This window comes from Thamnophis sirtalis, unplaced genomic scaffold (assembly GCF_051295495.1).
Source record: "Thamnophis sirtalis isolate CommonGarterSnake01/CBP01778 unplaced genomic scaffold, rThaSir2_p1.2 scaffold_15, whole genome shotgun sequence".
Lineage (NCBI taxonomy): Eukaryota > Metazoa > Chordata > Lepidosauria > Squamata > Natricidae > Thamnophis > Thamnophis sirtalis.
Genome location: NW_028261395.1, coordinates 15,415,568 through 15,519,542, shown reverse-complemented (window position 1 = coordinate 15,519,542; position 103,975 = coordinate 15,415,568). Strand labels below are relative to the sequence as shown.

Sequence of the window (103,975 nt, the reverse complement as noted above, 5' to 3'; positions counted from 1 at the left end):
CAGTCAGACAATGGCTATAATAACAACACAATATTGCAAGGTTGAACATGCTTTTCTCCTCCCTCATTTTATCTTCCTGGGAACTTGAGTGGGTTTGTCTGAGATGTTTTCTAAGATTATTCTCTTGATCCAGGCTCAGGCCCCACTGACCATTGCCTTAGTAGTAGCTATTCCTCTTGTCTTTCAACCCCATTCCTAATGCCCTCTAGAGTTACCAGCTCAAATGCTTTACCTGTTATTGTACCTGTATCATATTCTCTTCAAGTAAGTTGTAATAAGTGTTGCATGTTTTAATTGTTTCATTAGGAAAAAAAGATGTTACATGTATGTGACTCAGGGTTTAATTGTTGAATTCCTAGTGTTCATTGAGCTTATCTTCTTACAAGATGTTTCATCATCAGGGCATAACGGAGGAGCACAAGAAAAAGACCCGCAAGGTTTGTGGTTTCAACTCCAGCTACTGTAAGAGATCCAAGCGTTATCATTGGGCTGTTCCAGAATGTCCTGTGAAGCAGCCCAAGGAGATTCTGCTAGGCAGATGGGGATTTTATGTGCCAGGACAATGCTATTTCTTGGAAGGATCAGAGTTTAACAGATTGAAGGCCTCCTTTGCATGCAGTCTATAACTGTAGTTCAGTACGTGACCCCTCCAGCAAGGACTAGGGGAATTGTCTTTCTGATATTCTAGTCTGTCAGTGTGAACTGTACTGAAATAATTACATTATTATTAATTACATTAATGTCCTGGCTTTTAGTAAGGCAGACTGCCCAACTCACTACTCTTCAAATTCCTAGCTTTTGGAACTAATGATGGAATTAGAGATTCATATTTCTAGAAGCAGAATCCAATTGTAGCTATCAGGCCCAGAGAATCAAGGAGGACATGCAGAGTTATGCAAAGAGTAGTTTATTGTTGTTCATTTACAGACAGAATCTTGCCAGATTAAAGCAATTATCTGCATATCTACAGATACTGTATATATATATATATAGTCTGTGAACTGGTAGGGAGGAACCGTTTTAGCCCATATCCTGCCTACCAGACACTGCAAGCTCTGCTGTTTCTTTGCCCTCTGAGAGGGAACCCCTCTCTCCTGTGATGCTAGATGATGTTCTGTCATACTAGCCCTTTCCTCAAATTAAAACAGAGAGCCTCCAACACTCCACCACTGTCAACATATTTTCCTGCAAGGGTTATTTACCCATAACATTCCATCAGAATCTGCCTTCCTGCAATTTTTCTCCAGTAATCTTGCCATCTGGAGAGCACCTTTTGACTCTCCTTTTCAAGTCTTTTTAGACGGCCACCATTTCACCACTCAGTCTTCTCAAGACTAAAGGTGCTCATTTCCTACCATCTTTGTTCACAGGACTGTTTTTAGTCCCTTCTTTCTTCTGGTTGCCTCTGTATAAACCAAATCCATTTTCTCTGTGTCTTTTAAAAATGTAGAGGGACACAAAATTTGTGGTAGAAACTGTTCAAAGCTAACTCAACATACACTACCTGAAAAATGCCAGATTAAAAAAGAATAATGTAAGTCCTATTTCTTCTTGGCTGTATCTGTTTACATATACATTTGCTTTTTCCTGAATGGCTGTTCCTTTCTTCTTTCCACCATTAGACCCATCTGTCTAGAAATTCTTCTGAGAAATGGTTGATCTATTATCTGGTTTGCATGAAATAGTTATTGCAGTGAAACAGTTCAATCTTTGTGCTACATAATATAAGGCCTTTTCTTGAACCTTTCCCAGCAATTCAAGTTAATTCCTAGAAATAAATGAAGCAGCAGATAAATGCTCTGTACGCAGATTCCAGAAACAAGCATGCATTCAGATGAAAACTGGGTGTTACCGAGAAGACCAGATTCATGGAAATTTTGAGAAAATTGACAAAAATATCGGCTGAAGTCCTGTTTCAGTCCAATATAATGGATAAAGCAACATCTCTTGGACAAAATGCTTGACCATGCATTGTTAAGCAAAACCCAATTTATATTCTGGGCATCCTTCCATCAAACCATCCTATTATGTGAATACACTATTTTTCTCTTACAGTATGTGCATGCTTTGTGGTCGCTTGAATTTCAAGGAATTTTCCATGTCAGTCAAAGTAAGTTGTAGCCAAACGAGAATGCAATTTTACTTTGCAACTTAGAAAAGTATATATCATGGCTATCTATGCAAATCTAAAGGGAAATGTAAAAAACGGATTGGTTAGGGACTTGCAAGATGCATGCCCTGAAGGTTTGTTGGAGATCATGAAGACAAAAATATTGATTTATTAAAAGTTAATGATCAGATCCCTTGGTTTCTAAGGAACATGGTTTTCTTACCTTACTTTATCTGGACTGCAGTTCCAACCAAGGGAAAAAAATGAATCTTTGCAGTTGAAGGCTTGATTTCCAAAGGAAGCTAGTTACCAAATTCTCCATCACTAGCAGGTTTGTGGTGACACAATATAGACAGAACAGCAGCACAGTAAGCACTTCTAGCTTTCCATCAACAAAATTCCACCCACCCAACTAAGTGATTTTGGGCTAGTCTTTAAATCCACTGAATGTGTCCCAATGGAGTGCCCAAAGCTCCTTGCAGATACCAAAAAAATGAGTGTATGTGTCATCTGAAGGAGCTTTGATGGATGTACCAGCAAAGGCCGATTTGGGTATCTGGGTAGGCTGGGTTGTGGAAGCATCAAAACAGTGGATTTTACTCTTCACAGTTTTCACAGCTGCTCTTTTTTCATTTATAAAAATGTTTACATATTTATGCAATATATATTGAACGCACACACAAACTAAGCACTTTATTGGCATCTATACATTTTCTGAGTTTTGTTTTCTTCCTCCCAGTGGATGTGAGCAAGGATTATTTTTTTTTAATGCTGAAAAAAAGTAAGATGGGTTAACTGCATTCATGAAAGTCAATTTCCCATCTGGTTTGATCCAATACAAAAGTAAAAAATTTGGGCAGGTAAGTATATGAATCAGCACACAGGAGAGAGATTGGTCGCTTAATTTTTTTAAAGAGAATATCTGGGCTAAAAAAGGAGAAGATGCTCTTTAGATGAAAGAAAAGAGTTGCTTTTGATCCTCTTATAGTTATACGGAGTGAACCGTATTCAGCTAAGCTGGTAAGAGTTATGATGTAGTAACAAAGTGACAATATATCCCAACTTTTTATACTGTGTGCTATATTAAAGTCAATATTTTAGCAATATTTTATTTTTATAACATCATATTGATTGATGCCAAATCTAAATGTGTATTTTGCTGCCTCTGTGGTTAGTATGAGCTACAGATTGTGAGTTCCCAGGTATCAAATTGTTCCCATTGTCAGTTTTGAATTTCATAGCACATTGTATACACTAAGAATTTACAGTCCATTGATTGTTGATTGCAAAGGAGTAGTGAATAAAAAGCAAATTAAAAAAACAAACAATAGTGGTGGATTTTATTCTGAACCAAACTGGACACCGATCTTGCTGGGGGGGAAAATCTATTGATGTGGTTGCAAAGAGTCAACATCCAACTGGATGGCATATACAATCAATCAATCATTCATTTCCACCAAAGAGGACAACCTATGACCTGCACACTAGCTCTCTATGTACCTCAGTCATATCTAATATGGGCTAATATTTCATTTGCTTATTTATTTATTTGTTTGTTTATTTATTTATTTATTTATTTATTGTACCTCAGTCATACCTAATATGGGCTAATATTTCATTTGCTTATTTATGTATTTATTTATGTATTTATTTATTTATATGTCACCTTTTTCACCAGAGGTGATTTTAGGCCTTCTATAATGCATCTAAATAAATAGAAATAATAGACAATTTAAAATTCAAATAGGAATTTACAATTCAGTTAAAATAAAACTGACCCACGTGAAGAGTGAAGGAGCCAAGTGCATAGGGAGAGGTGTGTGTGTGTGTGTTTTTGTGTGTGTGTGAGATTCTCCACTCTATCAGCCACCTCCAAAGTGCCGCATCCCCCTTGGAGTCCCAGTCTAATTGGCAGAGCCCTGTCTTCAAGGCCTTTCAGGAGGCCAAAAGGGCAGGTGAAGATCTCACCTGGAGGGAGCAAGAGAGTCCAGAGGGCAGAACCAACAGGAGGAAAGACCAGAAGTGGATTGCCAGAGTTCAACAACAAAGGGACTGGTTTCTTTTTGTTTAAATGAATGGGATCCCTTCTCCCCCAAAATAAGAGTGGGAATGGAAGCCAAGAGGTTCGCAAAACCAATGCTTCCCTTTTCATCCTCTGCAAGTCCTTCAAATTTGGTTAACTTGCCATCAAATTTCCTATTGGATCTGGGGCCAAGGACTGATGCAATTTACTTCCTTCCAGATGGCTCAAAATGCTGGAGTAGAAGAGCAAATAAAATGTCCCTCTCTTCCTCAGTTCCAACCTCACGTCTTTCATGTGGTCTCAGCTGTGTGCCTGTAGCCAATTTGGAGAGAGAATGGGGGGGTCCCAATCCTGGGATACTTGCCTAACCTTCTCAGTCTTGGCAGCCAATATTAACCTAAGCCTCAAGGGACTGCAGAGAGCCTCCCTCTTGCAGTTGAAGAGGAACCATAAGATCCCCAGATGAAATTAGACTCCAATAAGATGGGCAGCCAATAAATTTGATAAATAAAAATTTGTAGAGGTCCATTCAGTCCTATGAAGCTTCAGGAGTCACGTTATTGTGTTTCACTATAATGCTGAGCTACAGTTCAGAGAATAGAATAGACTGGCTGAATTCACAACAGGCTCTCATCTAAAAGCCAAATTATGGTATAATGAATCCAACCGGGGTGTTTTTAGTACCCACATCATTAGGAAAATGACTAGTTGGAGTGTATGACAAAAGGCTACACATCTTCACCAAGTCATCAAAATCCCACCAATGTGCCTGTTTGAAGTTCTGCAGAATCTCTCTTTGCTCTCTCTTTCTCTCACTCTCCCTCCCTCCTTTTCCCTCCCTCCCTCTCTCACTCTGCCTGCAAATGAAGCACCACAGAATTGAGCACCAACAGTTTTTTCCCCTTTGTGACACTGTGTCCCCAAGGAAACAACAAGCTTTGCCATGGCTACTGTGGGTGATGTCAAGCCACCAGAGCTTCCTAGGCAGCAGAGAAGGACGAGTTTCAGCTCCACCCTCCATTTGCTTCCTCATTCCTTGGAAGTCTTCTTATAGCTAGCCCAGCAATGCCAAAGAATGCTCTGGTGACCCTCAAATATGGGCCTTATCGAAGCTGTGGAGTGGTGGAGCACAGGACTTTTCGCCTGGAGGGCATGCAAGGTGCGTGACACCCAAAGGGTTCTTGCTGAGAGAAGAATGGTGTATGGAGATTCTCAGTCATACAAGTCATGGTTGCCCCAAAGTTGCTTGACTTCCTTTGTTTTTCCTTGAAGACATTTCGCTTCTCATCCATTCTTCATCAATAATGGCAGGATGGTGGTGCAGGCAGGGGGAGTGGGGTGGAAAAATTAGTTCTGGCAGGTTGGAAGAAGGGGAACAAGAAGTCAATGCCTGGAGGGAAGAGGTCTGCATGGAAGCTGTCTTTGTGGGTGGCAGAGGCAGGCCACATGTGGCCCCCTAACCCACCCTACAATTTACAGTTCTCCATCATTTTGAGTTCCACTACTGAAATGTAACAAATCGCTGGGTTTTGGCTGCATGGTGTTTGCTCATTTTGTGATGTTTGAGGTACTTTAGGAACCTCATCCTTCATCCCTGCCATCCCCTCAAAAAGAACAAAAATGGGCTGTCAGATTTCAGTTCTGTCCCACTACAGGTGACCTCCTGTGGGCCTTCAGAAGCTAAAGAGTTAGCTTCACCTTTCATGCATTGCCTAGTCCAAGCTGAATAAACCATCTGACTAATAAATCTATCCTTTCCACAGACATCTGAAAATGGTCAATTTTGGGGTGAATTCTCAGGTGAACATCTTGGCTTCTACACTAACCTGACATTGGTTAAACATGCCAATTTCTGTTTGTAATAAGTGAATGAAAATTCACTTAAGTTAAAGGACTTCTAATTCTTTACTTGCTTGCTTCTTTCACTGGATGGAAAAAATGGATGGAAACTAACCAAGGAGAGAACAACCAACCTAGAACTAAGGAGAAATTTCCTGGCAATGATAACAATTACCCAGTGGAAACAGAAGTTGCCTTCAGAAGTTGTGGGTGCTCCATCACTGCAGGGTTTTAAGAAGAGATTGGACAGCCACTTGTCTGAAATAATATAGGGTCTCCTGGTCAAGCAGGGGAGTGGACTGGAAGACCTCCAAGATCCCTTCCAACTCTGTTATTCTGTTATGTTCTATGTTCTTCCAACATTTTTTTTCCTACTGAGAGAAATGCTTTCCCCTGAACTAAACCCAATAAATTAAGAAAGAAATGTGCATGGAATTCTTTTCTTTTCTGATGGAAAATAACTGTGGTGGTAGTTGTTACTAAAGTTTTTGCTTCTTTTTTGGGGAGACTTTATACTGTTTTCTGTTCTCTGTTCTGTTTGATAAGAAGATGAACACTTCAGAAAAGCTTACAACTTTTTGCTGTCTGTGAGAACAAGAAAGTCATTTTCTTTCTGAATTACAAACCATCTGAGCATCTTGCATGTCATTTTGGTGTGCTTTGTGAATGCTTTTAATACTGAACAGAAGACAGTTGTTATCAACACAAAATATGCAAATTTCTATTTGTATCTTCCACAAAACACCTGTGTCGAACAATGCATGAGGCAGCCTAGGTGAAAATCCCCAAACAAACATGTGTTCAAGAGGGTCTTATTTACTGGCTTCAGCAAGAGTTAGTCCTAGATGAGTGGGTTTAACCTCAAAGGTGTTGCTAGCAAAGAAAATAATTGCTCTGTGGGATCACGAGAGGAAAGTTCATTTTAACTATTCTTCTTTTCATACAACCTACTTCAACCTACTTGGCTGAACCTACAAAGCTAAACAGGGTTGAAACTAGTTAAAAGATAGAAGGGAAATCACCATGAATTACTCACATTGTAGACTGAGATTGGGACACTTTCCAGAAATTAATGTAGAAGATATAAATGCTTCCACGTCATTATCAAGGAAGCTACATGGATGACATGTCCATGAAGTCAGACTAGAAGACCTCTGAGGTCCCTTTCAGCCCTGTGATTTTATGTTCTAAGTCATTTTTGACTTGATTTAAGGAAGACTTCATAATCCTTCTTGCTGATGCACATTGAAAACAAATTACCTATTATGCTGAAGACCGTGGACCTTGTTCACTCCTCAAAGCCAAAGCCAAAGCCAACACTTACCACCCATTTCCTCACTTCACTTATAAGGAAAAGTCCTTGCCTTTTCTTATAATAACCACAGTTTTTACACAATTTGTATCTGCTTAGTTTTATTCCCAAGGAACCCATAACATGAATAGAATGGGATGGGATGACTTGGGATAGAATGGAATGGAACAGAACGGAACAGGAATTGGAACAGAATAGGAATTGGAATAGAAAAAGAACAGAACAGAACAACAGAACCTTGTAGATCTTCTAGTCCAACCCCCTGACTAGGCAGGAGACTATACATTTCAGACAAATGGTTGTCCAACATCTTCTTAAAAACTTCCAGTGTTGCAGAATTCACAACTTCTGGAGGCAAGTTGTTTCATTGGTGAACTGTTCTGTCAGGAAATTTCTGCTTAGAGTTCTAAGTTGCTTCTCTCCTTGATTAGTTTCACCCATTGCTTCTTATCTTGGCTTTAGAGAATAGCTTGACCCTCTTGCCTTTCCTGCAGCCCCTCAAATACTGGAATACCTGCTATCATGTCACCCACAGTCCTTCTTTTCATAAGACTATGAAAAGTCTTATGAAAGACTTCTTTTCATAAGACATACCCAGTTCCAGCAACCGTTCTTTATATGTTTTACCCTCTTAATCAACTTTGTTGCTCTTCTGGGAAGTGAACGGTTAGGATGAGGAAACCGTTACCCTAGAAGGAGTTCAATTCTTTCTCAGCTCTTTCCTCATTATTTGTAAGGCACCCACAACTTTTGTGGCTTTATACTGTATCCTGGTTACAGTAAGGATGCTTACTGCCTAACGCAGCTTCATTTGTCCTGCAAAAGAAATTGGAAATTCGATTAATGTTCCTACTGGATGATCTAATTAGACCTTTAGTAATAACAGAAAACTTAATTGGCAGGTAGGCCAAGGTTCATGGTTATGTTAGTTGGCTGCATGTTCACGTATTCTCAGCTCATAAGATAATTTTTAGGGACAGAATTGCCCACAGTATTTTCTGTAACCAGGATAGTGAAACCAGATTCCCTGCAGTAGCATAGAAATTACATATGTTAATATACATGTCCAAATGCAAAATGATATGATTTACATACAAATATAAGATAATAAGAGAGCTGATAGAAGCTCAGCTCCAGGAATCTTATAGACTTTTGATCTTCTTTATTTTGGGGAGTAAAGTCAAAGTTTGGGTTTTTTTATATAAAACATTAGGGAAATTTATGGATTTTTTTTTTGTAATGCTTGATGTATACATAAATGGGCCTATAGGGTAGATGTAAAATCGGAACAAGAATACCAGCCCATGCCCAACCTGAAATTTTATCAAGGAATATATATATCAACTGATGTATGTACATGTGTACGTGTATGTGTATGTGTCTACACACACACACACACACACACAAAAACGCACACGCACACACATACACAAACACACAAAAGCAAGAGGACATGAGTCCTGTCCTATCCGTAAAAGCCAGCTGGCTGACTTTAGGCCAGTCACTCTCTCTCTCTACCAACTTACCTCACAGGATTGTTGTTGTGGGCAAAACAGGAGGAGGGAGGTGTGTTGGATAACTACAATCGAGGGGGAAAAAATCAATATTTTAAATGGAAGCTGAGAAAAGAATCATCCTATGGATTTTGAAGCAATTAGGAGAGCATTGGATCAGCCACATTAGATTTTGTCAGATCTGATGAGCCCTGGAGAACTGAGAATTTTCTGATTAAAGAAAATTTCCCTTAAATTTCCCAAAGGTGAACTTATCAGGAATGTGCCTTAAATTTTAGGCTTTATTTTTGCAAGAACTTCCTGGCCAAAATTCAAATTCATTCTAACAGCATAAATACAGTTAAAATGCAAAATTAAAAACGTTTATTATACTGTTATTGAAAAGTATAATATAAAATTGTTACTGGCATCCAAAGACAAATGCCATATCTGCTCGGGCCTTATTTAATCATTTTTATGAATTTTTAAAAATTAAATCACCAACTAGCTGGAACTTTCTGGTTGACGCTAAAACATTCACAATTTGATTCGATCCATACAGATCAATTCCTAATATTTTTAGAAAGGATTTTGATGACTGCCTTGTTGCTGGTCCTTAGTTCACACAGAAGTCCTAATAGACTTTTCACAAATGTCAAATAGCATTAGGAATGTAATAGGCTTCAATTATAATTTGACCTGATTGTCATCAATGCCAATCCGAGGGTGGTGGTGGTGGTGTTATAATTTAGTATACTATATATATCTTGTTGTTGTTGTTATTGTTATTATTATTTTGGGGGAAGCAGAATAGAAAAATGTCACCAGACAGGGAGAAGTGGCAGCACCGGGGGGGAGAGTTTATTTTTTGCATTCTGCTGATTGCACAGGCCCATTAAGTCTCTCCAGAAAGCACTAAGCACATCTTAGGCACTTCTCCCAGTCTAGTGAAACCTTTGCCCAAACTTCAAGAGCCTCATTAACTGGACTTCTTGCTGGTGGAATTTGCTGTCATTCATCAAGAAGCTAAATTAAAATTCAGTCTGAGGACCAGGGGGCAGAGGGAAGCCACAGCTGGCTTGTAGAGAAAAGCTGAAGTGGACCTGCACTGGCAGATAAAAGTTCCCGCAATTGTGAAGTTCTCCAAAGGAAAACATTATGTCTGCCTCTAAAAAAGAGCAAAACCTGTATGCTTACATCCCCCCAAATTAAAGAGAAAATACCATATCCATTCAAAAATGTGAACTGGGAACTTTTACATCAACAATTGGAACACATGGAATTTGAGGATAAGTTTATAAACACGATTAGAGAAATATATACAAATCAAAAAGTCAAAGTAATAATTAATGGTGAATTAACGCAAAGTATAGCAATACAGAAAGGTACAAGACAAGGTTGCCCCCTTGTCCCTGATGGGTAGGATTGCAGTCATAAAGATGAATGTCTACCAAAATTTATTTTTCTGTTTCAGAACATTCCCATTAAATTAGAAAAAGGTTTTTTTAAAGATTTTAAATCAATTGGTTTCTAAATTTATATGGCAGGGGGAAAAAACAAGAATAAAACTCAAAGCTATGCAAGATACTAAGGAAAAAGGATGATTTGGCATACCAGAGTAGGAACTTTATTATACTGCAGCCACTCTAACATGGTTAAAAGAATGGATAATGTTGAGAAATAAAAGATTAGTCAAATTGGAAGGTCATGACCTCCAAGCAGGATGGCATACCTTCCTGGTATGAAAAGGAATCTGCACATAAATATTTTTTAAAGACACTACATCAAACACTCCCTGTTATTAGTATGGAACAAAATTAAACATGACCATTATACTGAAATAGCCATTTGGCTATCTACAATGGAAGCATACATACATCCAAATTTAATTAACATGGAAAAAATTGTCACATACAAAGAGTTATTGAACAGACAGAGGAGCTAAAAATTAGACTAGAATTGGCATCACAGGGGGTACAACTAGAATGGTGGTCTTATTTACAGCTACACAAACCATAGTTCTCTGTAAAGTATGAACTATGAATAAGACAATTTAAAGCCTGTTGAACTTGGCATGGGAGAAACCACAACCAGAATTTCTCTTTTCCAGCTCAGGTAGGAAGCAGTGAGGATTTTCTGAGAGTCACACAACTCTCCAATGAAGACACGTTTTGTTGAGTCTTTAATTTAGAAAAAGCAAAGGAATGGGGGAGACTTAAAGGGAGTCGGCCCAGGGTGGGGAAAATAAGGCTCTATCATTGTATTGTCAGACAGTCAGTCAGGTGTCTAGATTGGATTGGGCAGCTTTGTCCACCTATCGAGTCCTTCCAAGGACCCGGGAGAGGCAGTTGTGTGATGGAGCTAGAGGCGTCATCGCAGGATGGAAGCTGTTCTGAGTCAAGCTGCCTTTTGCAATTGACTGGTGGTGATTTTGCCAATGCCGATGAAGGTGTTTCAGTGGTGGTGTTCCAGACGTTATTGGGATTGCGCCCAAGGCCCCTATGACTCTGCCTTTGCTTTCTTTGGCCGCAGTTCTGCTTCTGTTTACATGTCTCTGTCATCATTGTCATTCTTATTAATCTTGCAATTAAATCTTCATGTACTGTGGTTGTCAACAGCTTTGGGAATGAACCCTGTTTTCTGCCTGCTCTACTTTCTCTGCAGCCGTGTTAAAAAAAGACGGGCATCAAATTGTTCTCCAGCAAATTCCCGATTGGAATGAAGTGCAGCTGATTGTGAACGGAGAGACCGTCTTCCAGTGCAACATTAATGATTTAGATTTTGGTAAGTGGCCAATGGCTGGAGTACCTCAGAGGGACGCTCTATATACTCATGGCTAAGAAATGATCCATTGATGTGCTATGAATTTCTATCTATTAATCACCATCCCCGCTTGCTCTCTTTCTCTCAGGAGGAGATGGCAAGCTGGACCCTCTTTGCCAAGAAGCCCGAGAAGCAGTCTTAAAAGCCTACTGAAGTTTTGCTGTGCTTTGTTTTTTTAAAAACCCATTTCTCATGAAGGAAGGCAAAAAAAAAAAAAAGACTCCTTTTCTACCTGGATGCCAAAACAGTATGGTCTCCACTAATCACTTCTCTGTTTTATATCTAATTATTTAGAGCCTTTTTGTCCTTGTACTTTTCTATGTTCGTCTTGATCTTCTGAAGTGTTCCTCACCTTCTCGAATCACCCACGCCCCTCTGCCCTCCCCCTGGCCACAGAGGGAGAGCAATGATCAAAGCTGCATTGCATGGCTTAGTTGTGTGTTGAAGCTTTCCGAGAACCACCTTTCTACTGTATTCTTGCTATATGGAGAGTATAGTGGGATGGGTGGCAAATAAATTCAATAACATATAAATAAAATAAAACAATTGCATCCCTCTCCCTACTTCAAGTACTTAAAAAATTCAAATCACCAGTTTCTCATATCAATCCAAAACGATCGTATTCTAGGTAGCAGCATGGAACTATAGGAAGGGAGACTTCCAGGGCTGAATTGCAAGCATAATAATCACTCCTGACTATGGCAATAAAATTATTTGCTTTATCTCTTTCCGTGATATGTCATTAGCTGTAGCCATGAATTTGATAGAGCCTCTTGTGTTACTACTAGGACTTTGCCAACAATGTAAGGTATGCTTTGTATTAATGACAATCTACTCATATCCTGTCCATTTCTTTTGAATTAGCAGAGTTTATGAAAAAGGTTTTTCTTTCCTGTGTGGAATAGGATCACCGAGAATCCGCAGCATATTTCCCTGCTGCTAAATGTGAAGCTATTCATGATCTATGCTTCTCAATCATCCAAGTCATGGTTGTCCCAAAGGTGCTTTTTCCCAGAATGCAAATGGACTTACTTGGGTTTTTTCTTTGAAAACATTTTGTTTCTCATCCAAGAAACTCCTTTATTTCTGAACCAAGCAAGTCCAGTTGCCTTCTGGAAAAAGCAGGTTCAATAGCTCTCTCTCCCAAGGGAGAGTCTTAAAATACACTAGTCCAGTTCAAGGTTTGACTTTTCCCACTTGAAAGTTTATCCAGGCCCAAGACAGGATCATTTGTGGTTCAAGGAATCACCCATCTGGTCTCTTCTCTGAATTTCCATCAACAGGTGAGGAGGCTCAGCTTTCGTCTCATTTTAGAAGAAAGGCCAACAAATGATACAGAGAACTGAACCAAAAAGCAGCTTAATGGACTCCTAGACTGCCTAGAAAGGTGACTTTTGGGGTGCTGTTTAAACGATTGTGAGTCGACAACTGAGATATTGATATTTCTCCTTCAGAATGCTAAGTATCACAGGAATCCCGAAGAATTCGGAAACTTTTTAAAAATAAAACACGAATAAAGGATTCTTTCTACTAATTTGTAGGTTTTCTTTAAAATGGCCTGAAGGTTCAGAAAAATAACACCCGGCAGACCTATTAACTTTACTGTAGTTATGTTGGTATAAAAAATAAAACTAAATTTGTTCAAAATATGTTCTCTGCGTCGCAATTCTCCCAGGATTAAACTGCAAAGACTTCAAATCAAATCAAACTATAGATGGAATAATACCAACAACAACAACAATAATGGAGCTCAATATTTTGGCGAGCAGGATGCTAGGATCAATCCATAAAGAGGAGATTGTCATAAAACCACAAATAAACCAGACTCTTATATGTTATTATTTACTTTTCATGTCTTGGATACATTTATTTTTAAAGCAGAAGGATCCGACCCACAAACAACAATAGCAGAAAGCCATGCTTTCAAATTTTTGTCTGTATGTTAATTTGACCAGTTCCAGCTACAAGAGCATTTATTACTGAAAGGAAGACAGAAAATATTTCAAGATCCACTGAGATGATCTTTCTTGAGAAATATATGGATTCACTGTTATTTACGCTGCATTTGGCCATTCTCTCTTAAATGCTTTTTAAAGAAAAGCTCTAAATTCTTTGCCATAACTCAACTTTCTATGCGGTTGTGAAGAGTCAACACCAACTTGATGCCACAGAGACAAATACTGGCAGACTATTTCTGATGCATCCTATTTTATTATTTTTATGATTACCACCATGGTTACATTTTACAATATACAGGGCAACATAACTTTGGCCAGCTTTCTTGGCCCTTTATCAAAAATTCCAAGCTAGGTTGCAAGATGAAGTGTTGATATAGTACGCCAGAATTACTCCACAACCCTATTTTTAATATATCTGCATCTTTTTCGTTTACAACCTTTGCCGATTTTGTGAATTCTGATGATGACACACACAGTAAGTGCATGGTTTTCTCTCAGCACAACGCTAAGGAGTAAACTAGGTACGTAAAACAGAATTTTGGCTAAGTCTATATCTTGTTTATACCTACAGGAAGTTAACAAAGAAGGAGAGATCACTAGAAACGTTGGCAACTACTGGCCAGTCTTAAAGCAGAAGACTTGGGCTACTTCTCTCCGCTAAGAGGTAGCAGTGCTGTAATTCTTAAAGCCAAATTAACAGAATCAGAAGTTACTTCTAACATTTACACCATACATACATCTAGTTTGACATTCTTTTGAAGAAGCTGACTACTTCCCTGCCTAAAAAAATGAAACCCTCAACTAGCTTTCACTCCCTTTTTATCGTGACAGCCTTCCTTCCATAAATACATACATTCTAGATAATGGAGCAAGGGAACCCATGTCAAAGGTCAAAATGTCTTCCCTTCAAACACCTCCAGGTTGAAGGCTGTATCCAAAAATCTTCGGAGTGAGACGAGATGAGTGTTTTTGTTACCTGTGGCTGGAGCAGCAGCTGGTTCCCGACCAACATACCTTAAGATACAAGAGGAAATAAATGAGAGATTTCTCTGAAGTATGTGTGGATGTAATACTATCTACTAACACTATAATTTCCGTTGAATGGTTGATTATACAAGAGATAACTAGCAAGCCTGAATAGCTGTCTGCTACAGCATCCACATCTCACATGGGCAACTAGAAGTTCAGACAACATTTACCCAGCTCTATGAGCAAAGTGATCTTCCAAATTTTTTCACTCTATTTTCCAAAAAGCTTTCAGATCCCTATGTATATCAGTGCTCCAAGCAGATTCCCCCATATGGTCTATTTAGGTTCCATAGGGGTCCACTGATTCTGCTTAGAAGAAATGCAACTTACTGGCTGAACATGCTCCATGAACTGCAAATTTCAGGCTTACTGCCTGATGCTAAATGATTTTCGGGTGATCCCTGATATCCAATGCAAGCATTGTTACCATATAGGTCGAGTATGATTGACGATAGTCCGGAAACGAGGTTTGACATAGTCATAGTAGCCTATGTTCTTATGCTCTTCTTGGCACCAGACAAGTTCGGCTTTAGCATACTTCTCAATTTCCTCTTTTAGCAAATCAAAAGGAAATGGTGAGATCTAGAGGAAAAACATCAAAGAACCCTCTGAAATATAAAGAAGTCACATTCTGCAGCTGCACATCTCATTCCCCAAATGCTTTACTACGGGATCTCCCATGCACACCAACAGGGAAGCTTGAAGGTTTTGTTCGATCTATGAATCAAAGCGAACCAAGCAGTCTGCAGTTCTACCAGAGATGTGAAGATTATGGTGGAGTTATTTGTTATATCCTTCCAAACCTCCACCTGTTAGGATGGTAAGTGTGAGAACATGCTTGAAAATGCAAATTAAAATAGGAATGTTGGTAACGATTTTTGTTTAAAAACTTGGTAGTTGTTAGATCTCAGATTACTACAGCAGGCTTATGAGGCATGGAATTCTACAACCTGCTGGAGCACCTCGTATGTGATTTACGACATAGACTGAGGGGAGGGGAAAAATGGGCAAAATTCAGTCGTAACTTACATGAGGTCAGATCTGACTCCACACAAGTATTGCCAAAATGTTGTTCCTAATAAATGACTGGATTTCTTTGAAACTTGGCTTAAGGCTCATAAGTTAATTAGGGCATCTTTCGGAAACCTGACAGAGAGTCAGAACTCCTTTTAAAATCTATCAAGGTTACCGGGCTTTCTGAATCCTGGATTCTCGCTCTTTGCTTAAAATAGTCATTAAAAAAAGAATAAAGCAAACAGGATTTCCTTCAAAATAACTTCTGATCATACATTTCAGATGACCACACAATAAACCAGACTGAGAACTGCACCAATTAAGACTGCAAGTAAGACCTCCAAGATGGGCATTGAGAGTCATTGGAAGCAGGAGGAAGAAGGTGAGATTCAACACACACACATACCCAGCCTCCAATGGTGAATTAAGGAGGGATAATGGTCCCTCAGACTGTTGGGGCCCGGACTATAGTTTGAAAAAAACATGAACAAATTTCTATGAACACTGCACATATCTTCATTTGTAGTGCAAAAGCATGAAATAATACAATATTTAAAATGAAGAACAATTTTAACCAACATAAATATACTACTAATTCAGTGGGAAGTGTGGGCCTGCTTATTTGGGATTACAGGGCCAAAGGTCTTTTAAGCCTGGAGGAGAATTCACAAACTAATTTGCTTTTTGCCATACTTGCGCATGCGCATATACACACATGAATATCTACCAAAATTGTTTAGCAACCAATTTGTTGGATGCACTTTATATATGGGAAGAATCAAAGCAATAGGTTTCTCCTTCAGGCATTATACTGTGCTTGCATTTGAATTAGTATTAGCCATCTTCAGCTGATTTTGAAAAAGCTAGGAGATGTGGAGACATATCTCCCTCCCTCCCTTTTAAAGTGTTACTTTAAAAGTATCCCCTTCCCGACTCACCCACCAGCCCTAGATCACATGGCTGTGAAAAACATCTGAAAGGCTGTTTTTAAAGTGTTTTTAAAGACTTTTAAAGCACTACTTTACAAGCTGGCAGCTGCTTTTCATTCCACCACTTCACGGGCCACATACTTTGCATTGGCGGGCCATATCCAGCCCGTGGGCCATAGTTTGAGGATGCCTGCCTTAATAGCAAAATTCCATACAGAAAATCCAAACAAGCCTGGGGGGGGGCACATCCCTAAATTCTATACCTGTACTCAAATTGTTTTTGCTTCACATAGGAAGTGAGGGGAGCCAAATATCAACTCATAAAGCATTTCCATGTCTGTTATCGAGTTGCCATGGGAGGAAAGGGGGGAAAGCATTACACACATACCTTCAACTAGAGTCGGATCTCAGATTACTACAGCAGGCCTGTGAGGCATGGAATTCTACAACCTGCTGGAGCACCTCATTGTATAATGTGATTTATGACACAGATTGAGGAGAGGGGGGAAACAGGGGCAAAGTAATTGGCACACTGGGTGCTATTCCAAAAGCACTGGAATTACATTTAAAACAGTTAAAAATTGACAAAATCACCATCAGTCAAATGCAAAAAGCTGCACTGCTTGGGTCTGCACGCATATTACGAAAATACGTTACGACGTCCTAGGCCCCTGGGTGGGACCCGACTAGTAACCAATGCCAAATCCGGCGAAACAACTGGCCGCTGTGATACAATTGTATAATTATTATTATTATTATACAATTGTATCACAGCGGCCAGTTGTTTCGCTGGATTTGGCATTGGTTACTAGTCGGGCCTCACCCAGGGGCCTAGGACGTCGTAACGTATTTTTGTAATATACGTGCAGATCCAAGCAGTGCAGCTTTTTGCATTTGACTGATGGTGATTTTGTCAATTTTTAACTGTTTTAAATGTAATTCCAGTGCTTTTGGAATAGCACCCAGTGTGCCAATTACCACTGGAATTACCACTGCTGGTTTGTGCCATAGTCGTTGAATTTCGATTTTTAAGTCCTGGTATCTTGCGATTTTTTCATGTTCCTTCTCGGCGACCCTGCTATCACCTGGTATTGCGATGTCTATGATTGTGACCTCATTTTTCTCAACCAGTGTGATGTCTGATGTATTATGCACCAGTATTTTGTCGGTTTGTATACGGAAATCCCACAAGATCTTGACCATCTGATTTTCTGTGACTTTTTCAGGCTGATGTTCCCACCAGTTTGTTGCTGTTTTAATATTATAATTTTTGCACAAATTCCAATGGATCATTTGTGCTACTGAATTGTGCCGCAATTTATAATCAGTCTGCGCGATTTTTTTACAGCAGCTGAGTATGTGATCAACAGATTCGTCAGCTTCTTTGCAAAGTCTGCATTTGGCATCATCAGAGGATTTTTCGATTTTGGCCTTAAAGGCATTTGTGCGGATAGCTTGTTCTTGCGCAGCCAGGATTAGTGACTCTGTTTCTTTCTTTAATGTACCTGTTTTTAACCATAACCAAGTTTGTTCCCTGTCCACTTTATCTTTTATTTTTCCCAGAAATTGACCATGCAGTGCTTTGTTCTGCCAACTCTCCATTCTTGATTTTATCACATCTTTTCTGTATTCTTGTTTTGTCTGTTGGGCCTTCAGTAGATTTTTGTTCTTTACTTCGATTAATAGATGTTCTTGACTTTCTTTTAAATAATCAGCCAGTGCATGTTTTTCTTCTTCAACTGTTTGCTTCACTTGTAATAATCCTCTGCCACCTGATTTTCGGGGCAGATATAGTCTATCAGTATCACCACGTGGATGTAAACTGTAGTGCATTGTCATTAGTTTCCTGGTTTTTCGGTCCAAAAGGTCCAAATCAGCTTGTGTCCAGTTAACTATGCCAGCTGTGTATCTTATAACTGGTATTGCCCAGGTATTTATGGCCTTGATTGTATTTCCACCATTCAATTTAGATTTCAAAATTTTCCTAACTCTGTTGGTGTACTCTCGTCTGACAATAGTTTTTACTTCTCCATGCTTGATGTTATCCAACTGCAGAATGCCTAAGTATTTGTAGGCTTCATTTTCTTTGCATTTAATTAGTTGGCCATTGGGCATTTCAATTCCCTCAGATGCAGTGATTTTGCCTCTTTTTATGGATACAGTGGCGCATTTTTCCATGCCAAACTGCATTGAAATATCAGTGCTGAATACTCGGACTGTATTTGTCAATGATTGGATTTCTATTTCTGACTTTCCGTAGAGTTTCAAATCATCCATATATAGTAAATGCGAAATTTTTTCGGCTTTTTTGGCTGTTTGGTAGCCTAATTTCATTTTTTTTAAGATTACTGATAGTGGGATCATTGCGATGATGAAGAGAAGAGGTGAAAGTGAATCACCCTGGAAAATTCCTCGCTTGATATTAACCATTCCGTAGCTCTCAATCCCTACTGCCAACTCAGTTCTCCATTGTTTCATTGCCTTTTCAGTAAAGGATGTAATATTTTTGCTAATGCCAGTTGTTTCTAAGCATTTTATGATCCAACTATGTGGCAGTGAGTCAAATGCCTTTTTGTAATCAATCCAGACCATATTCAAGTTCGTTTTTCTGTTCTTACAATTTTCTAATATCATTTTATCAATTAGAAGCTGATCTTTTGTGCCCCTGCTCCTTCTTTTGTTGCCTTTTTGCTCTACTGGCAAGATGTTGTTTGTTTCCAAATAATCCATCATGTTATCTGCAATAATGCCTGTGAGTAATTTGAAGGTTGTTGGCAAGCATGTTATTGGTCTATAGTTTTCAGGTGTTGTTCCTTTAGTTGCATCTTTCTGAATCAAGTATGTTTTTCCAGTTGTCAACCATTCATCAATTTGGCCCTTTTGTAAAATTTCATTCAGTTGCCTGGCCAATATTGCATGTAAACTGGTCAGATATTTGAGCCAGAAACCATGTAATTGGTCCTTTCCAGGTGATGTCCAATTCTTTACCTTTTTAACTCGATTTTTGACCATCTCAGTTGTTATTTCTAATACTTGCATTTGTTTGTTGCCAATGCTTTTCTCAAAGTCATGTATCCACTTTGCTTCCTTGTTGTAGTCCTTTGCATTTTCCCACAATTCTTTCCAGAATTCAACTGTGGCCTGTTTTTCTGGTTTTTCACTTTTGGTGTCACCATTTACATTAAGACTTTGATAAAAACGCCGTTGGTCTGATCGAAATTGCTGATTTTGTTTATATTGGATGATTCGTGCCTCATATCTTTCAATTTTTCTAGCTGTTGCTGTTATCTGCTGTTTTACAATCTCTACAGCTTCATTGATGTTTCTTGTATCCAATCTATATCTCCTGATTAGCCGATCTATGATTTTGTTGTTTTTAAGCCGTTGCTCATGCATGTTCTTTAAGTTACTAGCATCTGCCCTTAATTTTTTGATTTTTTGTTCTAAACGGATTTTCCACTTTGGCTTTGGTGCTTTTTCTGTTGTGTGACTAGGTACTTTAATTTTAATGCCTAGTTCATTAGTGACTATTACAGCTGCGCTGTACATTAACTGGTTTGTTTCCAAGATGGATCCTGGTTCAATTGTTGAAAACACTGCATTAACCATTTTCATGATAGGGGCCAAAATTTTCTTCGGCACAGTTTTTAGTGATGGTAAACGTTGCCTTTCCTCATTAAGCAGAAAATGCTCCATGATCTTATCCTTCAATTCTTTTTGTTTTTGAGTTAGTTCATCAGTTGGTTCAGTGATAACTGGTTCTAGTGGTGGTGATGTTATTTCCTCCCCAAGAGCTTCTTCTGGGAGTTCTACTATAATGTCTTTAGTTGTCTCTTGAATATCAGTTATTTCCGCTTGTGATATTGTTTTTTGGGTTTTGCAATTTGCCTGAATTTCCTCATGTTCAACTTCACTAAACACTTTATTCCGTATAATAAATCGCCTTTGATCTGCTAGTCGTTGTTCACTAACATTTGAATCTGGATATTGTTGTTTCCATAATTCATACATTCGCTTTAAATATCCTCTTTTTTCTGGCTCTGAGTTGTAGTAACAGGCCATTATGGCACGGTTTTCATCTGCACTATATTTTTGTCGTTTTGTTGGCTGGTCCACTTGTAGCCCACTTGTCGACGGATGTCCAGGGACCCCAACATCCGCCGCGGCCCTTGTTAACCCGCGCGACGACCGATGCGGTATGGAATTCTTATTTGTTTTTTTCACCATATTGTATGGGTTGGCGGGGTTTTTTTTATGGGACCAGATGCCAACCTGATCCCAACCTTCCTCCTTTCTCATCCGGGCTTGGGACCGGCAATGGCGGAGTTGTTGTTGTTGTTGTTATTATTATTATTATTATTATTATTATTATTATTCCATTGGAATTTGTGCAAAAATTATAATATTAAAACAGCAACAAACTGGTGGGAACATCAGCCTGAAAAAGTCACAGAAAATCAGATGGTCAAGATCTTGTGGGATTTCCGTATACAAACCGACAAAATACTGGCGCATAATACACCAGACATCACACTGGTTGAGAAAAATAAGGTCACAATCATAGACATCGCAATACCAGGTGATAGCAGGGTCGCCGAGAAGGAACATGAAAAAATCGCAAAATACCAGGACTTAAAAATCGAAGTTCAACGACTATGGCACAAACCAGCAGTGATAATTCCAGTGGTAATTGGCACACTGGGTGCTATTCCAAAAGCACTGGAATTACATTTAAAACAGTTAAAAATTGACAAAATCACCATCAGTCAGATGCAAAAAGCTGCACTGCTTGGATCTGCACATTGTATAATAATAATAATAATATAATTTTAAAAAAACAGTACCGTATTTTCACGACTATAAGCCGCACTGAAAATCCTAAAATTTGATCAAAAACCGGCAGTGCGGCTTATAACCCGGTGCGCTTTATATATGGAGCAGTTTCCCTCCCCAGCGCACAGGCTTTCTCCTCCGTTCCTGCCTCCCGTCCCTTCTACCAGCTGAGCAGTTTCCCTCCCCAGCGCACAGGCTTTCTCCTCCGATTGGTTTTAATGGGGAGGTCCGATGGAATAGCGCTTAATGGGAGAAGGATTAATAGTTTCTCGGGTTCAAGCTGCGGATTCTAACTTTCACAAAGGGAACTAAAGCTGAGCTGGTAATTGCTTTATTAAAGCCAATTCAGTTCGCGGGAGATATTTGGTGCGCTTCTTTGAAAATCTCCCTCCCAATTCTGCCCAACGCCTCCCCGACCTTACTGGACGAACGGTGCGGGGGGGGTGTGTATCATGTAGTGCGGAGTGCGAGGAGTGGCAGGTTGCGATTTCATTAGTAATTGCAAAAAAAAAGTGCGGCTTATAACCCGGTGCGCTTTATATATGGAAAAAGTTTGAAAAATTAACATTAACTGATACTGCGGCTTATAATCCGGTGCGGCTTATGGTCGTGAAAATACGGTACATAGCTCTTGGTTTATGAACTATACATACATTTGCCAGAAGAATTTCAACTGTTATCTTTAGGCCAAGGAGGATTCATAGGGACATCAATTCAAAAGCCCATCTCAATTACTTTTTTTAAAAAAAAATCTACAGCATGCAATATTAGATAAATATGAGAACATTCGGACCCTTTACTGTGCCATGCATTATTGGCTAATATCATGAAACCAAAATAAAGCAGAAGAAAGACGTTTTCATTCAAACATCCATTGGCGACACCAGGGCTTTTAACAAAATGCAAATGAAAGAAATGGAGTGAAACATCGCAGTGACAAATAGAGTCACAATAATGATGCAAATGATCGATATTACAACGGGAAACTATTGAGATTTAAAGACAGAATCATAAATTGGGGGCGTGTAAGGATGTATAATTATATAAATATAATGATGAAAATAACTGGGAATTGTAACCAGGTCTACATCACAGCCAAAATTAGGCTGGGATGGGGGTGGGTTTTTTTTAAAGCACAATGACTATATATGTATACTTTTTTGTTCTATTTTTTTTAAAGGAGGAAGATATATATTAAAATTAAATCTGTATATTGAAAAGGAATTGTAAATTGTAAATACCATCAGCATAAAATGGAGCTTGCTTGGAAGCTGAAATACATCAAGTAAATGAGATGAAGAGTGTGAAGTAGAGGAGAGAGGTAAGAGAAGAAGAGGGGGATAGGAGAGGAGGCAGGGGGAAGAGGAGGAGAGAAAGGAGGAGTGGAAAGGGGAGAGAGGAAGGGGAAGTAGAGAAGAAAAGGATAACAGAGGAAAGAAAGGAGGTAGGGAGGGGGAGGAGAGGGAGGAGGAAGTGATGGATAGGGCACAAAGATGGTGTATGGAGAGCAGAAGAGCCAATAATTGTTTTTGGGAGTTGATGGTAAGATGAATTGATGTAAACATTTAATAATACAATACGATGTTGGCTATGTAATAGTATGTGATTATATGTTATAAATATGAAAAAAAAACTTTATATATAAAAAAGAAGAAAACAACCAAGCTCAGAGAGCACCAAGGACTCCTCACAAAAAAAATGAAAATAAAAAACAGTTTGGTGTTTGACTAATCAAAGAATCAAAGTTTGATTCTAATTACCACATAAATGTAAAATTGTTTCTAAAAGAAATGTTCTAGAATTTCTATGGTACACTTTTTACCTGCTCCAATCGGATTATAGCCACTGCTTTTTCCAGATCTTGATTTTTCCTTTCTTTAACAAGATCATAATACACTTTCCCAGTACAGAAAATCACCCGATTCACATCCTCAGGAGTTTCAGCGGCAACTCCTTCCTCTGCAATCACACGTTTAAACTTGGTACCTAGGAACAACAGACAATATTGGACTATAAAACCCAAAGATGAAACATTAACATGATTAGTAGACTAAGAGGAATAATAGTATTCCTTATTCTTCTGATTCCACATTCATGATTTTTTGCAGAGAAGTTCTAGGGCAGGGGTGTCAAACTCGATTTCACTAAGAGCCGCATCAGGGTTCTATTTGACCTCGAGGGCCAGATGGGCATGGCCAGCTCACATCATTCATGTCAGGGGGCCCTGGGGTGGCCGGGATGGGGCTCCAGTTGTCTCCAGTTCTGTTTTCAGCTGCAACAGCCTCCTACAGCCCTCTGCCAGTGAAAATGGAGCTCCATTTTCACTGGCAGAGGCACTGCGGGCCAATCTTTTGCTGTTTCCAGGGCGGCCACCGGGCCAGATTTAAGCACCCAGTGGGCCAGATCCAACCCCCGGGCCTTGAGTTTGACACCCTTGTTCTAGAGAATGGACAATGCAGAAAGCTGCGCCCTTCCCAGAGGATCAGGCTAGCATGGGGATGAAGTTAGATCCTGCTGGTCCAGAATCCCAGGAATCAGTTTCTACAAGATCATGGCCCATATGTATGTGCTTTCTTGACCAGTATTTTTAGTGGTTAGGGAATTCTGAAATTGAATTGCACATATCTTAAATTTCCCACCTGCAAGTATGTGTGTAAGATTAAGCATACATATAAGCTTGCTTATATGCATGTTTGTTTTTTATTTTATATACATACAGATATGTTTGTTTAATCTTAAACACATACATGAGATCACCTTTTATTTTTTATAGACCAAAAGTCAACATAAGCCGGAATGGGGAATTCTGAGAGTTGAAGTCCACAAATCTTAAAGTTGCCACCTATATATATATGTGTGTAATTTAAACACACATATAAGCTTGCTTATATGTATGTTTGTTTAATCTTACAGGCATACTGACATGTATGTTTAACCCTACACACATACATGAGATCACCTTTTATTTATTTTATTTTTTATAGCCCCAAAACCAACATGAGCCAGAACACTGACAAAGAGGCATTCAGAGGAGAGACAGAGTTTCCCTCTCAGCTGATGGGTCATGGCAGGATAGGATGGTCCAGTCAGAGAGAACGTATTGAAGGATACCCGACTCCCAAGTGAATACAGGCAGGATTCCACTCTTGTTCCTCCCAGCAGCTTCAGCAAAACTGAGCCCCATCTTCAGGCGCTTTGGTGGGTTGCTATTTTCCTTCCACCCCCACCCCTACCCTGCTCTCCACACGGCTGCAGATGCACTGGATTTGAGCAGGGGAACAGGAAATCCCGCAGGATCAGCCCAAAAGCCTGAACTGCTAGAAGTTCTGATTGCCTCCCCTGTTACACAAGGGGCAACTGTAGTATAATTCCATGCAGTGTAAGAAGAAGCAAGTCGCAGCAAGCAAAACGTTTCCAAAACACGTAAATCTACCTGGCACCATTTCATCAAAGCTAGATTTTGCTTCAGGATGTCTCAGCAACGACTTAGGGGTGAAGATAATCAGCTGTAAAATCATTAAAATGTGAGTTTGTCACCAGAGTCAGTACATAGTTTCCAATATATTCAAGCAAGCATTGAATCAAAGGCAGAATTGTTTACAATTCAGAGAGGTCTTGGGTGAGACCGTAAGAGAAACAGCCCACTGAAAATGTCCCTCTACTAATCAGTTAGATTAAGTTGGGTCCTGCTCTTAAATAAAGTTCTGCAACTCCCGCCCACCCAATTATTTTTAAAGATAGCTCAAAGGAACCTCCCAGTTTGTTTCATGAATCAAGGCCATCACCACCAAAAATAAAATAAAAAATAAAAATAAAATAACCCAAGGTTCTACGGAAATTTCCAAACGGTTTCCACCAAAATACCATGTTTCCCCGAAATTATGACATGTCCTGATAATAAGGCCATGCCACATTTTTCTGGTGGGCAAAAATATAAGCCCTCCCCCACAAATAAGCCCCCTGGACAACCCCCCACCTCCGGCTAGGCAGAGCACCGCTCACCAACCTAGCGGTATCCCAAAGGTGCCAAGCCGCGGGAATCAGGGAGGGGAGGCAAAGGTGATCACGTTGCTTAGTGCCTTCGGGATACCGCTAGGTTGGTGAGCAGCTCTGTGCCCAGCTGAAGAGGGGGGTTGCCGGGAGGCTACTCTCTTACGAGCGGGCTTCCAAAGAGCCGGGCACAGCCTCATGGGCGAATGGCTGTGTTGCGCTGTTGCAGCAGCGCAACACAGCAGCCATGAAGCAACCACACTCATGAACAGCCACCCAGCAAACCCCCTTTCCAGATGTGCACAGCACCATTTACTGACCTAGGGGTATTACCAAGCTGCGTGAGCACCTGTTCGCCGCCGCCCGGCTTGGCGCCTTCAAAATGGCAGTGAAAGGCGCTCTGCACAGCTGGAGGGGGGGTTGGGCGAGTAGCTGTTCCGCTCACGCTCACGTGCCTGCCAGCCTCACGATGCATGGCCCAGCTCTCTCAGCAGAGCCAGGGCACCTCCGCTGCCACCGCTGCTGCTGCTGCCACCACATGACTTTTTCTGCAGCTTCCAAACTGAGTCTTCTGGCAGTGGCCACTCTGGGCATACGCTCTATGGCTGTATGCTCTGCCGGCAGCTGCCCCACAACCATAGAGCATACGCCCAGAGCAGCCACTGCTGGAAGACTCAGTTTGGAAACCGCAGAAAAAGCCATGTGGTGGCAGCGGCGGCAGCGGCAGTGGAGGTGCCCTGGCTCTGCGGAGAGAGCTGGGCCATGCATTATGAGCCTGGTAGGCACGTGAGCGAGAGCAGAACAGCCGCTCGTACAACACCACCCCCTCCAGCCATGTGAGCACCATTCACTGCCATTTCGAAGGCACCAAGCCGCAGAAGCCAAGCGGCGGCGAACAGACGCTCATGCAGCTTGGTGATACCCCTAGGTCAGTGAATGGCACTGTGCCCGGCTGGAAAGGAGTTTGCTGAGTGGCTGCTCATGAGTATGGTCGCTTCATGGCTGCTGTGTTGCGCTGCTGCGACAGCGCAACACAGCCATTCGCCCATGAGACTGTGCCTAGCTTTTTGGGAGCCCGCTTGCAAGAGAGCAGCCGCCTGGCAACCCCAAAACAATAAACCCTCCCCTCATAAGCCATATTTTGTCTGTAAAAAGAAAATAAGACCCTGTTGTATTTGTGGAAGCTGCAATTGGCAGAATAGAAAAATATCTCTGAGAATTGAATCCTGCAGTTTTCACCCCTTGGAATTCCTGGCCCCTTCCTTAATAGCCTGGATATACTGGAAAAGGTGGGAAAGCTTTATCAGCTTTTATATCAAAGGGAAGGATAAATATCAATATTCAAAACCGGCAGAAAAATAACATCCAGATAGGAAGACCACCATTGAGCCCAACATTTCTGTTGCTAAGTGAGACATTTGTTAAGTGAGTTTTGCCCCATTTTGCAACTTTTCTTGCCACGGTTTTTAAGTGAATCCCTGCAGTTCTTAAGTTAGGGTTGTTAAGTGAACCTGGTTTCCCCCACTGGCTTTGCATGTCAGAAAGTTGCAGAAGGGGATCATGTGACCATAAGACACTGCAACTGTCATAAATATGAGTCAGTTGCCAAATGTCTGAATTTTGAGTATGTGATCAAGAGGACGCTGCCACGGTCGTAAGTGTGAAAAATGGTCATGTGACTTTTTTCAGTGCCATTGTAACTTTGAACAATCACTAAATGAACTGTTGCAAGTTGAGGACTACCTGTATAATGTCCTCATTGTTTCCATTCTTGAGGTCACTTCTGGGATATCAGTCTGGTCTCTCATGCAACCTCTTGCAATCACTAATTTGCACACAATCGTGGTGCTGTGGTGGCGCAGTGGTTAGGATGCAGTAGTGCAGTTAATTCTGCTGACTGCTGGCTGCCAGCAGTTCAGTTCGATCCTGACTGGCTCAAGCTTGACTCAGCCTTCCATCCTTCCAAGGGGGGTAAAATGAGGACCCAGATTGTTGGGGACAAGAGGCTGACTCTGTAAAACCTCCTAGAGAGTGCTTTAAAGCACTGCGAAGAAGTGTATAAGTCTAAGGGCTATTGCCAGTGCTATTACAGGCGATGCATAAATGACAAACGCAACCATTTCACGACTTACCGGTTTCCTGAAGGGCAACAGTATCTGCCTTCGGAGGACGTGGAAATAGCTGGCTGGTGTTGAGCAGTTCACCACGATCCAATTGCAGTCATAGAGCTGAGAAACCTCAAAGTCATCTTTGAATTGCTGGAGAGGGATGGATTGGAGGTATTAGGAAGTCGCAGGTGGCTTTCAGGCCATCTGCTAGGGTCGTTTGGCTTTTCTAAGGGCTTAGAGATGGGTCTCTGGGTGAAATGCAGCCTTTCCTTCAAGGCTGGTCTCAGTCAGAGGAACCTATCAAAAGGTACCCAGAGAGCAGAATTTATCTGTTGCAGTGAAACATGGCCCCTTGTAAAGGACCACAAAGATTCCTGCTTTCGTTTGTGTCTTTAGAAGTTGTGCTCCGTTATGATTAATGTCAATGTAATTATTTGGAGGTTGTTAGGAAAATAAACTATCAGCCTCTGCTTTGCTTGCTTGCTATTGGCTGCCATAGTAACAGGGAGGGTGGGGACTTATGGTATTTGGGAGGGGAACGGCTGGTGCTAGAGGAGATTCATGAAGGGAGTTTTGGTCTCACCATCTTCTGGGCATACTGATGGCTTGTGTTTAGGTTTGATCAAGGTCAACCGTCTCTGAATACCATAAGGCCACTTGAAGATGCACCCCACACTACACCATTGGGAGTTGCAGATTGGACATTGGGTTGGGGTTATTGGGGAGAGGGCCTGGGTAAATGTTTGATATGTACACGTTTGCGCCTTTTTGTCTCAGATCTTGCTTTTCTTTAGCTGCTTTCATTTCATGTCTAGTAAAAATTGCTTTACCTCTACTCAAATGGAGTTTTCTTTCTTGGATACTGAATGAGGCACGCCTGACATAAACTGTCATTTTTCAGTTAGGAGCAATTTTGTGTATAAAGGGTAGGACTCCACAAATAGAGTCTTTAGTCTTGGGACCCAGGATTAAATCCCATTCCTCTGTTCCCACTAGGGAAGATCAATCTACTCTTAGCAACTAGCCATGAAACTACATATATTTCCAATATTTGGGGTTCCCTGCCTTTGAAGTGCCAGTTTTTAGGAAGGTGAGCAAACCCATAGTTAATTTCCCTGATATATTTTAAAAACTGAATATTTCAGCCAAAGCTTCTCTGGATAAATGTAATGATTGAAAATACTAAATTGTAACCTATTGTAAATCATGTGGCAAATCTGCTAAGATCAGATAATTTGACTGGTGGCTATGAGGTCTTGTTTGCTGTATTTTGAGTTCCTGCATTAAGTAAATAATAGGTATTAATTGGCCTACTATCTGTCCATGCACATTTTATATTTTACTTATATGTTGTGATTTTTTTTTAATTTCTTAGCAAAGGAAGATTATAATGAATATATGCAGAGAGGTTTTCTTCCCACTGTCAAAAGAAGGTATGTTTAATCCACCAGATAGTTTATACATTGGCTTTTTTTTTTGCAAGCCTGCTCAATTAATATCATTGGTGGTTTAAAGCCAGTGATTGATAGGAAACATTATTAACATGGATGAAAGGGCAGGGGAAGAGATAGATAATCAATCAATCAACCTACTTACAGGGAATGCATCGGGATCATCGTTACTCATCTGAAGGAACCTCTCCGGCCTGGCTGATGAATGCTCCGGACCCTGATAGTTACAGCATTTGAAGGAAAAGAAGTTTAATTATCTACCCTCTGAATCCAAATAAAATTGCAATTTGAGGCAGAATTGCTCCGGCAAAAGTGCAATACAAAATCAACAGCTACAAAGGACCGCATGATATGCAAACTGGTCCAGCAAGATATTTTAACAGTAGAAATCCTGCTTGAATCATGACATGAATTTATATCACTTGATTCAAACAGTTGAGTAGAAGCTGTAGCCTTTGCCACCGATGGCTGCCACGGAGATTTAGTAGCTCATTACTATGTGTGTATATTATAAGTGTGGAACGCTTTATAACTCTAAAAAATCTCTCAGCATCTTACTAGACTTACTAGAATGAGTGGGGCTTATTCTCGGTGTACATTAAATCCCCTAAGAACATTTGCCATCTTCTTCACTAATATTTTTATTCATCGCAAAAGATTCACACTACAGAAGAACAATGGAAGGTGTGAGGATTCCTTAATCAGGATGGGGAGCTGGACCAGGGGACCTCAAAGTCCTCTTCTAACCCTACTCTTCTATGAGCCTATTTCAAGCTGGTGGAACATAGAATAATAGGGTTGGGAGGGGCCTTGGAGGTCTTCTAGACAACCCCCTGCCCAAAGCAGGAGATTCTATACCAGTGATGGCTAACCTTTTTGTTCTTGTGTGCAGAAAGCATGTGCATGACCATAACGCAATGTGCATAATGCATAATACATAAAGTAATGCGCAACTTCCTTGCATATGCTCCATTCATGCATATGCGACCCCCCCATGTGCACTCCATGCACGCGTGTGCAACCTCCACACTCCCTCCACCCCCACGCATGCATGCACAATCCACCACATGCGCTTGCCTCCTGGACATGCACATGCAACATCCACACATGTGCCCCCCGTGCAGGCATGGCAGAGATCCGAAAACTAGCTGGCCAGTGGGAGGCATGCGCGCCTGCGTAGTGGAACTGAGCTGATCTTCAGAGAGGGCTCTGCATGCCAACTCTGGCATGCATACTATAGGTTCGCCATCACAGTCCTGTACCTATTTGGGACTCTCTTTCAGCTTCATGAGGTAGATACACATGACCACAGAAAGAATAACAGAAAAGCAGAGTAACAGAGTTGAAAGGGACCTTGGAGGTCCTTCAGTCAAACCCCCACCCACCCAAGCAGGAGGCCCTATATACCATTTCAGACAAAGGGCTGTCCCATCTCTTCTTAAAAACTATATTTTAAAAGGGTATTTAAACAGGAAAGGCAAAATACGTAGGGAAAAAAATGCATTATTTCAAAGCTTCAGTAAGGAAACGAATTGCTTCCTGCAAGCCCGGAAATCTTATTGCGATTGGCGAAAGGCCTACCATTCCTTCCATTCCGTGGGGCAAAAGAAGGACGATTCCATTGTGACGGACCCACTTGGCTTGGCCAGAACTGATGAACTGGTCAATGATGCACTGGGCGGTGTTGTGAAAATCACCAAACTGAGCTTCCCAGCATACAAGCGCATTGGGACTCGACATTGCAAAACCAAGTTCAAAACCTAAGAAAGCAAGAAAGGAAAAGGTTTGATTAAACCCAACCGTTGCCCTAGTGAAAAATACAGGGAGTCCTTCTTTAATGACAACCCCCCACAAGTGAGACCGGCAAATCAGACGTTAAGTGAAGCATCGTAAAACCATGCCCGTGCTTAGGATTGGACTTCAGCTTTCCTTTCCTACAACCTGCAAAGGCTGTAAAAATGTGACACACAATGTTACTTTTTTATCATTTTTGTAACTGCAAACAGTCAGTGGACAAGAATTGCCTGTATCTATAGTTCAGGATTGAATTATTGAACACTTGATGTGTAGCCAGTGATGTGCTAAATGTCTGGAGGATGGGAAACCAGATCAGAGAACATCCAGAGCCCAGAGAAACACAATTAAGATAAGATGACCTTTATTGTCATTTATCCATATACACAATAGCACACATTAAAATGAAAATCCAATGCCCCGCTCTCGAAGGAAGGAATGCCACCCACTGAACAATGTCACCATCCCAAGGATGACAATAACAACATAATAGCAGTAGCACCACAAATGCCAAGTTATACAAAAATGATACCAAAACGTATATTAATTACAGTCCATTGTAAATACTTCCTGTCATGCTTAGACACGCTGGAAACAGAGTTCCCAGCCAGGATCAGAAGTTAAAGTAAGGTCTTATTAGTTCTCTTAATCGTTATTAATTAATAGAAACCTTCCAAGACAACTAGACACAAGAAGTTTTTTCCCGAACACCATCACTCTGCTAAACAAATAATTCCCTCACCACTGTCAAACTATTTACTAAATATGCATTACTATTACTATTAGTCTTCTCATTGTTCCTATCACCCATCTCCTCCCACCTATGACTGCAGGACTGTAACTTTGTTGCTTGTATCCTTATGATTTATATTGATATTTTTTAAAAACAATTTTTATTTGTTTTTGAACAAGGACAAACAAACATAAAAATAAAAATAAAAAACCATCTTTCATTACAAATTGTAGAAAGTATGTCAGTTGGTTACAGTATTTCCATGCATCTCTTCCATAGTCACCACCTGCCTTTCATATCAAATCGCATATTTTAAATTCACCTATATTTATGTATATCACAATTATTATATCTCAACCTTAATTTGACTATAATTGTTTTTACATCCTTTTATATATAATATTCAAAATCTAGAATAGGATTATATGATAACATTCCATTAAATCATCCTAAAATCATCCAATCACAATACATCTTTATAACATATTCTAGATACAACTTTTAAACCCCCTCTCATAATCTCCATGTGTTGTTTATATAAAATTTCATATTATCAAATTAATATATCTATATGTATTGTTATCATTATTAATCATTATTTAATTATAGCTTTGTCACTTCATTTTATACATACTACTAGTAAACTAAATTTAGCTTAATTTTTTATTATACATTTTCATTGCATCAACCTGTATCTTTCCAGTAATAGTACGATCTTATATCTCTTGCCATTTGTAGCATTAATGTTCTAGTTATTTTCTTAATAAATCTTGTATAAACTTCTCTTGGCAACATGTTATTCCTTTCGTATCTCATAAAAGCTTGAAACCCAACATCTGTTCTTTCCATCAGCTTATCTTTGGTTATCGCTAATGCTTCTGTCAAGATTTCTCTCCTTATCTCCATCAATTTTTCTCTCTTTTCTTCTTCTGTGCTTTTAAGTCTGGGGTAGAATTCCAATCCATCTATCTCCCCTTTCCATATTCCGCTCTTGCCATTACCAACTACGCTCACTTTGTTGTCAGTATCTACAGTTTACTTATCTCTTTGCTCATTTTTTCTTCCCTCTTTTGAACTCTGTCCTCCACTTTCTTCATTTGGTAAATATCCTCAGTTTCTCCATCAGTTTTTCTGTTTTGTATTCCATATTCTCCAATCTCTTTTCAATTCTCTCTGTCACAACTAATAGATTTTGAATTTCAAACATAATCATTTGCAATGTTACAGTTTCTTTTTCCTGCTGAGCCATTCTTTTAATTTTGCAGAAACTGCCACTATAGGGTTCAAGGCTATTTTAATAAACTTCAAACAGGTTCATTTGTTATCTTTCAAGTCAAAATGTTGTCTTCCCTGGAAAGAAACTGGATAACACAGATCAATCCACCACCTACAGTTTTCTGTGTTCAATCTTAACAACTTATTTTTTTTTCTTGGGTAGTCTCTTCCTCTAATAATAAAATTTCCTCACCCAATTCAACACACTTTCTCTTTCTGCTTTTTTCCTGTTCCAGAGCTGTCCCAACTTCAGCAGCTTCATTAGCTGTGTTTCTGTTGGCGGAAAAAAGGGCTATTCCTGGATCTTTCAGGGACTTTGCAGAGTCCCTGAGATCAGCAGGAGGTGCCCTTCTCAATCACCGTCTCTGCGGGACGGTTTAGGTCCAAATGGACCATCCAGAGGCAGACATTCAACTGCGATCTCGGAGCACCAAGATCGCACATTGGCCTGAACAAAACAAAATAAATGATTGATCATTGTTAATTTTAATTCGCATTTTTTAAAAAAATGTTATTGTCAATTCTAATTGGGTTTGTTTGGGATATTCTATTTAATTTTTTTTAACTTTTGTATTATGTGTTTCTTTTAATGTTGTATGCCACCCTGAGTCCTTGGGAGAAGGGCGGCATATAAATCTAATAAACCTAAATCTAAACATTGTGCCGTCACGACGTCAGCTCTCCTCTCATGATTTATATTGATATTGATTGTTTCCTGATTGCTTATTTGTACCTTATGACTATCATTAAGTGTTGTACCTTATGATTCTTCACAAATGTTTTGAATCTTGTATGTACACTAAACCTATGCACCAAAGACAAATTCCTTGTGTGCCCAATCATACTTGGCCAATAAATAATTCTATATTCTATTCCTTATGGTTTGTCTGTCAAAAAATCTTCTACATCTTCCATGTTTCCAGCTCGGAAATCATCATGGTTTCTGAAACTTGAGTTCTCAGCCTTTGTATTTAAACTAAAGTAAGTTAAACTAGTTTAGAAAAACTATACATCAGTTAAGAAATGTCACAGGTCTGGGAATAAATCTAGCCTCTGTTTATTTGTATGGTATACTTATTGACACACTATCTATGGAGATAGAAAATTAATTCAAGTAATGTAGAAAAAAAGTGCAGTATGCTTAAAACATGACATGTGGATACAGGCCAAAGTTGCTGCAGTTTCAATTCTTTAAAGTGGTCGTATTCTAAATTTATCTGGAATGCTTTCAAATGTTAAATGAATCTCTCCCTCCCCCCGCACCCTCCCCCCTGCTACAAAATGATTAACACATTTACGGTAAAATACTGTCTTAGAAAAATCACTAAAAGAACAGAACAAAAAATTACTATAATGACCAGCACAGTTCTTGCACCGCTATTGTTCAAGCACAATAATAGCCAATGGTCAGAATAGCTGTGATCTCTCTGCAATTCTGTTGTGTTGTGCCACAGTACAAGATTTCAAGCAGAGCTGGAAACTTCATGAAAACATTAAATGACACTAACCTAGTTTACTTTTTAACCCATGACAACGCCAAGCTATTTGTCTTTATGACGTTTTCTGCCCTCAAGGTATCTTTTCCTAAATGTTTGCACTGAAATAGGTCACAAGATTGGTAAGGGTACAAATGCATTGTGTGTTGCCCATTAAGATTTTATCTTCAACTTAAGTCAAAGGGAGGGATAAGAATACAAATACTTGCTCATGTGATGTGCTAACAGATGATTGTGTGTGTATCTTCATAAAGGACTTAGATGGGGGAATAGAAGGGGAACTAACCACATTTGCAGATGATACTAAGCTGGCAGTAATAGCCAACATCCCAGATGAAAGGCTCAGACTTGAACACTGGGCCCTATCTAACAAATGAAATTCAATGTAGAGAAAAGTAAAGTCCTACACTTAGGTAAGAAAAACCAAAAGTACACATATAGACTGGGCAAAACTCTATAAAGCCTTAGTATGACCACACCTAGAATACTGCGTCCAGTTTTGGTCACCGTGCTGTAAAAAAGATGTTGAGACTCTAGAAAAAGTGGAAAGAAGAGCAACCAAGATAATTAGGGGACTGGAGACCAAAACATATGAAGAACGGTTACAAGAACTGGGCTTGGCTAGTCTACTGAAGAGAAGGACCAGGGGAGACACGAGAGCAGTCTTCCAATATTTGAGGGGCTGCCACAGAGAGGAGGAGATCGACATGTTTTCTAAAGGACCCAAAGGCCACAGAAGGAATAATGGATGGAAACTGATCAAGGAGAGAGAGTCAACCTAGAAATAAGGAGAAATTTTCTGACAGTGAGAACACTTAACTCATAGAACAGCTTGCCTACAAATGAAGCTTGTGGAAGCTTCATCACTGGAAACCTCCAAGAAGAGCCTGGACTGCCATATATCAGAAGTGGTATAGGGTCCCTTGCTTGGGTGGGGGGTTGGACTAGATGACCTACAAGGGTAATAAAGAATAAACTCAGTTATTCTGTTATTTCTGTTATATAAATACCCTGTTCTGAATAAAAAATCCTCAGGTATACACATTACAAGTATTGGAGACTTGATAGATTCTCCCGAGAAGAAAAAAATTGTCTTCTATGAAGATAAGCTGGTAAGGGTGACTTCAATATAATGTTTTAATTAATTATTTGCAGGTCGGCCGGTTCATTTAAGAAATGCTGAATAATATTTCAAAGTAGGTAAAATATTATGGACTAGATTTGAAAATACGAGAATGAATGATATATTATTCCCCACAGCAAACAGAAGCGGAGATGGCTAAACTGATTCTTTTATCCAAATAAGAGATGATATTTAATTTTGCTTCTATTTTGAAATTGCTTCCAGATTTTATGTTTGCAATGCAAGAGAATAAACTTTGATTCTGTTTTTGTAAACTAGACAGGCTTATTGTTATAGAAATGGCTTGGACAGAGTGTTACGTAAAAGCAAAAAGTTGTGGTTGTATTGTTACCTTCTATCGTGCTAAAGAGTGTCCGAAGTCAGTGCCTTTTTCTTTTTTTTCTCTCCTGCTAAACTGCACCCACTTTTTCCCTCTGTCTCCTATTACTTTTCCATGGATTTTTTCCTTGTATTTTATATTTTTATAAACTATGAGAGTATTCAAGTAAAACTAGAATGATGTGGAAATTTGATAGGGAGTAATTAAATAAGCTGGAATAGTAAACTTTCAATTGTAGAATTCATTTTACATACATACATACATACATACATACATACATACATACATACATACATACATACTAACAGAGTTGGAAGGGATCTTGGAGGTCATCTCTCCTGCCCAAGCAGGAGACATACACCATTACTGACAGATGGCAGTCCAGTCTCTTCTTGAAAGCCTCCAGAGATAAAGCTCCCACAACTTCTGAAGGCAACTTCTGTTCCATTGGTTGATTATTCTCACTGTCAGAACATTTCTCCTTATTTCCAGGTTGAATCTCTCCTTGTGCAGTCTCCATGAAGGAGGCGATGGTGAGGCCCCTCCTTAAGAAGCCTTCCCTGGACCCAGCTTCTTTAGCCAACTATCATCCGGTCTCCAATCTTCGCTTTGTAGCGAAGGTTGTCGAGAGTGCGGTAGCACGTCAGCTTCCCCAGTCCCTGGATGAACCTGTCCCCCTGGATCCGTTTCAGTTGGGTTTCAGGCCCGGATACAGCCTGGAGACGGCATTGGTTGCGTTGGTCGATGATCTCTGGTGTGCCCGGGACAGGGGCTGCTCCTCTGTCCTGGTCCTATTAGACCTCTCAGTGGCTTTCGATACCATCGACCATGGTATCCTACTGCAATGACTCTGGGTGTTGGGAGTGGGGGGCACCGTTTTACGGTGGTTCTCCTCCTACCTGTTGGATCGGTTGCAGTTTGTGTTGACTGGAGGGCAGGGATCGACCCCGAGGCGCGTTACTTGGGGGGTGCCCCAGGGGTCGGTTCTCTCACCCCACCTGTTCAACATATATACGAAACCACTGGGTGAGATCATCCGTGGTTTTGGGGTATGATATCATCAATATGCTGATGATACCCGACTTTTCATCTCTACCCCAAACCACCCAAACAATGGCCTCGATGTGATGTCCCGATGCCTGGAGGCTGTGCAGATCTGGATGGGGAGGAACAGGCTCAAGCTCAATCCCTCCAAGACTGAGTGGCTGTGGTTTCCGTCATCCCGATTTGTGCATCTTGTTCCATCTTTGATGATAGGGGGGGAAATTTTAGCCCCCTCAGAGAGGGCCCGCAATTTGGGCGTCCTCCTGGATACGCGGCTAAGTTTAGAAGAACACCTGACGGCCGTGACCAGGGGGGCCTTTTACCAGGTTCGTCTGGTACGTCACTTGCGCCCCTTCCTGGATCGGGATGCTCTGTGCACAGTCACTCATGCCCTCGTCCATTCTCGCCTGGACTACTGTAACACTCTCTACATGGGGCTGCCCTTGAAGAGCACCCAGAGGCTTCACCTGATCCAGAATGCAGCTGCGCGGGTTATCATGGGGGCACCTAGGTGCTCCCATGTTGCACCCCTTTTAGGCACCCTGCACTGGTTGCCGGTTGCCTTCCGGGTGCGATTCAAGGTATTAATTATGACCTTTAAAGCGCTCCATGGCTTAGACCCAAGATACCTACGAGACCACCTACTGCCACCAGTAGCCTCCCACCGTCCAGTGCGATCCCTCAGAGTTGGCCTCCTCAGGGTGCCATTGGCCAGACAGTGTCGGCTAGCGACCCCCAGGGGGAGAGCCTTCTCTGTGGGAGCGCCTTCCCTCTGGAATGAGCTGCCCCCAGAGCTTTGTATAATCCCCGACCTCTGGTCCTTCTGATGCACCCTAAAAAGTTGGCTTTTCCAGCAAGCCAGCCTGGCCTGAACAAAACAAAATAAATTATTGATTATTGTTAATTTTAATCGAATTTCTTTTAAAAATGTTATTGTTAATCTAAATTGGGTTTGTTTTTTGGATATTCTATTTAATTTTTTTTAACTTTTGTAATATGTGTTTTTTTAAATGTTGTACGCCGCCCTGAGTCCTTGGGAGAAGGGCGGCATATAAATCCAATAAACCTAAACCTAAACCTAAACCATCCATTGTTCCTTGTCTGGCCTTCGGGTGCCTTGGAAAATAGCTTGATCCCCTCCTGCTCTCTGGGGCAGCCCCTTAATTATTGGAAGACTTCTATCATGTCTCCCTGGTCCTTCTCTTCACTAGACTAGCCATGCCCAGTTCCTGCAACCGTTCTTCATATGTTTTACTCTCCAGCCCCCTAATCAGAGGTGGTATTCAGCCAATTCTGGCAGGTTCTGGAGAAGAAATTTTGAGTAAGCTGGCCCTGCCCCTGCTGCCTCCCAGCCGATCTTCTTTTGTTGCCCTGTGCAGGAGAACGGAGCTGGAAAGCAGGTTAGTGGGGTGGAGAGGGAATGGGGATTTTGTAGTATCCTTCCCCTGCCACGCCCACAAAGCCACGGCCACAAAACCAGTAGTAAAAAAAATTGAATCCCACCACTGCCCCTAATCATCTTGGTTGGCCTTCTCTGCACTTTTTCTAGAGTCTCAACATCTTTTTTATATTGTGGTGACCAAAACTGGATGCAGTATTCTAGGTGTCATCTTACTACAGCTTTATAGAGTGGTATTAGTACCTCACTTGATCTTGATTGTATCCCTCTGTTAATGCAGCTTAGGACTGCATTGGCTTTTTTGGCTGCTGCTGCACACTGCTGGCTCCTATTAGGTTGCTGGGGACAGAAATGTTATGTACGAATTACCGCAACTCTCTGTCCTCCCAGTTTAAATGCTTGTCCAGAAAACTCCTGAATTTAGTGCTAAGTAACTCAGTCCCTTTCTGTGATGGATGCAAATCATCTTTTTCATCGGACCAGCTGCAGACACCCTGACTAACAGAATAAAAACTTCCGCTTCATACCAGCCACATATTAACTCCACCATAACCTGGGGATTTTTCCTTTTTGCTCCTTACATTCAGATAAAATCTCTGAAAAAGACTACGGCCTCTCCTGCTAAGTTCCTGTCCCAAGCTCTGGAAATCCTTCTGCACAGGACAGATGGTTAGTGTCGAGATGCACAACAACATCAGCATCACACGCCTGACTAGAATAACAGAATAACAGAAGTAACAGCATTGGAAGGGACCTTGGAGGTCTTCTAGTCCAATCCACTGCTCAAGCAGGAAACCTTATACAACGTCAGACAAATGCTTGTCCAGTCTCTTCTTAAAAACCTTCAATGTTGGAGCACTCAAAACTTCTGGAGGCAAGCCGTTCCACTGATTAATTCTTCTAAGCGTCAGGAATTGGAATTGGAAAGTTTATTTATAGGCCACCCTTTTCCCTGAGGGGACTCAGGGCGGCTTACAATTCATGGGGAAGGGAATACAAACAATGACACAAGAACAATACATAATTAAAATAGAACACAACATTCATCATTCGGGTGGGGACGGATTACAATCTTAACCCCAGGCCTGACGGGATAGCCAGACTTTAAGTGCTGTGCGGAAGGTCTGGAGGGTGGTGAGGGTACGGATCTCCACGGGGAGATCGTTCCAAAGGGTCCAAGCTACTACCGAGAAGGCTCTCCTCCGTGTAGTTGCCAGTCGACACTGACTGGCAGATGGAATTCGGAGGAGGCCTAATCTATGTGATCTAATTGGTCGCGAGGAGGTGATTGGCAGGAGGCGGTCTCTCAAGTACCCAGATCCACTACCATGAAGGGCTTTATGGGTGGTAAGTAGCACCTTGAAGCACACCCGGAGATCAACAGGTAGCCAGCGCAGCTCACGGAGGATAGGTGTTATGTGGGTGAACCGAGGTGCACTCACAATCGCTCACGCGGCTGCATTCTGGACTAGCTGAAGTCACCGGATGCTCTTCAAGGGCAGCCCCATATAGAGCATGTTGCAGTATTCCAGCCTAGAGGTCACAAGGGCACGAGTGACTGTTGTGAGAGCCTCCCGGTTCAGGAAGGGTCGCAACTGGTGCACCAGGCGAACCTGGGCAAATGCCCCCCTGGTCACAGCCGACAGGTGGTGATCAAAGGTCAGCTGTGGGTCCAGGAGGACTCCCAAGTTGCGAACCCTGTCTGAGGGGTGTAGTGTTTGACCCCCCAGCCTGAGTGATGGAACACTTGCCAAATTATTGGGAGGGAAACACAACAGCCACTCTGTCTTATCCGGGTTGAGTACAAGTTTGTTAGCCCTCATCCAGTCCCCAACGGCTTCAAGGCCCTGGCTCATCACGTCCACCGCTTCATTGAGTTGGCACGGGGCGGATAGATACAACTGGGTATCGTCCGCGTATTGATGGTATCTTATCCCGTGCCTCCGAATGATCTCACCCAGCGGTTTCATGTAGATGTTGAATAGTAGGGGGGATAAGACCGAACCCTGCGGCACCCCATATGTTAGGGGCCTAGGGGTCGATCTCTGCCCCCCAACTAACACCGACTGCGACCTGCCCGAGAGGTAGGAGGCGAACCACTGCAAAACAGTGCCTCCCACCCCCACCTCTCGCAGTCGTCGTAGAAGGATACCATGGTCGATGGTATCGAAAGCCGCCAAGAGGTCAAGGAGAACCAGGATGGAGGCATGGCCTCCATCCCTGGCTCTCCAGAGGTCATCGGTCAATGCGACCAAAGCGGTTTCTGTGCTGTAGCCAGGCCTGAAGCCGGACTGGAATGGGTCAAGGTAACTAGCTTCCTCCAAGGTCCGCTGAAGCTGGGAGGCCACCACCTTCTCAACAACCTTCCCCACAAAGGGGAGGTTGGAGACTGGACGGTAATTGTTAAGCACGGCTGGATCCAGAGATGGTTTCTTCAGGAGGGGTCTCACCACCGCCGCTTTAAGTGCGGAGGGGAAGAGTCCCTCCCGAAGGGAGGCGGTAACAACCACCTGGATCCAGCCCCGTGTCACTTCCCTGCTGTTGGCAACCAGCCAGGAGGGGCACGGGTCCAGTACACAAGTGGAGGCACTCACAGCTCTCATGGCCTTGTCCACATCCCCAGGGGCAACATCCTGAAACTCAACCCAGCGATGGTCTGCCAGATTTTCCTCCTGTGCCTCGGCTGGATCTGCAAAATCAGAGTCCAAATCCGATCGAAACCGAGCAACTTTGTCCGCTAAGAACTGGACATAGTCCTCAGCTCTACCCTGCAAGGGGTCCCCCGTATCCCTCCTGTTTAGCAGGGAGCGGGTTATCCTAAACAGGGCGGCTGGGCGCGACTCAGCGGATGCAATCAAGGTGGCAATGTACGATCTTTTTGTTGTCCTAATTGCCCTGATGTGCTCCTTGGTGCAAGATGTTAAGAGTGCTCGGTTCGATTCGGATTTATTGGACCTCCATAGGTGCTCTAGGCGTCTCCTCTGGCGCTTCCTCTCCCGGAGCTCCTCGGTGAACCAAGGAGGCCTCCGGAATCCACCGCCTCGGAGTGGCCGTAGTGGCGCAATCCGGTCAAGAGACTCTGATGCCGCCGAGTTCCAGGCAGCAACCAGAGTCTCCACCGGACTGTGGGCAAGGGTATCAGGAATAACCCCAAGCTCCGTCTGGAACCTCAAGGGGTCCATAAGTCACCTGGGGCGGAACCACCTGGTCGGTTCCTCCTCCCTACAGTGGGGGTTTGGTCTCCGAAAGTCAAGCCTCAGTAGGCAGTGGTCTGACCACAACAGGGGTATGATCTCATTACCCCTCAGACCAAGATCACAAGTCCACTGCTCCGAGAGAAATACGAGGTCGAGCGTGTGACCCGCTGAGTGGGTTGGGCCCCGAATTACTTGAGTCAAGCCCATGGCTGTCATGGAAGCCATGAACTCCTACGCCCCATCAGAGTGTTCACCGAGCGAAGGCAAATTGAAATCCCCCAGGACCATAAGCCTGGGGAACTCAATTGCTAGATCGGCTACCGACTCGAGGAGCGAGGGGAGGGCTGCTGCAACGCTGTTGGGAGGCAGGTACGTTAACAGCAAACCCACTTGACCCTTGAGGTCCAACTTCACCAGTAGGGACTCACACCCGACAAGCTCCGGAGCAGGGATCCTACGAGGTGCTAGAGACTCCCGGATAACAATAGCCACACCCCCACCCCTTCACTGGGCTCTCGGCTGATGAAGCACCTGAAATCCTTCTGGGCACATCTCTACGAGGGGGACTCCTCCCTCCGGGCCCAGCCAGGTTTCAGTAATACATGCCAGGTCTGCCCTCTCGTCTAAAATTAAGTCCCGGACGAGGGGAGCCTTGTGAACTACAGACCTGGCATTTAGCGACAACAGCTTGAGACCAGGGTCCTGATTACTCGCACCATCTGGCCTCGGAGTGGAACTCATAGGGCCGGAAGGAGGGATCTCTGTGACGTAGCGAGCCCTCCTTCCCCGGTAATGGCCAGCCCTAAAGTCCCCGCCATATCTGCCCCTCCCCGTTACGACCGTAATGCTCCGGCCCACTCCCGTTTCCATGGTCCCCTCAACCACCCCCATGACCCCCGCATTCCCCGGCAGGTCCTCCGAATCAAACATACTCATTCACTCACCCAAGCAGTCCCCACGTAATAATTAAAACACAAAAATACAGCAGTAATAGCAATAAAAAGTGGGACCATTCATTCAACTACATACATATCACATGCATATCCCATACTAAGACTGAAAGAAGAGGGAGAAAAAGAAAGTAAAAAGAATTAAAAATTGCACAGTTGTTAAATTACGAATTCAGGGAGAGCCAAATGGTTCTCAGCAGATGGCTCTGCAGCAAACAATGATAGTGTGAGCACCAAGGCTAAGTCACGGGGGGAGGAGGGCGGAGGAGGGAGTCTGGAGGAGTTGTAGTCGTGGCAATTGTAATCACACAAAATAGCCAGTCTCTACAGACACCCAAATCGTCTCCCCCTACTCCTCTAGGATAATGTTGGTTCAATAAATGTTGGTGCAGTAGAGAGCCCGAAAGTTCAGCAAACTGGGGAAGTATGTTCGAAAGGTACTGTGGGCGTCTAGTAAGGGCACAAGACGCCTCCATCATCTGTCCACCACCCACAGCAGAAACTGCAGTCACAAAGGTCTCCGTACCAAGATGAAAAGAGGGAAGGGGGGTCTGTCTTAAAGAAACTCCGGTGGCAGTGACAAGGATTAACCATCCAGTCTGGCCACTCTGATGTTGAGACCCGGCTACCCCTTCCTCAAGATGAAACACCACGTAGCTGCTGTAGGGGGGAGGGGAAAGGCTACAGCGGCGATAGCAAATCCGCCGTTCAGTCCGCCTAATCCCAGTAACAACCCAGTTCAAAAGTCTCCTTTCTGGGGGGTAAAACAACCACCGGGAGTCCCCACAGGCTCACCGTTCCAAGCTGGCAGGGCAGAAAGATGGAACAGGCGCTGTAATCGTCAAAAAACGCCGCTGCTGCTCTCAGGGTGGAATTGTTTTCTTCGTCCCCAAACGGATGAGATGGTGCGAAAACCGCCGGAGCCACCAGAGCTGCTGAGGCCGCCAAGATCTGCGCGGCCCAGGACTGGTCTCCCTGGTCTCCCTGGGTCTTGGTTATGGACAGACAGGGCAAAAGAATGAAACAGGCGCTGGAGTCGCTGACAAACGCCGCCACTGCTATCGAGCCGGAGTTATTCTCGTCGCCAAACGGCCAAGGTAATGTGAAAACCGCTGGAGCTAAAGCCGCTGAAGCCTGCGAGGTCCGGGGTCGTCCCAATGTGGCGGCCCCTGAGGCTGACTGGTCTCTCTGGCCCCTCTGGGTCCTAGTCATCCCGAGAGAACCTTCTTTAGTTGATAAAAAGCTGCTTCTTGAAGTTTTTTCCGGCATTTTCGTCTAGATGATTCAAGACGAGAAAAGCCTAGCAGCCATCTTGAACTCGCACATAATTTTGTCTAAATAAATAGGCTATCAGACGTACAAAACTGGAAATTCCTCCTAGGTTGTTTCTCTCCTTGATTAGTTTCCACCCATTCCTTCTTGTCCTGCTTTCAGGTGCTTTGGAAGTTCCTACGCACGACAGTTGTTAAGTGAGTTTTGGCCGATTTTACTATCTTTTTTGTCCCAATTGTTAAGTGAGTCACTGCAGTTGTTACGTTGAAAACAAGTTGGTAAGTGCATCTGGCTTCCCCATTGTTTCTCAGAAGGTCACAAAAGTTGACCTCAGTGTAGGAAGTTAAAACCTACCCCTCTGCTAGAAAAATGAAATATTCTGAGAAACATTAAGAAGGCAGAATATAATATTTCCCTGGATCAGAAATGGAGAAACGTATTTGTAGGCAGGAAACAGACTAACTCTTAGTAGCCCCCACTTTGTCAATGGGCTATTAAAAAAGCTGGGGTGGTCTATTCTACATAACAAATATATCCCCCTTCAGCTCCCGGGTGATGGGATTAAGGCATGATAGTATTAGCCCTTTACCCATCTCATCACAGGGCACCTGGGAAGAAGCAATGCTCAACCAAAGTTGGACTCAAAACACAGCCTAAAGAGTTGCCCCTGCATGGCCCCATGGGAGTCTGACAACCAATCAATAAAGATCAAGATCAAAGGCCAGAGAGGGCATAAAACTTTCAGCATCTTTCTCTCTTTTTTCTTCTTCACCCAACATCTGGAAGCATCTGATCCCCCTTTTCTGTTCAAGAGCTCAAGCCATGTGATCCTGTCCACCATAAACCATCTTTCCAAGCAGCCTCCATGTTTCTAGTGTCTTTTGCCCCACTTGGAACTAATCCCCAGATGGACATTTCTTTCAACACCAGGACCCTAGGACACTGCAACCTTCATGAGTCAACCGTCAAGCATCCAAATTTTGGCCACGACCCGTGCCCCATCGAGGCCGTATCACCCAATCTTCAGGTGCCGACAAAGACTTTCTCTGGAAGTGGGCAGACGACCTCCCTCGGGCATCTGGTGGACCCCGCCGATCCAAGAATCTGACTGGGATCAGGACAAATCAACAAAATTACACTGGCTGAGAAAAGAAGAAGCCTGCAGGGAAGTATTGTGGGAAATGTAGACCCACTCGGTTAAGAGTGGAAGAGGAGGCCCGATCACCCCCTGAGCCCAGGATAGCATCCCTTCCTAACGGAACTGGCGTATCCTAATGAGGTTCTAGAATTGTGTGGGTGGTTAAGCCATTGCAGTTCATGTTGGCGACTGTGAGTCTCCGGGGTCGCAGGTCAGTGGAAAGTGTGTTAGAAATAGAATATGGGAAATGGAGGAGGCGTTCCTCGAACGTCTCTCCAATGCATGATGAGAAACTTTAAGAAAGCTTTTAGTGAAAATTATGGAGATCCCAATCCCGGGGATTTGAAAAGATTCTGTGAGAATGAATGGCTGACATTTAATGTAGGGTGGAAGCCCGAAGGCACTTTTAATCTGAACATCATTTCAAAAGTAAATCAGATTCTAACAGGTGCTAAAACCGGCCACCCGGATCAGTATCAATATACTGACCAGTGGCAAAGAGCAGTACAGCAGAATCCTGACTGGCTTCGTAAATGTAGAATGGAAGCCATGAAGGTTTGTGTGGCTCGAATGAGAGGAAATGGCGAATGTCAGGTTAAAAAGAGGAACCCCGAAAAGAAGCTATCCTAAAGACCACACCCTATGAAGAGGAAGGTCCCCCTCCATATGTCCCTCTTTATCATCCGAGGCAGCAACAAAATGCTAGCTGTGGTAATAATTAAGGGGCAGTCGGACAAAGTGACCAGAGAGAAAAGCAAAAAGTGGAAAGTCCTTCTAGCAGACCCCCTTCTCCTGTAACCCAACGGACTTCTCCTATTGCTGTCCGAACCAGAAGTCAATTCCTAGCCCCACTTTGCCAAGTGGATCAAAGAATTATAGATGGACAGGGACAGGCAGAAATTCAGCCTCTATTTCAATACGTCCCGTTCACCACTACAGACCTATTAAAGTGGAAACAACATTACGGACCGTTGTCCGCTAAGCCTCAGGAGGTTATTGACTTGTTCAGGGTTATTATTAAAACCCATAATCCAACCTGGCAGGATTTGGAACAGTTGATGATTACTCTCCTTAATGATGAAGAGTATGTGCTAGATTTTAAAGTAACATGATTGCACTTGTATACTGTTGCTTTTTTAATTCTAGTGTAAAAATAGGAAGCTGAATATATTGATAGATAGTAGAAATACACCGAAGGGAGGAGCAGAAGGAAAGAAGAAAGAGGGGTAGAGAGGGTGGGAGAGAGGATCGGAGGGAGGGTAAGATGGAAGGGAGGGAGTGTATTGGGAGAGAGGAGTGATAGAGGGGGAGGGGAAGTAGGGTAGAGGGGAATGTTGTAGGGGAGAAAGGAAAGTTGGAGGGGGGTGAAAGAAAGGGTGTATGGAGGGTTGAAGTGGTATATTGGGTTTGTATTTTGGGGAGTATTGTTGACAAGGATGGCTGTGTTTATTGCTCAATGTTATATGGCCCCGGTTATGCACAGTATATATGTGACTGTATGAAATGAAAATGAAAATGAAAATAAAACATATTTACACGTAAAAAAGGGACGGAAGCTATAGGCTTGGCTGCAATAGATGAGCGGTCTGAAGACTGAAGGGGACCAACGTTTAATCAAGCCCCCCCTGAACCCTTGGTCCAAATGAAGATGTGGGCAATAATGTAACAGGAGTGTCTAGATTTGTGATTACAAAACCCTTGGCTCCCTTTTCCAATAATGTATTAAATATCCAAGGGCCGCACCTTCCTCCTCCAAAGTGAGCTTGGTTTGGATATCTTGACAGAAAAGATGGGGGGAAGGGGGGGTTGGAATGGGGGAAAAAAGCCAAAAAGCAGAGAAATTTGGGGAAGGGTGAGTGGAGCCAGAAGGAAACAGGAGGAAGGTGCGGCGTGCACTTAAAATGCAGTGGAACATGGGGAAGGAAGTTGGGTCATCCATCTTTAATGAACCTGTCTCAGCAAAGTCTCTATGCTGTGTGGCCTGGTGGATAGATATCTGCGTACAGAGATCACATTGGTTGCCTACTGTGGACTCCTGAGGTGAAGTGCAGAAGTAGCATATGGGCCCCTATGGGCCCTACCCCCATCTTCTCAGATTCAGGAGCCGGCACTCCCCAAAACATTGGTTGATCTGCGGGTCAGTCCTCCCAGAGTTCAATGCCCATTCCTCGAGGCAGTGTAAGGAGTCTTCGAGACTCCTGTGCATTGGTTTTTCTGAGCGTGCTGAGTTTTGCAGCTAGCCCTCCATTTTGGTCAAGAAAATTTGGCTACAGAGAAAAACTGAGCCTGTTATTTTTTAAAATTGTTTTTGTGCTGCCGCAAAGACACTTTCTTCCCGTCTGGAAACTTTTGAAAATGACAATGCCGGGCATCCGTCTCCAGTTTGTTTGTTTGTTTGTTTCATTTCGACGGAGAACAAGCGATACCACCGTTAACCATGTCCTGGTTCCTGGTACAATGCCAGGGTGGAGGGAAAAATATTGGGGAGACTTTTTCCTTCCGTTCTGAAGACGCTGCAGAAATCTTGACCCCACTTTTTGTCCTATTTCTTTTTCTTCCTTTCTTTTCCAAAAGCAGGCCAGCCTTGAGGTTGTGCAAAGGCTGAGCATTAAAAACCCCTAGCCCCATTTCTATCAGTCTTCAGCTGGCAGCTGAAAATTGTTCTGACCCAGGCTTCGCAGAAGCAAGAAACAGACTCCTCGCAAAGAAAACCCCCACGTTATTTACATTGTGAATTAACTGCATTCACCCACAAAGTCCAGGCAAGAATCCTACAAGGAGTTAAATGAAGCAATAGGCCTTATCAGTCTTGTTACGATAATTGCAAGGCCCTGAGCTCCCAGCTGAAAGGCTGCAAATTAAGTCAGTTCAAATAGACAAACCTGTTTGTCCTCCGTTGTTCATCTCTCCTATCTGCTCTGCACATACACACAGCCCCAGCTGTTCTTCTCACTCATCTCTGACTCCAGGCAGCTGCCTCTCCAGTGGCTGGGAAATGCTGGACGGCCCTGGTGCTATCTCTGTGTCCGATGCTGAGCATCCATCAGAGTTTTTTCCTGGCTCCAGAACTGGCCCAAGTTCTTCCCCAACCTCTTCATCGTTTAAGTCTGGTGAGCCACAACAGCATTCTTGATGATCTTTTTCTCTGCTGGCAGTAGCACCAGGCAGACCCTTCATGTCTTTCAAAACCTCCACATTCTTTCTGAACTGATACCTCTAACAACTGAGTCACTATACGTTCAACAAGGAGACTATATCTATTGTGCAGGGACACACCAAAAGCTTTGTGTTTACATCCACGGCTCTGAATCTATCAGATCCAACCGATGTCCATTCTGCCCTTCTCATGCAGGGTCTTTGCAGAAGACAGAGGCTGATAGCAGAGCAGCCCAACAGAACAAACTCGCTGAGTTGGCCAGCTGAGTTGTTCAGCCTGAAGAGCACAAACTAAAGACTCCGGAGAAGAAATCTGTCCATGTCTGCCAGCAGTCTGCTTATTAGTAGGCCAGTATCCAAACTTAAAAAGAGTGCCACAAAAAACAGCTGCAAAATAAGCCTCGCACTGAACTAAACCAAACATGCTAAAATAAAATTGTAATCACACAAACACTTACCAAGGAGAATTTCTGCTGTTTTCAAATTACTGATGTTTAAGATTATAATTTTGCTCAGATGAACATTTCTGGTCAGAAGGTCAAATGCCTGAACAGAGTCAGTGCAAATACATATTCTCTTGCAGACTTCCTGTTTGTGATTTTTAGTTGTATGATTCACAAGCCATTAGGTGTGCAGGTCGCTAGTTTGATCTATTTGATAAAGTCTCCATTTTCTCCAACTTACCTTGAGCCACTCCTCCCAGCAACCTCTACAGCAATGCAAATGCAATGCAAATGCAATCAATGGCTCGGTTCCTGTATCGCCAGCTTGATCCAATTGACAAAGTCCCAGTTCTCTTCAACCCATCTTGAGCCACTCCTCCCAGCAACCTCTAGTGCAATGCAAATGCAATGCATATACAACCGGTGTCTGAGTAAATAAGTAACATATTTTCTGCTTATGAGACTATATTTTCTTCTTGCCGCAGTTATCATTAAATATGTCTTCCTATGAGAAGGATACTAGTTATTTTAACATTGTCATGGAGCCAGCAATTAAAGCAAAGGTTATGGAAACAGTATTTTTATCTGAGGTGCCCATTGTTATTATCTTTGTACCAATATCCTTAAAGTCAATTAAAATAATTCGTGAAACATCAAATAGTTCCATAACTTTTGCCTAATTATAATATCTGCTACTGCAATTTTATATCTTACTGTAATATAAATCTTTTCTCTCTTTTTCCAAGGAATTCCAGGAAGCAGATGTTATTTCATTTTTTTAAAAAATTAAACCACTTGCTATTAAAAATGTTAAAGCCATTATTCTCCCACTTTCATACCCATCATAACACTCATATCATAAGCCTCTTTATTTGCTTTTCTCTTTTACAATTTTTACAACTCATTCCTTTTATGCTATATATATAAACGGTATTTCATTTAGAGAATATAATGCTGAAGGATTTTTTTTTTAAAAGAGCAACAAGTTGTCTTTAGAAAAATCTAATAAATACATTGACATGATAACAAACTATAGTTCAATCTGATTATCAAAGCTATGCGCATCCATTTAAACTAAATAACTCCAAAGAAAACCATCTAACTTACCCAAGACTCCGTATTCTGAAAGAGAGCTATTGCACACGGTATAAGGAGCCTGTTGCTCCCACAGGTGATTCATAGGAACACAAGTCCTTTTGTCGACATTTTGATCATGCAGCACATGGTGGCGATGGCTACCAAAGTTTTCAGCAAGCCAGTTGAAAAGAATTTGGGGGGGAAAATGAAATGGAGATGTGAAACACTAAACATTTGGCCAGCTAAAATGTATTACTGCAAGAACTTTCATTGAGTCCCAAAGGTGCTTTTCCAAAAAGTAACTGGGCTTTTTTCTTTGAAAATGTTTTGCTTCTCATCCAAGAACTGAAGAAACTTCTTGAAACAGAAGCAAAAAGTTTTCAAAGAAAAAACAAAGGAAGTCCAGTTGCCTTTTGGGAAAACACCCTTGGGGCAATCATGACCTAGATGATGGAGGATCTCCATAGGCGACTCTCATTGAGCAGTCTCTCTCTGACCATTGCAAGGATTCAAGATATGGTAGTTTGCCTTCAACCAAAGGAATTTCCAACCTTACATTCAATTTAAATCGGGGCTGTCCTTGCTGGCATCTCACATGCTTTCCCAACCTGAAGATCGCATGAATGCACAACTGATGTCAATATACTGACATCAAAAATTCTTTAAAATACAATAATTTGGAGGAATGGAATGAAGCCCTTAAACAGAATGCTGCTGCCTCTCGGCCACCAAAGGTAACTTTGGCACCATTGTTATGCAATGCATGAAGCTTTTTGAGATAAGCAGTTATACTCCATAAAATATAAAGTGTGGAAGCTATTACACAACACGGCTGCTTTCCCTCAAATTACGGCTGCAAAATTCTATCGCTCATTGCTTTTAGACGCGAGCAGTTTGCCTCGTGCCTCCTTGGTTTCCACCTGCTTAAGCAATGCTCAAGGCCGTTGCATTCTTTGCTACCCTCCCTGCACACATTGGCTGCCTAGAAGCCCCTGGAGCACCATTAAGCAGCATTAGAATGGGGCACCCAGGACCGTTCTAAAAACAGAGATGACTGAAGTAATTACTGTAATCGATTAACTCCCCAAGCAAGACTAACCGACTGAAACACACCAATATGTTCAACTTCTAGAACCACGAAAGGAAAAAAAGCACCATTACCCTGAAAATAGCTATTCTGAGGACTTATGCTTCCCCAAGCTGCAGGCAGGAGCTTTGATCTCCTGATGCAACTAGCAAAGAGCTCTTAGCAAAGTGTAACTCTGAAACAAATTAAGATGATAAAAAAAACTGAGACCAGCTTGGCTCAAAGGTGAGAGAATGACTATGGAAAGCTAATTGAGGGAGCAAATTTATGGTAATTCGCTTCTCACGTCATTTAAAAACAAAAGAGCAAGCTTGAATGCCGAACTAGTTTGCACAATAAAACAGGGAGGAGTTAGCCCAGAATAAATAATTATTTCTGTAGGGGGTGGATAATCTTTGTCATTTTCACTAAATCATATGGCGAGAGAGACAATTATTCCTTTGGAAATGGTAAAATTTTAAATCATATTTATAAAGCAAATGATCATTAGAATAGCAATTTCTGAATGGTGTCCACATTTCTTTGAAAGCTGATGTGACAATCTCATCATCACAATTTTAATGCAGTTTCTTTCCGTTATCCACATTTAAACAAAAAAAGTCTATTCCTGACACTGCTAAGGATTCTTGCAGTCAGTTTCTGCAAGAAATTCAGAAATGTGTATTCTGCTGCCCATGTAAGTGCATCTTGCTTTTAACTAACATTCCAAGCATTACAGAAAATATGTATCCCAACAATGTACACTAATTTTGAAGCAGACAAAAATGAGTACCAATTCTTACTGAAACATTTATGTTTGTCCCAAAGATAACTTGGCTTTCTGGGTTTTTTCCCTTGAAAATGTTTCACTTCTCACCTAAGAAGCTTCTTCCATTCTGACTGAATGGTGGCGAATAGAAGGATTTATATACTTTGCAGTTCTTTGTAATCCTTGCATTCCCCACATTCGGTCAGAAGTTTCTTGGATGAGAAGCAAAACATTTTCAAGGGAAAAGCCAAGAAAGTCAGTTGTCTTTTAGAAAAGTGCCATTGGGACAACCTGGATGATGGATTTATCTCCATAAATTTGTTATGCTTTCTCCCCAATGCATGGCAGATGATTGACAACTCACCTGAAAGTCCCCCGTTCTACATCCTGACCACTTAACCGGACATGAATGCCCTCTTTCAATAAGGACCCAAAGGCCATGTATTCTCCCAGGGCCCAGTCAACAAGCCGGTTTGTGGTCATTTCTAGTCGACTTTTCAAAATCCGAGAAAGTCCTAAAGGTGGCATGAGAAAAAAGGAGTCGTGATTGGCGACCTATTGACTTGTTCTCACTCACAAAGCAAAACCAGAAGGATGAAGAAGTATATTATATTAAATATTATGCTCATTCGCCACCTTGAGTTACTTATACAATAAAGGTGGGGATAAAAATCTAAAAAATACATAAATACCATCTAGATCAGTTATCCCAAAGAGCTGAAAGACATAATACAAGAATTCCACAGTGGCCTCAATAAACTTTTAATTCACTTTCCTTCTTGACTATTATGCATTTCTGCTAGCTGCTGCACACCAATTCAACTTGCAAAACTTCCATGTAATTAAGTTCCTGCTAGGTTCCAGTCCTGTCTTATTATTTACCTTGTCAAAGTTAAATCACATAATACTTTGAGTATGCATATAAAGCCTCACAATAATTGATACCTTAATCCTCCTTATACCTCATACTGATAATATATTTGTTTTTAAAACTGAATCCTTAGACCAGTATCTATCTTCCCCAAACATCTTAGCATTCACCTCTCAGTTTTGTTACCATTTTAAACCTCTGCCTGTTTGATTTAAATGCCTACCTTTTTATTTTAAGTGAAATAAGCAACAAAATAAGTATATTTTGTTGCACACACATACATACCAGGGGTGTTTTACCCACCCAACCCAGTATTTGTTTCCAGAGATTAAGTCATCTGTAATTTCAACCAAACCTGGTACACAGATGACTTACTCTCTGGAGAAAAATACTGTGGGGGTAAGACACCCTTGATGTGTGTGTGTGTGTGTGTGTGTGTGTGTGTGTGTGTGTGTGTGTGTTCCAGTATAACTCTGAAATGCCTGGTCCACCGAGTGCGGTGTCCCAGAGTGGCAATTATTTGTGATGTCAGTTCCTTCACAGCTTCCTCTGACATTTGCCCTCCAGTGGACCAATGGGGAAGAACCTGATGGATTTGGGGCAAAGTGCCATGATCGTAGACACGGCAGGAAAGATGAGCACATGGGAGGGGAAGGGAGAGGGTAGGGATGATGGGCCTGGGAGTTGGGGGAAGAAAGGCCCCTCTCAATGGCTCCCTGTCAGATATAGGCAATGCTGGGTTACCAGCTAGTTAACAAATAAAACCCATTCTGCATTTCATTCATGGAAGAATGAATGACTTGCTAAGTTTGTGACGTTTTGCAACAGCAGCAAAGGCTCTGTCTATCCTTAAATTAAGGCTTAATATTCATGGACCAAGCAAGATTTCACTTTGTTGCAACTGACAGTTTCAACTCTAGTATGTCTGATAAACTAAAATCAAATCAGTAAATTGTCTCTTCAACATTAGAAACATTTACAGATGCTCATAAAGTAACAAGCAGACGGTTACTTTTCAGTGATCCAGAAATGTCTTATCTGGATTTAACCAAATATTCATCTATCAAACTTTCTAGCAACTACAGAACTGCTATTAGCCATACTTTGTATGCATGACTTCCTTCAAATGCTTCCTAATGAGTAATGATATTGTAATTGAGTAAGAATATTTTTGTTAATTGCACGCCACTTGGACACAAAACATTAGAGAATTATACAGTAATTGAAAGCATTGCAATAAAGGCTTCTCGGGAATTTTAATTGGCCAAACCTCCTGTGGATCAATCTCAAAGGAAGGAAAATAAATAAATAAAATATAGCCAGCTGATTGAATAATTTGCTATTAGACCTACACAACATGACTAGAGATACAAAGATGTGAAAATGTGTTCAGTTAGTTCATGAGAAGGTTGACTCCTTAGAGAAGCTGGACAGTGGTTAGGAGAACCTGTTGAAGCAGAGGGGTTTTAAATATAGGGATGCAGAAACATTGGAGTAGATACAACTTTTGATTTCCTTCACAACTCTGCTTTTCTGGCTTATTTCTTATTTCTACTTTTTTTTTTTAATAGTCCATCATGCAAAAACATGATTTCTTTAAACTTTGCATGTTCGCTTGGAGGAATGCGCAGGTACAATGAGCTCCACTGTAAAAGGCACAAGACTCGTGTTTACATTCAATAAGAACATCTGCTATTACTGTATTTACTTTATTACCTTATTACTTCATTTACTGTTGAGCTAGCACTAATTCCAACGCGATATTTGCCTAGGTCATTAAAGCTAATGAATTCTTCCTGATGGTTTCATTCAGTTTCTAAGTAAAGCCTAATTAATGAACCTGACATTCAAATTCGATATTCAGATTCAAACAGTGATGATGCCCACTGCTAGTGTGGAGTGAAGTGGGAGTAAATGCTTCCTCTTCAGAAAACCATCATTGGAACCAGGGAGAAAAGGAAAGGTTGCATCTTTGTGGGATCCAAGGCCCAGCGCTGTCTAGAAGAGAAGAGAAGCGGATGTTCCCAACCCAGAAGGAAGGAAGCTGTTCCTCACCTCCATGTATTTTGAAGCCTTCAAGGGGCACAGAGCTGGCAACTTGGCCAATATGAATCAGTAGCTCCTCAGGGATGCCTGTGGGAGGACAGGTCATACTCTTCGGTTCTCCATCCAAGTTAAAAAACCCTAGAAAATAAAGACATTTGGAAAAGTATGCAAAACCATTGAGTCTCTCTCTTTCCCTCCTTCCCTCCCTCTCTCTCTCTTCATGAATCGCAGCAAAAGGTGCCCTGGAAGGGACCTTGGAGGGCTTTTAGTCCAACCACCTACTCAAGCAAGAGGCCCTATACTCAGGATGGCGAACCTATGGCACGTATGCCACAGGTGGCATGCGGAGCCATTTGTCAGGGTACGCGAGGCATTGCCCTGTCAGCTGGCCAGCGTGCATGCGTGAGCTGGCCAGCTGAGTTCAGCCTTTTTTAAAGCCATTTTTTGCCCTCCCCAGGCTCCAGATGCTTTATAGGAGCCTGGGGAGGGCGAAAACAGCCTCCCCTCCCTGGAGGCCCTCCGGAGGCTTCAGGAGCTTCCCTGAAGCCTCCGGAGCACAAAAAACCGGCCCTATGGGCAAACCAGAAGTTCAGGAACGCACTTCTGGTTTCCTCTTAGGGTCAATTTAAGCCTCTGGAGCCTTCGGGGAAGCCTCTTCAAAGTCCCTGAAGGCTCTGGATGGCCTCCGGGGGGCGGAGGGCTTTTTTTTGCCCTCCCCAGGCTCCTATAAAGCCTCTAGAGCCTGGGGAGGGCAAAAAAAGCATGCAAAAAATGGGGGGGAGCGCCTGTCATATGTGCATGCATACTGGGTGGGGTCACACATTGTATTATGAGTGCGGCATGCCCATGCACAACCCCCCTGCACTCCCCCCGCTTATGGCACACGGACCATCGCTGCCCTATACCATTCCAGATGAATGGCTGTCCAGCCTCTTCTTAAAAGTCTCTAGTATTGGAGCACCCACAACTTCTGAAGGCAAGTCCTTCCATTGGTTCATTTTTCTCAATGATTGCAGGTTATAAGTATGTTAAATTCTCAGTGCCCATTTATATCTTTGCTTTTAGGCCAAATTAGAAATTAATATAACACTGATCCAACTTAATCATTAATCAGAATAGAGCTGGAAGGGAGACTATTGCTGTTCCACATTGGGTGCAAACTGAAGTGGTGGAAACATGGACATGAGGGCCATTTTCCTATACTGAAATCTCCCTGATAGCAGCACTATTTCCATCTTCTCCTCTTCCCACCACTTCAGATTTCATCCAATGTGAAACGGGAATACTCTGTAAAAGACTGAATATTATTATCTTAGGGCTGTCTTGCTATTCCACTATCAAGTCACGGGGGGGGGGGGGGAGTGCAGGGGAAAGGGTCAAAAGAAAAAGAAAAGCATTGAATCCCAACTGCCATCCCACCACTGCGGCCTTGCTTTGCTTTGATGGCAGCCTGTCCTAAAGTATGAGGGATGGGGAGGATATAGGGATGGGAGATGACAGGAACTAGAAGAGCCAACCGGAGACCACGGTTGAACAATCCAAGGACACAAGCATAGGAACGGAGTGGGAATGCCCACCAAAGAGACACTAAATTTTAGAACTGTTATCAAAACAACTGGTTTGAACCTTATTGGACATTATACAAAGATGACCAAGGCGGTGGGGGGGAGCCTGGGAGAAAAGAAAGTTACTGGAAATCCTCAGATCTTGCTTTGCTTATGCTGTAATCACTTGGCTTTGAGTAAAAGTATATCTTTTACTACAAATGGAAATACAGACCAATCAGCCTAACATAAATATCCAGGAAGACTCTGGAAAATATAATTAAAAAATAGATCTGCCAAAATCTAGAAATGAGTAAAGTAATAACTAGCAGCCAGCACACATTTGTTAAAAACAAATAATGCCAAATCAATCTTATTTCATTCTTCAACATAGTGACTAAATTAGTAGACCAATGAAATACCGTGGACATAATATACTTAGACTTCAGCAAGGCATTCGACAAAATAGACCACAACCTACTTCTTGGTAAGCCAGAAAAACATAAGATACATAGCTTTACCACCAGATGGATTTGCAACTGGAGAAACCATACTCAACAAGTAGTCTTTAATGGGTCTAAGTCTACAGGGAGAGAAATAAGCAGTGGAGAACCACAAGATTCCATTTTAGGCCCAGTTCTCTTCAATATCTTAATAAACAACTTAGATGAGGGAATAGAAGAGGAATTTACCAAATTTTCAGGTAATACTAAGCTGGCAGGAATAGCTAACACCCTAGAAGATAGGCTCAAGATCCAGGTGAATCTTGACAGACTTGAACACTGGGTCCTATCTAACAAATGAAATTCAATGTAGAGAAAAGTAAAGTCTTACACTTAGGTAAGAAAAACCAAAAGTACACATATAAACCAGGCTTAATAGCAGTGACTGTGAGAGGGATTTTGGAATCTGAGTGGACAACCAACTAAATAGGAGTCAGCCATGTGCAGCAGCAGCCAAAAAAGCCAATGCAATCCTAAGCTGCATTAACAGAGGGATACAATCAAGATCACTTGTCGTACTAATACCACTCTATAAAGCCTTAGTAAGACCACACCTAGAATATTGCATCCATTTTTGATCAACCACACTATAAAAAATGTTGAGACTCTAGTAAAAGTGCAGAGAAGAGCAACCAAGATGATTAGAAGCCTGGAGACTAAAACATATGAAGAACAGTTACAGGAAGTGGGCATGGCTAGTCTAGTGAAGAGAAGGACCAGGGGAGACATGATAGCAGTCTTCTAATACTTGAGGGGCTGCTACAGAGAGGAATGGGGTCAAGCTATTTTCCAAGGCACCTGAACATCAGACAAGGAACAATGGATAGAAACTGATCAAGGAGAGATTCAACCTAGAAATAAGGAGAAATTTTCTGACAGTGAGAAAATCAACCAATGGAACAGAAGTTGCCTTCAGGAGTTGTGGGAGCTTCATCCCTAGAAGCTTTCAAGAAGAGACTGACATTTGTCGGAAATGATGTAAGGTCTCCTGCTTGGGCAGGGTGTTGGACTAGATTACCTAGAAGGTCCCTTCCAGCTCTGTTAATCTAATCTTTCCTGAATACCCAAGCTGGGACAAGCTTGACAATAAGGTAATAACAAACAACCCAGTGGTGGGTTCTGGATCACGTTGCAACTGGTACGATGCAATGGGGCCGGGCGCCCACCACATGAACACGCATAGCACACGCGCACAAACGTTAAGTATGTGCATGTATACTTACTGCCCACGATGTGTCCGCAACACTCTAGCTGCTCGGCAGAGCGCCACGCAGGTGAGCGTGCACGGAAGCCCTGAAAACCTCAAATACTGGTAAGGACCGTGGGTGGGCGGGTGGGCCCTCCGGAGCACTGTACCAGAACGGTACCTGGTGCTCCTGGCAGACACTGGTACGCCCGTACCGGGGCGTACCAGTCATAACCCACCACTGATACAACCTTAATTTTTACTTTTACGTAACAATATATACTAGCCATTTCTATAATAACAAACCTATCTAAACAGCAAAACCCAAAATTGAATTTTCCCCCATCTCCTGCACAAAGTCCAAAAATGTTTTCCAAGAAGAAACAAAGTTAATTGTATTCTTTTCTTTAATCAAATGTATTGCAATTTTTTTACCAACTTCCGAGGCCAAAATCCCTGAGAAAGGGCTCAACCTCTTATACCACATCGGACTCACTGATTAATATTCTATATTCTGAGATATTATGTACTTATTCAGACATATTGCCCAGGCAACTTTTGATGATTTCTATGGAGATGACAAACTACTTTTAAGCTGAAAAGACTTTCTGGCTTGGTTGTTTCAGAGACCTTAACAGAAAGATATGATTAGGATAGAAGATGGAAATATTTTTAACCTCTTTTGTGGGGAGGGAGATTTGCTGAAGGTACCACTTCCGTTTTGTTTCTCAAACATGCTGGCAACAGCTTCTGTTTTGCAAATTTAATATTTGAAGAGGTCCACAAAGGGACAGATATAGGATGAATTAGAGAAAAAGAATAAGAAACCTGTGACCACAACAAAGGATGCTGGGGAGTGTGTGTATGTTTGTGTGTGTGTGCGTGCGTGTGTACGTGTGTATGTAAACAGTCAAGTAGGCACCCATAATTGTGCCAATGGGATTTCGCCCCTTTTTTACATGTTTCACATGCCAATGCCCTTGATCACCCCAACAATAACAATATTTAACCAATCAAAATAAATTACGTGCACTATTAACCATGCTTGGGGTGGGAGTGGGGGAATACTGAAAAGTTGAGCATCTCAACACCATTGCCAACAATCTTGTTACCTGGCCATGGAGAATCCAGCCAGTGTTTAATACGGAGAATTTTATTATCTTTGGACCTGGTGTAAGCTTCTTCACAGATCTTATCATACTTTGCAATTTCTTCCTGTAGAATAGAAGGAGGGCGAGAGAGAAATCACAGACTGGAACTAGTGGTTCAATCAGAGAGTTAGCTTTTAACCAACTCTTATCCAGAATCAATCTTTGTCTCCTCTTTTGCATTTTCTGTTTTTTCCCTTGAGTAATGCTGACGGCCTTCTTGATGTTGATTAAATCTTGTCCACAAGTAAATGAGTGCCAATCCAATGATTAAATATCAGTATGGGAAAAGAACCATCAAATTATTTCCAAATCTAAGCAACAAGACTAATTTAATACACTAAGCGACATTATATCCATCTTGGTTGTACAGATGTAACACTAAAGTCCAAATGTGGTGTATCTAAAAGCTAGTAGCCATAGCTTTAGGCGTAACAGAAAACTATGATTAACTGCAGTTTTCAGCAGAAGAAAGACTATTTAGTTGCAAACATTCATCTACCCAACATTCTTCTTATTTCCCAAATCTGCATGACTATCTTCCCAGAAACACATATCAGAACTATTTGTATACTCAAGTCTATCAACCACGTCTTGCTTATTTATGATTTATAAATCACCCAGAAGGATATTCCTTGGGGGGCAGTGATAGCCATGTCCCATCAAAGATGTTCATTCATGGTTCTCTGTGAAAGCTCTTGACTTTTGAAGAATATGTGCAGATTTTAGAAAGCCCTCAACCATGGCCATGCTGGATGACGCCTTGATGCTTTCAAGAGCAGCTTAGGAAGGGCACCACTGGTGCCCCCTATAACCCAAACGGGAGCACTCTAAACTGGAAACAAACCAAAGGGCAATTGAAGGCAGTCTTCCACTTGTCCACTTCCTTAATTCGAACTCTGTAGTAAGCTTCTCTCAAGTCCAGCTTAGTGAAAATTTTCCCTTTGGCCAGATCATTTAACATGATCTTCATCAGGGGTAACAGGTAAACTTTTTCTACGCAAATGGTGTTAAGGTTGTTGTAGTCAACACAAAGATGAAGAGAGCCATCTTTTTTTTTCACGAAACAATACCGGCGCAGCCACCCATGACCTAGCAGGTTGGATGAACCCTGTTTTAAGTTTTTATCAATAAAGTTTTGCAATCCCTCCAGTTCATGCGGAGTCATCGAGTACATCTTTGGCTTAGGGAGTTTCACCCCGGGAGGATTTCTATACTGCAGTCCGTGGGGCGATAGGATGGGAGCACATTCAAAGCCTTCTCACTGAACACCTCCCCGAGGTACCAATATTCCTTATGGATTTTCTCCTCTCCAGCAATGCTTTTGCTTGCTGCCTCTGCCAATTCCTTCACAGCTTTGGCTGTTTTCCACCCCACTTCCCTGGCTGGTTGGAATGGATGTGCAACAGGCTCTTCCTTCAGTTCCCATGAGAGTTCCATTTCTGGAGCCAGGGTAAACCAAGTATGAGAGGCCATTCCATTCTGGGGGCTATGATAAAACTCAGAGTCTCTTGGTGATCCCCCATCCACATCTTAACCAGTTCTGTCACAAAGAGGGCTGGGCACTTTGAGCAGCAGGGGAGAAAAGCAGCCGCTGACCTGGAGAGCACATGGAGCCCTCCACCTGTTCTCCAGCAACCTGTTTTCTCTTCCCTGCTGCTCTTGCTGGGAATGAAAAAGCACCTGTCACAGCACAGCAAAATTTAGCTTTTGGTCTGACCACATCGGGAGAGTGCTGCAGGTGGCAGAGAGAAGCAGCCAGGTTGAATGCTGTTTCTGTCGCCCACACCCTTTTCTGGATGGGAGTGGGACTTACAGGACTCAAAGCGGCAACTCTTGGTTGCTAAGGTAAATTTTGCTGTGCTGCACAAGACCCAGCAAGAGCAGCAGGGAACAGGTCGCTGGAGAATACTTGGAGTGGCTCCATGTGCTCTCCAGGTCAGCGGTCGCTCCTCTCTGCCACAGCGCTTTACGGATGGGACAGTAAAGTAAGAACCTTACCCAAACTGCTGCAGCCCACCTGCGCCTGTGCGTTCCCCCTTTCCCACCCCTGAACTCTCCCTCCCCCCTGGCCTTTTGGCTGAGTGTGGCAGGCCGCAGGCCGGGTAAATTGCTTTGGCCCGGGGGGAGGGAGTGGTTTGAGGCCTGCCTGGGTTCTCTAAACAAGTGTAGACAGTGGGCCTGGCCATGGGAACTGCTGGGAAGGCAGGGAATCATGGTGGGGCTGCATGCTGCGTGAAAGGGAGTAGGGGAAGGGAGGCAGGGACAGAAGGGGAGTTAGCTAGATTGCAGCCAGTGCCACCGACTGGGATGGAGTTGTGCTGGCAGCAAAGCCAACCAGGTGAGCTCCGGGGATAGTGAGATTTGTAAGCTTACCTGTAAGCAGGCAGAGCAGGGGGGGGGGTCAGTTGGGGCGCAAGCACTGTGTGGGAAGGCAGCTTCGAAAGGCAATGCGCAGACCAGAGATTTTGTGCATGCTCAAGTGAGGACCCAGTGTGCCGCATAGGATGTGAGGAGTGACTGGGTGGGGTGAGCAGCGGGCGGGTGGGGCGAATGGGCAGGCGGGCGGGCGGGGCCAGCCGGAGGTAGCATTCTCCGAACCAGGTCAAATTTCCACTACTGGTTCACCTGAACCAGTCCGAACTGGCTGAATACCACTTCTGCAAGGCATCCACAATCCTTGGTGGGTTTCTGTAATCTCTTCTTGCTTCCAATGACACTGAACCCCATCCAAAGTCCTGAGACACTCAGAATAGATGCTGGTAATCTTTGAGAAGTTATCTTGGGGTTTAGGCTCCATTTTAGAAATCCCTTGTCCCTGATTTGCTTTTCATCTTTCTGGTTATTATGCACACATCATGACTACTGTTCTTTGTTCTTGTTTTGCTTAATGTTGCTAAATGTTAAAATGTTACTTTATTTTTAAAGGCTTAGAAGTAACAACCTGTTTCCACCATTAGTTACATATAGAAAAATAACTATCAGCCGAAAGATGCCCCACTTGGAGCAACAGGTTACAGCAACATTCCTTGTCACAAAACCAGCATCCCCCCCATCACCACGGTCTACCTCAAACTCTTGCAGCGTGACCACCCCATCGGCAATCAGCTGGTCAGCATACTTTTTCAACACTGGCACCTGCTTTGAAATCTGCTTGTACATCAGTGGTTGAGTGAACATGGGCTCATCCATTTCGTTATGGCCTCGTCTTCGATAACAAACCTGCAGAGGAAGGTTGGGTTTTCATTAGGATGAAGTCCCAAAGATGCTTTTTAAGAGGCAACTAGATAATCTTTGTTGTTGTTTTTTCTGAAGACGTTTTGCTTCTCGTCCAAGAAGCTTCTTCAGCTATTCAGCTTCTTCTCAGATGAGAAGCAAAACGTCTCCAAGGAAAAAAACCAATAAAGTCCAGTTGCCTCTTGAAAAAGCAGGATAACTACAACCAGGATGATCGAGAATGTCCATAGACATCAGGATGAAGTTGTAGTCTAGTCACTCTCTAAACAGAGCGAATAAATTATTCCTTTCTTTTCTGATGTCTTTTTCCATGTAAAATGGTGCTCAAACTTACTAAACTATGAATTGTTGATATGTATATATTTATTTATTTGTTAAATTTGTTTGCCACATCTCACTGTAGGGCTACCAGCCAGTATCAGAGGCTATAGGAAGGTCATAAAAAAGAAAGAAAAATGAAAGGTGTGTAAACAGAACAGAAGTAAAATAATAGAACAATAAAATAAACAATGACATGCCAAGAATAAATACATCAGTATGATAACCATAAAGATGGATGGTGTGTGTGGAGAGCAGAAAACAAGGCGGGGGGGGGGGGGAGAGGTGGATGCCATCAATCTAGCAATCACCTCTAGCATTGCATGTTCTTTGCTGCTATCCACCCTATTGCAAGTTTTTAAAAAAGCAAAATATGAACTGTTGGCAAGCATAAGTGGTATATTTTTAAAGAGGAGAATAATTTTTGGTTTCCTGCAGAGTGAAGCATCTAATCACAGCAGCCTGAGATCCTATTTTTCATTGACTTCTACATATATTTAAGAGAACCGTTCAGCTTAGTCACACTGTCTCACATTCAGGATCTCTGCATGGAGAACTTAAGGATCAGCATTTGAAAAGTGCAGGCATTTCCTTCAGAGACTAGGGTTCTAAAGGCAAGATTGTACTGATGGTCTCTTCTCACAACAGCTTTGCTCCTGAGAAATTCCCAGGAGACGTTTTGCAGCCACAGCCGCAGAAAACACACTTTTCTACTTTAAAAAGAAGCTGCTTTAAAAAGCTCTCCTGGGCGCACAGGAAATAATATTTTATGTCCATGTTTAGCTACCCATTTGAGTAAAGAATAAGAACCCTCACCAGATCTATAACCACATCTTTGTTAAAAGTGTTTCTCCACTCGGCAGCAACACTGCAGACATACATCACCGCTTCTGGATCATCAGCGTTCACATGGAATATGGGTGCATTGACTACCCGGGCCACATCTGTTGGATAGGGAGAGGACCGAGCCATTCGTGGGTCTGTAGTAAAACCAATCTAAAATGTGAGATAAACTGGTTAACCAAGTAATTGCAGTGCTCCTCTTCTTCACTTCTCTGTTATGGAAAGCTATTCAAGTGGACTCATTGATGTTCTTTGAACTGGGTTGTTTTGCCTGCAGATATTTCATTGCCAAATTAGGTAATAATAATAAAAAACCCACTGATGATGTTACCTAGCTGGGTCATGAAATGTCTGCAAGAAAACCATTAGGCTCAAAGAGCACCGAGGACTCCACAGTACAAACCAGAATTGTCTTCTATTGAATTCATTAAAATATCTGAGATTTATGTTTTGGTACTGACTTCTATGACAGTATCATATGCTTGGTGTACAACTGTTTTTGTTTTTTTTTGAAAAAGTATTAATTCATTCTTTTCTTCTCCAATAAAACATCATTTTCAGTAGCAAAAGAGACAAAACAAAATCTACACATTCCATGGCAATTCAAGATTGGTTTAAACAAGCATGACTTTGCTTTAAATTCAGAGTTAATCTGCACATGCAAAACAATATTATTTGGTCTGCTGACACTTGCTTTTAAGAGAGTGGAAGAGGGGGGGAGAGGAGGGAGGGGGAAGGGAGGGATGATAGGAGGGAGAGGGGGGAGGGAGGGAAGGAGAGAGAGGGAGGGAGGAAGGGAAGGAGGGAGAAAGAGAGAATGAACCAAATTCCCACAGCCAGGAATCTCCAACTTAATATCCTCCAAAAGTGTTGGGGTTACAACTCTAGTTAACTGGATCTTCTGAGAGGTGTAATTCTTAACCCATATTTTTCTGCCAAAGAACAATGTGGTTCCATGCAGGACCAAATGTCACATAGATTCTATTATCTATTACAGTAGCTTCACAAAGAGCTGTTGAAAGATGCTAATGCAACTCAAATTCTTAAGGACGGTCTCTGCTTTTACCTGATTGTTGACCACAACATGAATAGTGCCATTTGTGGTATATGGTGGAAGATCACTCAGATGGAATGTTTCATAAACCACTCCTTGACCAGCAAAGGCTGCATCTCCATGTAGAAGTATAGACATAACCTAAGTCGTAATGGGTTTAAAAATAATACATGTAGTTACCAACCAACCATCTTACAAACAAGCATATCCTTTTGGGATGGAATTCACAAAGATGATTATGAAGGTGATGCAAGCACGTTGGGAGAGGAGCTGTGAATGTGAAGCAGTTGCATGAACCAGTTGTGGGTGTTTCTTTAAGGATTTGTGCAATACTTTAAAAGTTGCACCCTAGAACCACTTCATGCCTTCAGCCAAGAGCAGTTCTCAAAACTACCAGGTGGGTCTGGAAAGATACGGCTGCTGTAATGATTTTGAAAAGGAGGGCTTTGCATTTCCACAGATCCTGAAGCACTTCTTCTGGAGATACAGACACGGAATGTTGGTCCTACCTGAACATTCCTCTCAGCGTGGCGCAGGACGGTCCAGGAATGGGTTGTTCAATCCTTATTTGCCCAAGAGACTAAATCAGAATTGAAGCCATGCCTCCAGCTTCCCCTGCTGATATCCAATTCTGACAAGGCGCAGCTCCAACTAGAGAAACAAAAGAAGAACAGGCCCCGCCCGCAGCATTAGCAGCCCCCGAGGACATGGACCTAACCAAAAACAATAACTAGGGTGGGACCTGGACCGTCCTGCGACACACTGAGAACATCGTTCAGGTAGGACCAACATTCCTTCTCCAGCTGATGGCACAGAAGGGTCCAGGAATAGGACATACCAAAGCCGCAGTCCCTAGGGCGGGAACTCACTGGTTCGTGGCACATGAGGGAGCATGTACCCTCTGCAGCACCCTATGCTCAAATGATGCCTCTGCAGATGCAAACGCATCCAATCTATAATGCTTAATAAAAAGTGAAGGGGAAATCTACATCGCAACTCTACAAACATCTCCAATTGGGGCCTGAGTGTTCCACGTGGCTGTGGTGGCCGCACTCCTAGTCAAATGAGTTGTTTTCCCCTGTGGTGCTGGTTTGCCTCTCACCTCATAAGCCCTGGCAATACAAGCTCACAACCAGCGTCCAATAATAGAGGAGGACACCTGTGACCCCACAGCAGAAGGCTGGAAAGAAAAAAACAATGCCTCCATTTTCCTGGAGGACGCCGTTCTCTTTATGTAAATACGGAGGGCTCTCCGCACATCCAGCTTGTGCCACGACGTCTCCTTTCTATGAGAGGGGTTAGGGCAGAAGTCTGGTAGAATTATCTCCTGGGCCCTATGAAAATAGGAATTTATCTTGGGGATAAAGGTGGGATCAAGCCTCAGTACAACCTTGTTAGGTTGGAAAATACAAAGGTCCTCCCTGAGAGAGAGGGCACCTAACTCTGAAATCCTCCTAGCCACCGTGATGGTGACTAGGAACTGCAAGGACATGGTCCTCAGCAGTTCAAAGGGAGGATCCACTAGGGCCAGGAGGACGTGGACAAATCCCAAGATGGGAACCTGTAAACTACCGGGGGCCGAAGGTCAGCTGCCGCCCCGTAGAAATCTCTTCACCACCGGATGACGGCCCAGGCCCTCCCGGCCGTCCAAGACCAGGACAGTCGACAGGGCTGAGGATATTAGGAAGCGAAGGACGTTTGGGGTCCACACGTGCCTTACGGCACCAAGTACAAAAAGTGGACCGTTATAAATCCTGGTCGTGGCAGGGCATCTGGAAGCCACGATGATTCATATCACCTCCAAGGAGAACCTTGCCTCTCTTAAGATCTCCCTCTCAAATACCAGGCGGTCAACTAGAGCCATTGAGGCTCCGGATGGACCAGTACCCCCTGGTGTAGGGAGATCTTCTCCTGCGGGATTCTCCAGGGTTTGACAATGGACAGACCTAAGAGGTTCCCGAACCAAGATTTGCGTGGCCAGTATGGTGAGACCATGATTACCTCCACCCCTTCCTTCACTATCTTCTCCAACACCCTTGCAATCAATGGAAGTGCGGGAAATGCATAAAGCAGACCTGGGGGGCCACCTGCTGCATAGGATACTGCTTCCTTCCGCTCCCCGAGTCGGGAACCACGTGGAAAACCTGGGGAGCTGGACATTTTCTGGGGACGTGAAGAGGTCCACCACTGGCCATCTGAATCTCTGCAAATCTCTTCGAACAGTTCCGGTTCCAGCTGCCACTCCATCTGGTCCACTGTGGCCCTGCTGAGCCAGTCTGCTTGGTGATTGGCATCTCCGGATATGTTCTCCACCTTGATGGACAACAGGTGCCTCTCTGCCCAATGGCCCAGAAACTGAGATTCCACCCAGAGGGCTCTGGAGTGAGTCCCTCCCCGCCTGTTTACATGCGTCTTTGTGGCCATGTTGTCAGTCAAAAGTAGGACATGTCTTTGCTCTACAAGGGCCTGAAAATGTCGAAGGGCCAGATGAGCCGCACGCAGCTCCAGCCAGTTTATATTATGTGTAAAATCCAGAGGGGACCAGTGACTCTGGGCCAGCTGTGTCCCCAGAAATGCCCCCCAGCCATAAAGGCTTGCGTTCATGGTCAGAGTAAGTCTTTCTGGTTCCCTGAACACACACCCTTTGGCTAGCGCTGGGGAAACCTTAGGGAGAGTCCCACGTGGGGGGGATACTCGAACTTGAAAAGACGAGGCGCTGCGCTTGTTCCTTTGGTACGGGAGCAAGAACCACTGGAGAATTCTAGCATGGAGCCTCGCACAGGGAATAAGATCTATACATGAAATCATCTTCCCCAACAAGTGAGATAAGGTGACTATGGGCGACACGCTGTTCTCTCTGCACCTGGTTGACCAGTTTCACTAGACTAGCCCTGCGATCCTGGGACAGGAACACCATGCCGGAGGAGGAATATGATCGCTCCCAAATGCAATAGTCTGGTAGAAGGTCGCATGTGGCTCTTCTGGAAGTTTACAGAGAACCCATACCTCTGCAGGGTCTCCATTGTCAGGCCTAGATCTTGAAGGGACCACTCTGGGGACTCCGCCTAGAGGAGGATATCATCTAAATAACAATGAAGTCTGATGGGAACCGTTCTGAGATGAGCAGCCAGGGCTGCCAGGATCTTCATGAAAGTCCTGGGAGCCACGACAAGGTCAAAGGGAACAGCCCTATGCTGGCAGTGGTTACCAGCATAGGAAAACCTAAGGAACTTCCTGTGCTCAGGGAGGATAGATACATGAAGGTAAGCCTCAATCAAATCAATGGAAGTGAGGTAGTCACCTTCCCTGATACCTTCCAGAATGGAACAAAGGGCCATCTTAAACCGTTTGTAAACTAAGTAGCAGTTCAACCTTTTAGGGTCAAGGATCACCCTTCAACCCCCAGAGGACTTTGGAACCCCAAAGAGGTTGGAATAAATCTTCCTGCCCCGGTCCTCCTGGGGAACCACCACCACCATTTGGATCTCCATCATGTAGTCTATCGCCTGGCGCATGAGCTGTCTCTTAAGTGCACATTTGGAGGATGTAAACGTACGAAAGGAATTCGGGGGGATGGAAAGGAATTCCAGTCGCAGGCCAAACTTTACCATATTGAGGACCCAGAGATTCGAAGTAATATTCTCCCATCGGTCAGCAAACAACACCAACTGGCCATCAATGGGAGTCATCCAGACCCGCTCATTTATTCCAGAGGAGGGGCGTCTGCCTCCCCCTGAAAGGGCCGTTTACCCTGGGGTTGGAAACGTGACCTATCCCTGTAGGAAGACCTATCCTGACCCCTGTCCTAGCATGGCTGAAAGTTTCTAGGCTGGTAATGATAATCTGTGTCAGTACCCCTATAGGACGCCCTACGTGTAATGGTGTGTACTTGTGTTCCTGCTTTTTAGTTGTGGCAGGCAAAACCTTACGTTTGTTCTCATCCTCAATGAGGCTTGGGTCTAGAACCTCACCAAATAGCTTTTTCCCCGCATATGGGCCGGCCATGAGCTTCCACTTCACTTTGGCCTCCGCCTGCCAGTTTCGAAGCCACACCATCCGCCTAGCTGAAACAGAGGAAGAAAGAGCCCTGGAGGCAAACTTAGCGGCGTTCAAGATTGCATCCTCCGAAAACTGAGTCGCAGCCATAACCTTGCTGATGTCCTGAAGCAGCCTCACATCATGCGCTGGGACATGCTCCTGCATTTGCTCAAGCCACATCAGTGTGGCACGATTAAAGAAGGAGACAGAGGAAGCGGCCTTAATCACCCATGTCTCAATGCCAGTTCAGTCCCCTTATCTTCTGTCTTTAAGTTGTCGACCACATCACTCGCCACCATGGGAGTTGGAGAAGCCAAGGCAACTACAGGAGCCTCCACTTCTGGAACCTGGAATGCCTGGGAGAAATCAGGCTCCATATTATAAGAACCGTCTGTCATTCCCACCTTGGGTGGGGAAAGAAGCTGGCTTGGCCCACTGCTTCTGGATGACATCTAGAAACAGTTTTGGTTCACAGATCTTCTCTTTCTGTGCCGTGGGTTCCACAAAGAAACACTTTTTCTTTGGTGCTGGCTTAGAAGTTGAAGCCTCGGTCCCGGCCTCCTTCTCCTTCTTTTTGTCCTCCTCTGTCTCAGCGGCTGCAGTGCTCCTGGTTTTAAATATCAAGGAATGGAACAAATTAGGAAGAAACAAACTGGCAAAGGCAGGGGAATCTGGTGCCAAACCTTCATCATCAGAAAGCTATATCTCCTTTTGTTCATCCTCTTCCTGGAGTGAAACCTCGCTCCTCAGTGAAGGAGAGACCTCTCTCTATGTTCTGTCTGGGCAAGCAACCAGATCCTGGATATGTCTGTGCTTGGCCTCCAACAGCTCCACGTCCTCCTGGTCAGGTGGGCAACCCTGGAGGGCTATGCCATGTGCAATGGTTCGATGAATAAGAGATTGAATGTTATCAGGCAAGTCTTCAAATTCACCAATGTCATGACTGGGCCCAGGCTTGGGAATCAGCGAGTGCCTGTGTCCTGGTTCAGGAGCAGGCATAATGCGTGGAAGCGGATGGTACTCGCCTTCCTCGTCCTCAACCTCCGAAAGTGGGGGTGAGTTGGAACTGGCCCTTGGGGATCCAGAAATCCTTGAAGAAGGGGATGGAGAAAGTGGAGCCACCCTGAGGAGGGGGGGGACCTCACCAAAGACAGAGGAGCCTTATCTCCGCCTCCCTGCCTGGACTTCTCCCCATCCCCTGAACCCCCTTGCCTGGGTTGAGCGTGCTTCACCAGTGAAGCAGGATCCTGGGGGGAACTCTTCCTCTTCTTGGAGCTCTTTGAGGGAGCTGCCAAAGTTGCCCCAGAGTTACTTTCACCAAGGGAATCAGCCATGGCAATGTAGCGATCTCCATGCCCCAAGGCCTCACTCTACCCAGGTCAGGAACCAGCACAGTAATCTGTGACTGTTCTTACTGGAGTTGGCACTCACAATCAGCCTCATGATAGCGAAAAAGGGGCAAGAAAACGGCTGCTGACCATGTGACCCACCGGATGCTCAAACAAAATGGCTGCTGCCTCATGGTCACTAACAAAACGGCCACCGCCACGAGGGCCTCCCCAAGATGGCCACCGCCCAATAAAGTGTCCCCCCAAAATGGCCAGCCCAGGGCCCCATACTCACCAGGGAGAAGCCTTCAGGGAAAACCAGCAGTGTTGGTGAGCAAACAGCCCCAAGAACGTCCAGTCAGCCATGCAGCTCTCCCTTAAGTCCTGTTGGCGCCGTGTGCCCTCTTGTCGTCCGTCCGGCGACACAGGAACGCCGGCGTGCCACACACACATTTCCTGCACCAGCAGCCTCGATGTCTGCCCGCTGCAGCCCCTGAGAACCAGCGGCAATGCAGAGAAATCTCCCTGGCCTCTTACGAGCCAGTAATCGGTATCAAGCCAAGCAGAGCCACAATAGACTCCAATGGCCGGCTGCTTACTTGTGAGGAACCTGGGAACCTCCAGGAGGAATCAACCCGCACAATTCACTATCCTAACACAAACAGGTGGGAAAGAACTTGTGAGCCAAGTTCAAACACCTTCCTTCTGCTAATAACATTAAAGATAAGCGAAAGAAATACATAAATGAAAAACTATTTTCACTCACAGCAAAAAAAAAAAAATCTCTTTTCGGGCAAGACTGAGTTGGAATTGGATATCAGCAGGGGAAGCTGGAGGCGTGGCTTCAATTCTGACTCAGTCTCTTGGGCAAATAAGGATTGAGCAACCCATTCCTGGACCCTCCTGCGCCATCAGCTGGAGAACTACTGGTTATGGTCTTTAGTGTCCTCAATGTCTTGGGGCCAGATTCCCTAAAAGAGCTTCTGGAGCTCATAAATAATCCAGCTTCTCTCCATATTGCCATGGCTGACTCACGGTGGCCAACTCGCTGTGGAACCACTTGCCATGGAACAATTCAACCCAGGATAACTCAAGAGAGGGACAAGTAGAGAACTGCAGCTCACCCCAGCCTGGAGGACTTCCAAACTTGAGAAGGTTCAAACCTAAAGCAAGACAAGGCCCACTGCAATTCACTTGTCCCTCTCTTGAGTTATCCTGCATAGAATTGTCCCACAGTGAATTTTCTCACAGTGAGTTGGCCATGGCAAGGTGTCCTAGACCCTCTAGGTTGCACAGTTATGACACTGACATACCAGACATAATTTGGGTGCCATCATGGTTTGTACTGAACATCCATGGTGATTTCCCACTTATCTTCTATAAATTCAACAGGAGGCAAAATGAGCTTTGAAAATGGAACCTGTATGACACTCGACCAAAACTATTAAGACAATGTTACCTTTCTTCCTTCGGTATCCCCTCGGTAAAACTGTTCAGCTTTGGTTTTGCCTTGGACAACAGGATCTACCGCTTCCAAATGAGATGGGTTGGCCACAAGGGACAGGGTTATCTTTTTGTTCGTTACTCGATTGATTCGCTCGTGATACATTCCCAAATGATATTTTACATCTCCAGATCCCTTAGACAGTCATAAATTAGGAATGTTAGTATACGCATATGCTCCCAGGATCGATTGGCAGAATGTTAAGCAATGATTTCTTTACCTAAACTCTGACTTATTTATATGTCTTTATCAAATCAGCAAAATACAATATACCAAGAGTCTATGGAGCTTCTCAGTCATCCAGGTCATGGTTGTCCCAAAGGTGCTTTTTTTCAAGAGGCAACTGGACTTTCTGGTCTTCAAAGGAAAACCAGAAAGTCCAGTTGCATTTATACCAAGAATTCAAAGTTTGCAGCTGACTCTTGTAAATTTGAGCTTCCTTGACCTGTGTTTTGTTCTTTATTTCATAACTTAGTTGAATCCTAGCAGGAGAGTGTTTATGTTATCTGTTAAGTTTGTGAACTGCCCAACAGCAAAATAATTGATAGTACATCTATTCTAGCTATGGTTTCCAGAATAGGTGGGCAAAACTCCAGGTAATCAGTAGAGGCTAGGGAGAACTACAGAGTTTTCTGTGTCTCTTTCTTGGCTTCTGGTATTCACCTGAATTTCTGGTAGCCATCCTTTTTCTATATATTGACATTCCACCATTCGGTACAACAATTTAATATTCACAGAGGTAGCAGAAGAAGACTTCAAAGCTACTTTAAAAGAAATAAATGCTACGTGCCTCTTGGAAAAGTTGCTTTTCCAAGAGGCAATTAGACTTTGTTTTTCCTTGAAGACATTTGACTTCTCATTCAAGAAGCTTCTTCATTTCAGAACTGAAGAAGATTCTTTGGATGAGAAGCAAAACATCTTCAAAGAAAAAACAACAAGAAGAAAGTCCAGTTGCCTCTTGAAAAAGCCCCATGAAGGGACAACCATGACCAGGATGACTGAGAATCTCCACAGACAATGACATCCTGATACACCAAGGGTAGAATTCTTTTTTTTTTAAATGAAAACACATTTAGTGTACAATGTAAACAATTATTGTTCAGCGACATGGCAGAGCATCAAAATTAATTAAACAAATGGTCACTCTAGCTTTTATGGAAAGTTGATCAAGTTTCCAAAATCCAAAATACCCACACAGCAGCATGTTCAAGATAAGCAATTGTAGTCGACAATATTTGGAAAAGTTGAAAGGATATTTTCCCACCTCATCTGCTGCTTCAAGCTTTGGATCAAATTGACAAAATATTTGTTCAAGTTCTTTTCGAATAACATTTGCCAACACATTCAGTCTTCCTCTAAGGGGAAAAAAAGCATCCAAAATAAATCACAAGAGATAAAAATCAACAAATCTATACCATACAATCAATGGTTAAGATCAGTGATTGGTGTCATACATCATGGTTTAAAATGTTACTATTTCTCTCCCAAATGTTATTATCAGTATATTTATACCTCATCTAAATGTGAACAGAACTGTTTTAAAAGATGAGACAAACTGCTGAAATTAGAAGACCATTAATAAACAGAAAATAAGCTGAATGGCAAACTGCCAATTGTTGGGAACAATGGACAAGAGAATTGGGGAAAAGCAGCATGCAAGAGCATTAAACGTTAAAATTCGTATGATGAAGGTTTATTAATTTGAACTTTAATTTACATTGACAGAAAAGCAATTTTTTAAAAAAAAACAATAGGAAAGGGAGATCCTAAGAAAAAAAGATTTGAGGTGCCCTTCCCCCAATGAAGAGGAATGATCTTGGTAACAGAATGGATGAGCGCAAACACGGTAATACACTAAATGAAAAAGAAAACCCTTAATATTATTAGGAATAATATTCCATGTAAATGTGGAATTTGTTAGCTATTAGCTGCTACTAGCCAAAGGTGCTTTTTCCAAAATGATTTGCTTCTCATCCAAGAAGTTTCTTCAGTTCCGAAGAAGAGCTGAAGAAGCTTGGTGGATGAGAAGCAAAATGTTTTCAAAGAAAGAAGCAAGAAAATCCAGTTGATTTTTTTTTGGCGGGGGGGGGGGGGGTGGACACCTCTGGGACAACCATGACCTGGATAGTTGAGAATCTTCATAGATATTTAGGAAAGTAGATGATGCACTCATTTATGAAAAGCAAAATTCCCTGCCTCTAATACTTTAATTCTTCCGACATACAATGCAATCTTCTTGTTCAGAAATATGTCACTCTGCTGAGAAAACAAATTCTTGTTCATAGAATGTAAATGTGGTTTGTTACTTGAGGAAGCCTGACATAGTTTAGATTTCAACGCAGTCAAATCGGCTTCTAATTCAAACTCAGCCTCCTCTGCCAAGATCTCTGGCAAATGTTAGTCACACTTCCAGTGAACTGTGTTCCCACACCCAGTCTCGTTCTAAAGGCAATTGGTGAACCACGATTGAGATAATTCCCTTCCGCTCCCTACCCTGAGCTCTCAATAGTCCTGTGTCGAAAAAGACTGATGCAATGTTAAAGTGCAGGAGTTAGAAGGTAGTATTGCAGGCTGACTCTGCATTCCACTGCCAGGAGTTCAAATCTCACCAGGCTCAAGGTAGACTCAGCCTTCCGTCCTTCCGAGATTGGTAAAACTAGGACCCAGATTATTGGGAACAAGATGCTGACTCTGTAAACCACTTAGAGAGGGCTGTAAAGCACTATTAAGCGCTATATAAGTCTAAGTGATATGGTTATTGCTATTGCTATTCTACCTACCTACCTACCTACCTAGTATCTAGAGCTGTAGTGGTACAGTGGTTAGAATGCAGTATTGCAGGCTAACTCACTGCTCACTCCAGGAGTTCGAATCTCACCAGGCTCAAGATTGACTCAGCCTTCCAGCCTTCCAAGGTCAGTCAAATGAGGACCCAGATTGAGGGTAATAGGCTGATTATGTAAACCGCTTAGAGAGGGCTGTAAAGCACCATGAAGCAATATATAAGTGCTATTGCTATTGTTAAGAGATTCATTTATTGTCAATACATAACCGTGATTTGCTCCCGATGCCACTCTAGAAGTGTGTCTTGATGTTAGTAGCAATAACACTTAGATTTATATACCACTTCACGGTGCTTTACAGCCCTCTCTAAGCAGGTTACGAAGTCAACCTATTGACCCCTAAACAGGGTCCTCATTTTACCCCCCTCGGAAGGATGGAAGGCTCAGTCAACCTTGAGCTGGTCAGGATTGAACTGCTGGCAGCCAGCAGTCAGCAGAAGTAGCCTGCAGTCCTGCATTCTAATCACTGCACTACCATGATTCCCTATACGTCTACAAACAAAAGTGAGGCCCAAATCCCTGATAATATTCAGGAACTGCAAGCCAGTGCTTTGCTCAGGGATTAAATGACCCAGCCAGGCAATTACCTGTGGGGCATGCCCATTATAACATATTCAATTCCCATTTCACTTGATTTATCAATGATCGTTTTAAGAGCAGGAATCATGACTTCGCATCCTTCCAAGCCAAAGCGCTTTTCTGATGACCATTTCCTAGCCAGGAAATCCTCAAACCTAAGGAAGTGAAAAAGCAACCATTTATTATGGGCAAGCTAAAGTCTGTTGCTAAAACAAAAAGAAAACATCCATTGTTGTAGCAAGTATAATAACCTCAAACAATCACAGTCTTAGAAATTTACTTGAATACAAGGGTATTGCATAGTTATTTATCAGCAACAAGTAAATAAGAGTGGATTCCTTAATAAAATAAAGGGAGGGAGGAAGAGGAGATGAGAGGAGAGATATATAGGATCAGAATCCCTCCATATAGCCAGTATTAAGGAGACTGTTCTTCTTGTATATAAACTAGATACTAAGAAATGCCTTCCCATTTTATTAAACCGATCCGTCTAATGTTAATCAGCACAAGCAGCAGAAATTGTATGGCTGAAGGTCCCCCCTCCCACTTCCAGAAAGATAAATGAGCAAAACTTCTGTGTGACGTGCGGTTAACAGCCTGTCACTCAAATGCCATGTTAACCCAATTATTAAAAGAATATGTCTGGAATTCATTTTTATTTTAATTAAACTCGGGCAACAGTGATCTACGGCTGTCTCACTGAATAAATACTCCCAGGGAAGACAAATGTTGTATTTGTGGAACAATGTGAAATTAATATTTAAATGTTCTGAGAGGACAGGCATTAGTGGGTAGGTTCATTAACTGTGATGAGGCCCCCCCCCAAAATGCTGTGTTATTACGGTTTCTTTGCCTCAACTTATCCTATGAATGCAGAGGGAGGGGAAACCCTAAGTATTTACTGAACAGCTGAGACAGCTTTGCTGAGAAGTTCTTCTAAGGTAGATCTCAACCACACACGTTTATCACATCTTTCCAAATATACCTTGTGGATCGTACCAATCTAGCCAACAATGTCCGTTTTTCTTCGTTGTTAAATTTCATGACACCGGGCATCTCAAACTTCTGCCGGATCCAATCACACTGTTCCACATCATTAATAAACATAAATTCCAGCCCTATGTGTTGACAATAGGTATTCTGGACAGCAAGGCAATAGATGTATAAATGAAAAGGGGGACATGACAGACAAGTTAATAAAATTTTCCTTTACAGTCTATTGCTCCATCTTATAGAAAAGGCTGTGTTTCTCCCTACTCCCCATAGGATTACCTCCTTCAAAACCACTAGGAATTCTGGCTGCATTTTGTTTCTCCCGAGTTATTCCCCTGACTATGGAGATTAATTGACCGCCAACAACTAGTTAAATAAAATTTGTAGCAAGAAATGATACAGCTACTTGGGGTCATCAGATTGAAGACTGTTGGGGTCCTTGGTGCTCTCTGAGCTTGGTGGTTTTCTTGAAGACGTTTCATGACCCAACTAGATTACATCATCAGGGCTAAAAAGGAAGTGGGGGGGCTTGCTCTCTTTTTATATACCAGTGGCTTGCCCTGTCCGTGTTGGTGGAAGACTGGAAATCACCCAAGTCCCATTTAGGAGAAGAAGCAACAGCACTGACCTCCAGTCGCTTGATAATCTCCCGTAGAGAAAGCATCGTCTCATTTCCTCCTATGAAGGTAGTTGTGGGCAATCGGAAGACTTTGTCCAAGTCGGATTCGTACAAGCCATAAAACTCTGTGACATGATTAGCAGAGAGGAAGGCAGCAAGCCAAAATCAAACAAGGGTCCCACCCTCCCAAGGATCTCCACCTGACACATGCTCACCTTCTTCCCTTTCAGACCTTCTCTGCAAAGAACTGCCTTCTCACGGGGAGAAATGTTGCATGCTGACTGGATTCACACAACATGGTTGGCATATAGAACAGCTTATAGGAGGTGTGAATGCCTCCATTATAACTGCTTAGTCAAAGAGCGAACACACATTTGGTACTCGCTTGGAGATTTCTGCAACCATGCGAGCCGTTTTTTCAAGACATTATGATACAAATTAATGCCTTATCTATTGAAATATATATTTTCTTTCCCAGTATTTATTTTGGTGTTAATTTCTTAGTTAATTTTTGAAGAGGGAACCGACTTCTGAATATGTTTATAGAGATTTTTAGTCATATACTGTAGGTCATGGTTGTCCCAAAAGTACTTTTTCAGGAGGCAACTAGACTTTTTTCCCCCTTGAAGATATTTTGTTTCTCATCCAAGAAGGTTCTTCCAAAGAAGCTCCAAAGAAGCTTCTGGATAAGACATGAAACATCTTCAAGGCAAAACAAAGAAAGTCCAGTTGGCTCTTGAAAAAGCACCTTTGGGAGGAGTTCTGAATATTTCTTACAGTTCACCCGATTCCTGCTACATAAAAACCTCTCTCTCTCTCTCAGGCCTATACGGACAGCCAAACACACACACACAGAGACCCCCTTCAGTTAAGTATCAATGTATGTGTGAACATACACAAAAATCCACATACATATAAAAAATGCTAATCTATTTATGATAAACTAATACACATAATTAGAGGACAATCTCACTAAAGAAGATTTGGCTGCTACGTTCCAATAGGAAATAAAATTGCAATGCTTAACTAACTTGCCAGCTGCATTTTGTTTTCCTGAGACATTCCTCTGACTATGGATATTAATTTACACCAAGGTGGTTTAAAACTCTCACCCAGTTTATCTATAGTAGTGATTAAATCCGATGGAACGAATGAATCCAAATCAGCATCCAGGATTCCTAAGGGATCCAACTGAGCCACGTGGTGTCCCCGGATCTGAAGAGGTCAGAGTGGGAAAGAAGGGAAGTAGGAAAGGCAAAGAAAAGAACAAACATCACACTAAACAGAATCAATAAAAGCTCACCAAATTTTGTGGAATTACAGTGATTCATGGATGCATCAAAAGAAACGGCATGAATCCCCAAAGGATCAAGCTGGGCTTTGTAGTGCCCTACAAACTGAAGATAAGAACTCCAATCATTTATGGGTATGGGAATTATAGGAAATCTTCTCTTACCTAATTTGCAAAATCTGGCCCAATTAGCAATGAAAAGCATTTTTATATCCAATGGCAAGCGTTAAAATTCTAATTCTAATTTTAAATTAGTTTTTTTTAAAAAAAAAAATCAAATTAATTTCAAAATTAAAATTCTAAGATGCATTCCTTATAACAAATAGACAGAACTCTATCTACTGACATCACAAAATAGCACTGGGAAATTTCAGTGGTGAATAATCCCAAATTGGTATTTGTGTGGTTATTCTTATGTTTGTGCATGATACGATATGTGTAGAACCTTTCTGATAAGTTCAATTTAGGCTTTAATTCACTTAAATATTCTCTATACAGATGGTCTAGGACAGTGGTAGTCAACCTGGTCCCTACCGCCCACTAGTGGGCGTTCCAGCTTTCATGGTGGGCGGTAGGGGTTTGCTGTAACTCTGCTTTATAAATTTTATAAAGTAAAGTTACTTCCCTACTTTATAAATCACCATTACTGTGTAACTGGTGGGCGGTTAGAAAATTTTACTACTAACAGAGATACAAAAGTGGGCAGTAGGTATAAAAAGGTTGACTACCCTTGGTCTAGGATAACTCACCACAGGCAACTTGCCAATTCCATGTGGGATTAGATTCTTTTATTATTTACCAAAGCATTACAAAAGCTGGCAATGGTAGGAATTATTTCCTTTGATGTAAGGGATAAAATAATTCCTTGACAAAAACACAGTCAACAAAAATAAAAGGAAGTAAATGGATCCCAGGAAGTTGTCCCCTGGTTATGGCAAGTTGGCTGTGGTGGCTTGTGCCATTCCGGTGTGCACATGTGGATGTTTAGAATCAAGTAGGTTATAGCAATAGCATTGAAGACTTATCTACCACTTCACAGTGCTTTATAGCCCTAAGTGGTTTACAGAGTCAGCCTAGCCCCCCCACCCACCATCTGGGTTTTACCTCCCTCGGAAGGATGGAAGGCTGAGTCAACCTTAAGACGGTCAGGATTGAACTCCTGGCAGTGGGCAGAATCAGCCTGCAATACTGCATCCTAACCACTGCTCCAACACAGCTCTTTTATGTTATGAAATAAATTTCCTATCACTCAGTTGTCTGGTCAATATATTAACCAGGGACATACACAGGTCTGATAAAAGTACTCCTGGGATACTGAATATAACAAAAGAGTCAGAGAATTAGGAAACAGGACTTTTCCTTCTGAAATCCCTATTTGCACATACAGCATTGGATGAGATAATGGTGCTTCTGGTCAATTTACAAGAGACGACAGCAGTTTCTGTTACTTTGAACATATTTCACTTAGAATGACTATACTCTAAACAGTTCTCTTCAATTCTGCTCAGCTGGTATTTATATCACAGTAAATCCATTTCTTCTCTGAAGAAGAAACAGAAAATGTTACATACTGACAGCCAGTATGGTAGTTTCCACCAAGGTCCTCTGATCTGGCAGGAACAATACTCAAATATGATTGGTCGAGAGGTCTGACAGCTCCCTATAAAAGGGTTGCTGCCAGACAGAATCTTTGCTGGATTGTACATAGTTGTCACTTAATAAAGAGCTGTTATTGCTGAAGCTTGAGTCTTGCTTCTTCCATTCACCCTATCTAACACTGGCGAGGATGGGATTGGAAGGCAACTAGGCACCAAAAAGAGCAAACACAATCCAGCAAGTCAATCCAGCCTGGAGTTAAGCACGGCATCGAGCAGCCCTCTTTAAGTGGCAAATTCAAATCTGCCTTTATGAACAAGATGACTATGCACGCCCCACCAGCTCCGTACGACTCAGCCACCGAGCATTGGGGCTCGTATATGATGAGGTTCGAATGGTTCCTCGAAGCCAACGACCACCTGGCCTGTCCCAAGGCCGAAAGAAAGCCATGTTCCTGAGCTACTGTGGGCCAGAGGTATTCAACACTGCCTAGGACCTATCTGAGCCACCGCCGGTAACAGTCAGTCGCTTGGTCGGTGCTACATCAAACGCTGAGGATACACTATTCTCCCAAACTGTCTAAATATGTGTGGAGGCACGAATTCAACCTCCATAACCAGAAAGAAGGTGAAACAATCAACCAGTATGTTGCCGCACTTCGGAAGGCTGCGGCCTACTGTGAATTTAGGGACTTAGATGAACTGTTGCTGGACAGAATTATTTGTGATATTCGGGACATTAATTTACAAATGAGGTTGCTTGCAAAGACAAACCTCACTCTAAAATCGCCCTGGATGAAGCCAGGGCTACTGAGTCTTCAACCAAGTCAACGGAAACACTGCAGAGGCAGAACAGCTCCCAAAGTGCGCAAAAGACCGCTGAAGTCCATCACGAGACTGCTGAGAAAGAACTCTGACTGTGAGGAAAAGATCTACCACATGCACACATTGAAGAAGAAAGAATTGGTGCAGAAATTCGAAATCAGTTTCCCGCCTTGCAGCAGCTGTGGGGGCAGCTATCAGCAATCTGCCTGCCATTTCTGAGATGCCATTTGCCAACGCTGTGACTGAAAAGGGCACATTGCAAGAGTCTGCCGAAGGGAATTCCCTGCAGCACCAAAGCAGCCGGCCACCCAGACTGCACACCCAAGACCGCCAAGGCGAGAGACATGGAAACCGCAGCAGAAGCAAGCTTGGGCAGACAACGAGACTATATTCCATACAACAATCAGGCAAACAAGCACCCTGAGGAACAAGAAGCTGAGGATTTCCATACTCCTTGAGGGATCTCCCTGCTCTATGGAGATCGACACTGGCTCATCACTAACCATCATGTCATGGCCCACACTGAAGAAGGCTGTCCCTAACTTGAGGAAGCACAAGCTGAGGGTTCCAGATCTGTGCCTGAGCAACTACCAGGGAAACTGAATCCCAGTTCTGGTCCAAGACACTTTCCGAGTGCAATTCAACTCTTTTGACGGACTGCTTCCTGTGGCAGGGTTGGTGGAGCCCTGCAGACCCTCCTAGGCTTAGACTGGTTCGAATCCCTGGGCCTGGGGGTGACCGGTATCAACGCGGTTCATGATGACAGCAGCGAAGAACTACTTAAGCAGTTCAAGGACGCCTTCGGCACCGGTCTAGGCAAGTATATGGGGACCCCAATTTCTTTCAATTTGGACCCCAACATAGTCTCCATTAGATTAAAGCCCCAGAAAGTCCCTTTCGCTCTCTGTCCAAAATTGACCTCGAATTAGACAAGTTAATTGGCCAGGGAATTCTGGAGCTGGTTGATTATGCATGCTGGGAGAGCCCTATAGTGATCCCAGTCAAGCCTGATAGGTCTGTCTGAATCTGCGCGGAATATAAATGCACCATCAATGAAGCTCTACAACAGAGCGCTTATCCAGTGCCCACTGTCCAGCATTTACTTCATTTCCTTGGCCCGGGAAAAGTATTTGCAAAATTAGATATGGCACAGGCATACCAACAGTTGCCTGTAGATGGTGCCATAGCAGAGGCCCAAACCATTGTGACACATAGTAATAGTTGCAATTCGGGATTAGTATTGCCCCTGGACTGTTCCAAAGCGTCATAGCGGCTTTTGCACGGAATACCAGGAGTCGTCCCCTATTTCGACGACATCTTGGTCTTGGCTGCAAATAAGGAGCAATTTTTTAAAAGATTACGAACTGTTTTGACCAGAATTAGTGAGAAAGGCCTCCATTTCAAAAAAGAAAAATGCCAAATTAATGTGCCAAGGGTTGAATTTCGAGGGTACCTGATCGCCGCCACCAGAATTCACCCAACAAACAAAAAAATCAAAGCAATCCAGGATGCCCCCACACCTCACAATCAGACTGAGCTACAGGCATTCCTTGGACTCCTTAATTTCTACAGCATCTTTTTCAAACAGAAAGCTACTGCATTGGCTCCTCAGCAAGAAGGCCAAGTGGACCTGAAGCTGCCACATTTGCCGCAGTGAAAAGACTGCTGTCAGCGGATACGGTCCTGGTTCAGTACAACCAGACTCTGCCACTTGTGCTGACTTGTGACGCCTCTCCGTTTAGCGTTGGGGCAGTCCTCAGCCACTGCATGTCCAGTGGAACTGAGACCCCCCATCGCCTACTACATGAGGACCCTGTCAGCTACCAAGCAAAACTACAGCCAACTTGGACCGTGAGGCTCTGGCTGCAGTAGCTGGCGTAAAAAGGTTCCACAAGTACCTGTATGGCCATGACTTTGAAATCATCACAGACCATAAACGGTTTTTGGGGCTCCTGGCTGGGGACTGGCCTACTCTGGCATCACTGTCACCACGAATGACTTGTTGGACAATTTTCCTCGCGTCCTACAGTTCATTGATTGGGCTCCACCTTGGGGCATGCCAACACCCTCAGCTGGTGCCCTCTACCTGAACTGCTTGCCGATCCAATCCCTGAGACTCCGGTTTTACTTATTGACTGCCTTGAGGCCGGCCTGGTTTCTTCTGATGAGGTCGCCTGCCACTCAGCGAAAGACCTAACTCTTGCACAGGTTTTGAACTGGATGTGGCTGGTTGGGCCTGAATTTAAAATGTTTGTAACCAAAAAGGATGAACTGTCTGTTGTAAATGGTTGTTTACTGTGGGAGGACCAGGTCATTGTTCCAACCAAACTGTGTGTTGCAGTATTAGAGGACTTGCACGTACAACATCGGGAAATTGTCCAGATGAAATCTTTGGGCAGGAGTTACGTGTGGTGGCCTAATATGGAGGGGGAGATTGAAGAGTGGGTGGCTACCTGCACACTGTGCCAGGAGTCCAGACCAGCTCCCTCAGAGGCACCCACTAAGGAATGGGAATGGCCTCAGTCACCCTGGTCAAGGGTACACATTGACTTTGCCAGCCCTGTTCATGGCCAAGTCTTCATGGCAGTTGTGGACGCTTACTCAAAATGGTTAGAGGTATTCCCCATGATTGCTACTACAGCAGAAGCAGTCATCAAGGCACTACGGAGACTTTTCTCCACTCACAGCCTGCCTGACGTCCTAGTCTCGGACAACGGGCCCCAATTTACGGCCATGCAATTTGAGACTTACTTACTCAGGGAATCAGGCATGCCCTGGTCGCTCCATTCCATCTAGCCAATAATGGAGAGGTGGAGAGAATGGTGCAATCTGCAAAAGAAGCCCTATCTAGAATGGGGCCGGGAGATTGATAAACATGGGTAGACCAACTATTTTGAATTTGAATTTGAATTTTAATGGATTTGTATGCCTCCCAATCCCGAAGGACTCTGGGCGGCTCACATAAAAGTGTTAAAAATACTAGAAAATTTAAAATACAAAAACAAAGAGGTTAAAAGGACACAACATGCACTCAGTTCTTAGTGGGGCTGGAAATCAATCGAGGATCAACAGCCCCAGGCCTGCCGGAACAGCCAGGTCTTAGTAGACTCCTCCTTTACCAGCACATCACGCCAAGTGCAACCACCGTCAGAAGCCCCGCCGAGCTTCTGATGGGTTGCCAGCTAAGGTCGCCCTTAGACTGGCTACACCCAAACTACTCTGCCGCAACACCCCCTGATTCAACCAGCAAACTTAGACACTTTAGCATAGGGAATCGAATTTATGCCCACAACTACGCTGGGGGTGGGGGCTCTCTGGATTCCTGCCAGTGTTACAGGAATCACCGGACCTCGTTCTTACCAGTTAGAGCTCAAGGATGGTAGGATTTGGAGGTGGCACATTGACCAACTCTGAGGCCGCTTCTCTTAATCCAACCTTGGGCAAACAGAGTTAACTCCTGCACTAGTTAGCCAAAGCCCTACCCAAAAGGAGTACGAATTCACTTCTTCAACAGACTACCTAAGCCCGAAAATACCGGGGTACTTATCTGCTGAAGTTGCAGGTTTGCAGCGGGTTCCGAGCGAACTGGCTCCAGAAACTCCAGCTGCACCCTGTGGAAAGTTCCAGGAGCTTCCACCAGGCGAAGTCAGAGAGGAAATAGGTCCATCCGACCTGACTGAAATTCCAGCACCGACTGAACTGCGCAGATCAAGGAGAGCTACTAGAAAACCTGCCTACCTGTGGGAGTACGTTACAAGCCGGATCAGCCCAACTAAGAGGGGAGGGGTGTTATATACTAACAGCCAGTATGGTAGTTTTCACCAAGGTCCTCTGATACGGCAGGAACAATACTTAAATGTGATTGGTTGAGTGGTCTGACAGTTCCCTTTAAAAGGGCTGCTGTCAGACAGAGACTTTGCTGGATTGTACATAATTATCACTTAATAAAGAGCTGTTGTTGCTGAAGCCTGAGTCTTGCCTCTTCTATTCACCCTCTCTAACAGAAAATGTAGCAGAAGAATGTACAGTAGGTCTTCTGTTGTACTCAATATCTTACTGAGATAATGAGTCTCCCTCAAATATTTGTTAGGGGATATAGCCACAGATATATTTTAGTGTCAAAGGTCATTTCATTTTCAAAGGCCTTCGCTTGGCAGCTTTCTTTGATTTCCCCTTACAATAGATGTTCCATATCTACCCTTCCTTCTTTCCTTCCTTCTTTCCTTCCCTACCTTCCTCTATTTTATTAATGAATATATTCTTGTTGCTGGTACATTGCTGGTACCCTGCAATGCTCTTTTATTCAGTGCAATTTCTAAGATTCTAAGATTATTCAGTGCAATTTCTAAGATTGTTGCCTGTTGTGAACAGTTTAAGTCTGTGCTCCTTCCTTCCTCTTTCTTTGGCTTCATATATCTGATAGACACTACTGAATTTGGCACAGAAATGGGATAGAGAGAAAATTATTTTCCTGTTAAAATCATCCAAGAACAACAGTGTATCGTTATGCCTGGTGGTACCCTTTCTGCCCAACCCCATAGAAATTAAATTAACAACCTTCACAAAATCAAATGTCTCCTTCGGCAGGATAATATAAAGCTGGACAACTTTGGCAGAAGTTTATTAAAAACTTCCAAGAACATTTTCAAATGGAAACGGAGGAGAGTTCTCTTTTCACTTACCTGGTAGGCTCTAATCAAGGATTGGACTGCCAGATGGTCTTCAACCAGCTTCTCAGCCTTACCAGGTGCTTTAGTCAGCCTATGGCTTTGGACGAGGGACGTTTTCGCTTCAGAAAGGTCTGGCAAAGATGAAGGGAGGGGCTGTCCAGGAAGAGCTTTAGCAGTAGCATTACGGAAAAATAAATCCCAAGACTAAAAAGATGGTTGAGGGCAAGAGAGGAGGGAGAGATGGTTAGCTTAGACCTGACAAGATTTCAGTAACATCATACTGCCTCAACTTGGTCTTCTAAGTAATTCAGTTTCACTTTCCCCTGAACTCTCGCCCTCCCTTCCAGTTCCCATCGAGGTTCCTGGCAGTCAGCTGGAAGGTCTGACGTACTGATCCAAAGAGAAGCCCTGCTTTGACATTCTTTTTCCTACTTCCTTATCCTGAACCTCCCATTCAGGTCTTTACACGTATCCTATTATCATCGTTGAAAAACCAAAGGCAGCCATTGCAAATGTATTAAATAATAATAATAATAATAATAATAATAATAATAATTATTATTATTATTATTATTATTATTATTATTATTATTATTATTATTATTATTATTATTATTATTATTATTATACAATTGTATCACAGCGGCCAGTTGTTTCGCCGGATTTGGCATTGGTTACTAGTCGGGCCCCAACCAGGGGCCTAGGACGTCGTAACGTATTTTCGTAATATGCGTGCAGATCCAAGCAGTGCGGCTTTTTGCATTTGACTGATGGTGATTTTGTCAATTTTTAACTGTTTTAAATGTAATTCCAGTGCTTTTGGAATAGCACCCAGTGTGCCAATTACCACTGGAATTACCACTGCTGGTTTGTGCCATAGTCGTTGAATTTCGATTTTTAAATCCTGGTATTTCGCGATTTTTTCATGTTCCTTCTCGGCGACCCTGCTATCACCTGGTATTGCGATGTCTATGATTGTGACCTTATTTTTCTCAACCAGTGTGATGTCTGGTGTATTATGCGCCAGTATTTTGTCGGTTTGTATACGGAAATCCCACAAGATCTTGACCATCTGATTTTCGGTGACTTTTTCAGGCTGATGTTCCCACCAGTTTTTTGCTGTTTTGATATTATAATTTTTGCACAAATTCCAATGGATCATTTGTGCTACTGAATTGTGCCGCAATTTATAATCAGTCTGCGCGATTTTTTTACAGCAGCTGAGTATGTGATCAACAGTTTCATCAGCTTCTTTGCAAAGTCTGCATTTGGCATCATCAGAGGATTTTTCTATTTTGGCCTTAATGGCATTTGTGCGGATAGCTTGTTCTTGCGCAGCCAGGATTAGTGACTCTGTTTCTTTCTTTAATGTACCTGTTGTTAACCATAACCAAGTTTGTTCACTGTCCACTTTATCTTTTATTTTTTCCAGAAATTGGCCATGTAGTGCTTTGTTCTGCCAACTCTCCATTCTTGATTTTATCACATCTTTTCTGTATTCTTGTTTCGTCTGTTGGGCCTTCAGTAGATTTTTGTTCTTTACTTCGATTAATAGATGTTCTTGACTTTCTTTTAAATAATCAGCCAGTCCATGTTTTTCTTCTTCAACTGTTTGCTTCACTTGTAATAATCCTCTGCCACCTGATTTTCGAGGCAGGTAGAGTCTATCAGTATCACCACGTGGATGTAAACTGTAGTGCATTGTCATTAGTTTCCTGGTTTTTCGGTCCAAACGATCCAAATCAGCTTGTGTCCAATTAACTATACCAGCTGTGTATCTTATAACTGGTATTGCCCAGGTATTTATGCCCTTGATTGTATTTCCACCATTCAATTTAGATTTTAAAATTTTCCTAACTCTGTTGGTGTACTCTCGCCTGACAATAGTTTTTACTTCTCCATGCTTGATGTTATCCAACTGCAGAATGCCTAAGTATTTGTAGGCTTCATTTTCTTTGCATTTAATTAATTGGCCATTGGGCATTTCAATTCCCTCACATGCAGTAATTTTGCCCCTTTTTATGGATACAGTGGCGCATTTTTCCATGCCAAACTGCATTGAAATATCGGTGCTGAATACTCGGACTGTGTTTGTCAATGATTTGGATTTCTATTTCTGACTTTCCACAGAGTTTCAAATCATCCATATATAGTAAATGTGAAATTTTTTCAGCTTCTTTGTCTGTTTGGTAGCCTAATTTCATTTTTTTTAAGATTACTGATAGTGGGATCATTGTGATGATGAAGGGAAGAGGTGAAAGTGAATCACCCTGGAAAATTCTCGCTTGATATTAACCATTCCGTAGATCTCATTCCCTACTGCCAACTCAGTTCTCCATTGTTTCATTGCCTTTTCAGTAAAGGATGTAATATTTTTGCTAATGCCAGTTGTTTCTAAGCATTTTATGATCCAACTATGTGGCAGTGAGTCAAATGCCTTTTTGTAATCAATCCAGACCATATTCAAGTTCGTTTTTCTATTCTTACAATTTTCTAATATCATTTTATCAATTAGAAGCTGATCTTTTGTGCCCCTGCTCCTTCTTTTGTTGCCTTTTTGCTCTACTGGCAAGATGTTGTTTGTTTCCAAATAATCCATCATGTTATCTGCAATAATGCCTGTGAGTAATTTGAAGGTTGTTGGCAAGCATGTTATTGGTCTATAGTTTTCAGGTGTTGTTCCTTTAGTTGGATCTTTCTGAATCAAGTATGTTTTTCCAGTTGTCAACCATTCATCAATTTGGCCCTTTTGTAAAATTTCATTCAGTTGCCTGGCCAATATTGCATGTAAACTGGTCAGATATTTGAGCCAGAAACCATGTAATTGGTCCTTTCCAGGTGATGTCCAATTCTTTACCTTTTTAACTCGATTTTTGATCATCTCAGTTGTTATTTCTAATACTTGCATTTGTTTGTTGCCAATGCTTTTCTCAAAGTCATGTATCCACTTTGCTTCCTTGTTGTAGTCCTTTGCATTTTCCCACAATTGTTTCCAGAATTCAACTGTGGCCTGCTTTTCTGGTTTTTCACTTTTGGTGTCACCATTCACATTAAGACTTTGATAAAAACGCCGTTGGTCTGATCGAAATTGCTGATTTTGTTTATATTGGATGATTCGTGCCTCATATCTTTCAATTTTTCTAGCTGTTGCTGTTATCTGCTGTTTTACAATCTCTACAGCTTCATTGATGTTTCTTGTATCCAATCTATATCTTCTGATTAGCCGATCTATGATTTTGTTGTTTTTAAGTCGTTGCTCATGCATGTTCTTTAAGTTACTAGCATCTGCCCTTAATTTTTTGATTTTTTGTTCTAAACGGATTTTCCACTTTGGCTTTGGTGCTTTTTCTGTTGTGTGACTAGGTACTTTAATTTTAATGCCTAGTTCATTAGTGACTATTACAGCTGCGCTGTACATTAACTGGTTTGTTTCCAAGATGGATCCCGGTTCAATTGTTGAAAACACTGCATTAACCATTTTCATGATAGGGGCCAAAATTTTCTTAGGCACAGTTTTTAGTGATGGTAAACGTTGCCTTTCCTCATTAAGCAGAAAATGTTCCATGATCTTATCCTTCAATATTTTCTGCTATTATTATTATTATTATTATTATTTTTATTATTATTATTATTATTATTATTATTATTATTATTATTATTATTATTATTATTAGTCCTATTACATTTGGGTTCAACAGTTAGAATCAGAAATGACCAATGGATTTATATAGTGATCTTTCCTCTACCCAGTGATCCATTTCAATCCTGCCTTGTTTTATGGTGGTTTCCTACATTGCCAAAATGTAGTAAGCTGTCACTGGCTGATCCATGGTTTGCTGAATAATTCACAACACAGCTCTCATAATGCTGACTCACTTTATAAATAGGTTTGCATGACCCACCCACTGCAGCCAACGACACTGAAGCTAGCACGTTGAATGAACCAAAGTCATGCAGATGGTCCAACTGGTTGAATAAACTATGGTCTGGTGAATCAAATTTCCTTAGAGGAATTTGCCATTGAATATTTCTGCTTATCTACTACAAAAATCCCCATCTTCTGGAAAACAAATGAGATATGGACTTAGACAATGATAGTATATTTTCATTACTAGGCTGTGTTGTTTTTCTGTGCCATATAATATATGTGGGTAAATGCATAATCTTTTATTTATTTATTTATTTATTTGTTTGTTTGTTTGTTTGTTTATATTTTTGTCATGTTTATGTAGTGTACATTGAAGGTAGTGACTCTTTGAGAGGTGTAGTTAATGAAATTTCATTTTAATGTGTCCCAAGCTATTAAGTAATAATGTTAGTTATAAAAAATTATATCTTAAAGTTTATTTAAATGTTTAGTAATACATGTTTATTTTATTCACTTAGATTCAAGACCCCTAACCCAATTTGCTGATATTCTCAACAAATCTAATAACTTAGACTTTGTGAAAGAAAATAGCCCTGAAACTCCAAAGTTCAGAAGTTACAGTACAATGCAATATTGCTATGCCAAAGTTGAGAAATAACAAAACACAAGAACTCCTAACTTAATTAACAAACTATGTACAAATAAAGTTCCTTTCTAGCCACTCTTCTGTGTGCAACAGATCATGTTGCACAGAAGCATATACTAGATTTCAGGACACAAAATAATCGCAAGGAAATTAGAATAGCAATAGCAATAGCAGTTAGACTTATATACCGCTTCCTAGGGCTTTCAATCCTCTAAGCGGTTTACAGAGTCAGCATATCGCCCCCACAGTCTGGGTCCTCATTTCACCCACCTCGGAAAGATGGAAGGCTGAGTCAACCTTGAACCGGTGAGATTAGAACCGCTGAACTGCAAATAACAGTCAGCTGAAGTGGCCTGCTGTACTGCACTCTAACCACTGCGCCACCTCAGAATAATATAAGAGGACCGTAAAGGCTGAATAACTGTGGAAGAAACCTGCTGGTGATCTCCTATTAATTAAAGTTTCATTTCTGAAAGGATTTTCTCATCTGTATTTTAAATCTGAATAAAGGAGCACACACAGCACACAGAGAGGAAACAGAAGCACAAACATCCATTTTAAAGTGTCCTAACAAGTCTAAGAGACATAAATCTTACCTTATGCACGCTATTTGGTTCTTCAAGCCATGCATAATACATTTCTTCAACATAGGTTGAATTGCTCCCACTCAAAAATGGTTCTTTGACTCCAGGGGTAACATAAGGCCGACTTGGCCAAAATACTGTCTTGTTTACATTCTTCTTCACAAAGGAAGAAATGCCACAACATTTCAGAGTATCAGCAAGCAACCGCAAGTGACTCATATTTCATTGATGGGGAACTATGTAAAAGGAAAAACAGACAACACATGATGGTTATCTTACAATAAAACACACACTGCGTTACCAAGGTAATATTTATAGCTCAGGGTTGAACTGTAGGGTCTTTGATGCTCTCTGAGGTTGGTGGTTTTCATTACTCAACTAGGTAACTTCATTGGTGCTAGCAAAGAGCAGGGTTTGCAGAAAGGAGGCTGAGGCAGAGAAGAAGAACTGTGAGGTTCCTGGTGTTCTCTGAATCTGAGCATGGTTGTTGTCTAGCAGACGTTTCATTACCCAACTAGATAACATGATCAGTGCTAGAAGGAAGTGGGGTGAGCAAATACATGGAGTTTCTTTTTAAAAAAAAAATTATTTTATTTTCAAACATAAACATACAAAATATATAACATAAAAACCTCTTCAACTACATACAGTGTGTTGATAGGTTATAAAATCTTTCTCCATCCTTTCTATAGTCTTCACTTGAGCTTTATCAAAAAATCACTTATTGTCAATCAAATATCTTTGTATACATTATTATTGTACTTCATTTGTTTAATTATCACTACCGTGTTTCCCCGAAAATAAGACAGGGTCTTATTTTCTTTTTACACACAAAATATGGCTTGGGGCATATTATGATGGGAGGGTTTATTGTTTTGGGGTTGCTGGGCACAGCCTCATGAGTGAATGGCTGTGTTGCACTGTCGCAGCAGCGCAACACAGCAGCCATGAAGCGACCACACTCATGAACAGCCACCCGGCAAACCCCCTTTCCAGCCGGGCACAGCACCATTCACTGACCTAAGGGTATCGTCAAGCCAAGTGAGAGCCTGTTCGCTGCCACCCGTGGCTTGGCGCCTTCGAAATGGCAGTGAATGGTGCTCTGCACGTCTGGAGGGGGGGTTGCGCGAGTGGCTGTTCCGCCCTCGCTCACGCACCTGCCAGCCTCAGGATTCATGGCCCAGCTCTCTCTGCAGAGCTAGACCACCTCTGCCACCACCGCATGGCTTTTTCTGCGGCTTCCAAACCAACTCTTCCGGCAGTGGCTGCTCTGGGCGTACGCTCTATGGTTGTATGCTCTGCCAGCAGCTGGCCCACAACCATAGAGCGTACACCCAAAGTGGCCACTGCCAGAAGAGTCGGTTTGGAAGCCACAGAAAAAGAATGTTGGTCTTACCTGAACGTGTCTTTTCAGGGGAAGAGAGAGAGGGGTCACATGTGGGTATTCTCAAAGCCTGATTGGTCCAAAGACTGAGAGAAAACTTCTTAAATACTCCTTCCTTCCATTCCTGCCCAGTTTCCTCAATGGCAAACAATGGTTCTGAAACAAATGCAACAACAAACCCCCGGAAAATCTCCCGGGCCCACCCTTGGCCCCAACAACCTAACTAGGGTGGGTTGTAACCCCTCCCTCTCTTTCCCTGAAAAGACACGTTCAGGTAAGACCAACGTTCTTTTTCCAGTGGAAGAGAGGGAGTGGTCACGTGTGGGACATACCCAAGCTTAGTCCCAGGGAGGGAAACAAACAACTATGGCCCAAGGAGAGTATCAGCTGCCACCCTCTGTAGGACCCTCTGACCAAAGGAAGCATCCGCCGAGGCGAACGCATCCAGACAATAGTGCCAGATGAAAGGGGTAGGGGATGCCCAAGTAGCGGCCTGAAAAATGTCCTCAAATGGATCCCTAGTGGCCCATGCCGCCATGGTCACGGCACTACTAGTGGAATGGGCTGTTATTCCCAATGGACCAGGACAACCCATCGCCTCATAGGCCCCCACGATGGCCTGTCGCAGCCAACTGCCAATAGTAGCCAATGGTTCCCAGTGTCCCAGGCTGGAAGGAGACAAATAAAACCTCTGACCTGCGCACCCCTGCAGTCCGTCTGAGATAAATGAGCAAGGTGCGATGAACGTCCAAATGGTGCCAGAGTCTCTCCCTATCACTAGAAGGGCCTGGACAAAAATCGGGCAGGATGATTTCCTGTGCCCTATGAAAGGGGGTGTTCACCTTTGGGAGAAAGGTGGGGTCAAGGCGAAGAACCACCCTATCCTGGTGAAAATGGCAAAGGTCATCCTTGGATGACAGGACGCCCAGCTCCGATATACACCAGGCCGAGTAATTGCCACCAGAAAGGCTACCTTAAGGGATAGGAATCTCAGATGAACACACCGAAGTGGCTCGAACGGGGGTCCCATCAAGGCCCTGGGAACTAGGGGCAGATCCCATGTAGAGAACCTGCATATGGGGGGTGGCCTGAGATTGGCCGCCCCTTTAAGAAAGTGCTTGATCAGGGGAACGTGAGAGAGGGAGGAAGATCCCACACACCCCAAGACCGAAGACAGAGCCGCCACCTGTCGACGCAGGGTGTTGTGTGACAGCCCATCATCCAGACCTTTCTGCAGAAAGTCCAGGACGTTAGGAATTGTGGCCCTGGCCGGATCAATGTCAAGAGGGGAACACCACCTGACAAAGGCAGCCCAGGTGGAATTATAATTTTGGGTTGTCGATGGGCCCCTAGAGGCCTCGATGGTGCGTATAACCCCAGAGTACAGGTTAGCTTCCTTAGGAGTTGCTGTTCAAGAGCCAGGTAGTCAGATGGAGCCACTGGGGCTCCGGGTGGATCAAGACCCCCTGGTGTAAGATGATCTCCTCCCATGAAATCCTCCATAGAGGGGCCACTGACAGCTGGACTAGATCCGCAAACCAGGGCCTCCTGGGCTAATAAGGTGCCACGATAATGACTAGCGCCCTCTCCACTACCACCTTCCTGAGGGTCCCAAGGATGAGGGAAATGGGATGGAAGACATAGAGAAGGCCCAGAGGCCACCTGCTCCGGAGAGCATCTGTGCCCTCCGCAGACTGGGCCTGGAACCGGGTGAAGAATCTTGGCAGGTGCAAATTCGCTGGCGTGGCGAAGAGGTCCACCAGCGGGGTGCCAAACCTCTGACAGACCTCCCAAAACAAGGATGGGTGGAGCTGCCACTTGCCGTTGTCCAGGGTCGCCCGACTCAGCCAGTCCGCCTGGTGGTTAGACAGACCGGAGATGTGTTCCGACACCAAGGATGACAGGTGTCGTTCCGCCCAGGCGCCGATCCTCAGGGCCTCTAGCCAGAGACCCTGAGACTGAGTCCCCCCCTGACAATTTATGTGGGCCTTGCTGGCCATATTGTCCGTCAGGAGAAGCATGTGATGGCCCTCTACAGATGGCCGGAAATGTCTCAGGGCCAGGCATGCTGCTTTCAGTTCCAACCATTTTATATTGTGTAGGAGATCTGAAGCAGTCCACCTGCCCTGGGCCAACTGAGAGCCCACCAGGGCCCCCCAACCGAACAGACTTGCGTCCGTGGTCACAGTCACCCTGTCCAGCTCCCAGAAAGAACAGCCCCATTGAAGGACCGGAGAGGCCACCACGGGAGGGGAAGGGTCCGAAGAGAGTTGCTCATCCTCTTCTTTTGAAAAGGGATGAGCTCCCATTGGAGGGGACGGAGATGGAGTCTGGCCCATGGGACTATCCCAATGCAAGACACCATCTTGCCCAGCAACTGTGACAATGTTAAGACTGAAACTAACTGACTTCTGTGAACTTTGCCTGTGACCTGGTGTAGGCTTGCCTGGCGATCCGGGGACAGATGGACCACTCCTGACACAGAGTCTATGACCGTCTCTAAGTGAAGAAGGCATGTGGAAGGGGTCAGATGACTCTTGGGAAAGTTTATCGAAAACCCCAGGGACTGTAGACTCCGAATGGTGAGCCGAAGGTCTGAGACTACCTGAGGGAGGGACCCCGCCTGGACTAAGACATCATTCAGGTAGCATTGGAGTCTCACTGGGATGGAGTGGAGATGAGCCGCCAATGCCGCCAACACCTTCGTGAATGTGCGAGGGGCCAAAGCCAACCTGAAGGGAAGAGCCCTGTATTGGTAATGACGGTCCCTGTGAGAGAACCTCAGAAACCTGCGATGAGCCAGGAGAATTGGAATATGAAGGTAAGCCTCAGTCAGGTCTACCGATGTCAAGAAGTCCCCCCTCCGGATGCCCTGAAGAATGGACTTGAGGGAGGACATCTTGAAGCACCTGTAAACCAAGAAGCAGTTCAGGCGCTTGAGGTCCAGAATTGCCCTCCAGCCCCCCCGAACTCTTTGGGACCACAAACAGGTTGGAGTAGTGGCCCAGTCCGCGTTGCAAATGGGGAACTGCCTCTACCGCCTGAATGTCGAGATGGTGTTTTATAGCTTGATCCATCAGATGGCGGTGCTCCAGGCTCCGAGACGGAGGGAATGACCTGAAGAGATTGGGCGGGGTGGAGAGAAACTCTAACCTGAGACCTTGACGAACTGTGGATTTGACCCAGGCGTCTGATGTGATCTCGTCCCACTGATCCGCATAGAGGGACAGGCGGCCACCTATGGGACAACTCGGGTTCGAGTCACTTCCCCCTGTGGTAGGGGCGACTGCTGTCACCTAGAAAGGGCCGCCAGGACTGATGTTGGAATCTGTTCCAGTCCTAATAGGACAGCCAAGGAAATTGCCTGTCGGACCTGAAAGAAGAGACCTGATGATGGTCAATGTCGGGAGCCCTATATGACGACCTACGATAAGGGTGAGCCCGAGACTCGGTCTTTTTAGTGTTGGATGGGAGGACCTTTTTCTTATCTTTGTTCTTGACTAAAATGGGGTCGAGAGCCTCCCCAAAAAGATTGGGACCCTTGAAAGGGGCAGCCGACAGATTCCACTTGGCCTTGTTATCCATCTGCCAATTACGCAGCCATAAAAGGCAGCAGGAAATAACTGAAGTGGCCAAGACACTGGATGCAAATTGACCGTGTCTAGGGTCGGAGAATTGCAAGGCAGCTAAAAACTTTGTTAGGTGGAGGCGCTCGTCCTGGATCGGGATGCGATCCTGGAGCTGGCAGAGCCACATGACCATAGTGCGATTAAAGTACGAGGCCACCGCTGCAGACTTTATGGCCCAGGCAGTGGCGTTAAAATTCTTCTGTAAGGTAAGCTCCGCGTGCTTATCCTCAGGTTTTAATTTATCAGCTGCATCTCTGGACACCACCGGAGGAGACCAGGGTAGCAACCAGAGTGTCAATAGTGGGCAATTGAATGGCCTGAGCAAAGGCCTGCTCCATGTTGTAGAAGCAGCAGTCATTACTCCCAGGGTTGGAAAAGTTGGAAGGTCGGGCCCACTGGTTGGTTAGAACCTCCATGAACAAAGGAGGGGCCGGAATCTCCTCCCTGTTTGTGGCCGTGTTCAAAAACAGGGCCATATCTGGGTCCCTAGGTGGGGGCACCATGGAATCCCCAGTCCCAATCTTGGTGGTTTTCCTCGTTCAGAAGAGTCTTGAACATGGCCGGAGGAAACAGACCCAAAGAAGAAGGAGGATTGGGAGGGGCCGCGTCCTCGTCCTCCGAGAACCCCATATCCTGGAGATTCTCCTCCCCCAGGACAGAACCCTCGCTAACCATGGATGGAGAGGATGTCCTATACTGATGACAGCCAAGAGCGCCCTGAGACCTAGATGAGTAGGAACTTCTGTCCCGCTGGACAATACCCTGTGAAATAGCTGCAGAAATAAGCCTCTTGATACCCTCAGAGAGGTGGTCCAAGTCCTCTATGTCCCAATAAGAACTAGGATCCTGCGGAGCCAACCTACGGGTAGAATGGTGCGTCCTAGAGGTCCCTTCCAAAGGGTCCGCAGAACTATCCCTCGCCAATACAAGAGAAACCGAAGGAGAAGGATACCCCCTCCGCCTGGAATAGCCACGGGATCTAGCTGGGGAGACCGAGGGAGAGGATGGACTGAACCCCCTAGGCGAGGTGGAATGAGTAGAAGGGGGGCTGATTGGGGACCTGGATCTGTTGGCCGAGGTAGGCCCGGCTGTCCTGGCCTGCCTTTTGGCCCTGGCGAAGGTCTTTTCCAGGGCCTTGTGCCTCCTGGCCTCCTCCCTTGTAGAGGCCCTAGAGGGGCGCTGAGCTGCCAAGGACTTTGCCTGGATCTGGACTCCTGCCCCAGGCCTTCTTCCACCACCATATGGCCCTCTGCCTGGCCCTGTGGAATTTCTGAGCCCTCCTCCATCGCCCCACTTACATGTCCTGGTACACAGGGAGAGAAGAAACCAGGCCTCTGTAGGCCCCGCTGGAGCCTGGGCCTTTGGGCAGAACTGGCGCTGATTCAGGCTGGTGACTCTGGCATGGGGTTTCCGATAGGCCGCGTGGGCGAATAAGGCCTCAAGCATGTGGCGCTGGTCAAAATGGCCGTTGGAGTCTCGAGAACACCTGGCGCGAGTAAGGCGGCAGCCGTAGAAAGCTCTGAGGCTGAGCCCAACGTCTAGGAGAAAGGACGGGCTTCAGAATCGCTGGGGTCCCCCAGAACGCTGGCTCGCACCCCCCGCCCAAGTTGCCCTCGCTTGTGCCGAGTGAGGGAAAGCATGGCGTGCGGCAGCCACCCGAATCAAACGACGGCTCCGCAGGCAGCTCACGCATGCCTCGTGGTGCCAGCAAAGCTCTCTCCTGCCGGTAGCTAGGAAAAACAGCCTCTCTTAAAGCTGCACTTCAGAACACGACACCCCCGCAGTCCCAGGGATAGGAATAAGGGCTCCAGACCCGCAGAGGGGAGGACGAATGCCCGCAGGACCCTCCCCGACCACGGGGGAGAGGACACCCCACTGTCTAAAGCGCTTTCTTTTGCCCGCCTATCAGAGTTAAGGCGGGCAAAAGAAAGAAAGTGATTTAGACAGTGGGGTGTTGGGGGAGAGGAGGGAATGCTCAGGCATTCCCTCCTCTCCCCCGACACCCCACTGTCTAAAGCGCTTTCTTTCGCCTGCCTGTCAAAGCTAAGGCGGGTGAAAGAAAGAAAGCGCTTTAGATAATGAGGTGTCAGGGGAGAGGAGAGAATGCTCAGGCATTCTCTCCTCTCCCCCGACACCCCACTGTCTAAAGCGCTTTCTTTCTTGAGCTCTGACAGGCGAGCAAAAGAAAGTGCTTTAGACAGTGGGGTGTCAGGGGAGAGGAGAGAATGCTCAGGCATTCTCTCTTCTCCCGACATCCCACTGTCTAAAGCGCTTTCTTTCTTTCATCCGCCTGAGCTCTGACAGGCGGGCAAAAGAAAGTGTTTTAGACAGTGGGGTGCCGCGGACACAGAGGCGGGCGAAAGAAAGTGACATTTCTCCAGCCTGTGCTGGCGGGCTGCCACTTTCTTTCACCTGCCTCTGTGTCCGTGGCAGCCCGCCAGCAGAGGCGGGTGAAAGACCCACCTCTGCTGGCGGGCTGCCGCGGACACAGGCAGGCAAAAGAGACTTTTGCTGGCATGTGTTGGCAGGCTGCCACAGGCACAGGCTGGCGAAAAAAAGCGGCAGCCCGCCAGCAGAGGTGGGCGAAAGACCTGCCTCTGCTGGCGGGCTGCCGCGGATACAGAGGCAGGCGAAAGAGACTTTCACCCGCCTGAGCTGGCCGGCTACCCTCCCTGCATCTCCTACCCGCTGCCCTCTCCTCACTCATCTCAAACAAACACACACACACACACAAAGTTGCACCAGGATTATTAAGTTTGAATTCCTCCCCCCCCCCGACCCACACATACAGGTACCTTTTCTTTTCCAGCTGTTTCACAGAGGATTTCAACTCTTGTCTGCCATCATGAAAATGTAAAAATGTAAAAGGAAAAAGGCAAGAGCTGCTGAGGTCAGGTTGGACTAGTTGCTGCCAGAGTCGTCATGGATGACTCTGCTTAGTGCTTAACTGTTTAAAAAAGCCTCTTAAAAAATGCCCTCTACCGGAGGAGGCAAGAGAACGATGTGCCTCATCAACATCAGGAATTTTTCGGCTTTTAACCCTTGCTTAACTCTGCTCGAGTGATCATAAAATCAGACTAGATGAGGCACGTGGTTTTCCTGCCTCCTCCTGTAGAGGGTGTTTTTAAGAGGCTTTTTTAAACAATTAAGCACTAAGCAGAGTCAGCCACTGTGACTGGCAGCAACTAGCTCAGCCTTTTTCCTTTTACATTTTTTTTCTTTTCATGACGTCAGTGGTGAGGCTCTGCCTCCCCTGCTTCCCCTGACTGCACATCCCTGTATTATAATTATGTAAGCAGTGTTCCAGTATTTGAGGGGCTGCCACAAAGAGGAGGGATCAACCTATTCTCCAAAGCACCTGGAGGCAAGACAAGAAACAATGGATGGAAAGTAATCAAGGAGACCCTAGAACTAAGGAGAAACTTCCTAACGGTGGGAACAATAAAACAGTGAAATGGCTTCCTTCAAATATTGTGGTTACACACACACACAATCCTCAGAGGTTTCATGCTCACACTATGGCAGCAAATCTTGTCTTCCAAATGCCCATGATTTTTTTAGACATCAATGAGAATGTAGCCATTGGCAATTATACAAATATTGTTCCAGCGTGTAATATATTGTTATAGTATCAACCCAGCATATCTACTTCTCTTTGATTCATTGAGCAAACCAGAATTCCCAAGGTTTGCATAACTAGTATGAACTACAGTTTATACATAACAATGGTTGAACTGTATGTATACATAATTTGGCTTAGTCAATAAACAATGTATAATATTAACTTAATCTTAATCTGTTTTTAAGCCTTTAGGAAATCAGCAAAAATGGGGGGGTATGTTTCTACCTTTACAAATACTCCTTGGATAAAAGTTGCTAAAATTAATTCCCTGGCATATTATGCACAATATGATTTTTATTTAATTCTGCACCCAAACTAACATTTTTTTATTTGTGCATTTGTTAATCAAATTTATATAGCCCTCCCTCTCTCCCACTGAGATTTTGAATGGTGCGAAAAAGATAAAACAGAAAAACTAAAAAAAGTTTGATGCTAACTCATTCCCCAAAATTAAATTGCAAGTTTTAAATCCTGATGATATTCCCAATGGGACAAAAACTGATCCCGTTGTGCTCCATGCCCTAAAACTATCACCCAGTAATACAAAGACAGCAGTTGGACAATAAATGGATATCCACAAACTGCTAAGAATAGTTTGGAGCAATACCTCAGCAATTTTTGCATCCACTTTGATTTTTTTTTTGTAAAAAAAAAGATATATAGTTGATCCAACCACTAAATTCACTGCATGTGGAGTAGGAATGGGGAATAGCTTAATGCTTCCTCAGTTTCATTGTTTTCAAAAACAAGGCTTCCAAAGGCATACCTCAACCGAATGCACTGGTGATAAATTGCAAATTGAATACAGTAATTAAATGTATGGTGAAGTATCTGGTTTGGGTATCTGTCCCTAAATTGGTCTATCAGTCTTCCAAGGTGCACTCATCATCACTGAAGCTAAGCACTTGGCACCCTGTTGTCTTCTTCTCTTTCCTGACATCGAGGTCACGTCAAGTATTAGTACCACTTTACAAAACCTTTTAAGATCATATTGGGTAAAATTCAGCATCCAGCTTTGGTCACTACATTTCAAAAAAGATGTTTAGATTTTGGAAAAATGCAGATAAGAGCAACTAGGATGATTAAAGGCCTGGAGACCAAAACATATGAAGAACGGTTGCAGGAGCTAAGTATGGCCAGTCTAGAGAAAAGAAGGACCATGAGGGGACATGATAGCAGGTATTCCAGTATTTGAGGGGCTGCCACAAAGAAGAGGGAGTCAACCTCTTCTCCAAAGCACCTGAAGGCAGGACAAGAAGCAATGGATGGAAACTAACCAAGAGAGTAGCAACTTAGAACTAAGAGAAACAGTCAACCAATGGAACACCGTGCCTTCAGAGCTTGTGGGTGCTCCATCACTGGAGGTTTTAAAGAAAAGTCTGCACAGCCATCTGTCTGAAATGGTACAGGATCTCCTGCTTGAGCAGGGGGTTTGACTAGAAGATCTCCAAGGTCTCTTCCAGCTCTATTCTGACTCTAAATCTTTCCCAGCATTAGAGCTTTCTTCAGAGACCAAGGTCATTGCATAACATGAAGTAGAATAATTTGACTGTTGTGCCTCCAGTGAGAACGCTGGTTGATTATCCATTTATTCTTTTTGTCGCTGTCCATGGTACTCAGGGACTACGCTTAGATGCTTAGAACTTTAGTGTTCTAAGCATCAGTACTCTTCCTATTCTGCTTCTTTGAGATCCAACCTCTGCTTCCATGGAGTGTCACAGGTAATACCACAGTTTGCGCAATTCTGATTTTTTTTAGATATAAGCACATCATAGAATTCAAATATCTTTTTCAAGGTCTTCATAGCTGCTATAGTTAAGTGGTAGTCTATATATTATTTTTACTGTTCCTTTACTGTTGATGGTTCATCTTAAAAGGCGAAGTTATCCATCATTTTGATTTATTCATTGTCAGTTCTAAGACTATTGTTCCACCCATTGCTATTAGTTTATATTTCTACAAAATTACAATTCTAAATTTCAGAAGAGCCTTATTCTTGGATCATTTTAATAGACTCCATGTAACAGTCTTGAACATTTTTTTAAAAAATTACTTAGGTAGTTGGATTTTGCCATTGTGATAATGGAATAATTGAAATCACAACTCATGTTTTTCATGTAGCCATTTTTACAGGCCTCCAAACCCCATTAATAACTACATTTTCAGGGCCCTCAGATTTAATGACCTTGAATGACTCGCTGACAAAGTAATACATTGCCTTAAACAATGAAAAATATGGCTTTAGAGTCTGTAAAATTCAGCAAGCAAATGTTTGGTCTTTCTTACTGCTATACTGTTATCCCAAAGGTTATCCAAAAGATATTGTCAACAAGTCAGGACAGGAGCCATCAAAAGCAAAGCTTCAATTGTGATGTCACAAATCCCAATGACATTTTTACTACATCCTGCTGACATCGCTGTTTGTGCTTTTTTTTTACATTGCTTGATCAATAACCATACCTAAGAATTCCTTCCTTCCTTCTTCTTTCTCATCTATCCACTAAATATCTTCCAAACAACCATCCACCCACCCATCCATCCACCCACCCACCCTCCATCATCCATCCATCTCTATCACCCACCAAACATCTAATTATGCAGCAGACATCCATCTATCTATCCATGCATCCATCCCTCTGTGCATTCATATCTACCTACCTACCTGCCTGCCTGCCTGCCTACCTACCTACCTATCTCTCTCACCTGTTTAACTATCTAACTATTTCTTATCTATTTTCCCCATTCACCAACAGAGAGTGTTGAAGAAAGGGAGAGGCCAGGCCACCAGGGATCCCTCCGCCTGAACCCAGCGCTTGGGAGCAGAGCCCCCATGAAACAGGGCCAGACCCGTTGGGCTTCTTTTCCAGCTGAGACTCAGGTTCCTCGTCCTCGTTGTCCCCACTTGGCCGCCTAGAAGTCCCCTTGAACCTCCTGTGCCGCCCCACCCACCCTCCCTCTGGAGCCCATGGGCTACGGCTGGGGGATGCTGGGAGGCTGCCTGGAGGCAACCCCGGCCCCAAATACTCTGCTTCTTGCAAGGCTGGCTCCCTTCCCGGGCCGAGAAGGCCCTTCCCGGCCCTCGCACGCCACCCCCAACCCCACAGGAGCTCCTGCAAGGAGAAGGCCTCCTTCCTGAGGGTGGGGGAGGAGGGGCTCGGTTGCCCTGGAAACCCAAGCTTCTCCGCAGAGGGAGGGAGGGAGGGAAGGAGGGAGGGAGGGCGGAGGGTTGCCGTGGAGACGAGCGTTCGCGCGGGCAGAGGGCGGGTCGCCTCAATGGCGGCGCTCAGTTACCGTAGCAACGCGGTGGGAGGGAAGCAGGCCGCTGGCCTGCTTTGCGGCCTAGGTCACCCTCAAACGCGGCCGCGAGGGGCTCCGGTGCCGCGGGAGCCTGGCCGACCCCCTCCACGTATCCTACGGGGCCGAGACCCCTGAAACGCCGCGTCCCCCAAGTCGGGACGACCTAGGGAGAGGCCTACCTGCCCGCCCGCCGGTCGGGGAGCCGCTGTCCGCTGGCTGAGCGGTGCTGGAGAGGACGCGCATGCGCGCCTGACTCAAAGGCAGGCGCTTTGTGGCCGCCGAATGGTCGCCCACGGGCGCCCGAAGCCCCAAAAGCTTGGGGTTTGTTTGTTTGTTGTTGTTGTTGTTTTTGCAGGATTCGTTCCACTAAGCACCTCTTCCTGGCTCCTGCAGGGTGAGATAGGTAACATTACATAATAATAAGTAGCAGCTCAACTTGGTTGTTGAGATCCCAGCAGAAAAGAAAAAGGGGGCACGGAGAGGCTATGGGTTCCACCCCAAGATGACTTTGGTAGGTCACCCTCTGATGCCAGCCTAGAAATTGAATAAGAATCTTCCACTATGCCAAATTATCCTTAGTTCTACAAGGGAGGGAAAAACCATGGCCTCTTCTCTGCTTGGATATTCAGCAATAAGGTCACCAGCAATACTTGGCTCCTGTCATTCTTTGTTTCTTGGGATTTCTTCCTCCAAAACACAATTTTCTGAGTACATCGTGTTGGTGCTTGTTTTAGAGCAGCGCAACAACCCATGCAAGTCCTCTCATCCATGGAACGGCTGGAGATTGCCACCTCCTTGCATTAATTACAATTTGGGCTAAGATTGGAAAGCAACGAGGAAGGAGAAGAACGTTCCCTCGGCCTCGAGAGATGCAAAGGAAACAAAATGGTTGCAATTCGTCCAGTTAAGCAAAAATGGGTTTCCCACAGTCACACTAGTGGCGGCGATGAAGGAATGTCAAAAGAGGCATTGGGAAATTGTTGCATGGGGTATGAAGGAAAAGAACCCTGGTTGTCAATATTACTTCACAAGGATTAATCTGTTGCAGAGGATTTGAAATAAGAAACACGTGTCTTTGTAAACATCGGAAAGAGGCATTTGCACTCTCCTTTTCTGGAAGAGTAACCACCATCATTGAACTTATGGATGGCTTCCAACAAGGAGAAGGTTGACCAAGAAAAACATCCTGGAAGACTAGGGGAATTATACTGAGTAGAACTCTTATCAGTTGTGTGTGTTTCAATGAGTAAGGTGCTGAAATCCAATTAATTAATCTTTGCCTCTTGAGGACTTTGATCTTTACACGTCCTTGTGAATTTTCAGAACTCCAAATGATGATAGAGTCTGGAAAGCCTCAGGAGGGACTGAAAAACCCTTTAGGGGAAAGAAGACTGTGTTTCCCTTACTCATCACAGCTGCTGGACAGCAAATGTGAAATTGCTTCTCCAGAGGCCTTCACTGGCCCTTTCAGGTAGTCTTTAGCATGATTCAGATTCAGATTCAAATACTGGTGTCTGGAGCAGCTTTTGTTTGCTGAAATGAAAAGGAATGCCGTAGCATCAGTCTGCCAAAAGGAATGGGTCAGTTGCCATTGAGTTTGCTACACAAGTCAGCCGGGATGAGTGTAAAATGTGTTACAAGTCCATTTGAGATTATCAACTGTAGAATTTCCATTGGGTTTAGACCAAGCTCATGAAATCTTATGTTGTTTAATAAAATGTGCTAGTTGGAAAAGATACTGATTTAAGAAGAATAGAATAACAGAGTTGGGAAGGACCATGAAGGACTTCTAGTCTAATCTCCTGCTCAAGCAGGACACCCTATACCCGTTTTGGGGAACCTATGGCATGTGTGCCAAACGTGGCATGCTGAACCCTCTCTGTGGGCTCATGTGAAGTCGCCCCAGCACAGCTCCAAAAGTGTTTCTCCATCACGTTTCACTCAATCAACTCCAACTCACGAAGTTGGAATTGATTGAGTGAACATTTTCACTCATGCACTTCACAACACGGAAGGCAGAGTCTCGTCCTCCTCCTGAAAGCCATTATGACGCGGAGCTACAATGCCACCCTGCGTTTCTTTTCCTGCAGAGCTGCTGGTGTTGGGATGCCCCAATTCCCCACCAGCCAGCTGAGTGTGAGCGCGCTGCTCCTGGGCTCATTGGCCTTTAGACATCATTCCCACCACCCAGCACCAGTTCAGGGGTTCCTCCCCCCCCCACAGGTGGGAGAGAGAACGAGGCAGAGAGAGGGGGGGGAGGAAAGAGAAATGATATTACAAAAGGTTTTTTTTATTGTTGCTAAACATAATGTTTCAAAACCAGAAAAAGTCACCCCAAAGGAGTCTGTGAGGGTTGAACACCGAGAGACACGGATTTCTTCTGCCTTCTGCGTTCCCATCCCATGCTGAAGCGAACCAAATGGGCTGGGGTCTTGCCACTAAGCGGCCCTGCCAAGCCCGCTTGGAAACTCCGCTGAGCACGGCTCCAATTGTTCGGCAGACGCATCCCTCTCAGCCACTGCCAATACCACAGCAGTGGCAGGGAAGGTGCTCAGCCTGCCTTCTTTTGCAAGCCAGAGGTGGGGTTCCACACTGCCGCCTCCCAGCCAGAGTGTCACGTTTGTTTGCTTGCTGGTGGCCTTTGAGGAGGAAGCTGTGCTCAGGCTGCCTGGGCCCACGCCGCTGGGGGAGAGAGGGAGAGGGAAATGGGGGGGTCTCCCTGACAG

General features: G+C 43.6%; 2 protein-coding genes across 3 annotated transcripts; one reads left to right on the top strand and one right to left on the bottom strand.

Annotated features, from left to right (window-relative positions):
* The first annotated feature begins 5,148 nt into the window (after positions 1-5,148).
* On the top strand, positions 5,149-11,826 carry CUNH10orf53 (chromosome unknown C10orf53 homolog). Of its 2 annotated transcripts, XM_087702229.1 has the most exons (3): positions 5,149-5,292; positions 11,442-11,561; positions 11,689-11,826. In XM_087702229.1, the coding sequence occupies exons 1-3, from the start codon at positions 5,199-5,201 to the stop codon at positions 11,751-11,753; spliced, it is 279 nt and encodes a 92-aa protein (XP_087558355.1). In that variant the 5' UTR covers positions 5,149-5,198; the 3' UTR covers positions 11,754-11,826. The 2 variants fall into 2 exon arrangements, 1 of the variants encoding a protein (XP_087558355.1); XR_015695148.1 differs by lacking the exons at positions 11,442-11,561; positions 11,689-11,826 and adding an exon at positions 5,897-6,389 and having other exon boundaries at positions 5,165-5,292.
* Positions 11,827-14,093: 2,267 nt separating this feature from the next.
* LOC106554888 (2-oxoglutarate dehydrogenase-like, mitochondrial) lies at positions 14,094-101,481 on the bottom strand. The gene is made up of 23 exons (XM_087701975.1): positions 101,429-101,481; positions 89,330-89,553; positions 84,232-84,423; positions 76,951-77,053; positions 75,848-75,963; positions 75,212-75,366; positions 74,235-74,381; positions 72,069-72,159; positions 70,760-70,939; positions 63,947-64,075; positions 62,854-63,033; positions 61,552-61,704; positions 58,447-58,549; positions 54,111-54,239; positions 51,549-51,699; positions 49,380-49,507; positions 30,494-30,672; positions 29,058-29,129; positions 27,486-27,611; positions 24,797-24,869; positions 23,186-23,349; positions 15,015-15,169; positions 14,094-14,572 (listed from the first exon to the last, which is right to left on the bottom strand). Exons 2-23 carry the CDS (start codon positions 89,534-89,536, stop codon positions 14,449-14,451), a joined length of 3,057 nt encoding a protein of 1,018 aa, XP_087558101.1. The 5' UTR covers positions 89,537-89,553; positions 101,429-101,481; the 3' UTR covers positions 14,094-14,448.
* Between the last annotated feature and the right edge of the window lie 2,494 nt (positions 101,482-103,975).

Coding starts and splice junctions, on each gene's coding strand:
- CUNH10orf53 (XM_087702229.1), top strand. CDS start 5,199: ATGCCAAAGAATGCTCTGGTGACCCTCAAATATGGGCCTTATCGAAGC. Junction 5,293..11,441: donor TCGCCTGGAGGGCATGCAAG/GTGCGTGACACC, acceptor CTTTCTCTGCAG/CCGTGTTAAAAAAAGACGGG. Junction 11,562..11,688: donor CATTAATGATTTAGATTTTG/GTAAGTGGCCAA, acceptor TCTTTCTCTCAG/GAGGAGATGGCAAGCTGGAC.
- LOC106554888 (XM_087701975.1), bottom strand. CDS start 89,536: ATGAGTCACTTGCGGTTGCTTGCTGATACTCTGAAATGTTGTGGCATT. Junction 27,612..29,057: donor ATGATCCCGATGCATTCCCT/GTAAGTAGGTTG, acceptor ATCCCTCTCCAG/CAATTCAAAGATGACTTTGA. Junction 24,870..27,485: donor TGTTGCCCTTCAGGAAACCG/GTAAGTCGTGAA, acceptor ATGATTTTACAG/CTGATTATCTTCACCCCTAA.